Source organism: Tyto alba, unplaced genomic scaffold, assembly GCF_018691265.1.
Source record: "Tyto alba isolate M040663 unplaced genomic scaffold, T.alba_DEE_v4.0 Super-Scaffold_44, whole genome shotgun sequence".
NCBI lineage: Eukaryota > Metazoa > Chordata > Aves > Strigiformes > Tytonidae > Tyto > Tyto alba.
Genome location: NW_024881320.1, coordinates 7,182,449 through 7,300,361, shown reverse-complemented (window position 1 = coordinate 7,300,361; position 117,913 = coordinate 7,182,449). Strand labels below are relative to the sequence as shown.

At 47.2% G+C, this 117,913-nt stretch overlaps 1 protein-coding gene across 1 annotated transcript; it reads right to left on the bottom strand.

Moving 5' to 3' along the window:
* Nucleotides 1-1,303: 1,303 nt before the first annotated feature.
* On the bottom strand, nt 1,304-69,596 carry MMP17 (matrix metallopeptidase 17). The gene is made up of 10 exons (XM_033008324.2): nt 69,076-69,596; nt 26,036-26,168; nt 24,547-24,673; nt 16,049-16,332; nt 12,912-13,088; nt 12,678-12,777; nt 10,398-10,480; nt 6,054-6,206; nt 3,451-3,708; nt 1,304-2,311 (listed from the first exon to the last, which is right to left on the bottom strand). Exons 1-10 carry the CDS (start codon nt 69,202-69,204, stop codon nt 1,983-1,985), a joined length of 1,773 nt encoding a protein of 590 aa, XP_032864215.2. The 5' UTR covers nt 69,205-69,596; the 3' UTR covers nt 1,304-1,982.
* Nucleotides 69,597-117,913: the final 48,317 nt, after the last annotated feature.

Genomic DNA, 117,913 nt, shown 5'->3' with positions numbered 1-117,913 from the left:
TCCCATTTCCAAGAGGAATCTATAACATGACAACATTTAGATCACCCCAGCAAAGACTAAAAGCCATGTCTTCTTGACATGAGAGGGGAGAGGAAGAAAAGCGATGTGAACCAAAGGAAAATTCCCCATCCCACAAGGGCAACCCACAGTGCCCTGCCCCTGTGGCCTCTGCTTGGCCCAGCAGGTAGAGGTGGGATGGGGAGCTGCTCTGAGCAGAGCAAGAATAACGCACTGGGAACAACAGGGGCAGCTTTAGTCAGCAGAGGAAGCTGCTATGCATGAGTTTTTTGTGTTTTTTTTTTTTTTTTTTTAAATGTTATTTATTTATTTATTTATTTTTTAAAAGGATATTTAATGGTTTAATGGGAGGTTTCCATTGACTCATGGCCCATAGAATCACATTGTAGCACATTGTCCTGAAAATAGCTGCACCCTGTGAATGATTGGGACTGTTAGAAAATGCAAACAGCAAAGAGAGAAACTCAAAGTGACCCCTTTTTTCTATCAGGAGGCAGCTGTGCTCCTCTGCCTTTCCCACTGTGCCATGAAGGGCCTTGCCTTATGCCCAGCCCCATGGCAAAAGCCCTGGCTGGCACCAGGGCCAGTGGCACAGCCCTGGGGCCCACAACGACACTGCCCGTGGCTAATTGCCCACTGCTGGGGCTCCCAGGAGCTGGCCCTGGCAGAAGCAGCAAGAGGCATTTCTGTAGGAGCCTTACAGAAAAGAACAGCACATTACAGTGGCTGCTGCCCATTTCTCTCCTTCAGTGCTCCTTGACAACATCAGGCTGGAGGACCCTGGCCTTCCTGGCATCTCTATTGCAGTTCCTAACGCAGGTTCTCACTCCCCATTTTCAAGGACTCTCAGATGCCCAAATTATACCTCAGAAAATGGATTAGTAGTGAGAACCCCCCCCCCCCCGGAACCTCCTAATGCATCACTTGACCATGCTTCTGTCGCTCCAAACTCCTGGCAGAGGCATCAAGAAGAATTTGAGGCAGACTGTGCAGCATCCCTCCCCACTCCAGCCCATCCTCCGCAGCGCAGCCGGGTATGACAGTCACAAATGAATGCGATACATCTTGATCCCTCCCAAAATGTAAAACAACCTGAAACAGGAACTCCAAAAGCAGGAGTTCATGTGCACAGATTAGGCTGGCATGGCGGGTGTAATTGCATCGCATTTGGCTGCACGCAGCAGGGTTGCTCCTTGCACAGAGCCGAGGCTGTGCCTGAGCCTCAGTAGTCGGCACCTTACTGCAGGTGGCAGGCTTGGTCTGGCAGAGGACTGGGAGAGCTCGGTGTAGGCAGCCAAGGTTTATTAGAGAAACTGTTAAACTCAAATGACTCGGATACAAAGAGAAGCTGCACTGCCTCCTGAAAGGCAAAGGTGCTTCTGACTTGTAGAAACTGATACAGGTTACCGAGACATCAGTGACCACAGCAGGTTTGACAGTAAAATGATCACCTTGCAGTTAATCTTAGTGGAGTCAAAGTTTCTTTCTACCTAGTACATCCAATAGGATGTGTACATTGTGTCAGGGTATAACTACCGCCTCTCACATATAGCCTTGCTGCCTTTCCTCCGGGATGTTGCCGTCTGTCTCAGAAGGATCTCTTCGGTTCCCATTCAATCACAGTAGCTCTCCCCTCCCTTGTTTGCCATGTTTAAACATCCGAAGCAACACATCTCTATGGAACATTTCTAAATTCAATGTCAGGCTGCTCTCAGCTTTAACCGGATGGGGGAATAAGAAGGTGCAGAGCTCAAAATCTGTTATTAGACCTTTCAACTAAAGTAAAAAGAAAAAAAAAAAAAAACAAAACAAAAAACCACTGTTCATTTCTCATGGAGAATTCAAACCCTTCACCAGCATGTTCCTAGGAATGTTTTTCTGCTTGCAACAGTTAGCGTCATGGGATTGTGTCCACTTCCCCTCCCTGGAGCACCATGGCGTTATCTCGTCAGTGGGATGAGATGTCATAGGGTTGCACACATCAGTGTTGCTGTCCACACGCTCGTCAGCATGAGGCTGGCTGACAGTCTGAGCACAGGGCAAGCCCGCAGGGCTGGGGAGGCCGAGGTGCAGGAGCAGACCTCATAGCCGTTTTCTGAGCGGCTCTCATCATGCTGCCCCGGTTTGGAGCGTGCCCCCGTCCTGCTGCTCCCCGCTGCTCCCGGGGAGTCGGACTGCATGTCGCTGCACACCAGCCAGTCTCTAGCGATGGACTGGGGATAACCAGGCTGGGCTTCCAGGTCACTGTCCAGCACTTTCCAGTACTCCTTGCCCCTGAAGAAGTAACTTGCACCTGCAAAGAGACCAAAACCCAAAGGCAAGATAAGTGGTGATGGGCGCTCTCCTGGTGGAAAGGGGACAGGAGCAGCAGAGGAGCTCTCCCACCCCAGCTGAGCCCCGGGGAGCAGAGGCATGTGCATATACCACTGTTTGTTGCCAATACCCTCTCCCACTGCAGGAGCACAGCGGCTGCTGGGAAGACGCTCAAAAAGATGATGCTACACCCGGTTGGGATCTCTCACACCAGCCAGGAGCCACCAGACAGATGGGAGATGGGTGATGAGATGTCGGCTTTTCTATGGTGGGTCCTAGAGCAGATGCACCCTGCTGGTACTGAGGGTGTGCAGGGTCAAACTTCTAGTAAATCCATGGCTCAGATAAATAACCTGAGCCTGGCAGGGCCCTGGGAACATACTGCTCTCAGGTGCATTTTGTTTCCATCCTGAACCAGGGCATTGTGAATTCTTTAAGCAGCTCCCACACTCATGAAGGGCTCCTACCCACGTGAACAGTCGGTTGATCTCAACAGCTTTGGAAATTCATCTTGAAAAGTCTCTGGAAATGTCCCTCCCCTCTGCCTGGTTTAATGGTTGCTATTACATCGTTAGGTTGCTGGTAAATAAAACCTGGAAGTGCCACTTTGTTGTGAGTGAATAGCTGTTATTAAACATCTCCTCTGACAAAATTTTTGTGGTCTTTTCAAGGGGAAGAAACCACTGAGAAATCTCATCCCTGGAAAATAAGTTGTAACTCTGGGGAAAACATCTCCTTTAAAAATATTTTCTGTCTGCATCCTCATATATCTCGCTAAAAATCCAATGACAACAAATTCAGTGAGGAGCAAATCAGCACATATTACAATAAAAATCACTGCAAAACAACATCAACTGTGTTCTTTTAATAAAATCAAATTGTTAGACCCCCAGGATATTTTTGTTGCCTGCTTGAAATTACAAAGTCTTTTAGTGAGCAGCACAGGGAGCTCTGGCTGGAAGCCTACCTCCCCCTTCAGCTTCCAGACACCGGGAACTGTTGTCCCATCTGGGACTTAGCACTTCATGTCGGCAGGCATGGTAGAAGGGGCTGTAGCTAGAGTGCTAATGAAGCACTGATTTTTTTTCTTGTGTTTTTTGAACCAGCATATGGACTTACCATCTGACCACCTCATGGCATCATCTAAAGGGCTTGGTATTCCCTTCCATAGGATGGTCTCTGAAGGGTACCCAGGATCCATCCTCCGCTCGTGGTCGTCGTAGCACCAGTAGAGATTGTCCTTAAAGAAATAAGTCTTGTCATTGTGAGCCCAGGAGAAAGCAGCGTCGATTCCTCCCAGTGGCAGACCAAAGTCTGAGATCGGCCGTGGGTATCCTTCCTCCACATTATTGTCTTTGAAGACCCAGTATCTGTCTCCTGTGGAAAGGAAAGAAGCACAGAGCAAAATCACATTTGTTTCACAGCTGAAACCAGCGTTCCCCCGCAGATGAGCTGATGTTTCATATCTGTTGCCGTGACAATCGACAGGACTGAGCTCTTGGCATTTAAGGATGGGGATGGGAAGGCAGCAGACCAGTGGAGAACCTCAGTCTTTGAATAGATGCTTTTTTTTTGTTGTCAGGTCCCCATTTGCTCCTGAACCACTGCAAGCATGACAGTCCTGGGCCATGGAACACACCGGCAGCGTTAGTGCAGTTGTCACTTTTATGTATTTGGTGTTGGAATTTGGTTTTCTGCCCCTTTGATTTCTGCCTGATATTGAGCTGCAAGAAACAGAAAGTTACAGGCAGCTTTTGTGTGCAAATTGGGAATGTTCTGCCTGGTACTTGACTCCTGAGAAGCAAAGTGTAGTCCTGCTTTGGAAGAGAAATCACCACTCTTTTTAGGGACAGCCAGGCTGAATGACCTGTGAATTTTAAGGGATGTAAGGAGAATGAACAGGGGCTGGACAAATCCCATCTGAGCAGCTCACTGCCCTTGAAATGTCCTACACAGCCAATCCCCCTGGCCCTACCCTGGGCAGGAGGGAACTGTTAATATGTTTTTTTTTCTGATAAAAATGAAGCACGACATGACTGGCCTCTGGTCTGTGGCAGTACAAGAAAATGAACCCAGACCTCTCAATCCCTACATAATCCTCTAACCACTGGGACAGTCTTTCTGTTTGCACAATGTCTCTTTGGGAACCCGCAGCGTCCTTTTAGGTATCACACAACCCATTTTAAAGATCAGGCTTTTTCCTCCCTCAGTTTTCTAGAAAATATGAAGAGGCACTTAAATACGTGTCCATGTATCAGCAGCAGGACTTTAGAAGCTGGGGTAATTTGTGTGCTTTGGTTTCTGTCCAGGGATCAATGAAACAGCGCTGGAGAGAGAGAATGAGACAGTATTTTATAGCTGGAAAGAAAATCTTGAGTTTAATCTTAGGAGCTAGGCAAGACTAACACACACATCATGCACGACCACGGAGTGCTGTGCCTTGCAGGGGGGTGAGACCCCAGCTGTGGCACAGCTGTAATCCTGGCCTCGCAAGCACTCAGGAGGAGCCCCTGAACCCAGGGTGCTGCAGGTCTGTCCGAGCTGCTGGAGGTCCGTCCGTCCCCAGCAGGGAGCGAAGAGAAGCCGGGAAGGAAGCGAGCGAGGGCCGCTGTGGTCTGAAGCCCTGACTGGGAGGGTCTGGTGCCAGGCGTACGGGCTGCCCCGCTCCAGCTGGCCCCCTTCCTGCCAGATGAGCGGAGAGGCAGAGCGGGGCGGGCAGCTGGGAACACGGAGGAGCCTTTTGCGTGCTGTTCCTTGGGGACACGCAGGGCCTGGCCGGCTCTGGGGCGCGCGGGCAGCCCGGCAGGGCTTCGGCTGCGCTTGGAAACGCCGCTGCGAGCGTAGAGGCTCGTGCGGGATGTAAGCCGCTCCTCAGCCTCGCTGGAGGAACTGAAACCAAATTATTGCTTTCAGAAGTGCTTGGTTCAGCACATCTGAAACTGATAATTGCACCGTGCTCGGAGCAGAATGGTTGGGAGACAAAAAAGCAATTTCTAGGCGGGGAGTGCAGAGGGTCGGGATGTATTTAGCTTGTCAAGCGCACAACCTTTCCAAAACAAGAGCCGGTGCCTGCCAGGCGCTTGAGTGACATTCACTGGGTTAACATCTAACTAGCACGGACAGACACTTTGTGGGGGATGCGGACATTTGTGTAGGAACCAAGAGCTAATCTCCTTTTTCCATCTCTTCTGAAATAAACTTGTAAGTTGTTTTAAATAAAAATAGAGGATTATACCACTTATTTTAAGAAAAAAAAAAAAAAAGAAAAAGCAACAGAAATATAATTAGCAAAACCATGCTCTTCAGGTTTCATTTTTGTCCCCTTTGCTGCTGCTTCTCTTCTTGGCAATAAATACTAAAAAGAGAAAAATCCAAAGAAGGAACACAAAATGTGTAAAGTGTGTACGTGGGTGGTTCCTACTTTTATTTAATTTCTGAAAAGTTAGATTTCAGTTATACTTGGCTGAACTTTTTCTTCAATGACGTTTCCCTCATTTTCCGGGGAACATGACTGCTACTTTTTGCCTGCCCTCCCTACGAGCTGGTTTCTCCTGGGGTTGCTCACGGACAGAAGGTCTTGGACCTGCCCCGGGAGATGCTCAGCGGCTGACACTGGTGTCTCCTGCCTGCAGGAGAGGTCAGAACGCTGCCAAGGTACCTCAGCACCACGCTCGACACCAGGGAGACACATGTGCTACCTCCAGCACCGCGTTCGCTCTCACCTTTGAAGAAGACGATCTTGTGGTCGCTGGTTCTCTCATAGACCGCGTCCAGGCTGTCCAGGTTGAGCGGCAAGCCCCGCCAGAAACGGTGGATCTGAGCCGGCTGGAGGGAGACCAAGTGCTTATTGCGAGTCAGTCTCCAGAAGTACTTGCCTGGAGGGACAGACTGGACATTACTGAACCACACTGCAACCCACCTTCGCCGGGGGACACGAGTGCCAGACACACGGCAGCAGCAGAAAGCCAAGTGCATGAGATGGGAGCTATGGATTAGAGGCATCCTGCTTTCCAGCAGCAGCTGCTAGCTCTTTCTATTTCTGTGAGCCATTAGAAGAAAACCCCTTTTTGGGATCAAAATAATCCTTCGGACATCACACTGGAGTTGCTATAGTCCTGGCCACGGTGTGAAGCTGCACCGCTGAGCCGGTGAGAAGAGCCTTTCATCTCCTCCCTTTCTGCTCTGCACAGGATCTCCTGGGAGCCTGGGCGCCTTCAGCCAGAGACTCCAAAGAAACATCCCTATTTCTGCTCCCCCGGAGCACCCCCAGCTTCCCACACACAGGGTGCCCAGCTGCTTTCATATTTAGAAATGTGTATGATGTTACAATGAAACAGAAATATCAGAGGGGTTTTTTCTAATGAAGAAAGGGGCTAAGAAAATAGAGGGGAATGAAACTATATTAACAAAACTGGAAAGGGTTGAAGTGGGGAAGGAGGCACAATTAAGGAGTCTGGTACCATCTAGAGGTGTAGGATAAGCAGTGGATCTCAGTCCTGCTGTGCTCCCAGGGGATGAAGGTACCAGTGGTGTAAGCAAACACACTTCCAGCACCTGCAGCAACACTGCCCCAGCTAGAAGAGAGTTTGGCTTGGGGTATTTCTGGAACATTTTGGGTAACGGAAAAGGAAAGAGGTTTGTCCTCTGTGGGAAGAATGCTAAACTTTCTCCTGCCTAAGGATTTTTGGATGAGTCTTAATGATTTCAGGGGCAACTCAAAACCGTACTCTGCACTGGCTCTGGGATTCTCAGCCTGAGTTCTTGCAGCAAGCTTCATGCTGCGTGTTCCCCAGAGAGCTCCACACAGCGAGATCTGAGCTGGCACAAGATGTCTAAGAGCCAACTCTCAACTTTGTCTCATATTTGTTATTGCCTGTTAGAAATTATTGCATGTTATTTACATCTGCTCTTGCATGGATTCCCAAGGGGGGATAAGCAACAGAAACCAAAGATGCATCTTCAGATTTGTATTCACGACATTCAGCCGCTTCTCCAGAGCCGGCAGATTGTGACACTGTCTTTTAAAATTTTATGGAAATTGGATCTTAGCCTAATAATGCAGGAGGCGAAACTCTAACACTTAAACATCTGCAGAGGGGGGGTTTTAGTCTAATTATAAGGATTTATATCATATTCTTGTTCTTCTGCTCCAGTTTGCATATTTGCTCTATCTGACTGAAACCCACAAATGAATAATACATTCAAATGTGGTAAGAATTGCCATAATTACAGATCCTTTTTAAGAATGTTAAAAAAAGTAGGATTCAAATTTGGTGGCCCATTGTACATCGATGGAAACACATGTAATTAAATAAAGATGATCTCTGCATCTCTAATTAGTGAGGCACTAGACAAAGCCAGATTTTCACTTTTTTAACAAGAAATACAACTTGACATAATTACTTCTTTATCAGATAAGTAGCTGAACTTTGGAGCACCCCAGACTCATTTGAGACAAGGAGGGAAGCCTCAGTGCTTTTGACTTTTCAACCTTTTGTCAGCAATGGGCTCAGCAGGTGCATAACTGCAGCAAGCAAGCTTTAAATCTACCCTCAAAGTCAGGCATAGCCTGGACTGTTGGTTAATTTGGTTGGGTTTTTTGATAAGCTATCAGCAAAAAGAAAAAGAATATATATCAATTAAGTAGCAAGGAATTCCTAATGTGATGGCCACAGTCTGCCCGTGCTTATGTTTTGTTACAGCCAAGTCTGCTCGCCAAAGTGCTGCGGTTGCTTGGGCGATCATCAGCCAAAGCCAGATCCATGGGGGAATTAGCATGCAGAAATATAATCAAAAAAAAAAAAAAAAAATCCCAACCCCATGTGTGTTTAAAAAGCTTGGTTTAAAACCACCCGCTGAGCTGGCAAACTGAGCAGGATGAAAGCCAAGTGTAAAGTCCTGCTGTCCCGAGCGTCTCATTTTATATGGATGATGGGTTGAGGCAATTGCTTTCTTTAATACCAGGTGATTTTGATCCCAGCTGTGTACCACGCTCTCTGTACTTTGGCTGCCTCTGGCAAGACTGCTGCACACACTGTGCAGACACACACACAGGCCAAAGTTGTTTTAAAACTTCAGGAGTCCGTAGTGAGGCACCTAAATCAAAGCAAGTGATGCTTCCATAGTGCAGAGAACCCACCATTGCCTTCCATGAGACACGCCTGGGAGCCCTGGGGAGCTCCTGTGCTCGTGCCTTTGTGGTGGGAGAGGATGCCCTCCAGCTAGGGAACCAGCCAGACCAGCTCAGAACAAAATGTCCATCGATGGAGGGAGCTCATCACTGGAGGCCATTAAAATCCTTCCCCAGAGGTGATATCCCTGCTTCTCCATGCCCAGGACAGTTTGGTGGCAGAGATGGGGCTCCAGGGGAGGTGCTGGGCTCTGGAGGCAGCCATGCAGCTGGAACTTACTGACACTGTGCTCTTTACATTTGCATTTTGGCCCACAATAAATATATCCAAAAATAGACACTGAGATGGATTTCTCTTTACTTTTCATCTTTTTTTTTTTCCCCTCTGAAAGACAGACAGCCATTTATCTTGGACGCCAGTTCTTGCCTCTTATTTTCTCTTCTTCACTGTGGCTTTTTGGAGCTGGCATCTGAACAAATACTGCAGAGGAACAGCCTCCATATTGTACTCCTCCGAGGGCACAGACAACACTGGGTTCTCCGGCACCCTTTTGCTGTTCTTGCTGGTGACCCGAGACTCACGCTGTGTGTTATACACACCTGGACACTGCTCCTGATCCCTGGGGGAGATGCTTCTGCTTCCCTGCTGGATGGCTTTGGGGTGGCCAAATGGTGTCCAGGGATGAAAGGAAGTGCCCAGTGGGCATGTTTCTATCTTGGAAAGATGGGAAAGAAAGCCCAGAGACTTGAGCCTACATAGGCTCTGTACAGCTGAGAAGGCACTGATGGGATCCTCATCAACAGCCGGGCACCCCAGGGACACACTGCCAGCAAGTGTTTGCTGACACGGAACCAGATGGCTCTGCAATTGTGTGCATGCTGTCTTTGAGCAATGCACAGCAAGCAGAATTAGGGAAGGTGAAGCGTGGGAGGAAAGGAAAGTTGGAGGCATCCAGGAAAAAAGCAGTGGAGAGCTGTTGTTGCTCTGCTCGTCCTCGGTTCGACCCAAATTTCAACTTTGATAGTGCAAATATCAGATTTTAGTTCTTCACTTGGGCAGCGTGATGGGCCAGAGTGTGGTACAAAGTGCTGCGCTGGATTGTCACCAGCCTGGCCCCTTCAGAGGGAAGCGTTAAAATCCCGGGACATGCCATGTGGACACACGCCTGCCCTGGTGTTAGGACACACGCCTGCCCTGGTGTTTGTTAGGACACACGTCTCTGCGGGCGCTGCACCAGCTGTGCACTGCGGTGTGCAGGAGGGTTTGCCGCCAGCGGCACAGCTTGCAGGTGCTCCTTTGCTCTCTCCTTCCCAACCACCCACCAGACAGACCCCCAACAGCTCTTGTCTGCGGGTCCTACAGGTTAATTACTTGCTGGGCTCAAAAATATCAATTTTTATAATTTTAAAATAAACTGTGTTTCAGTTTCACTGACTTTCTCCCTTTTGGATAAAAGAAATGGTCAATTTCCTGTGCAGTCTTTTGGATACCTCTAGCACATCCCTTCTCTCCTCCTCCCTCACAGTCCCTGTTTAGCTGTGATCTCTGCCCATCCCCCAGCAGTGCCACTGCATGTCCCCAGCCATCGGCTGCGGGGGCACCTCCTCCCCTGCACTGTGACAGACCGGGCAGGAGCCAGGCAGTTTCACTCTGCACTGGAGACAGGATTTGAATTGACACCAGAATGTCCTTATCATCCATCCTCAGCCTCAGTGGGCTGATTAAAGGTCTAAACCCTTTGAATTGAGACAAAAGGAGTCACTGGCATGCGAGACACTTCTGTGGGTCTGTGAGCCCTGCAGCCTGCAAACCCCGAGCCTGCTTATCCTCATCACCTGCCCCAGCCTGTCCGACACTGCTGCTGCAGTGTTGCGCTGTCACACCAGTGTCACCGCAGGGTGACACACACAAAAACCACCAGCAGTGGGCACTTACCTTTGAAGAAGAAAGCCTCTCCCCTGATCTGGGCTACTGCATCGAAGTGGGTGTTGCATCTGTTGGGCACGTCCCGCCTAAGCCTGCAGAGAGATGCCCAGGTGAGCACAGCCCAGGTGGGCAGCAAGGGGCCATGTTCTCCCTGGTGTTCCCCATCCCATGGATCACATCTCCCCTGTCTCCAACCCCCCAGCAGAAAACCTGCATCCATCTGTCGCTCCTCATGCTCAAACCCAGCCATGTGCACGGGAATTTCCAAGGCAAGCTTGGGAAACCCTCAGCCTGCAGACCGCTTTGTGGCAGACACGCTCCCTGGGCCACCAGAGACCATCACCGGGAGTCAAGCAGGGACATGCTCTACATCTACCAGCTCACGTAACTGGTAAGGACAGAGGTGGCTTGCCTCTCCCCAGTGGCACCGGCTGGGCTGGCTGCCCCCGGGCAGCAGCACACATGGTGGGTAAGAGCCAAACAGCACCTCGCTTCAGCGGCTGGGGACATCGCTGCCCCAAAGCTGACCTCTGAAATGCCAGTGGGAGGTGACAGAGCTGCAAAGCAGAAAGCAGACAAGACCAAACACGGATACGATGCTACATGCGAGACAATGCCATGTGATATGTGGTGAAAGCCATCTGGCGAGTCACTGCGGAGATGCTGAGCTGCTTTTAACAAGGTGGGTGGAAAAGGCACAAGGTACGAAGGACTGAAAGTGCTGTGAAGCCCATGTGAGAAATGATGATTGATGGAGGACACGGAGGGGATGCTGAGAATATGCACAGAAAAAATGCTGTGGGTGACAGGGAAGCATAAATCTAATTTCCTGATAGAAGCAGTTGTGCTGGGCTGCCAGCACCAACTTCACAGCCCTCTTTGGGCACAAAATGACAGGCGCGGAGGTGAACCTCATCCACCCTCCCAGTCATACATGGGGCAGGAAGAAGGGGTTGGCACGAACAAGTGTTCTGCCCCTACTGCTGCTGGTGCAAGACGATGGCTTCCGACAGCAGCAGGGAGAAATGCTCTTGTTTCTAGGTCAAAACACAGCCATACAGAGCCTTGTGGACAAGCTCCATTAGAAGCTACCTGGGAAGAAAGATAACTAATGGCATTCAGCATATTCAAAGAAAAGGGTCCCTTAGGACCCTCCTGGCCTTTCTGCAACCCCTGGATGCTGGACATCTCCACCAAGAGTAGGTGCTCAGCACCTCTGTGCTGTGGGCATCACACCAAGCAGGGCAAAGTGGGGTGAACAGGTGCCGAGGTGGGAAAAGTAACTGCAGCACAGGGATATTTTTTCAAGATTATAGTCTTCTTGGTCCTATTACTGTAGTAATAATCCAGTTTTTCATGCTTCAGTGCTGTTATCCCCTCTATGCAGATGGGGCATTGAGGCACAGTGAGGTGAAGTGACTTCCTCAAGGTCAAACCCCAGATGTGGTCAGACCAGGAGGTGAAGTTGACCTGCTCCATCTCTGCTCTCACCTGGGGTGCTGCTGGTATCTGGCAAAAATACGTGTGACCATGATTTCCTGCCTTTTTGATCAGTGTCCCTGCCTCTTTTAACTGTCCTGCTGCCCTGATAGTAAAACAATTTGGTAACTCCAACGTTTATTAATGAGCTAGATCTAAAACTTCCCTTAATGAGGGCATGCTGGTTGCCTGATGATACTCAGTATAAGCAGCTCTTTGCCAATTCAAACCTGCGTTGGAGTCAGGTTATCGGTCCACTTGTTCCAATATTCACCCCCACAGGTACATTAGGGAGTTGCTCACAGTGGAAAGATTTAGGTAAGTTATGCTTGCACAAATCAAGATACTGCAGAGGAAGTTTGATTAAAATTTCAGCAAGGATGAGTTCACCTAAGGGTGATGGGGACAAATTTCCATTAACATGAGTAAAATTTTGTGTCTGAGGGAAATGCAAAGCATTCCAAGATGATACAGAATTTCTGGATGTGCCTTGAATGATAAAAATTATCTAAGGGATAGATAGCACCTGTCACTTGTTCCTGCTCTTAACCACTTCAGTTGTGGGCTGGTTGGTCCATCTGTACACATACTGCTTGAAAAAAGCAACAGTGTATGCAGGAGATGATCAGGAGCCATGAGGAAAAAGGGGCACTTTTTGTGTGTGCATGTTTTCCAGAAGACAAGAGGTCCAGAGGGAAATACCGAAGCCAGAGTGAGCAGGCAAGATACTAGTGCCTGAGTGCAGTTTCACTACTAGATGTCCTTTTCAGGAACATCAGCGACAGTTGAAAAGAAACAACCTTGACTTACGGGACAGTGGAGCGGTTCTCTGGCAGCTCTGGCAGCATAGGATGGTCATCAGTTTTGCTCACTTCAGGCTTGGCTGTGGGGGACACAGATTCCCTGACTCCTAGGCATAAAGACAAGAGAAGCAGTAGAGGAGTACACCATCCTCCCCACTAGCTCCAATCACCCCAGAAAACAGTTATTCCAGCATGTCCCATGGCAGAACAGGCCGTAGCCAGGTGAGGGACACAAATTTACCGTAGAGTTGCCAGATTCGGACTTTGTCCTCATAAGGTAGGTCGTACTTCAGAGGATCCCCCACCGGACCTTGGTAGTAGGGTCTCATGATAGACTCTATGGCAGAGATGTGGGTCAAGCCAATGGCGTGGCCAAACTCGTGGACAGCTACAGCAAATAGGTCCATCCCATGAGCGTCTGGAAATAAAGACAAGATTGAAATGAAATGTTGATTGTATTTTTGGGGTTTGGGTGGGCTGTAAGGGCTGCAAGAGAAAGTATAAGTATATGTTGGATAAACTGGAAGGAAGAGCTTTGGTGAAGTTTGAAAAAGACATTTTTCTCCAGCTGGAGAAAGGAGATTGACATGTATCATATGAAAATGGAAAGCAAGCCAGACATCAGCCCACAGCATGAGTCCTCAGCCTCACACAAGCCTGGGGATCATCCCCCTTATTCCCAGATCACTGATGGCACCTGAGAGAGAGCTAGACAAAACGGCTGAGAGAGCAGCCTCGACACAACCATCCATCACCCCTGTTAACTGGCACTGCAGGAACTGGGCCAGAGAAGTCTTCTCCCATATCTCATGCCTGCCCTGCAGCAGCCGCCAATGGTCTTAGAATACAACAATCTCAGAATACAAAATGTCTGCAGCCACTAGCCAGAAGCTCGTCAAAACCTGTGATAATGAGCAAAGCCATGTGTGCCAAGGACCTGGTGAGCGCCCGCCTGCCCATGGTGCTCTGCTGGGCTTTCCCTCCATGCACAATGCTGGCATTGCACGCTGCTGCCCTGGCCAGGTCCCTCCTGCACGCATACAAACACAGAGCTGTTCACCTGCTCATCGGCCACCAACCCTGCTCATCTAATGGGTGTCCTGATAGAAACGGAAGAAGGGGCAGGTGACCATGTCCAGCTTGTTTCCAGAGGACTTGCCTCTCTTCTCAGCTTCCACACCTTGTGCTGGGGGGGGGGCTGCAGCTCTGGGGTCTGCTCCCTTAGGCAAACACTTTGATCTTCACACACCACACTGGATATCAGGGATACTTCACTGAACATCGATACATCCTGTGATGACTTTTTCCTCTGTCTGGGCTATAGCTACTCTATTCTGTTTCCCCAGATTTCCTTCTTTGCAATCTAACCCCCAGTGCCTCACACCTTACCCACACACAGACCCATCCCATACTCTCCAGAGCCTCAGACACTCAGGCCAGATCTCAACGGGCGTTAATGTCTGCTTCCAAACCTACACCACCACTGCCAGAGCAAAGGAGGAATTGCTCCCAGCATCCATATGGGACTGATCCTGCTTGGGGCATTCCCATCACCCTGCCACAGACCAGCTGGGCCAAGCACCCATGCAATTTCTGTCCCTTGCTGCACAGCAATGCCCTGCAGAGCAATACCAGAGGGCAGTAATGATTTTAGGTATGGTTCTTACAAAGACCAGGACTGCAAGTATTGTAATAAAAAGGTGATGAGGTTGGAAAGGTCTCCACAGAGCTCAGGGGAGCCCCATGTTCCCTGAGTCATGGTTGGGACCAAAGGAGATGTCATGCCAAAGCAGCCATGGCTGATCCTGCACAGTCCTTAGTGCTCCCCACTGGGCTTGGGGTGTTTGGGGTGATATTTTTGCTGAATTCTACTTTTTCCTTGATGACTATTATTTACAGTGTCTGTAAACAGCCAAGATTTTTATAACCTATGCTGTTTTCCCCAGCACTAGGAAAGAACAAGACATATGCTTTCTGACATTTTAATGCCAAACTGACAACCTTGGGGATATTTTTATATCACCTACCGAGTTGTTATTTTTGAATCACTAGGGAGAACAAAATAAATAAAAGATGAAGCTCAGATAACTCCAAGACCTTCAAAACAGAGGGCAGCTTTCTCTGTGTCAGGCTCATCCCCTCATCCCTTGGCGGTGCTTGGAGGCATTCTCCCTGCGGGGCTGCTGGCCCTGAGCTTGTTCCTCCCTGTGAGTCTGTTTCACAACGAGGGCTCCCAACAAAAGGGGCACCACTCCTTACTTCATCACATAACACACCTGCTCTGGCAAGCTACCAGAGCTCGGCGCTTGCCTCTGCCCTGTATGTCTGCAGAGTGGAGCTGCTGCTTTTTTAATTCCCTAGAAGAGACACCGGTTGGGGTTGCACAGTGGCATGAACCAAGAAGTGGGTTGAATCCTGAAGAATCAGCCCATCCAGACCTTTAGCCTTAATGCCAGACCTCCTCCAGCACATAAGGTGAACGCTTCTGCCCACGAACACTCAGTGGGGATGGACGGAGGTCAACGGGTGGGTAGGGAGGAGAGAGGTGGGGAGAAGGAAGGTATTAGCTGGTTTCAGAGAAGACGATTAGGTCTAAATGAAATCAATAAGCTGAGGCAGCAGGAGCCCACTGGGAGTCTGGCGGAGGAGGTTGCGTGACAAGTAAATTAGCAGCTGGTGACTGCAGAGGAGACGATCTGTCAAAACGTGCCTGACACAAAGGTTGGGGACCTGATCCCCACAGATGGCTCGCGCAGCTGAGGAACACTTGCTTCTGAAAGTCCCTCTGCTTATTAAAACTGTGCTCTAGCCAGAGATGAAATAAAAGAAAAATAAGAATAAACCTGTAACTTATAACCATCCTCGTGTCAGGTAACAGACATGAGATGGCAGGAAAAACCTAGTGTTCACAGGGGACTTTTACCCTGCAGACCAGTGAGACATTTCCAGGCAGGTCAGCTTATAAATATGCTTTAAAAATAGGGAGCTGGGACACGTGGCTGTGAAGCCACCCAAATACTCCCAAGTCAGAGGATGCAGTCCCCATCCAAGAGCTCCAACAGTCACGCACCCAATCTGCAACCTTCCAGGTCCCGGAAGAGATGAGGACTAGGGGTGGGTGACGGGGAGCTCTTCAACCGCCAATACAAAGAGGAGAAACACAGAGATGCCATTAAGGCTTCCAGGAGCACAGAAGGTCCTCAGTGCTATCTGTTGTCATTTCACCAACAAGACTGAGGGGGAGGACCAGAAGAAGGTGTTGGGATTCCCAATCCTGGGGTGAAGGCATAGCAGAGACTAAACCACTCTAACCACCAGAGCAGAAGAGGGAAACTGGGAGCCCTTGCATTTGACTGCAGCTCTCCCACCCTGACTTACCTGATGATCTGAAGGTCCAATACTCATCATCGTCAAAATGAGTGTCTCCTGCCGTATGATGGTCTCCAGGGAAGAAAGCATGTGCTACTGTCCCACCAGGCCCGTCAAAGGGATAGCCATCATTGTGATCTGACTTGGAGAAGTCTATCTGGATGTCAGCATTGTTACCTGCCACCTCATGGAAATTCAGCGGGGTAATGTCGCTCCAGACCTTCAGGGCGTAGTACATCAGGGCTCGGACTGTGTCATGGCCCAGGTGGGACTCCTTTGGGAAGGTGCGAACCCTAACGTAAAGAGGACAAAAAAGAGGATGGGTCAGTAGCATGGAAGACCTCCCCTGAGGACCACCAGGAAGGGCTCTGCAGGTGCCTGCTGCATTGCAGCGGCTTAGTGAGGCCTCCAGAGCTCTTAACGCTCCTCCTGAGTTTGGGTCCTCTGCAAATACTGAGTCAGTCTTGCCCACCAGAGTGTGAAACATCCCACTTATGTGAAACACAACCAGGATTTGAATCCTGATACCTCCTGATCCTGCTGTACCAGCTGGCAGCCAGCCTCAGAGCCGCGCTTCACGCACAAACTGCTGTTAATGCCCAGGATTACTGCCCTTGCCCAGCCGTGGAAACGCCAATACACCATGAGCCCCTTTCCAGAGCTTGCCCATTTTTTTTTTTTTCAAGCTCCCTTTCAAAACTATTGACAATTATTTTCTCACCACTTGTTTGTTCCAAATGCAACCCAAATATGCAAACATTATTGACTTCTGAAGCCTTTGCACCACACACAGGCCCATCAGTTTTCCTGCAACAAACAGCAGGTCATTGCTCATTCTTATTAGACACACAGAGAAATCCAGTACGCATTTGCTGCCTCCATATATTTCCCAGCATGTCTGCTGGAGGTATAAAATATACTCTGAAACCAGTACACTGCCAGCAATCTCCGAGACTGCAATCCATAACAAGGAGGAAGAGGAAAGGATGCATTTTATGTAAATCGCATTCAAAATGCCCCCAGCCTACTGTCTGCAGGAGACGGGCTATCTGATGGAGCACTGTAGTTGAGAAGCTCTTACCTTGCTTCTTGGTTGAAAAAGCATTGCTGAGCAGGGGCTTACAACACTACTGCACACATCACAGGGCTGTTATAGTTCCGGTGTATCAGTACTTGGTCCCCAGCTCTGCCTTGCACTGGAAGAGAAGCCAGGTGGGACAAGCCGTGTGCTGGTGTTTGCCCTGCAGCTGAGCAATTCAAGCCTCCCTTTTGGTCTGAGCTGGAATGAAGACAAGTCGATGTTTCCTCTATAACCAACCCTTGGAAAACAATTCCTAATATTGTTGATTTAATAGAGGAGGTGAAAAGACAAAGATGCAACAAGGCACCTTGGCTTCTAAAAGAGTATGTTTAGATAATCTTTCATTGACAATTTTGACAAAAATAAACACACTCCAGGAAAATGTACTGTTGACTGAGTAATTATTGACAAAACCCAATTCTGCTGGAAAATTTCTGGCCAGCTCTACCCAATAATAATGGATACTTTATTTCTTGTGTACCAGCACATCAACCAAAGTGTTCATGAAATATTCATAGGTTAACAGATTTTTAAAGGCTGAAGCAACAATTATGATCACCTCACTTGCCCTCCTGCATAATATAGCTTGGAGGGCATCGTTCAGTATTACACCACTCCCCAGCACCAATGTGAAGTAATGACCCAACTAAACCTCTAGAGATAATTACAGGTATGCAGTGAGTTGATCCTGGCTGGATGCCAGGTACCCACTAAAGCCACTCTATCACCACTCTCCTCAGCTGAACAGGGGAGAGAAAATATAATGAAAGGCTCCTGAGTTGAGATAAGGACAGGCAGATCACTCACCAATTACTGCCATGGGTAAACCAGACTTGACTTGGTTGAAAAAAAAAAAAAATTAATTTATTACCAATCAAATCAGAGTAGGATAATGATAAATAAAACCAAATCTTAAAAACAGCTTCCCCACCTGCCCTTTCTTCTCGGGCTTAACTTTACTCACAGTTTCCTTCCTCATGGGGGTTGTGGTCAGTTCATCACCTGTTGTTTCTGCTGCTCCTTCCTCCTCAGGGGGAGGACTCCTCACACTGTTCCCCTACTTCAGCGTGGGGTCCCTCCCATGGGAGACAGTCCTCCACAAGCTACAGTTCTTCACAAACTGCTTCAGCGTGGGTCCCTCCCATGGGGTGCAGTCCTTCAGGAACAGGCTGCTCCTGCGTGGGTCCCCCATGGGGTCACAAGTCCTGCCAGAAAACCTGCTCCAGCGTGGGCTCCTCTCTGCACGGGGCCGCAGGTCCTGCCAGGAGCCTGCTCCTCTGTGAGCTTTCTGTGGGGTCACAGCTTCCTTTGGGCATCCCCCTGCTCTGGCGTGGGGTTCTCCATGGGCTGCAGGTGGAGATCTGCTCTACTGTGGAGCTCCATGGGCTGCAGGGCACAGCCTGCCTCACCGTGGGCTGCACCTCGGGCTGCAGGGGAACCTCTGCTCCAGTGCCTGGACCACCTCCTCCCTCTCCTTCTGCACTGTCTTTGGTGTCTGCAGAGTTGTTTCTCACACATATTCTCACTCCTCTCTCCAGCTGCAATTGCTGTCACACAGGTTTCCGCCCCCCCCTTTCTTAAATGCATTATCCCAGAGGCACTACCACCACTGCTGACGGGCTCAGCCTTGGCCAGCAGCAGGCCTGTCTTGGAGCCGGCTGGCATTGGCTCTGTGGGTCATCAGGGAAACTTCTAGCAGCTTCTCACAGAAGGCACCCCTGTAGCCCCCTGCTACCAAAACCTTGCCATACAAACCCAATAAATACAAGGTGTCTGAAAGGGCCTCGTCACTCAAGCTCTTCCTACAGGCAGCGATCAGGGTACTGAGAGACACCATGAATCAACAAAGGGAGTAGGAACAACTTGTTGACTGAGGTTGGCATGCTCTTGCTTTCACAAATGTTTTCATATATCCCATGCCCTCAGTGACATGCAGCCCAAGGTGGGCACCTTGCTACCTGGGCAAAACTAGTGAGGGTTAAATCCAGGACAGAACAAAAAGGGACTCACGAAAACAAGCAGAAATCTCACTAAGAGTTTCTCTGAAGAGCTTGGGACCCCCATGCTAGAGATGGTGGGAATGACATGGGTGAATCAGGCAAAACACATCACAGCCAGATGAGCAAAAATCAGTCCTACCTACACTTTTGCTGTCCCTAAACTATTCTGTGCAAAGAAAGATCTTATCTACTAAACTAAATGAGTTAGCATACAGGTAGGATCAGATAATCATAGGTCTTCAGAAAACCCACATTGGTAAAGAAGACAGCATGATGTACAAACAGTATGAGCATGGGATTAGAAAAGACAATTTTCAGGCAATTTTTAATTTATAGAAGAGACTGTGGCTGGATGTAAACCTCTAGAGTACAAAAAAAGGGCCACCTGGTTTCCAGATATTCTTTAACTAAGTGCCTTCATCTTCCACAACACTCCTCTGGACTTAGGTAAACCCTTTGCTGCTTTAGTCTCTACCAAGCAAGTAATTATACATGTAAAACACATCATGTTTCACCCAGGAATTATGACCTATCACCAAGATCATGGTGTGTAAGGCACAGACTCACATTTGGGGACATTATCTGCTCTTCCCTCCTCAAGTCCTGCTGAACTGCATGAGACGCTTTCCTTTCCCTTTCATTCCAGCTATAGACTGAGGGTAATAAATCCGATCTCCCTTGTAAGAGGACAGTGGATGAAGAGAGACAAACATTTTTAATATTAATCCCAACCCCTGACTCTAGAAACATTAGATTAAGGCAGAAACAGTATCAATACTTGTTTTGCTTCTTATAAAAGGTCCTGCACCTCTGAGCTGACCCACGTTTTATTAACATGCTGCAGGTGTAAGTGAAAAATCCCCCATCTTTTATTCATTACTACCTTTATTTTTCAAGAGAATCCCAACAGGGTTTTTCAGTTCAGCATCTGATTTGATTGCCGGAGCTCTGCTAATTGTTTTCAATGAGATTAGGAAAAGACTATTATGCCGATAGGAAGTTCATTGGCATTGCATTACCCAGTTCCACTGAAAAGGAGGCACATTTCTAACGTCATGCAGATGCAGACAGGACTAAATAAGCTTCCTCCTACCTTGATTATTATTACTATTTGTAGTAAATGGTGCTTAGTACCCAGCAGAGAGCAATGCTCCTTCTTCTTAGATGTTAATCCTTCCTGAGACTCCCCTTACAGAGCTCCAATCTCAGGGAAAAGCCTGGTGTGAGCAACTAGAAAGAAAGCTTGGTCCCTGCCAAGCTGCTGGGAGGGCGATGAGGACTGTGCCGCTCAGTCCCCCCCGGCCACCCCACCAGCTCAGCCCCGGGGTCACCTGCAGCCCTGTGCAGAGCCACGCGTGGGGACACCTCGAGGAGCACCTGTGCCCACAGCGGATGGGGCTGCGCGAGGCAGCCACGGCCACGGCACTTAGAGCAGCGGCTGCCGAGCTGTACGTGGCTGTGAGCGGCACAACTGGATGCCAAGAACAACATCTCTGCCCTGCTTCTAGTGCTCACCCAGGCAGCAGCACTGCCATGCAGACAAGTGAAAGCTGACTTTCACCTGGCTGCTGCCAGTCCTTCACAGGTCTCCTGAGTTCCCTCCTTTGCTTGACCCATCCCAAAGAGATTTTGGGTCCGAGCTGATTAATAAGTGGAGGCCAGAAATGGCTGATCGACCCCTGTTCACTATTGAGGAGCATCCACACCAGTGGTTATTTTGATTTCTGGGTTCCTTTCTGAATTTTGTCCTCCCAAATATAACAGTATAAGAGTATTAGTGATGTATGAGGAATCAGTTGCTTGTTAATGAAAGCACTCCTTCACCTTCTGCAGCCCTGAAACCACAGAGTAACAAAATAAATGCTGATAACTACCAAACACAGCAGGCTAAGGATTACCTGACAAACCCAAATTGATTTTTTGGGGTGGGAAGGAAGAAGGGACAGTTGAAAGGGTGGGTGCTTGCTGGTGTGGGAAAGGTGCTTTCCCAGACACCCGGAGCCAGCCGCAGCACAAGCCGTGGCACGGCAGCTCTGATCTGGTGCTACCCCAGCACTGCCACAACATCCCAATGCCACAAGAGGAAAGCAGTGCAGGTGCCTGCACCATCCATCACCTCTCTCCCAGCACTCTGCAAAAATTACTGAACATTTTGGGGCGATAATCCTTCTCTTGCTCTTTAAAATGCACACAAAGCCAGGCAGCTCCCTACAGCCCAGCAATGGGTGCTGGCACAGGAGTAATCCGTCTCTGGGAGAAGAGGTGGGTGAAATCAAATTTCACAGCTGGCTTCTCAGGCTGAGAGGAGCAGCTGCTCCAAGGGGGCTGCCGGTGTGGGGGCAGCTGCACTTCACTGCCCGCCCTGCCATCATACCCCGGTGCTGGCGGCAGTTGCCATCGTGGCAGCTGCCTGCAGTCTGCTCCAGCCACTTGGAGCTTTTCCTACAAGGGTCCCAGTTGCAATGGGAGTGTTATGACAGCCCTAAACCAGCTCTGCACTGGGGGGTGACACTCCTGCCCCTTGGGCATGTCACCCCCAGGCAAGAGAGGGCTCAGCTGCCTGTGACCAGCTGGGCTTGGGTTGGGAGGTCCCCATGGTGGGATGCCACTGATTAGAAGAGGAAAGCAAGAGGATCAGGACTGTTGTGGGAATGGGAGCGGTTACCCTGGTTGTATACCTTTACCCCGTGCTATCTGCCCAGCAGCTGCCCTTCCATGCCTCGGTAAATCCCCATGTTGGCTCAGGCAGTGCCATACTTCTGCTGTGGGTGGGCTCAGGATGCTCACAGTGATTGTGGGCAGCGACTAGCAGACATCACTGCTCCCTTGCCACCTGCGGTTGCTCCAGCTCCAGCACCCCATGTCCTGAGCATCGCAGTTTCAAAGACTGCAGCTTTGCTGAAGTGCCACCAAGGACTTGTCCTTAACTAAAGATGGACAAAAGTCAGCTCAGTTCAGCACTGGGCTGAGATTTCAGCATTAGAAAACCTGGGAAATTTAGAAAGCTGGGCTTCAGCGACTTCCCCCTGCCCCAGGGAGTTCAGAGCATGCAGAGAGGGGGCATGGCCCTGACACTGCATTTCCCATGACTGCGAGGAGATTGTGAGCACCTGGGAAGAGACGGAGATACCAGCCATGAACTCTCCTTCTTTGGGACGTAACCAGAAGGAATAAAGTAAAATTAGCAAAAGAAAAACCATGCTGCAAACATGAGGGGGAACTCCTCGCGGGCAGCTCCCGGTGCCGATGCCAGCAGAGGGCATCCACAGCACACTGCTCCCCGCGCCCTGCTCCAGCCACATCCCAAATATCTCCCACTGCCACCTCATCAGCCTACTGAGCGCCTTGGTATACCTACATAGAAGGCAGGAAAAAAAAAAAATTAAAAAAAAAAAAAAAGTCCCATGAAAAGAAGATTTATATGCTGTAATATCCTGGAAGTTTCCCGTGGAGATGAGGCACAGAATATCGTGTGTGACTGACACTGGGCTGGGATGCTCTGAGTCTGTACCGTGGGCTGTGAGGGATGCAGCCTCTACTGTTTTACCCCCTGAGCCCTCCAGTCCCACAGGCTGGCTGTACTCAAGGTTATAAAGAAGAAACCTGAGTAACCTGCATGCCAGACACTGCCCTCTCTATCAGAGCAGATGCCTATCCTGAGATCATCCTTTTGTACAGGTTTCTTACCCGTTTATTCCAGCCTCACGCTTGTTCAGATTTTTCTTCAATTTTTAAATGCATGCCATCGTAGAATTTGGTTTTGTTTTCTTTTTAAAAAATCTTCAATCAATGTGTAAAAGGTAAGCATGTAAAACTTTATGCCTCTATTGACAGATTTTCATAGCAGTTTCAAAAAAGCTATTTTAATCTCAAGTGTTGGATGTAAATACTATATTGGAGTTTCTATAATGCTATAGCCTTCTGTTGGCTTATACAATCTCCAGTTATAAAATACAGCCCTTTTTTGAACAAAAGCCAAGATCTTGGAAAAGATCAAAGAATAAAAAGCAGAAATGAGTTTGTCAGGAGATGGATTTTTTTATGTCATACATATAAAATCATCTCAGACCTAAACCTCTTTTTAATGGCAATCTTTACTGCAGCATCCCAGCTTCCAAGGGGATGGGGGGCAGGGGGTATCCCGGGGCTGTGTCCAGCAGAACAGCCTGACCCCACTCCCCCTCCATGCTTCGCTCCAGCCTGCGACTGCGGCCACTGTGCCGGCCCGGCCGGGCTCCTGACCCACCGTGGGACCCAGCTCGGCTTTGTCCAGCCCAGCTTTGCTCAGAGGAACTGCCGAGGCCAGGGCTGTGCACAAGCCATGTCCCCTCTGCTGGCTCTGCCATCTCGCAGGACATCGGTGCAGGTTGTATTATTTCACCCAAGAGGATATTTTTTCCTCTCTGCAATACAGAGTTTATTCTTCTTACTCATCAAGACAGGGCTGGTTGACAGTGGGACAGGCTGAGCTTTTATAATGTGGGTCACTTCACTACGAGAAGCCATCCATGAGCCAAAATAGTTTCTTACTGAAGCTGAATTATATTTTAATTTTCTTAAAATAAGGTCTCAGAGGGATATGCTGGAACATGGACCAAATCCCTGGTAAGGCCACATGTGTCAACAGTGACAGCCAAGTTGAGATTTGCTACTGCAGTGGGAGCTGGACTCACTCTAGGGACAATGTCAGGATCAAAGAGAAGTTTATTGTTAATAAGGAGATCCCTCCATAGCATCCACATGATTTTTCAGGGTAGTACGAGCACCTCATGGTGCTCACCTTTCTTGGAGGAACAATCACTGCAGTACATGGTCTTTGAGGGATGAAGAATGGGTCCCAGAAAGCACAAGTCTTGGTGGGACAGGGATCAGCTTGTTTGCCAGCCCTGACCAGCAGTGTGTCTGCAGGGTCTCTTGAATTTGGACCTGAACTTATGTGTGTTGCAGGTTCAGCGTGACTCAACGTGTTGCTCCCTGATATCAAGGGAAAAATACTCCCCTGTAGCAAAGACTAGGAGAAAAAAAGTGACTATTACCCAGAATATGCTCCCAACCCTTGGGCTCAGCTTGGACAAGAGAAGCAGCCCCACCTTTGCTGAGCCAAGTCTGTTGCAGCTGCTTGAGAAAGTGCAAAGTCCCAATGAAATCAAGAGAAATAATGCTCTAACTATTGCAACACAGCAAAAAGCTCCCAGCTGATCCACTGGCCAAGTCTGCACCATTCCCAGCTGGTGGCCAAGTGAGTCCAAGAAGTCAAGGCTGGGATCAGAAGAAGTGTTTAAATAGATAGTCTGGAGTTCTGGGAGCACAGAGGAACACGTTTTAGCACATCACCCTGGAACTCGTCACAAAGCCATATTTAGCCCAGGTCTGCATGGTATCAACCCTTTTCTGCAACATTTTGGTAGGGGAGGATGAATTCCTACCTCCAAGACAAATTCCTTTTGCTCCACTTGGTGACAGTCTGTGCAGATCGCTTCCTCCTTGTCTCTGTGGCAGCGAGGTCGGGCAGAGAGCAGCGAGGGGTCTTCATCAGCTCCAGTGTGGCTTCATCTAGGGTTAGGAAAAATGTAACAGAAATCCTCAGAATGTTGGGTTAAGAAATCCCAGGGGGACAGGAAAAATGGGAGTGCTGTGGATGCATCTACTGAAAGGCAGACGAGTTGTTCATTCACCCATTTTCCATGTTGGCTTTACCTCTTAATTTGTTTTCAGATGCAAGCCCATGTCCACCACTTACCCAGGGCAACCCCCCAGGCCTTTTTAAAACAACTCCAAAAATCAAAGTGCAGATGCATTTGAAAGGCCATCCTTGCTCCTGGGCCTCCTGTAGTTCGGGATAAGGTGGAAGGGAATTTATCACTCATGCTCAATTAAGAGCAGAGGAGGAAAATCCCAGCAATGAGACCAGAAGCTGGATCAGGCAGCAGCTGCTCCAGGAGACCAGTGGAGGGCTGCCAGGGCACTGGCATGGATGGAGACCAGTCTAGTAATTAGCAGCTTCTTGTTAATTTTGTCCCAAGCACCGGAAGCAAGCTGGACACGTGGCGGGAGGTCGTGGCCATGCATCAGGGAGGGGAGGAGAGCGGATGGGTGCCCTTCTGAGGGCTGAGATAATGCTGGCTTTCTCCTTCCCTCAATGAGGACATTGAGAGGAATAACCCTGGCCACACTGGGGAACTTGTGTTGCTTCAGCCTGGCCTCGGACTGCTCCACCCCCAGCCAGATGTGCCTGCCACATCATGCAGAAGCCACTCTTCGCCCTGTCCCTGCTGGCTGGTGGAGCTACTGGGGCAGATGATGGGGGCTCGGATAGCCGGGGGTGACTGAGGGGTGCCTGGAGCTGCTACGGCTCAGCAAGAGCCAAAGTGACCCCCGCCAGCTCCACAGGCACCTTGTGCTCTGAGTGTTAGGGGCAGGAGATAGCAGCACTGGGCTGATGTGACACCATCTTCCTCCCTCCCCTGCACCAGACCCCAGTGGTGAAGAAGCTGGGATATCTGCGTATACAAATTGGGAGGCTTAATCAGGATTTTTCTTCACTTTGATGCTGAAATTAAAGCTTTGAACAGGACAGCCTATCTGTCTTAGTTTCTCCATATTTTTTTGCTCCTTTTTTTTTTTTTTTCTGAACACACCAAGAGCTATTTTAAGCACAATGGGAACCCCAAGGGTGTGTGGATCTGATGAAATAATTGCTTGCCTCAGGTTCTTAAAAGCACAAGGCAACAAAGCACCTGAGCCATGTAATTACTCTTACAGCTGTAAACTGGGCCATATGTTACACCCATGTGAGCTTTTCCTGGAGGTGATGTTACTCCACAACTCAGCACCAAGTCCCTTCTCCCAGGACCCACAAGCAGCTATCCGTGCATCCCTCTGTGCTGGAGGGAGGAGGGACCATGAGCCACTGACCTAGGACCCCCGTTGTCTCGAGCCCCCCGAACCGCTGCATGGCAGTGATGGCCTTGGTGAGTTCCTCCTGCGTCTGCAGTTGTCCTGTGACAGGATCCGGAGGAGGCAGATACCCAAATTTCATCAGCCAGTCCTGTGAAACAAGGAGAAGGTGGCGGGGGCGGGATGAGGAAAGGAAAGGAAGGAAATATATACACAGGGAAAGGTGCTCAGAAGGTCCTGTCTGTTCTGCTTGGAAATCCTTTTCCCATTTACATGTTTATATCTGACTTCCCCATGGAATTGCGTGGTCCCTGCTAACAAATGGATGTGTCAGGATGGATCTGTACACATCACTTCAGTAATAGGATCCGGTGACCTTCACACATTCCAAGGGTGACATCTCATTTTCCCACCCAGCTGCAGACCATCTCTGATAGCGGCGGCAGCGCAGCCCCAGCCCGAGGGTTACACAGGCGCCTTTGATTCTCCCCTCAGACACTGGCAGCTCTTACTGGAAACTTGTTGCAGGGTGAGCACAGTGAGGGGAGGAAGACTACCCATGATGAGGGCCAGGCAATGTCATCTCCCTCAGGACATCACTCCAGTGGGACCCCACGGGGGTCCTGGGGAAGGTCCCTGGGTCTGATGGAGGAACCTCAGTGGCCTCCAGCCGAGGCTGCAGAGCAGCTAGGTTTTGTTTAACTGTGTCTCGATCGGGCCTCTCTGACCGTATGTGCTGGGCTTTAAACTTTCTGCTTACTGTGGCACTCGCAGGGAACAGGCCACAGCTTCCCATGAAAGGGGAGAGGTGGGGACCTTTCCTTCTCCCTGCCAGCGCAGGGAACACCTCCACGACCAAGTGCTTTGCAAGTCCACCCATGTCCCCCCACAAATTATGGTCCTTGTCATTTAAAAAAAAAACCCAAACAACAAAACAACCCATAAATGGATTAAAAAAAAAAAAAAAAACCACTGTAAGAAAATCCTGTTGATGATGGCAACAGGTTTCTCTACTGATTTATCCCCCTGAACAAATAATCCAAAGCTGAGTCATGCTCACCCCAGCAGCACCAGAAGTGCCAGAACTGGCTTATTGGTGAAGCTGCAACCTCAGTCATCCACAGCCCCCAACAGGGCCAACATTTATTTAATAAGAGACATAAATGGATTTTCTCCTTGTGCCCTCCTCTCCAGCATTTCCATATGCCCTGGTTTAACCATCTCCGCACCAGTTGCCTTAAAGCATTTAGAGCCAGGCACGGGTAATCTCTACCACCAGACAACAGTGGGGATCTGTGAGTAACCTGCATGGCCCTCTTTGCCAAAGCCTAAGCAAGCACATCCGCATGCCAGTGTCTCCCCTGCCACAAGCGCCTCATTAAACCCAAGACCACTATCTGATAGGAGTTTGTCTCTCAAAGGACAATACATTTTTATGAGGATCTTTCTATTCCTCTTTTCAGCCTAAAACTTATGAAAAAAAATTGCCATAAATCTCCTTCTTACAACTGCTTTTTAAATGTCTGGTGAATTATCTTTCTAAATCCTTTCTTACCTTCCTTCTCACTCCCTCCTCCCCTAACCTCAACAGAAGAATCAGCAAAGAATAATAATACCGCATGCAGGGAATGCCACAAACACCTATCCTCTCTTTTCTTTATCAGTATCAAAGAAACATTGATCTATTGAGACTTCTGAAGACTGATATTGATCTAGACTTCTACTGCGGTCAATATGCCACAAATTTATTGTAGTCAGATTAGTGCCAAAAGTCAGTACTTGTATATCGCTACAATCTGAATGTCTCATAACTTGGTGTCACCTGCAGTGGCCACTTTGAATGCCACAGCATCCCCAGCCCCTCTCTGGCAAGCCCAATTAAACAATTTCACACTTAGAGCTTTACGACAGATCTCCCCATGCTTGGCATGGCTCTCCACTGGGGAATGTGGCCTCCTGTGCTGGGTTCCTCACCAGCAATTCGGTTCCCTCTTCACCTTCCTTCACAGATGGTTATGTTAACAGGGTGGTGTGTTACTACAGGCAGACGAAGCAGCTCATATGACCATTTCTTGTTGCTTAATGCAGCTCCAGTAGCCACCACCTTGCCAGGAGTGTGTTAGCATCGTCGCAGCTTTCCCTTGCCGTCAGGCTGAAGGCCAGGCCAAGCGCTCTCTCCTCTTCTCCCTGCTCCTATTTGTCCCTTTGCATAGCAAAAACATTTGTGACAGAATTTAGAGACACAATTTGCCCTTGATTGTTTATGAGAAATCAGCTTTGGCACAGAGCTTGGCAGCCAGCCCATCAATTGCCAAGGATGGTGGGGTTTAATTTGGTTTCTTCCCTGGCCATGGAGACAGTGTCGTTTATTCTCTAATGACAGCGGAGCTGGTGCTGCGCCAGAGATGTACATAACTCAGCTTTTCTCAGGTCCTTCTGGAGATGGAGGTGGCAGCAAAAGGCTGGGAATAGCAGAGGCACAGTGAGGTCTAGCACAGGTCCTGCAGATCTTCTTTCTTAACCCAAAGGGACAGAAAGAGCACAAACACAACTGGACACCCCAGAGCAAATGGGGGGTCCCTAAAGAAAAGATGAACGGAACAGGAGGATATCACAAGCCCTTCACTTGATTCACCTTGCAAGCACTGATTTACCTGCATGTGATTTTTTATGTAGGCCATTATGTTTATCATGCCATTCTCATGTTCTCCATAATTTTACAGACCTCTGTGATATTCTCTCGTTCATCTCTTCCAGTATATGGGTTCTGGCCTGTTTCCTCTCTCCTCGTAAGCAAAGCTGATCCATAATATTGAACTTTCACATTCCACCCTCACTGTGGCAGAAAATTTCATTAGGGAAAATGCAGCTGGATTTGAAAATGCAAAACACCAGCAGGAATTGTCTGGCTAATTATCTGTGTGCCCTGTAAAAACTTTTCAGATATTTTCTTGTCCTTAATTAGGACAAAAGTTAAACTCATAAACTTCCATAAACAAAAAATATGAAAATATTTTCCACTGAGAGAACTTCAACACGTTCTGTCCTTATTTCCACATTTTTTTTTTAATAATAAAAGCTTTTTTTCCCAACTCTCATTAGCTTAAAATGTTTAAATGAAACAGTGATTTGAGCTGAATGATAAAATTCTTTGAACATATTTCTTGCCTGAGTTGGCATGATAAAAATTTTTCCTTAAAAATGTGCTGTGCTAAATGAATTGACCTAAGCCCATTAGAAGGTTTAGCTTCAGCAACTCCCTATTTTAAAGGAAAAAAAATTCTTTCACAAAAAAAATTCAGATTGAGCCAATGTCTGACCATCTTCATCTGTGAGATGAGCTGGGAATGAGTGTGGCTGCGCTACACAGCTCATGCCATGGCCTGGGGTATGCACCTTGGTCTGGGGCTCATGGGATACCAGCTCAGTTTTTGTGGCAATCACCTCATTGTGTCCCTGGTCCCCGGTTCCTCATCTATAAAATACTTGCAATAGACTTCCCTGGTTTCCCATCTATTGGTCCTGTCTGCTCACACTGGGAACTCCATTCTCAACCGTGGGGGGCTGCTGGACCAGACCCAGCCAACATATTTCACTGCCATGGCCAAAAGCTGACCCGCACGATGGAATCCTCTGGTTCTGGGGAAAGCTGGAGGGACCAAGCCCAGTCCATGATTAATTTTCTGATCCAGCTCCACCAACGAACAATACAGAATGAAAGGTTTCCCACTGTGTTCAAGTCCAGGGAAATAAAATAAAATAAATTAAAAAAAAAAAGAAAAAAAAAAGAAAAAAAAAGAAAATAGGAAGAGCTGCAAGCCTGGCAAAAGCATCGAAAGACACCCATCCATCTGCACCTCCCCTCCACTGCACCAGATAAACACAGCTGCCAGCGAGAGCCTTCACGCTGCTCAGCAGCACATACGTACCAATTAAAAACCACAGCTAGGATGTTTATTGGGAAAACACAATTGCTGCATGGGGCTGGAGACCCCACCCTGCCCCACAGGGGATGGCAGGACTCACGCCGTGTCCCGGGCAGCAGGGAAAAGCCATCACGACATGTTCACCTCTCAGGACCAAGGCACCAGGAACAGACAGTCCCCAGGTGATGCTCATGCCACATCCCCTGGGGTCTCATGGCACTAGCCATCCGCAACACAACTCAAGAAATGATGAAAAATTGGGGGGTGGGGGTGGGAGTTTTTCCCTCCCTGGTATCCCTACCATCTTTCAACAGTTTGATTTTACCCCTCCCATCCCACTGCAGGTGCTACTCCATAAAAGATGTCTTAAGGCAACTGCTTCAAAGCGGTTTTTCTTTGAAAAAAGACTGCGTTAGTGGTGATGCAGCAGCGCTGTTCCTCCATCGAGCGGCTCCGTGTGTGTCTTTGGAGACAGATCGCTCACTTGGTTGGCTAAAAATAAGCTACATTGTTTTTCTCGTCTGGGTTCCCACACTGCTGTGGCATAGCATAATGGGGAAAAGCCTACTTCTTGCCTTAAAAAATGGTAAACAGAATCTAAAACTGCAGAATTTATTTTCTTTTTTTTTTTTTTTTAATTATTATTTTGGAGAAGGCACAAAGTTAGGAAAAATGCTAATTAAGTCCTCTTCTCCCCTGTAAACAAGCCCTGCCTCAATTTTGGAATTTTTTTTGCTCCTTAACCCACTTGAATGGAATACCAGGAAGCAATGCTGCTGTGGCAGCAGCCAGGGACTGGAGCCTTCTAGGGCCAAGTGATGACCCAGAGCAAAGCACTGGCCCCAGCAGCAGTGAAGCCTCTGGTATCACTTATGCAGAGCAAATTTTCAGATTAAAATGGCAATTTCATTTCTTTCATCTACCTACTTCCTTTGTATCAATACCCTTTTTGTCCTAGAACCTACTTACCTGCTTCATTTTAAAATAGATGGAGATATTGTCCCTCTTTTATGGAAGATTTATGAGCTCTGTAGGTTTGCTTTTACAAATATTAATATTATATAAGCTGATGAGCTTATTCAACTGCTACAGGCAAAAAGACAACACAGCAAGTTTTCTTCCTGATGATTCTTTTTAAGGGTCGTAGGTTGGCATTTACAAGATGACAAACTAGTTCAGGATAACAAGGAGAGGATAAACAGGGTGAACAGCAAAACAGAAATCAGGATAAGCAGAAAAACTCTACCTAAGCCAGTCCCACGCTTCTGCCTGCTCTTGTATTATTATAATGACAATGTTTCTAAAGCTTAGCCCCAAAAAATCAGGGTCTTTTTCCTTTTCCTTGATGTTGCATAAACATACGGGGGGAAAAAACAGCCTTAATCCTTCAGCGTTTGTAACACTCACTTTGCTCAGGGATGTAGATAGTTACTGTCATTTTACCTGACACATTGCCCAGCGAAGAGCAGAGCTTTGCCACCAGACCCTGGCTCCTCTGCAGATTCCTAGACTGGACCCTGAGCTTTGCACTAGCATCCTGGATTCCCAGACTGGCTCCATCTCCATCCCATCAACACCGGAGGAGGAAACTGGCTTTAAATTCATGCTCCCATTGACAGGGGTGCAAGCAGCACCCACAACGCTCTGCCTAGGGGCTATCAGTTGTGACACCCCCGGGCACCAGCGTTGCTCCAGATGCCTCTTTGCAGCGGGGAGCCGAGCTCACCGTGACTCGCAACACACCTCCAGAGCCTCTCTGGATGTGCAACATGCACAGAGAGGACGCTGGTACAGCCTACTTTCCAAATGTTCAGGGTAGTCCTAGGCTTGAGCAGAAGCATGTTTTTTCACTCAAAAGATCCCTTTCATTAGTATTCCTCGAAATGCTTTACCAAATTGCACCTTTGCCCATTAATCAAGCTACACGTTGCTTTTATTGGTTTAAAAAGGCTCCTGTCATGGCTGAGAGCTTAAACCCTTACCCTGACCTGAATCTGACCCTTGGCTTTCTGGTGGGGGCAGCCCCAGTGAGGTCCCTCCCCCCTGTGCCCAATGTCCCTGGCTGCAGCAGGAGCACAAACCACCCCAGAGCTCATCTTCACCACTCATCTTCTGCTGTCCACACCAGGTAACCACAGAGAAATGGGCTTTGTTTTTGTAGGGTCACCCAGCGGGGAGAGGACTTTGAAAGCTCCCTTTTCTGCTGGAAGTCCCTTTATACCCTGGGTGCAGTCATGCTTTGCACACACAGGGAAGGAAAATCCAAAACCACTATTCAACAAAATTAATGACCCAGATTACTAAAATAAAGCTACAACTCAAACATCCAGAACTAATTTCCAAATTACACTTCACTTTATCTCTGCAGCTAACATTAAATAGGGTGGAAACTTTTAAAATTAAAAAAAAAAAAAAAACAGAAAAACAAAAATTAAAAAATTACCACCACCACAAGCTAGATTAAAGGGAAATTGCTTTTGGCTGTTCGAATTTTTCTACCAAGTTTTCGAAGGTTTACAGTATTAACATTTTTACAGCCACTTTCCTGAGATCAAACGACCCCAGGAACAACACCCATTAATTAGAGCAACACATATGGTGCTGCAGTACTCCGAGGAGCGCGCTCCTGCAATGTAACGGCCTCCGGGCCACGCAAAGCCAATAATCTCCTTCCAAAGGTTGCCACGCACCTCTCTAATGAGCTGTCGCACACACGTAATCAGCTGATTAATTCATTAGGAGAAAAAACTGCAGTTTGGATTACAACCAGGATTTTGGTTGATGCCACCGCTGAACTGCAGGACCGGTTTCATTAGCTCACGCCGGAGGAGTCGCTTGAATCCAAACAGCTATTTAATTTGAGCAAATGCTGTGCACAGAATCCAGCGTAGAAGTTAATGCAGCTGCTAATGATTTCCCCTCCCTCCCCCTTGCTTCAAATGTTTGATTAGGTTAACAACAGCGGCGTTGCAAAAGGCCACAACCTACAAGTCCTCAAGACAGCGGGTCCTTTGGCAAGGGACAGCTCACACTACTCTATGACATTAGACCTGGGACATCCAGGTCACTAAAGATCCAGGTGGCCAGAGCACCTCTGCTCCGGCACGGCTCACTTCCCAGCCAGTGACTGGATGCCAACTTGGCTGCCTGCAGGTCTTGTTGGACGTGACCAGGTCTTGCCTGTAGCCTCACCACTCGTCTGCAGGGCTCTGCTCGTGTTACCGCTCTCCTGGGCGCCGGGGGGTGTCATCCTCCACCGGGGAAGGTGGCCACAGAAGAAGGCTGTTGTGGTTTGGAAGCAAATTTCATCCACTCCGCAGTAGATGTTACACAAGGTGTAAGCGTCTCTTTGGTTGAATGGATACAGAGAGCCTTCCCAGAAACACAGAGTTAATCAAGAGGAGATGTAAAAGCAAAAGGAAATTCTCTGCAGACTGCAGAAACAGCCTTCTCAACCTCTTTGAACTGAAGATCAAAGAATCAATTCCCACCCATAGAAGGCAGGCAGAACAATGCAGAACAATGTTTACTACAGTTGGTTTAGGTTTCTTTTCAGAGTAAGAAAAAGTGACAAAACATATAAACAAGGTACAGTTTATTCTGTATTTTCAACATAAACGTGTATTTTTCTTGGTGGAGATTTAATACAAGCGGGCTTTAGGGACGCCTTCCATCACTGGAGGTTTTTCAGCAGATCCTGAAAATTTCCACTTGAAGGCAATGAACGATACAAAAAAAAAAAAAAAAAAATGTGTGTAATTGAAACTCCACATGACCATCAAAAAGGAGTTTCAACGGGAATAGTGTTTTGTTTTTAAATCAGCCTAGTTTTGCATAATGTTGCCTGTCGCAGGGAAGCATCCTTTGTCATGAATGTGTTATTTAGGAAGAAAAAGAAGAAAGTCCTAGAGTATAATAGTCTGTTGAACTGTGATGGGAAGTTAGGTAAATGAGGAAATTAGCATTCTTTTATCTTGCTACAAAAATAGCTCTAAACCATGTAACTCATTGCTTAGCATGGTTTATGAAAATAACCCTGCTCCTATTGTGTGGGTGTAGTTGAAGACTGTTTGCAGTGGGTGCAGGAGGCTCTCCCCGGCAGCACCGTGGCCTGGTGACGGATGCCACCGGCCGCATCTGTGCTGAACAACAAACTTGGGACTTTGGCTCTCCCTGAATACCCCCAGCCCTGCTCACTACAGAGGAAACTGCCAGTGCTTGCATTAAAATAAAAATGCAATGAGTTCTAGTCCTCTGGTGGGCCCAGAGGCCAATAACATCACTGGGAGGATCTAAACACCCCCAACACTCTATTCCATTGAGAAGCACAAGAAGTAATTACCATTGCAGCATATGGCACATAAATACCGGCAGCAGAGTTTGATGTGCTTTAAAAACCACTTTAGAGCATCTGTGCTGCTGGTACCCGGCCTGTGCCCGGCTTAGTCCGCATCCTGCAGCGTGGTGGCTGTTGGGTTCATTCACAGGCTCGCTCCGGCTCCATTTACACAGGACAGAGCAGAGTACAGCCTTGACCCATGAGCCCCGATAGGATGGACAGTGGCTAAGCAGGGTAGAGCAAAAAACCCAGCTCCAGTGTGAGAGATTGAGCAGCTGGAATCCATGAGACCTACCACCCACCGCTCTTGAAGCAGCTGCAGATGATGACCTGCAGTGTTCCCAGCTCATACAAACCCCAGGATAGGCGTTTCTTCTGGATGCCTCTGTGCTGGAGCTCGGCAGCCAGCAGGCACCCAGAGCCAGGGAGCATGTCCTCCCGGCACCCCGCTTCTCCACCAGCATCACCCCCTAGTGTGTTCTGAGGACACCTGCAGGTATGATTGGGTCAAATCTAACCTCAGATTTTGTGTGACAGGGTTAAATTAAACATCACCAGATACATTTCTTACAGCATATGTAAGCCCAGGAGAACTCTCCTCCCCGTGTACCCGGCTGCTGTCCACACGTAGCCAGGGAAGAGGTTTCCCTGCTCAACACAGCACAATAAATCATGGTGAGAGGTTGCCTCATCCCTGAAGTCACATCCTCTCTGTATGAAGAAAAATCAGAGCCAAGACTTTGTGAATTCAGGGTTTTCTGGGCACAGGACACAGGAATGTCTGTGGTTTCCTGGATGATTTTGCACAAGGCTCACCGGAGTCCAAAGCTGCCGGGGGGCTGCTGTGAGCAGAGCCAGCTGGACAGTGCTCCTCAGGAAACATCTGCTAGAAATGGACCGAGGGAATAGAGCACGCCTTGACACTCCTCTCCCCACACTCCTCCACCTTGTCTTATCCAGAACAGCAGGAGGGTGGGCAGGGAGGGCACCTGCTACTCCTCGCCCAAGAGGAATCCTGTGTCTGGAGGCTCCCTGAGTCCTCTACACCACAGGAGCTGGGACACCTGCCCCGCACACAGCAGGAGGTTCTGCAAGATGGGCTCTCTGGGGGTTTGGTTCATCTCAGCACACAGATGTTAGGACATTCAATTACAATCTCCCAGCCTCCTGAGTATCCGACACGGGGCTGTTGACATCACCCAAGCAGACTGTGCAGAGAACTTCCAAACATTCCCGTCTTCCAGCTGGATTGGGACCAAGATGAGCAAGAAAATGATGAATTCGTTTAGAAGTAGTACAAATTGCTCGTTACCAAAGTGAGAATAAGCAGCAAGGCTCTCCTAGGGGGTGACTTTAGAGGTCCTGGCTTTGCTTAATGAGCCTGTCCATCTCATTGGACCCGAACAGCACGTTTGCTCATCGTACGTAGGGAAAGTCAATGATGCATTGAGAACACAATGGTGTTAATCTATATTCTCTCCTAGTCTCACCGAGATGAGCTCCTACTCTTTTGGTTTCAGTCATTAAACAAACCACTTCTGGTAGCTAACTGAACGGACTGCTATACATCAAAACAAATCTCTTGCTAAGTCCATTTATTGGATCTTTTATTAGGGCAGTGTCTTCTCCAGGATGGGCTCCAGACCTGACTTTCTCTCTGCAGCACAACCAGTAACACCAGAGTTTGCCCTGGCCCGTCCATGTCCTCATTCACAGCTCTCAGTCTCCATCCCAGGCTTGAGCTGACCCTGCATCATGGCTTAACTGTTTCCCCATTTACAACAGCCAACAACATTTTACCTTGGTAAATCAGCTCAGCTGCACATATCCACTCATTAGCTCAGAGATCGTGGCTTCCTTCCTCCCCCTTGTAGCATCACACTTCCTGCCAGCTAGGTAGACTTGGTTTTCAAGATAACCTCAGGACACAGACTGCCTGTTTAAATATGCTCACAGCGTGGCTCAATATCCCTTTTCAAGAGACTGAAGAAATTCTCTAGTCCTCCACAAACTGGGAATTCAAACACAGTTATCACAGTGCTCTGTGATAGGACTGGTCCACAGGCTGCTAACAACAGCTGCAGTTCCTGTATTTACCTCAGCAGCTTTTAGATAGGGTCTGAGCTGCATCCTCCCATTTGGTTTTTAGTAATGAAAATCTTGTAATGTTAAGAAATCCATAAATCAGAATCTGTGCTGGGGTGTGAAATAAAGCATCCATTTGGGAGAGAATTAAGCCCCACTTATGTCTCCTGTCCCTGGATCTATGTGACTACAGGAACAACACATTTGCTACCTGGTTGGCTTTGATGCTTCCCCCAATCTCTTTAAAACAGCAGTATTACAATGAGCTTTTCTTGTTGACAGGCTCTTTCTATTAGCTGTACAAGTGTCCTGAACAATTATTGATGCTGTGGGCAACTGGCGAACAGAAAAAAAAGGAGCCGTCTGCTCACCAGCAAGGCTATTAAATCAAAGGAAGCAATAATATCACAGTTCTCAGGTGACCAGCCCTCAGGTGCAAACACCAGGAACTCTGCAGAAGTACTTCAGGAGCACCCCACAGGCTGTATAAGCTGGGAGAAATTACCCACGACACAGTGTCAAATGAAAGAAAAAAGAAAAAAAAAGGAAAGAGCCCTGCATCACCACAAAGTGTTGGACAATTTGCAAAACATGACAGAGTTTCTTTAATTATTAAAACAAATTAACTGAAATTAATAATTTAACCTGATCTGACTAGTCCAGGGCATTTTCCTGCAGCTACCAGGATAACTCTGCTTTCAGTGACAACTGCTGTTAATCATGACCTGGGACCAAAGCAGTTTTGCAAAAAACAATCAGAACAAAGCAGAAACCAAACAAAATCACAGATTATACTCCTCCCCAGAGGGATGCAAGTTATACGGCACCTGATTCTGGCAAACGAGCTGAACCATGCAACGCAGAACTTGATTTTACCAGTACTTCCCCAGTGCCAAATGCTAATTTAAATAATAATAAAGCTGCATGTCTATACACACTGTTATCTCTTCAGGCATTGCAAGCCATACCAAATTATGCAGCACAACTTGTGTATGTCCCAGAACACTGCGGCTGGGCAAAAAGCAGTGACTCGCTCCTGCCCGAGAGCGAGAGCCAAGGCCGTGGTGCCCAAGCCTTTCTGCTGCCGAGCACCCGCGCATCCGTCCAGCCGTGCACAGCTGACATCCCCTCCTGCAAACCGCCCCGCCGCTCCCGGCTCTCCTCCCCAGGAACAGCGAGTACCCCTGGCCCCTGCTGCTCTGCCATATCAAAAGATGGGCTGAGAGCAGCGTTTTTGCAATGTTTTATCCAACAGAAACATGGGTACAGGCTACGGTTTGTGCATGTACTACCAGTTTTGTTTGCCTTTGCTCACCTGCTCCCAGCTGCTTCCAGGCTTTGCCCTGGGCCGGTTGTGCACAGCGTCATCCTAGTCAAGTGGAAGCTGATGGGATATTGGAAAAGTAGGGTTTTTTTTTCCTCCTTGCTAAGAGACAGGTTGCTGTTTGTAACACAGCTCTTTCCTGCTGCTGGCAGGGAGAATTGCCTTTCCTGCCCTGCCAGGACTGCAGCTCTCCAGGGGAGATACTCAGCGCTCCCTCCTGAGCCCGTACGCGGTTGGGGCTATGTAAGGCATCAGAAGCCAGCACACAACTGTTCTTGCTCACGTGGCACGGTAGAAGGGAAAATTCATACATCCAGAAGATGCACCCCTTTTACTCCATGGCTGCTATCAGGACCATTTTCATAGCACAGGAGCCTCACACAGGTCCCGTTTACCAATGGGGAAACTGAGGCAGGGGCAGCAAAGGGAGGTGAGTACTGGGTCACCCTCGGCAGCACACAGCCACGCTTTGCAGACAGTGGTGTGAGGGGTTTTTGGCTGCTGTCCCCGCACTACCCGTCCCTGGGACATGGAGACCCTGCAGATGGAAGGATGAGAGGACTGTCATCAAGGTCCTACCCAGGTCGCTCAGAGGAAAATGAGATCCAAACCCCACATCTCACTTGCAGTAATGAAAACTTCTGTCTCTCCAACACTCATCACATCATAGCTTTGGAAACATCCCCAGAAGGTCCCACCAGATTTGGTGTATTTTACAACAGGGGGCCGGCCAGTTGGATCCAAACCGAACCAAGACTGGAAGTGTCTCTGGTTGAAATATTACCAACAAATTGCCCATTTGTAAAGTCTTCCATTTTGCCCAAATCTTCCAGTTTTCCAGACCCTTAGCTGAGCTGCTTAGAGCAGCTCAGGACCATGTATTGAAAGGGAGAGGGAAGCCGTGTGCCAGCTATGGGCTGTACCAAGGGCACTTCATTAAGCACAGATATTTTGGGTGCTCAGGATCATCTCTAGGCTCCTACAAGTGAGGCTGAAGCCAGGGGGCTTCAGGGAGATGCCAGAGGAAGGGGCTCCTCATTCTGCACAGTGTCCCCCCAAAACTGAGGCTTGGCAGGCAGAGGCCAGGCTTGGCTGAGCATGATCTGTGGACAACCATGTCCCTAATTAGGAGTCCTCATTCCCAGCTCTGACCAGGAACAGCAAGAAGCATTGGAAGTGCCTGCTGTGACTGATGGTCCTGGCCGCGGCAGCATGGCAGTCATTCGGTCAGAGGCAATGCTTTATGCACAGGCTGCAGATAATAAATAATATTGGGGTGGCTTTTAATGTTCCCTGGAATGGTACAAAGTGGGGGTGGTGGTGTGACTCATGTCTATTTGAAAGGACAGAGAAGTGGGTATCCATGTGCCGAAGGACAGACTGTCCTGATGTACCCCCACAGAGCTTCAAATAACCCCTTTAGGAGGCTGGTCCCCTGGGGACACCGGCACCCCTGGGGTGCCTGCTGGGCACCCTAACCCCAGGTTTCTGCCTCTGGCTCAGAGCCACATGCCCATGGCCACAGGATCACCTCGCTGCCTCCGTCTTCTCATCAACCTGCAGACCTCAAAACCCTGCACTATTTTTCATGTGGAGTGGAGTCCAGCAGCACCCCAAAACCGTTAGGCAGGGACAGGTCTTTTAGCAACTCAATGGCCATCTGCATGATCACAGCTGTGCACAGCGCCTCAGATCCAACCCTGGTCTTAATTACAACAGCATCTCTTTGCTCACTGCGGTCCTGATCGCACCAATGTGGGATGTGCAAATTAAAGTCAGTGCCTGCAATTTTACACATCAAAAGCCACTCCCCTTCCCAGCACGGCTGGCAACAGGCACATTTATGCAAGGATCATCTCTCCCCCACTGGGCAGCAAATGATGAAATAAAAAGATTATAAAACTTACATATTTGAAAAAGCTCTAATGGGAAAATATCCCCAATCTTCTGTGGCCTCTCTATGGTGTTGACACAGTCTGACACAGCTGGAGGCATCCTTCACCTTTCTACGTGTAAACAGCCAGATTTTATATACCTATTAGGTCTATTTGCAGTGCAGACAGATATTGAGATTAAGGGGTTTCAGCTTCCCAGCCATATACCCCATGCTGAGACCCAGGCAGAAGGATCCCATCTAACTGCTCCAGCTACTGCTGGTCGCCTTAACCCTCAGCCACACTCCCCTGCCCTCGAGGCTTGGTTTGCTTCTTGCACTGTAACCCCTATAGCATAAGAAATAAAGGAAGATGGACGTTTTCATCTTGCTAAAGCTTTACTGAAAGTATGTTTTCCCCTCTGTGAGTGTTGTGGGTGTTGATGGTGATGGCAGGATGAGGCTGATGGCTCCTGTTATGGGCAGCCACTGCTCTGTGTCATGAGATTTATGCAAAAATTCATCCTCTGGCCCCTTCCTGAGACCTATTCCAGCAGGAACGTTGCAGACTAACTTTTGATACTGATCAAACTCATTAAATGGAGAGGTTTCACATTCCTACATAAGCAGAATATGAAATGCAGAGAAACTCCTGGAACAGACCATCCTGAACAGCAGAGCTGAAATCCATCTGGTAAATTGGATACATTTAATCAGACCAGGTTTGTTTTGCCTTTTTTTTTTTTTTTTTTTCCTTAAGGCCCATATATTTTGACTCCTTCAGTTTCCTGACACAAGCTCTGTCAACACATTTGATTGAAAATGTCAAAGTGACCATCTGTATCATGTCATGAGCAGAATCGCTCTCCTTGCAGCACCAGGACAGCACTTCATCAGGAGCAGAGACATGCCCCGGCATGCTGAGAGGACTGCTGTTCTCTTTGGCCATCTTTCTCTCTCTCTCTCTCTCGCTATATATATATATATATATATATATATCAAGTACCATTTGTTAACTATATGGAAGCCAACCATCCAAGCCTGCTGCCTCTTGCCCCAAATACCATGAGAACAATCTCATCTCCTGCTGAACTTTGTGCAGAAAGGTAATCAGCATCATCCTGCAACTGCAGAGTCTATAAGTAGTGCTGGTTGGACTAGACAAACTTTAGCCAATTTACCCACACATCTATTTTCAAAGCTCACAAAGCTGGGCAATACCTCAGAAGGAGCCAAACATCCTCCCATGAGGATGAGGAGCTACACATGGCCACAGCTGCAGCACCCTGGAGCTCAATGGACTTGGACTAGTGATGCTACAACAGACACCGTTATGGAGGATGGCCAACAAAGCCTGCCAGGAAGGTTGAAGAAGCTAGGACATGTATGTCCTTGAAGGGACTCAGGCAAAGCACCAGGTTCTGCTGACTGCTTTGCTTAAGGTTTTGCCTTGACCACACAATCAGCTTGTTCAGAAATGCAGGTGATAAGATTTTTTTGTTTTTATGAAAACAAACAAACAAACAAAGCAGGGTGAATCCTTGTTCCTCTTTATCAACACGTCAATTCTTCCTGCTTTGCTTGACAAAGTAAGAATGCTGCTGTGCTCAAATGGCAGCGAATACATGAGAGCTATAAAAATATCAGTAAATAAGCGTTATTCCCTCACACACAAGGAACAAGACAATTTGACCTTTTCAGACACCTGCAGCTTTCTACAGCTCCAGCCCTGCATTTTAGAAGATGTTTAGGCTACATCTAACCCACAGAATGCGAAGATAACAGAGAGCTTTGAAACAGCTTTAAGCAAGTTAGATGCTGAGACCTGTCTAGCTGCAATAATAAACTGGCTTTGTTTTGTTCAGTTTTTTTTTTTTTTTTTCTTCTTCCCCTACATGTCACAGCCACTGGTGCAGACATCATCTTTTATTTTCTTCCATAGCAAGGACGCAGACATCTCAGTGCAGGCAGATCTGCTGCTGCTGTGCAATTAACCCACTTTAGCAGACAGCTGTCCCTGAGCGAAACCACAGCAGCAGCCGCAGAGGTGGGACACAGCCCCTTCCTCAAAGGGATGGGACTTCCAAAGCATAATTAGGCCAATTTCAGTGATCAAGCTATTAAACTGAGTTAATCTTGTTCTTGGTCAAATAACCAAAGAAATCAAAATGTAAACCCCTAAGTTAATGCAAATTTAAGCATTCACATTGATTGACCATCACATACTTATGTCATTGCTTAATCTAGCAGCACCAAAATTAACATTCTTCTAGTAATGGCACAAATAATAGTCCTCACTGCCTTTCAGTGAGCAATAGCATCCCTGGCTCCAAGACTGCTCTCCTGCAGGGGTGCAGAGGCCACACGCAGACAGGCACAGCCAGTCCTTACCCCAAAGAAATCTTCTCATGTCAGTAAGAGAAATGACAAAAGGGAAACAGGAAGGAGGAGGAGGTGCAGGCTGAAGGTCACACCATGGGGAGCACAAGTCCCCCATGTCCCAGGAAGATGCCCTGGCCACCAAATCTCAATGCCTCTCAGCAATTACTCATAACAGCTTTATATTATACATTATTGTCTAGCCTCAGGTTAAAAATAAAACAATGTTTTTGTTGAAAATATTTATTTATTTATTTATTTTTATTTGTTAGCTTTTGGGAAGTTCTTGCAACCAATGGAGCATTTCTGGGGAGGCGGCACAGCAGCGATGCTGTCAGCTGGCTCCTTGCCAGTACACATCAGGCCATAATGGTTAACGAACCCCCTGCAGCCCTTCTTTTGCTCCCTTTTCTGTATTTAACACTGTCATTCATAAAGCCCTTGGGAAAAGCAATGGGTTTTCATGTGAGCACCCTGTGAATTTTCAGCAAGAAACCAGGTTTCTGTGAACAGGGCTGAAGCCAAGCACCTGTGTTTAATGAGGTTATGTCAAAGCTTGCTGTGTGGGAAGAGTGAGGGGTTTGCAAGAACCTTTCCTTTTTCCTTTCTCTCCTTTATTTCCTTAAATTAATGCCTTTTATCATCTTTTTCCTCTCATTTCTGCTTTGAAAACGAGCCTTTAGTGTGGCTTGGTGACTGTAAGCACAGAAACTGAGGCACGCGGGGCTCCCTGAGGATCCCCAAATAAAAGCATTCATGCTCAACAACAAAATGAAGCTCTGGGGTAGGAAAGTCAATCAGGTTTTGCCACTAAGGGCAGCGTTTCCTGATTCCCCAGAGACATAGGGACATCAGAACCAGCTCAAGGAGACAAACACCAGCCCGGCCCAACGGGGAGAGGAACAAAGCCAGCGGAGAACTTCCCCGCACATCTCTTGGAGGTGCCGAAGCACAACGTGATGCCTGGACCACAGCACTGCTGCCTGCTCACTCCCAGCCACTGTCTTTTATTTCCTTGCTACTCCAGGCTCTGTCACCCTGCAGTGAGGGGGAAAGCCTGGCTGCTGGGCTGGGATCAGGTCTGGGCTCAAGCCGGGAATCCCTCAGAGCCATTCCTGTCTTGACAGGGTAGTGCTGCACCACAGAAACACGAGGGAAGGTCCACACAACCGTGCCACGGACAGCAAATGAATTTATCATCATCAGCTATGTTGCTATTAATGCAGAGCAGTAGCAGGGTGCTTAGAAGTATTACTTGCTGTTGCAAAGTCAGGCAGTGCATGTCTCCCCTTGCACATACAATTAAAACTAAAAAGGGCGTCTGCTGTATTTTCCGCTTCTCCTTCCCCACCTGGATTAGTCCTGCCCTGGGTGGCACAAGGCTCCTCCGCTAACCAGGTACAGTAGGAGCAAAACAAACACAGGAGAAGAAACAAGTGACCTGCTGCAAGAGTAAAGTGATTCCACAGCAGCCAAAACCAGACGTCAGTGCCCCTTCCACTGCTCTTAGACAGACAAGCTGGAGAGGGGGGCTTTGTAGGCCGCACAAGTTTCTTATCGCACGTTGCAGGCTGGACAAAAGTTTCTCATCATACCCAAGGACACAGAGTACATATTATTGTACATACAAATGTTTCTCATCAAATACAAGGACAGATTGGATGCATCAGCTAGGTCAGCTTGTTCTTCAAATTGTCAGCAATTGTTGGTAAGGAACTTCTAATCAGGACCTACTGCCCTTGAAGAAGAGAAACATCCTGGAACCTAGAGGCTTGTTAAAAATTGTTTACTGAGAACCAGTTTAATTAGAGATTAGAGTGTTCTTTGGAGGAATTATTCTCATTATAACAGTAAAAAATACACCCACTCCTTCTGAGACCCCTGCCTGAATAAAGACCCTTACCCTTGGAGCTTGCGTAGAAGATTAAAAACACACTGTAACTTTAAATTGAAGTGAGCATGTTACTAACCAATGAGGAATAGAAGTAATAAGTAACTAACCAATGGTCATCATAGTAATTACGTAATCATGTAATTTGAAGTGTATAAATATTTTGAATTTCCTTTGTGTGGTGTGCTAGCTTTGTGGAACTACCCCCTAGCACCCATTCTTGCGCAACTATGGAATAAACTGGTATCTCGGCTCTGTGTGTGAGACTGTCTTTTACACACCAGGTAACAAACACTGAGGGCCAACAGCTTCACCCTGCCCATAACTGATCTCAGTCATCCCAACACTTAATTTTGATCTGTCTCTTCCTGCTTTAATACAAAGACCTCCCTCGGCTTTGGCCAATCTATTCATCAGGCTGGGCTTTCAAAGCAATAAAAGATGATGTCCAAAGTCCATCTTGTAGACAAGGGAAGAAATCTTGCAGACAGGACTCCCCACAAGTCAGGACAGCATTGTTATGTATATATTCAGTGAATTAATGCCTTTTAGCTAAGCTAGTAAGATTTGAATCTTTTCCAACCCATAGGCTCATGGTTTTACTAAGCAGCAAGTATTGATTTTAAAAAAGCCAAGATAATTTTATGACCATCAGGAATATTTCAAGCTATACAAAGCCAGATAATAGCAGGGGGGGGTGGGGAAAAAAGAAAGAAAGAAATCAAATCAGTTCATATATATCAGGCCTTAATTACTAACTGACAACAGCCAGGATGGAATGTTTCCCTTCAGAAGCAGCATTTCTTACATTGTTAGAGACAGGACTGGCAAGAGCCAACAGCACATTTGCCCTTCACAGGACAGGCTTAGAGATGGAGCAGCGAGAGCTGTGCTCCCACCAGCGCACAGGGACCCTGCCCGGCCCCACCCAATGTCCTTCTCCATCAAGCCAACCCTCCTCTCGACCACTGGGCTGATACATATGATGCACAAGCATCCCGGATAGAAAGGCAAGTTTCTCTCCCCTAACCACCCAAATAAAGAGGGAAAGCCACCAGCACAGAGTTTACGTCAGAGCTCCAGAGGAAAGTGGGGAGAAAACGTGATGTGAAAACATACAGGAGATGGTTTCTTTGTGACCAGCTTGGAAAAAAAAAATTAAAATTGTTAATTAATAGAGTGGAAAGGCTAAAGAATCAAACAGGAGCCCAAATATATCAGATTAATTCAGCTTGCTGGACAGGCAGGAAGGAGCACTGCAGCCAGCGCGGATGGAGCTGGAAGGCAGCAGCCAGGCGCTCCTCACCACCCATCCCTGCAGAGGGGCAGCTGAAAAACAAGTTCTTGTTGCAGGGAAGATGGTAAAAACTAGAAGACTCTATTCTTGTCTTAATTCCATGGCTATAAAGTACCTTTCTCTGGAAGGCCAGCACTGAGTGCAATCTGGCACTTCCACTACTGTGAATCTGATCTCATTTTGCTCAGTTTGCCACTTCATGGACTGGCAGGTTCTGGGAGGAATGGGGCAGGCAAAGGAAGGATGAAATCTCAGCTCCTCTGAAACTGGGTCAAGACTCCCACAGCTCAAAAAGAGCCAGAATTTCTCCCCCACATCTGATCATCCAAGCAAGGAGGTCTGGGAAGTCTTTTTCCTCCTCCGCTACCCATCACCCCAGCAAGACCCAGCAACAGCTTGTACCCAGTGGGAGTGAAACATGTCAGCAAAAGGCATCCTCTGATAGATGGATGGAGAGGGAGGAACAGAAGAAAATCTGTTCAGATTGCTCTGACACAATTTAATCTGACTAAAAGCCACGACCACAAAGGCAGCAGCAGGCAGATGCCCATAGTAACCCCAGCCCACCAGGGCCCATTTTTAATGGGCTTTTTGTTCACTCTGTGTTTGAGTATGTAGTACAACAAAATGGCATACAATAAAGAGAATTAAAGCAGCTTCCCCGATCTTATCCCAGCACAGATAAAACAGCTTGGAGACCTGCTCTGTGGGGTACTGGGGTGGGCAGGCTCTACCAAGTCACCCCCCAAAGCCTGGCATGTAGAACAGCAGCGTGCAAGGTGGGTTGGGAAATGCAAGAGGGAAAGAAGAAGGCATTGCACACCTTGATAAAGAACATCATGGACTACTTGGTAAGAGAAGGCAAGTGTCAGAGCAGACACTTGCAAGAGCAGAAATAAGACAGACCCTGAAGAAGATCTGTCTAAATAGAAAATTGCAGCAGTGGGCTGCGTTACAGGGATTTCTAAAGCAAAGGCGGGTTCAAGAAGGAACCAGGGCTGAGAGAAGCCTCACCCCCATAGATGCTGCAAAGGCTGTGTAAGCATGGTCCACCAGCTCCTGCTGCCCCCAGACCCCCCAGATCTGCAGCAGGCACGTTGCAAGAGGCGGGTGGCTTCCCCACAGTGTGCTGTGCCAGCCAGGAGCATCGCTCAGGCAGATATTCCCCCCACCAGCAATGCCCCATGTGCAGAATCTGCACCCCCACCTGTCTTGCCAAGCAGTCCAGAGTGATGCTGCCCACAAAACCATTGCGATTCCACCCAGGGGTTTGGTACTAATAAACAGGCTTGCCTGCTTTTGCGCCCACTGCATCTATCCTCCTGCCTGTGCCCAAAGCATTGGGGATGAACCCTGACATCTTGAGCAAACCAACATGAAAGCATTTCCAACAATAAATCCACCACCCCACAGCAAACCAAAATTATTAGGAGAAAGAAAGCAAGATCTTTGGGTAAGAAAATTTTAGCCAAACAACTATAAACAGAGTAAATTCAAGATGTACTTGACCTGGACAGTGAGAAAAATCATCTCAGCGTGCTGCTCCTGCCTCCCTTTGCTACTGGGGGTTCCTCTAGGTCCCCATGCACAGCCCCAGTGAGCAGGGCTGAACATCCCCCTGGCCAGTGTGGGCAGGGACCCAGGCACATACCAGGCAGCTCCTCGCCATCCTGACACCAGGGACATGAGGACAGCAGACGCAAAGCCAAAATCCTCTGCCTCTTGGGCAGATGAAGCCGGGGGAATAAGAGATGGTGTGTAAGCAGGGAGTAGCCGTGGAAGGGAGCCTCCCCTGGAGATAGAAAGCATAAGTGCATTTTAATGTTACATAAGGTTGGACTTTACAGCAAGTCTCCTTTTGAAATGGATCTTGTAAGGAAAGGTTAAAGAAGCTTAAATCATTCTCTCTGAACTCAGAGGCTCAGAAGTGACATCTTTCATGCTGCTTAAGGCAGTGGAAGCTGGAAGTGCAGCCTCACACAAGATCTGGTTGCTGTGGGGTCTTCAGGCTTCAAGGGAAAACAAAAAGTTTGCAGGAGATTATATTTCTTTTCATTTGCGCACTTACCACAGCGTGGGATCCAGCTGGGACTAGCTAGAGAAGTGATGAAAATCACTTGTTTTTAAAGAGCTAGCTGAGTATGCCATTATTCAAGCTAATTTCGTGGGTTTTTTTGACCAGAAGCCTCCAGGACATCCCAGGAGAAAACAAAGCAAGGTCCTCAGACACTGCCCTTTCTTGTCCCCTGGGTTAGAGGGACCGAGCAGATCCAACATGGCCAGACACTCCCTGGACCTCTCTACCCAAGCAAGCCACGATCCCTCATCCAGCACCCCTCACAGGAGACCTGCCCCACAGTATCAGGATATTGTGTTTCCATCACAGATGTAGAATGCTCCGGGTGAGCATTTAAGGAGTTTTTGGTCCAGCTTCTCTCAACAGCCACCTCCCTCCCTGCCCATCAGCACGCCCTACTCTACATTCCTGCAAGGAGAGCTTCTTATCCTAAGGGAAGCATTCCCAGTCCGGCCTATTGCGGTACCGTGCCAAAAAATAGATTAGTTAATAGACAAGGAAGAAATATTTACTGCTTCTCATAAGGGGATGTATGAAACTCCCCCAGCACACCCTCAGAAGTCTGCAAGCACCATGAAACCTGGAACCAGGAATACACTAATGAAGAGATACGATAAAAAATTATGAAGCAGTTTTAAGACTTTGCCTTTATGTCTTGTCATATGATGCCCCGTTCTCCAAGCCCAGAAATCAGGGGAGAAGTGAGGAGGTAGGATCACTGTCCCCAAGGGACTGGCCAGGGCCTGGCTCCAGGCAGCTCTGTGGCATCTTTAGCGAGAGCATGAGGCAAACTCAACCTGGGGGAGGCTTCAGGGGCTGATTACTCAGCCTAATAAGCTAGTTGAGATGCTGAAGCAGCTACATAAAAAACATATAGTTATGCATCATTTTAATTATGCATATAATGGCTTTATCTTTTTGTTACCTTATTTCATTATTGAAAACCTTTATTTCACATATACATTTTAATTTTCAAATCCAGCCACCAACAAAACTCTTATAAATAATTTAATACACAACAAGGCACCAGTTCCTCCAAAAGCAGCAATCCTGGAATGAGGCTACTGGAAATACTCTCAGCATCTGACACTTTAATGTCATACCAGAGCCCCCCAAAGGTAACAATATATGACTCCTCCAAGCTACACATGCTCATTTAGGAGCTGTAGCAGAGGAGCTTGTATGAGAAGAGCATCTCTTGGTGATCATCAATATACAAGAAGAGATCTTTGGCATACACCAAAGCAGGAGAGACTGCCAGTGAGTTTGCAACACCAGCTTGAAAGCTGTACAGAGAGAAAGAAAAGAAACTTTCAGCTGTACAGTCCTCTCTGCCCTGGAGACCCATAGCCAGCTACACAAATTGGGCTGGACAAAAACATTCCCCTACCAATGTCTTTTGGCACCACAACACGAAATTTAGGATGGAGAAGAGTCATTACAGCATGTCAAACCATGCAGAATAATGAAGAAGGTCTTGAGCACTGACAGCAGCTGCTGAGCACCAGCATCCCTGCAAAATAAACCCAGTAGAGCCAAAGCAAGACCCCCACCTCCCAGCTGCACCAGGAGGAAACAGTACTAGTTATCCTAGTCCACAACCAGCATTTGCTTAATAAATAGATTTTTCTAATGTTGTTTGTCAGCTTGTCTAGTTAGCCAAGATATGCAACACAACACCTTAACTTTCCATGTTCCTGCCTCCTTTTTTCCTTCCAATAAAATTAAATTAAAGTCAAATCCACCTGTGCAATCTCTACCCCTGTGGAACTAACACTTTCACCACAGGCATCCACACAGCCAGACTTTTACATTTCTTCATTGCATTTATTCCCCCTGTGAAGCTGTAGCAAAAACATATAGGTTAAAACAAAAGATACCTGAAGAGGGAAGTGTAGTCTCATTCTCTTGCTCACTCTCTCTCACTCTCTCTTTTGATCCTGCTATAGTGAGCATTTGTGTCTAAGATCCCATGAGGTCAGTGGGAAATAAGCAGGTACTTAAATTTTAGGCATGTGAATAAATTAATCATTATTGAAGAGAATACACATGTGCATATTTTACTGATTGCTGAATCAGTGCTTTTAAGCTATCAAATTGGATCAGCCTGATTGCCATCACAGAGTACCCTTTTGCTTCCTCACCAGAGGCAAGAATTCCTTAAACTGATTATTTTTTGCATTACTCAGTGGAAGGAGAGAGATACAGGGAGCTCCCCTGAGCCCCAGCATCCACAAACCCTTCCCACTGGGCACCTGTGCTACATCTTCAGCTCAGGTAAGGGGAAGATGTAAGAGTAGCTGCTAAGGATACAATTCTGTTGGCTTGCAAAGGGGAGCTGAGTGCATCTGCGTGCTGTGGGATTACGCCCTGGTTTCGCTACTTTTGCATGTGCTATGTAGAAGGCAGCGTGGGCACCGTGCATGCCTTCTGCTCAACAGTAAAATGGGAAATTAGGACATATTCTGAGATAACATCAGATTTTGCCAGTAGTGCTAATGAAACCACATCTGACATTAAACTGATAGTGATTTTGGGTACTGACAACAGTCTAAATTGGTGCAACAACACAGTAGCAAAACATCTGCAGCTGATGGTGTCAAATGAGGAGCACGCAGCACTTCATCTGCAGGATCACCTGGATAATGAGTTTCCTCCAAATCCCTCCCACAGGCAATCCCAGAACGTTTGCTGATGTCAGTAAGGGGGTGCTCTGAATCTCCCCCAGGCACTGCCTGCGCCAGCCTGCTCCGTGAAGGGCCTGATCCGGCCTCACGCAGGCAGGCTCCTGCTTCAAAGTGCTGCGGGCAGGGCTGGGCAGGCTCTGCCCCCACCTGCTTGCTCCTTCCCACCCCCATTCCCAAAAACTGAAGGGTCGGCCACTCGCCAAGCACATCTCAAACCATGGCCCCTCTCCCTCCAGCCCTGTTTATGCACAACTACAAGGTGTTGCTGCAGTCTGAATTAACTCCCACTTTTGAAGCCCTCCGAGATCATCGGACGAAGGTCCCTCAGCCGTGGCACATGTCACCCTCCACTCGCCCCATGCTTTCATCTGGCTTGGGAGGGCTGGGATGCTCCTGGGAGCAAACAGCCTTTGCAAAGGGACTTTATCTTTGCTGGCAGGAAACCTTGAAGGTTCAGAAAGCAGCAAGGGAAATTTGTGCTGTCAAAATCAAAGCCGCAGTAATTAAACAGGAGCTTCCTCTGTCCCCGGGAGGTGGTTGGTAAAGCAGTATTTGTTAGTGGGGACACGAGGTTATGTCCTACATGAGGGACAGCACGTGCAGAAGGCAAAAACACATCCTGCTCCACGGCATGCTGCACCAACCCCACGGCTGGGGGCAGATCTGCGGCAGGGTCACCGGGCTGCTGAGCCACATCCCACTCCCACGCACAAGTGCATCCCGATGGTGGTGAGACACTGGCCCAGGGTGCCCAGAGCAGCTGTGGCTGCCCCCTCCCTGGAAGGGTTCAAGGCCAGGTTGGACGGGGCTGGGAGCAACCTGGGCTGGAGGAAGGGGTCCCTGCCCGTGGCAGGGGGGTGGTACTGGATGGTCTTGAAGGTCCCTTCCAACCCAAACTGTTCCACGATTCTATGATTCTATGACCCTCGCCCTGCTGTTCCAAGTTCATCATCATCCTGCAACTCAAAACTTATCCTTTATTTATTCAAAACTAAGAAAATCTTCCAGAAAGTGGCAGGGGGGGAAAGGCAGCTTCTAAAGCACTTCCAAGTCTGATGTGCAAAGCAGCATCGATCCGGGCTGTGTGCAGCCCTGGGAATGGCCAGCCACTGCCTTTCCTGACACCCAAGAGCCTTTTCCATTGATTCACCTCTGTGGCTGACATCCGCTCTCCATATTTCTATTTGTTCCAGTGATGGGTTGCCAAGGTGTCAAAGTCAAATCATTTGAATTTCTCACCAAGTGAAAGATACTCAAGGTTCAAAATTACACCTTGACCCAGTTGGGTCATTTTGCAGCAATTATCACCAATTTCTACAGTGGAAAATTGTAAGAGTTCAGAGGAGAAGAAAAAAAAATTGCTTGTCCTTTCTTCACCTTGCATACAAATGAAAAACAAAAGTGATCTTCTTGCTCTTGACATAACCATGCTTTAAAGAGCTTCACAAACATCTATTTCCTCATTTGAGCTCACACAGAAGACATATTATCTCTTTTAAATATGCTTTCTCCTTGGCGGTGTGCAGCCTATACCCTATCTTTAACATTTGAAGAAGCTGCCAAGTGGTTATTTGCAAAACTGACGTTAGGAGATGGATATAATCTATTTTAAACCTCGGCAAAATTGGCCAATTTCATGAGATTTTAACATACGGCTGAATTAATCAAGTCACACAGATTATGAAATGTGAAACGCAGCCCCCCTAGCTCTCCACCCACATGGGAGTGATTTGGAAAAATCCCAGCCATCTCATGGCACAGTGAGGAGAGAAAAAAATAATAATAAAGGGAATGGTTTCCAACACACAAGAGCTTCCCAAGAGGCGATGATCTCCCTAGCAGAGTGTCTCTGTCTTGCAAGACTTCTACCTCGACTCGCCTTTTTGGCATCGCCGTGCTCCGCTGCTCTGGTGGTAAAGCCCAGGGAAACTGGGAGTAATGCCTTCCTGCACCCACCCAGCGCTGCCTCTTCTGCCGCGGGGCTGGATCCAGCCCTTCCTCCCCGACTCCCTGATGCTTTGGCTACCCTCTGCCTCTCCCGGCTTCCCTCTGCATGGGTACTGGCACCACAGGGTCCCCTCCCCAGGAAAGGAGCCCCCACACTGGCTGGAAGCAGCTTCATCCTTTCAAGGGGAAATCAATCCAAGTAAAGTAATTTCCTCCAGCATTAAAATTCCAGACTTCTCTGTCTTACTTGATCTCATTTGTGAGGTCTTGCTATTCAGTTGCTTGGAGACTTTTGTTTATTGCCCTGTTTTTCTTTTGTTTTAAATGGTTGAAGTTAGTGTTTTAACTAAGAACAAGGCCAAAAATATCTATTCCCAGGCAAAATTGCCTGGAGCTGGCCATGATTTCCATCTTTTGCTAAAGACATGTCCAACATGAAGCACGGTGCCCTTACAGGGACCAGTGGACAGGGACTTGCACACCGAATGCTCCTTCCCGTGCGGGTTGCTGGCTCAGGCCGGGGAACATCAGCAGAGGGAAGCTGTGTTGCGCTGGTGTTTGTGAGGGAGTTGCTTACTGGATCTGGATTTTTGCATCTGTGCAAACTTCTTCAGCTGCCACCTTCCACCAGGCTCCATGTATGGGCAGATGGGCAGCGGCACGCTGGTGATGGTCACCAGCAGTGCTCGGAAAGCTAATTCCCCTTCTCTGCACCTCCATGCAGCAGCTCTGGATGCTGTACTCCAAGCTGAGGTTCTGCTTGGAATGGGGGACCCAGCATGTGCCCTGTCCTGTAGGACCCATACCAGCCAGCCCAGTGCGGGTGCAGTAGTCAGTGGCAGCTCCTCAAAGCCAGGCAGCTATTTTGTAAATTATTCAGTGCGGCAGCAGCTGTCGTGAGCAGGAGCACAGACCCCTGACAGCACAGAGGGGGGCTTGAACAATGGCTGCAACACCCAAGGGGGCTGCCAGATGCATCACCCAGAGGATGTCGGACACATGGAGCAACTCGGAAAATAGGGTGGAGGTTTCCAGCGATGGCAGGAGGTCAGCAAGGGGACCTGGGCATGCACCAAGGGCGGTTTCCTCTCATGCTCCACCATCCCCTGGGCTCTTCTCCAACACAGTGAGTTGTTTTTGAGGGTGCAGGCAGCAGCATCACTCCTGCAGGCACCTTCTCTCGGCTGCCTGCACTCAGGAGGGGATTTTCAACACCACCAAACATGGCATGCACAGAGCTGAATTCAGTCCTCCCTAGCCCCCAGCACCCCGGGACAGGCAGCAGCTCCCAGGCACCGGCTGCTATGCCAAGCCAGGAAAGGCAGGATGCAGTTTGAATGCAAACACACTGGGGATGAGAAGACAAATGGCTCCAGGGGAAATACGACGACCTCCCCAGCAGTGTCAGGAAACATTTGTCAAATGGCAGAAGTCATTAGCTGTTTCACCACTCACCTATTGGGAACATCCCATCGCTGGTGATGGCTGGCTAATGCAAACCTGACAGGGCCTTTGCTGCCAGAGCCAAGGTCAGCTCCTGCTTCAGGTGACAACAGCCAGGTTTGCCCAGAACAGACTTGGCCACTGGTCTGGGCACCCCTGGCTCTGCCCGTGCCTTACAGATGGGCACAGCAAACCGATCTGTGCCAGGAAGACCTGCCTGGCTTCTGGCATCCCTTTTGAAGTAACTTCCAGTGCTCATTTTTCTATAAAATCAGAAGATTTCAAAGTCTTTTGGTACAGTGAAAGACTACTGCAAGTCAATCACAATGGGTGGGATGCCAAAGACCTGAGAAGGTAAAGGACTTTCTTAACATCCATGAAATGTTGACCCATGACTTATCCTTTTGGACAGCTTTAGGAAGTGTTGTGCTGAACTGTATTGAGCATAAGCATCCTCTGGGGAAAGCCGCTTGCCTCCTACACACAGCAGAGCGGGAGCAAGCCAACAGTCACCAGCCTTATGTTTGAAGGAAGGAAAGCACATTTAGTTTGTGCAGTGGTTGAATTTTGCCGCCTGGACACTGCTGGGCCAGCCCACGGCTGTTGATTTCATGCGGGTGAAGGTCTGCTCAGCAAAAATGAAATCTGAGAAACCGTCAGGTAAAAACCACTCTGAGCATGGAGGTGGGATGGGGGATCAATGAGAGCTAACACTAGGGCATGCAGATAGATTTATACAAATACTTAAATAAAAGCATATACTTAAGCACTTAACATAATTTAATACATTGCAAATAACATCCCACTGTAACTCAACCGCAGCAGCAATTATTTTCCAGTGCTGCCATGAGACTGGCAGCCCTCTGAGCTCCCAAATTAGCAGCTCTGGCAGCAGGGAGATGGGCCAGAGGCATGCCGGGGCCTGGCCCATGCTGTGGCCAAGCACTCTCACGAGAGGCTTTTGCTCTGCAATTGCCTTAGAATAAGGGGAAAATAATTTAATTAAGTGCACCCATGACTGGCAATGAAATGTTACAGTCAAGGGTCCTTTTGGGGAAATCAGTGAGGCCTCCTCTCCTCTCTTGGGAAAAATGGCACAGATATCTGGACTGGCCAAAAAGGGTAGAGCAAGGGATGAAGGAGGTTAATCCAAACCCAAAGGATGCTGAGACACAAAATGAATGAGCAAACTTGTGCGTTGGGCTGCCCTGACAAGGTGAGCTTTAAACATGACTGCATGAAGACATGTTCAAGATAAGATGCATTTTCTGCATTACATCTGAAACACAAAGGAGAGGTGGCACCCCCAAGGAGGGCAGCCATGGTGAGGGGACCTGGAGGGGTCCAGCAGCAACAGGCCCCTGCTGAACCTCCTCCTCTGGTGGGAGACAGTGCCCGGCACCTTGGCACACATTGGACACCCAGATGCCTTTGCAGTATGCACATCCCTCATCCATCTCAGGCTCAAACTCCTTTTTCTACATAAAACAGCAACATGCACCTGGAAGCTCAAAAACCACAGTGCTGGGAGTCTGTGAAATGAGGCAGAGAAAATGAGCAAGAGGTTGATTCCATAAAAACTGCCACCACCCCCTCAGCAAAGAGGCCACTTATTTGTGATGCTACCTGCAGCAAAAGAAGAAAGAATTGCGATGAAGAGAAGCTGTGATTTCTTTTAGTGGGTCCTGAGCCTCCTTCTGCAGTTAAGACATCGACACAGGCATGTCGGTTGAGTCACCAAACCAACTTTTGCAGGCTGGCCTTTCTGGAGAAAAGTCTCCTGAAAAAGTGGCTTTAGGAGGAGAGTAGAAAGGGCTGCAAAACACACGAGTAAGCAAAGCCACACAGCGTTGCCTCCGCAACCTCCACAGCCCGGCACTGCTGTCAGCTGCCTTGATGGAGTGCTGCTTTCGCACAGCAGCCCTCCTCCTAGACAACATTTTCTCTAGAATGGAGCTGCATGATAGAAGTCAATATATAAAAAATATTTAGTCTTTGCCTGATCTTAACATGCCTTCTCTCTAGTGCCGACGAAATTCTCAGCCTGGCTTTTTTGCTCTCAAATTCACAGCAGAGTAGCGCAGGTTCCTGCTAAGATTCCCCCCATCCCCCCAAACCCAGTCAGGGTCACAGCACTGCCCCCCACCTAAAACTCTTGCACCACTTTCAGACATGTCCAGTTTTCTTGTCCAAAACTCTGATGGTGGGGGGGTTTGGGGTACCCAGCCCTTTTCTGGCACACATGGGCAGTGATGCCCAGGGATGCCTTGGACATCCGACGCCTGCCACAGGCATGGGTCACTGGCATCACAGGCACATAGCACCAAAGTTGACATTAGAGTTAAATTCAAAACAGAATGAAACATCACTAGCACAAGGCTGGAAATAGGAAAAGGCTGTCAGAGATGTGAGTGCCGAGACTGAGCCCCCCTAGGTGCTGTTATGGTAGGGCTGAGGGGAGAAACAGGATCACCAGGAGACACTGAGTGGGCAGAAAGGGTCCTCCAACCATCGCTCCACCAGACTGTGGCAGTTTTTGGTCCTCCCTGTCCTGCCCAGAGTCATCACCACAGGCAGCGATGGTGCTGGGGAAGCCCTGTAAGAGCCATTCAGCCGTGGCACATCGGTGCATGTCGTGCCGGCTGCTGGGTGCCTTCCTTCCCCCTCCTCAGCAGCCTCCCTGGTGCAGGGCTGGCAGGGCACCAGGGAAATTAAGCAGGCGATTTCTAAAGCTGAGAGAAAAGCAGCCATCTGGGCCCTAACAGACAGGTCGTTTAATGAACAAAGGGAATTTTCTAGAGAAGCTGCAACAGTCTGAATAAAAGAAGCGGTAACCCCTCCGATCCATCCAGAGGCTGCCATAAGAGAAAAGCTTTCAGGGAGCACTGAATACAGGAGTAACGCCCCGTCCTGTCTAATTAAAGGATGAAGCAGGAGATGGGCTGAAGTGGTGGGAAGCAGGAAGGAGGAGGGTGGGCTGGGGGTGAAGTTCAAGGTTTTCTGTGCCACAAAGAGCTGGGGCAGCCGCCCACAACAGCAGGAGCAGCCATCTCAGCAGCTCCCTCTGCTTAGGCACCTACTTGTGCACCTTCAGGGATGGCATTTACATCACTAAGTCCCCTAGGAGACTTTATGTGCCCTTATCTTAACTCTCAGCACATTCACCATCAGAAAGCACAATTACTACTCGTGTGAGGGACAAAAAACCCAGGTAACTTTCCCAGGTCACAGCTCCAAAGTTCAGGGTACAAACCTGGCACCCTTGTCCTCACCTTGCACATCTACTACCAGCTACAGACACCTCTCCTCTCCTTTCTGCTCTTCCTTGTAGGAGAACCATCATCACTCATAATTCAACTTGCGAGTACTTTCTCACCCCATCGTTTCATGCTCTGGCACATTTTGTAACCTTGTTTTGCACGCTTGCATGCAGCTCTCCCCTTTCTCCTGGGGCTGGTGAACAGGTCTCTTTTGAAGCTCTTCCAGGTTATTGAACTACTGTGTTAATGCAGCTTGTTTCCCATCAGTTGAGGGCAGAGTGCCGGGGACATCATTTATTTTCCATGTTTATTTATGTCAGGAGAGTCCTTAAAGGATTTGTTTGCAGCTGCTTTGGTTGTTGCTCTTGCCGAGGTTACCTCCCACCCCCTCTGTGTGCCAGCAAGCCAAGCCCAGGGAGACTGGAGCCCACCAGCTTCCTTCAGCTGTTTTGATGCCGTGGAAACAACTAATTTCCTTTATGCTTCTTAATAAGGAGCAGAATCACCATTTTTTTTCTGGCTAATAGGCCCTTATGCTCCTTGAAGGTAAGGCAAGCTGGGAACCAGCAGTGATCCCTCAGTTGAACACCCTATTTCTGCACAGTCCTCTAGGAAGGGCCAGTTCTGTTCACCTTTTCAGATGGCTTGAGAATGTCCCATCTAGATTTTGATGATACAATCACAGCAGAAATCAATGTTGCTCCCATGGCATGTAAGCCCCTCCAGGGTGATGTGGATGGAGACCTGTAAGCCCTTGAAAAATAGAGGTACTGGGATTATCTCAACAGAGCAATTCCCTCTGCCTCTCTCATCCTCATGGAGGAACTATCTGGGTGCATATTTTACTCCACCTGCCTTTATTATTATTATTTCTCCAGGCTCAGTCATGGCTGCAGGTGGTTATTTTGTTTTGCTATAAACAATATATAGTCAGTTTGCAAACTGAGATGACCTCCTCTGCACCAGCACCTGCTCAGGGCTCCACACCAGCCCTGGTTCATCACCCACGGATGATGGCCAGACCCTGTGCCCTTGTCCAGGTGGTCCAAGCTGGCACATTGCCCCACTCCCAGCTGCTACCCAGCAACTTCCAGCTCTTCCATCCCTGAGGTGATGTGCTGGGGAGCTGGCTGCCAATTAGTTTTCTCTTTAGGGTTCAAGGCTACCCCAGAGAGGAAGAGCATGCCATATCGATTTCCTCTGTCATCCCTGCAACCATCTGGGCAAAGAAACATTTGTTATTTTGTGACAGATCCCTGCAGAGGCCACTCAGGCATCCTACCTGCTTGCACAGCGGAGCTGGCAATTTTGCCAGAAACTTTGCTTTAAAGGGTTTTGCAACGTTAATTAAATTTCTGCCGTTGTATCTCTTGGCTCTGAATAAGATCTGGGCCTCTCTGAGCATGTGAAGAAGGGCTCAGCTCCTCGTCCCTGTTCAAACCTGGCTCTGAACAAGTCTGGCTCCCACGACTGAATTCCCTGTACACAACATCAGAAATACAATATTGTCCCTCACCGAAAGGAAATGAATTCAGGACTATTGGGGTTCAGACACGGTATGGGTCTAGATAACCTAGAGTCTTGGAGATGAGCCCATAGCTACAAAAAAAGCAGATGTCTTTGCCCAGAGAAACGATTCCTCTAAATAGACAAACGGAAATGAGTATCTGTGATCACACAGACAGACACGATGCAGGAGAGATGGCAAGAAACCCCAAGGACTCCTGCTGAATTCAACACAAAACTCCCACAACTCCGGCTCCCTTTTGACTCCGATGATGCACAGCCCCTGCCTTAGGCTGGCCCCGATGACCTCTGCCAACACAGCCAGGCTTTTGTAGACACTTTTCAGGAAAGCACATAAGGAAGAGGATCTGCCAAGCCTGAGAAATACAGGAGATGGGGGGGTTAATAGTTAAAATTCTTTAGAAAATTGAAACAGAGGCTGTTTTTTTAGGAAGAGGATATTAATAAGTGAGAGAGGAGGGATACATGGAGAAGATAAAGAGAACTTTAACAGAGGCAAGCTGTGGGACTGGGGCTTCCCAAGCAGAATGGCTAGATCCACTGCCTGAGCTGTTCCTGTGGTGGAGGTGGGAGATGGGCACACGGCTCACTGGGATCCCGCAGGGCTGGGAAACCAGAACAGAGGATGGAAAACAGACTGGCGGTGCCGGGCTGGCATTTCCTACACAGCATAACACGATTTCTGCCAGCTATTACAACGAGGCTGGAAGCAAGGCAGTTGGTGGGGTCAGAAGATGCTTGGCATCAGCAGCTTTGCTCCAGGGCAGCTATTAATCATCGCCCTTTGTGGCCAGAGCTGCCCGAGTGCGACAGAGGGGTGGTGCGGGGCTGCGAAGGCGAGAGCCAGCACGCTGGCACTGCGGTCCCGTGGGCACGTTCACACGCTGATATTTTCAGGAGGTGGCCAAAACACGCTGAGCAGAGCGGCCGCAGACTGACAATGGTGTGTCTGTGCCTGCTCTGTGGCTACGGGAAATATCCAGCGGGCTCAGCGCCACAGCAGGCTATTTCAAGAAGAAAGTCAAAGTTTGTGCAGCTGTTGATAAAGGTATCTGATACGAGATACAGGGAAACTACTGCAGAATAGGAGCAAGGAGGTGCAGAAGGCACTTTGCAAACTTTATTCACCTAAAGCATAGACTACTGTCACCACACAGGGCTTTAGTGACCAAAGGTTTGCACCAAGGGGCAGGATTTGAACGCTGGGAGCCCTGGCCAAGTTAATACCATTTCCCCCACCCTCTATTAATAACAGCAATAAAAAAGGTGCTCGGGGAGCAGCCTGGAGGGCTGAGCAGGGCGCAGACCCGTGGGGAGAGCCTAGCACCCCACCTCGCTCCTACGGATGGGTTCCTTACCTCTGCTCCCAGCCCAGCCCCAACATATTTTCTCGGATATTTTCCCAGTTTCCACAAGAGGGCACCGGCACGACACCGACGGGGCCGCCCCGGTGTCCCCGAGCAGCGCCGGGCCGGCCCCAGGGGCTGCGCGGCCCCACGGCAGCGGCGCGGGGGCAGGCCGGGGGCTCCGGGGCAGGGTCTCCCCCCGGGGTTTTGCCTGCAGAAGCAAAGCGGTTGAGGTACGTCTCCCAGGAGAGCTCCCTGCCAAGGCTGGGAGCGGGGAGATCTCAGTTCTGCAGCCCTGGCTCACCAAGACATTTGCTATTGCAGAAAGAAACCCGCTTTGCTCAAAAAGGGTGATTTTCTGGAATAGCTCTGCTGACACTGAGGAGCTGCGCGGAGGGGAAGGGGCTCTCCCCGGTGGGTGCGGAGGGGCACCCACCATCACCCATCTCCTCCAACCTCTGCATCCCTGTGCACAGCCCAAGCAGGGAGCACAAACCCTCGGGAGCTGCTCCTTTGGGGAAATGGTTTTGTCCGCAGGGCACTGCTGGGCTCCTGGCAAACCCTGATTCAGGGGAAAACCTAGCTGGGAAGAGAAACACCCGTGAAAGTGAACACGCACCACACCCACTGCCCCCCCACCTAGTAACAGAAGTGTGGATGAAAGGAGCTGGCCCGGCTCAGCAGATGGGCTTTGCAGAGCAGATCCGTGGGGCACACACCTACCCCAGCCTGGGGGTCAGCCAGCAGACCTGTACATGTCCAAAATGCAGAGGTGACTCCAGGGCATCACCTGGGAGAGCTGCACCCCGCAGCTGCACCCCGGGCAGGCCCCGCTCCCAGGAGTGCTCCTCCTCTTCAATGACCCCAGCTCCCCGCAGCGTCACGAGTGGCAGCAGGACTCAGCACTGCCAGGACCCTGTCGAGGTGCAGCCCAACCACACACAGACTGCTGCTGGCGCCTACTCAGCACTGTCCATACTCATACCACAACTCTGAGCAAATACAGAGTGCTTCTTCCCCCGCTACGTGATCCTCCGCACTGCCACGGTCTGATGGGGAGTAAAAACAAAGCAGCTCTTAAGAGCTGAACGCTGCCAAGTGCTGATCCAGCAACCACCTCTCACGTGGAGCCCCTTGAGCTGTAGCTAACCCCAGGGATCTGCAGCTATGATGAAAGGGGACCCCACCAAAGCCACCCATCTCCAGACTGGGCTAGATAGCCTTCACAAAGGGAAGCCTTTGAGTATTAGAGACCTGGTGCCCGGAGCTCAGGTCACCAAGCAGTTGCTTGGTCAGTGACTACATCTCATACCTCAGAGCCCAGCAGATCAGGCACTCGGTACTCTGGGTTTTAGACAGAGAAAGAGAATTTTAGTATCATCTTGGGTGAGTTTTTTAACCTGGGTGAGCTTGCAGAAGACCACTCAAATCACTGTTGCCCTCTTCACCACCTATATGAGACCCTGGAGAGTGACAGCTGATTTTTTCTAGATTATCTTGATCTTGCTGGACACTGAGTGAGTGCGTACCAAAGCACAAGGTGTATTAGAAATGCCAAAACAGCAACAGATTGTCTGACAGGGCTGTCATTCTGTCATGAAATATGACATGCATCCAGCCCAGGAGGAAGAGCTGGATTGCTGTACACTTTAATGTCAGCTGAGGCCATGCAAGATTATTCCTCATTTCAGAGTCTCATTGATCAGACCTGGAGGATACATTTCTGCAGTATAAACAAAATATGGCAAAAGTCCCAAACCACCTACCTCTCTTCAGCTGCGTCTTTATATAAAACACATTGCCATTCCACAGGCACGTCTATGAGGGATTTCCCTTTTGTGAACCCAATTTCCTCTCGCTTTTGAACAAAAATGCATCTTTGACATGAAGGATGTAAAGGTAGAGACAGCATGGCTTGGTACAGAGCAACAGGGAATTTGCTGAGCGGCAACAAAATGGAGAACAAACAAGAAAAATAAAAGTCAATTTAATGCGGAGAATTTATCAAAGGAACAGAGATGCTTCTTGAGCAGCACCGACTGCCCTTCTGTTGGCAAACATGCTGGAAGGACACTATGGGCACCAAGAAGGAACAGCAGTGACAAAGTAAGCACAAGTAACAAGGTGGGAACAAGCCTACGGGCTGGTGGGAGCTCCCCATGCTCCCCACCACATGTCCTGTCAAATGTGCAGCCTCGACCAAGCACAGGCTAGGACATAACTAATGTTGAGTGGATGTAATATCTCCAGAGGACATCCCACATGGTGGGCTCAAGAAAAACAGGAGAGACTGCTTTGTTTTTCTCTTGCTTGGTGATAAATGACACCTGACACCCTTTCCCAAAGGCTGAATTCATCAACTCCAGAGCTTACAGGTAATTAGATCTGGAGTCATAGTAGGATTGTCTCTAGCAGTCTTGGTATCATTTTGCTCCTTGTGCTTTCCCTTGGGATCCTATAACCAAACTTCCCAGGAGCTATAGTAAGACAAAAAGAGCATTTTCTTGTGTAACACCCTTCAGCCAAGTAGACCTCCATGGTTTTGGTAATTATAGGCCTTTGAGGAAGCACTGCCTTCAGGGTGGCTGTGGAGGAGCCCAGCAGATCAGGGCACCAGGAGTCAAAGCTTCAACTTAGAGAGAAACATGAAAATCCGTCGCCTGAGATGTACTTCAGCCACAATATCAGCAGTAGTACTTCTGCACATAACAACACCTCACTGAGAAAATGAAGGGTTGACCAACACATAGGCAGTCAAAGCCCGAGAACAAGCAGTATAGCCTGTAACTTGCAGTATTTTGGAAAGTCTACAGCTGTCAATCAAATGCGCACTGCCTCAGATGAGCATTTCCAGGCTTTCTTCTCAAAAGGAACCCCATGGGAATCCCTTCCTCACACACTGGTCTTTTGCATCTTTTAATCCCATTCAGGTCCACTCCATGGTTTAGATGCTCACTTGGTCCCAACACCACTCTCAGATCTGCTTCCTCGACATCAAAAAAGCGTCAGACAGTGACATCCTCAAAATCTGGCAACAGAACATGAAGTTTCCTTTTCATCTCTTGGTAGTCTGCCATCTCCAGCAAGGGGCATTTGGTGGGAAGTGGAAAAATCCAGAGCCAGGTAGTTTGGGATGGGAGTCCTGGGAAAGCTGTGTGGAGGTTAAATGCCCCCACTATAGTGCAGGACATGCAACCTCTGCAAATGAAGACAAATCTGTGGATGAAGCAGTCCAGACCTCTTATCTCCACCTGTGTTTTGGATGAGGGAACCTTTTGTCCTGCATCCTTAAAGAAGGATGTGTGTAGTGGGCCGTGTGGGACACACTAGAGTTGCAGAGCAAGCCCAGGACATAACGGCAGTGCCTGGGCTGCCAAGTGATCTCCAGCAGCAGGGAGCTGAACCACAAGAGATGCCAGTTGGGGTTTGTTAAATGACAAGATGATATAATCCAAACATGTCCATCACCTTCAAGCAAGGACCCTGTGACACAGGTAAAATTGCTTTTGTTCACCCAAAAGATCAATATTGTCAGGATGAAATAATAAATCAGCTAGTGTGAAGAACTCAGTCTGACCACTGAGAGTCAACAGGCAGAAACTCCCTCTTGAAAAATAAAAAAAAAAAAAATCCTGGATATACTGTCACTTTCCAAATCACTGTATTTGGACCACTCTCACCAGGAGCTGTAGATCATCTCCAGATTTCTTGGAAGAACGATTTTCTGTGCACACAGTTTATTCTGATGCAGGAAATTCCTCAGATTTAATCAGGTTCTTTTATATTATGTCATCATGGTTAATCAAACTGCCAGAGTCCCATCTATAGACCACACTCCTCAGTGAACATCGGCACTTAGTCCACGGCAGGACTTTCCTCTGAACAAACCCATTGTCAAAGGCAGTTTCTCATTACACTCATCTAAAACTCTCTGGTCCTTCAGCAGCTTCTTCCCCTCGACCCTGCACGTCTGCTTTGTTTTGCACTGGATTTAACTTTGCATATGTGGTTTGGTGTGGAGTTTTTTTAATATAACATCAAATCTCTTAATTCTCTGACCCAGAAATCAGCGACAATCCTCATAAAAATCTGGGACAAAGACGACGCAGTTGCACGCATGCAGCAACAAGAGCTTCCGAAACTCCCCAATCTACCCATTTAAAGTGATTTTGATTAAAGAAAGCATTTTGAGAACTGTTGCTGTCAGATCCCTGGTTATTTTGAAAGCATATCCTTGGCTTTCAAGTGCAGCTCTACTCTGAACAAGACACTTTAAAGAGCAACAACGTGGTGGTCCAGGTTTACCATCAGCTGGTGAGTCGCACCTGAGATGTGAGGACTTATTCCTCCCATGTTGTCACCTCCACAAGGCCAGCTATGACCCGAGACCCACACAGGGTGCACGCCTGATCCCACGGCATCCAGAAATAAAGGTTTCCTCAGCCGCAGAGTGACCTTTCCCGGAGCCACACAGCCCATTCCTGCAGCACTTTTGCCAATGAGTAAATAATGAGAAATTAGTGCACAGCCCCAGCGATGAGTCAGAGCGAGCTGCTGCTGGCACTAACGAATCTGCAGGGACGAAACAGGGTGTTGGAGACATCCAAGCCCCCCCCCCCATCCCCCTGCCTTGGTTTCATGACGACGTCGCCCGTGTCACACCCCTGTCACCCCCGAGTCCTCAGCGGGGCTGACGCATGTGGTCCCGCCGGTGAGTCACTCCCAGACACCAAACTGGGAGAGCCCCGTCTGATGCCAGGCAGGGGATGGGAACGCGCTGCGTTTCACAGTGCCTCTTTGCAAGTTTAGTATAATGAGAGAGAACAGCAGAACATTGCAAGCTGAGTCAGGTAGGCACACGCAGGCAGCGACCTCCCTTGTGAGAGCCCCAGGAGTTTTTAGGGGCAAAAAGAGGGTACTGAGGTACAGCTCCACTGCCACCAGGGATGGCAGGGTCTGGCTGGAGGGGTCCTGCCAGCCAGGAGCTTCTTCTAACCTGCAACACTTTGCTTCAGCACCCACGGATGAAGAGCAAGGCCAAGGTGGGAGCTCACCGGCTCCATCCCCAGCACCAACCATGGGGAAGATCCCAGTGAGAGCAGGGTTTCCCCCACCTGCTTTGAACACTTCCTGAAGGCAGTCTCATTAAAGCGGGTGATTTAGCTTAACTACCATGGGTAGTTCACACGGCTGGGCCCACAATAGCAGCCAAGCTGGGGAGGAAATTGCATTACTGTATCTGGAGGTCTGGGGTGCTCAAATCTGAAAGGGAAGTAGCGGTTCAAACCAGCCAAGGCTTTAATACCAGATTAAATGCTTTCACAGGAGCCTGTCTGTTTGAAAGCTTCCAGCCAGCCTTTTGTCAAGCCAATTTAGTTTGCATTGTACTTTGGCTTCAAGAGGTACCTTAAAATGTGACAAGCAGCCCTTTATTTTTATTTTTTTAACATGGTATCTTAGCTTTCTTGGAAGGAATTCATGGACCTGAGATGGCCACTGCTCCATATGGGAAGGGAATGAAGTGCTTTAGTGGCAGAGGGGCTGAGCAAAGCTCCTCTCTCCAATGCAGTTGGCCTGAATGCATTATTGTTTAAGGAATCTATTGAGCATTTTGTCCTGAAAGACTTGCCATTTTAGAAGGCCGAATGAAGCTCCAACTGGGATTATCAATTTTTAATTTCCCCATTAGCAGAAACAGAAGGTTACGAGTCTGGTAGTTTCTCCTGATAGAGAGAACAGCCTATTTCCATACAGGGATTTTACTTTAAGAGGGCTAATTATCCAAAACCTTGAACCAGGCGGTAAGCCATGTCTCGGGGACACTGTGCCAGACCCCAGGTGCTTAAATGCGGCGATTTAGGAGAGTTCCTGGCTGATCCTGGGGCAGGTGGGAGCAGGAGGGCAGCTGGGCCGGGATGTGCAGCTGCACGTGGGCATCTGGCAGTGACAGCAACGGGATGCTCCTACCCTCCTGCAGGTGGGAAAAGAACCCCAGAAACAGCAAGAAGGAGCCTGTTCCCCAAGCGTGGGCCGGCTTCTGCTTTGAAATTTGGCACCTTGGAGACATGGGGCACAGACTCATAGGAAACCGCTGCTCCTCCACTCCCTGATGTGGGGACACAGAGGGACCTCTGTCTGTGCCCCCCCCCCCCGGCCCACTTCAGCCAGCCGAGGGGGGGCACAGCCGCCCCGGCTCTCCCCACAAGCGCATCCTTGTCATTCAAATGAGAAGCTGCCACAAAGGCGAGGGCCTTGCCCTGAACAAAGAGCCGCTTGGGACGGCAGAGGGGGATGCGGGTCCGTGGTCTCCACTGATGAATGCAAATGTCTCCATCCCCGGGGAGCAACTTCTCTGGGAACAACACAGACAGGCTTTGTGAGCCAGAGGCCGAGAGAGGCATCGCTCATACGCAAGCCCCCAGGAATGCCCAGCAAGCCCCAGCTGGAGAAATGCCTGGGGGGCACACACAGGCCTTCCCTGTCACCCCTGACCATGCAGTCAAGAAAAACCAGCTCACAGGGGTTTTTTTTTGCACCAACGCTCTTGTAACCAAACTAAAACTGTCCTGGCACTCCTGCATCCCTTAGCCACTGATGCCAGAGCCCATGTCCACAAGGGATGAGCTCAGTGATGCCACCACCAGCTCCCATCCTGGAACCCCAGCACCAGGGCAAATCATCTCCCTGGGACAAAGTGTCTCGCTCAGGGCTAAGCTCGGTCAGTGTTGGGCATCAGTCCATCCCCAAGCCATAGTTTTTGCTCGGCACCCAGCGTCCCACCCGCAATGGGCAGAACCCATCTGCTCAACAGCCAATTCCATTACAAGCCAACAGGTCCCCAGGTCAACATCTTCCGTGTACACACTCTACCATGCCAGCTCTTCTGAAAAATAAAACTTGAAGGTAGACCTCCCTTCAGACCTGGTTCAAAGCCCAGTGAAGTGAGAGGTCTTATATACTTTAGTAGTAACCGAGTAATAAAGTTTTTGCTGCTTGCACCCCTGAGATGCTCAAGTCCAACAGCCATAAAAGGATGCAATTTGTGAACGCTGGGCACTGTGGCGAGGAGGGGTTGTGGGGTTTACTGTAAAGGCAGCAGTGCAAAATGCAAAGTAATAAATCTCAAAAGCAACATAGTAAAATTCGAGAGAAACACTCAAGTCAAACTCTGTTCCATCTGCTATTTTATGCTCTCTTTGTTAGAGCAGCTAATGGAGAACAATAAAAACATTAATAATCAAGCTAGATTTATAAACTGGGCAGGATATTTCACTAGTAATGAAATCTGGAGAATCATTCAATATTATATTGCTTTGGGCAGCACTCTAACAAGAACTGCCTTTGAATTATAGCCCTCTTTCATTTTGTTGAACTTTAATTTGGCCCAGCATCACTGTTTCATTTAAAACAAACCTATAGCAGGACCGGAGTGTAGGATGCAGCTCAGATGCACAGTCCTGCTTGGTGCTGAAAGCCTCTCGGCTGCAAGGGCAGGGTATTTGGGATGTAAAAGCTCTGTTGACATTGTGCTCTATTTACTGCAGAGAATTGCTGGATATAATTTTCAAAGGTTAGTGGAGCTTTCTATTACCATGGTTTCATGCTTCCTAGTTTTCAAATATTTGGTTGAAATGCATCACAGATCTTTAATTTCTTAGTTGCTTCATAAAGTGGATGTCAACTAATTCTTAAAGCTCTCACTTCCCACACAGTGGTATTTTCCTGACAAACACCTCTGAAAACACTTGGCATTCTCTGCTCCCTGAAGCTCATTAGAGGGTATAAGCACAAACCTGCTTTACAATCAACCCCTTTGTAATCCCACCAGCGCCGTCTCGAGCCAGAGAGATGTATTTGCCCCAGCAAGGAGGGGAGAAATCACAGACACCCATCTGACATCATCTGCTCTGTACTTCCCAGCCTAAATAAGGCTTCATTTGAGTGTAGGGCTCTGTAATCCCCTTCTCCTGCAATTCACTTCTGCACTTTCACCATCCCCAGCACCTTTTGCTTTGTGAGACTGCCACAGCTCTTCAGCATGGTTTTGAGCTACTGCTCAAATCCAGTCCAGGGCTAAAAAGAAAAGGTACCTTAATGGCTGAAAGTTGTCAGTGATAACTAATAAGCCCCTTCGAGTATTAACATTTAACCTGTAAAAGCTGAGTGCAGCACGTATGGTAGCAAGGGTAAAAGTGGGTCAAAGACAAAGTTTGAGTCAAATTGACTGGGGCAGAATACACCAATTTGTGTGCCCTTTGCATGAAATATTAATTCCAGCTTTAACATTTGGTTGTAGGGGAAAGCAAATGCACCATAAAGATGCAGATGTGCCTTATTTCCCCCACATTTTCTATTCTGTTAGGAACGGATGGGGGACTGTATGCTTTGTCCTTCCCAGCAGGTATTTGAGCAGGAGCCTGGAGCCGGAGCACCCGGAGCCTCAGTGGCAGCGTCCTGGCGCACTGCTCCGTGCGAGCCTCACACATTAGATAACCCTGCCCTGCTGCAAATCCTCCCTCCCTCCTTCACAGCAGCACACAGGCAGCATTTTGAAATTCGCTGAATTTCAGGGAATTTCTCCAAACTGGCGGGTCCAGCTCCGGGACTGCTTGCCCACGCCCAGCCACAGCCAGCTTTCTGACACCCGGGGTTGACGTAGCTGTGGAGCTTCTCTGAGCTGGTATCAGCTACAAGAAACTTTTCCTCCTCCAGGAGAAAAGCCTCCATCTCTCCCCTCTCAGAGGAGACGGCATGAAGCTGTACTGACCTGCTGGCACCATGACCTGGCAGGTACGTGACCTAAGCCCTTGCTGCCTACTAAAACCTGTCACCTCCCTGCAAACCGAGCAGACACCCGTGAGCAGAGCAGCCTGACCACAGGGATGCCCATGCCGTGCAGACCACCGCAATGAAGTCAACCCTCCACCTGCTGCCGGCGCAGAGCAGCACCTAATGGATCCCCAAGCATGTCCCAGTCCTCAGGGATCGCTCTTGCTCCAAACGTGCCATTTTATCCCTCTTGCTGGCAGGAGTTTGTGTGGCTCCACTGCGGGCAGAGAGCCCTTGAGAGAGGCCAGCCCTTTCTCAGCACCTGAGAAATCACCATCTGTGTGCGAATGCTGGTGGGGCCATCACCCCACGGATGTTGGGCTGGGGGAAAATTGGGCCACCACACCAGGGTGCAGGGGGGCACAGAGTGAGGTGGGGGTGTGTGAGTACAACGGTTACAAGGGGACACGCAGCACACCGGGTGTGAGGGAGGGGGCACCCGGGCTTCAAAAGGGCTCCGTGCAGTGGATATGGAGTGGGGGGCACCGGATGCGGGGTGTGTGTGTGTAAATGGAGCTTTCCACGGGTGCGGGGGGACACCAGGTGCAACGAGAGAGTGCCTGGAGGAGAGCGGGGAGCACCGGGTGTAAAAGGACACCGAGCAGCGGGTGCAAGCTGGAGGGCACTGCCTGCAACGGCGGGGGGGACACCGAGCAGCGGAGCGCCCCGGGGAGCGTGTCCAGCCGCCGGGGCTCGCCCGGAGCCGCGGGGACCAGCGATGCCCGGAGGTGTGTGTGTGGTGATGGTTGGGGGGGGGAACACCCAGAGATGTGGGTGTCGGGTGCGGTGGGAGCGGAGAGGAGGCGCGGGGGGTCGCGGATAACTCACAACTCCTCGGGCGATGTCGTCCGCCGCGGGGGTCGGCGCCGCCGGCGCTTCTTGCCACGCCAGCCACAGGGCGACCACGAGGAGCATCTCCCGGCGGCGGGCGCGGTGCCGGGCGGCGGGGCTCAGCATCCCCCCGCGCCCCGCGTCCCCCCCCGGCCGGGCCCGGGCCCGCGCTGGGCTCCGCCGAGCCGCCGGGCTCCGCGCTGCATCCGCGCTCCCGCCCCGGGCTGCGGGCGCCGCCGGGGAGGTACGGACGGACGGACGGACGGACGACGCTGCCCTGCTCCGCCGAGGAGGTTCCGCGCTGCTCCGCTCCGCGGTTCTCCGCCGGGAAGGCTCCGCCGCCGGGGCGGCTGGTGCGCGGTCACATCTCCCCGCTCCCGCACTCCGCGGAGCGAGAAAGTTGCTTCGGGCGCTGCCGCGGAGCGGAGCGCGGCTCGGCTGGGGCTGCTGCCCGGGGCCGCCGCGGCTCTCTCGCTGCTGCCATGCACCCCTCTGCGCCCCGCCGGCCGAGCGCCCGGCCAGCGCCGGGGGGGGGGGGGGGAGGAGGAGGAGGAGGAGGAGGAAGGGATGCTAATGAGGGAGGCGGTGTCAGGGCTCCGCCGGGGAGGGGCCGGCACAGCGCGGACTGGCCGCGGCGCTGCGCAGCGCCGAGCACCGGCCGCGGCCCCAGCGCAGCTCCCCCCCCGCAGCTTTGTGGCTGCGTCTGGTTGAAACAACGCCTCAGGCTGCCCCCACGCTCCTTTCTAAACATCAACATCTCTTTAAGTACCAGCGTCACCCTCCGAGGTTTTTTTTTTTTTTTTTTTTTTTTTTTTTTTTTTGTTTTTTTTTGTTTTTTTTGTTTTTTTTTTTTTTAAGGTGCTGCGGAAAAGGCTGGGTGGTTGGTGCATCTCCCCCGATAGCCAGTCTCAGCGAGACAAATGGCTCGCTTGTCCCCATAAACAGCATAACGGGATCCTGTGGCCGCTGCAGCGTGCCCTCCCCTGAGAGCTGTGAATCTGCCACATGCTCTGACAGGCCAGATGGCAGGGGACACCCTGACATCTCCAGCTCCTGCCAGTTCAGGATGAAAATGTACTTCATACTTAGCATCTGTGTTCCCCACTTCCTATTAGCACATTAATATGCTCAACAGCTTTGGGAATGATCTTTAAAATTGTTTTAAAACGGAAACTGTAAATGTACTAAAAAAAAAAAAAAAAAAAAACAAGTAAAAAATGGAAATATGAAGAGCTGGCAGAGATGAAAAATTGCTTCTAGATGCTGCTGGGGCAAAATTGTAATGGACATTGATATGACACCTTCTGCACAAATTGATTAATTCGGCAATGAACCATAGCTGCTTCTGGAAATGTTTAACATCAGACAGGATAGAGCAAAGCAGTGGAGGAAGAAAGAAGAAATCATTGTCCAGAAGAGACCAGTTAAAGAGAATTGACAGGGAGACCTCACTTCCTACTACCCTATGTCTTCGTGAGCTTGTCTGAAATTACTGCTCCAACACCAGAGAAATATAAGGGAAAAGCCCTGGATTGCAACTACCTGATGTAGCTCAAGAACTGTTATCTCAAGAGCTGTGCGCCTCACTAAAGCAAAGTTCAGCTTCTTAAAAAGCCTAGCTAAGCCCAGCCTCTGGTTCCATAGAAGCACAAAATGGGGGGTTTCCAAAGGGCAGGAGCTCAGCGATGGGGCTGGCAGCTCCCGCTCACCATTTCATTTCACTTTGGAAAGATGCCCATGGCCACCTTCCCACAAAGCCCCCATCTCCCAGGGGGTTGTTCCCCCCTCTGTACGTCCCTCTCCCCTTTGCAGGACTCACTCCTTTGTGCATCTCCTGCTGCCCCTGCCTCGCCCTGTCCATCCCGCAGCTGCTGCTGCTCTCAGAGGGAGGTCTTTTCCTCACTTCCAATAACTATCACACCAACTCCGATGAGATGAGGATTGTTATTTTCTCTATTCTGGAATCCGTAAGTCTGAGCAGAAATCAGCAACTACCCAACACCCCTCAACATTTCTGGGGTTTTCCAGTGGAGAAGTGTTATCCTGGGCAGGCAGGCCAGCCTGACATTGCTTAGCAACATCACCTGCAGTAATTTCTTGCTCAAGCAGCTCTAGAATCTCTTCTTATTAGGGGTCATTTCTCTTGGCACTTGACATGGCTGTGGGCAGATCAAAGTGATCGTTGGGAGGAAGGTGAAGGCAGCACAGCCATGCAGGGCTGGAAGGAACATGAAGCAGTGACTCAAAATCCCAGCATTTAGGACAAACCTGCAGCCCTAAGGGTGAGCGGCTTCTGCAGCGACTGCTTTGACAAGGTGAAAACTTCCAGCATAAGTTCACTGGTCTCAGTAAAAGACACAAAATGGGTTTGGGGTTGTCACTGGCACATTCTGCAGCACCCAAAGAATGCTTTCTAGAGGTCTGGACTCCCTTAGGACTGCTCAGCAGAAAACCCCTCTGTCCCTCTACGTGGCATAGTTTGCATGCTAGCCTGGTCCCCACACCAGGCAGCTTGCAGCTCCAGGGCTTGGTCCTACCCCATACCAGTACCACCTCTTCTACACTGGCCACACCATCCTGTAGCAGCAAGGTTACCTCAGCTACCTTCCTCATGTTTCTAGAAAACGTTGCACACTCCATCCTGACCTTTAATCCTGTTTCACAGATGAGGGTAATGAAGGATAAAGGTTCATCGTGGGCAGCCTGTGAGCTGTTGGACCAAAGATAAAGTCTGAAGTCTCTCCAGCTGGAAAAGTTTTGCTCTTAACTTCAAGGGGTCAAGATTTTAGGGCATATGTTACCATTTTATCTTCACCTCCTAGGTCATCACATCAGGGACAAAAAAATTCTTCACAGTTTCCATCAGAGTGGGTGTTTTGAGCAGATTGACAGCAGGGAAAATGGAAGATGCTGCTCCATATCAAATGTACTTTAATCCTTTTAGATTCTTTCCTGTGGCATTAAGCGTAAGAGTACTCATTTTTATGAAGAGAAGAATATACTAAAACTTGCCTACTGCAAGAAAATAATTTTCTCACAGCTGTTTCTCACATACATGTATTACAAACAGGCATGGGCTGTAATTTCAGAGTTTTGGGTGTTTGTGGAACATTTTGCTGAAGCAGACTCGACCCAAGCTGCCAGCTCCATCCTCCCACTGAGGAGCACAGTGCAGAAGCCCAGCTTCCCAGCTCTCCTTTGCACAACCTCCTGCCTCCAACATACCAGGAATGAGTTTTGCCTGAATTGGGGTAGATCAGCTTTTGGTGTAGCAGATGGTCAGGTGGCCACAAGCAATGTCAAAAGCAAAAATAAATGAATGTCTTCTATCATCTATTCCTGCTAACAACCCCTGTTGGGGAGGCCTGTCATGTTAGGGTAGCTGCAGATACTATAGTAAGAACCAGGACTCAAACAGCACTGCCAAAATCAAGCTTTTGAATCCCATCAGCTACTCTGTGGCAGATGGAAAGAGGTCCCCAGGAGACAGCAGGCTTTTAACACCGAGCTCACTTAATGAGGACTGGACTCCCTGCTTTCTTGGATGCAGGGTTCACCCTGCATAGGTGAATTTTGTATTCCTGGGTGGTCAGGACAGTTTTGTCTGCAACTTTAAAAGCCCAAGTGCTGCTTTGGCCCCCTCTATGTGCAGAAAAAGCAGAGGTGTGCATGGGGAGGTGAGGAGACCACCCCTTGCTCTCCCCTGTTGACACAAGGTCCTGAGCAACCAGCTTCAGGGACAAAATTTCAGCTAGTGGGAGTTAGGGGGATGGGCAGCATCCTTGGTTCTGATCAATAAGCACCTCAGCTCATAGCTCAGGATCCCCACTCGCACCCCAACTGCTTTAGTGTGGGCTCTGGTTCAGGACTGTGATCCATGCACCTTCCTCCTCCTGGGACTGGAACAGAGCCACGTGCAGGGTAGGAGTTGAACAGTTTTGCAGATCTGGCTGAGAAAACAACCATTCAACCCCACAAAACCCTCACAGTGTTTAGGTGGCCAAATCCCACTGAATTTTACAGCCTCTCACTTCTGCAGTTGTCAATGCCTGCCTGCCCTGTTTCATTGTCTGCCCAGGTATCAGTTATTAGCATCTGCGTTGTGGTGCAAGACTGGCTCTGAGGTGCTGTCACAAGAACTTACCATGTGAATAATTACAAATGCTGGATGAGTAGGTGTTTTGTCTGTACCTTAAAGATATTAAAAGGAATTCCCAACATATTTATAAACATTTTTAGCAGGCATTTGTAAAAGACAAGATGGTAGATTTCTACATGTTAATCAAAAGCTGTCACAAATTACAGTACCAAAAGAGTCTACAGCCATGCCATGTACAAACATCAGGGAGATACTCTTTAATAGCTTAATTTTATCACATGAGAATTCCTCCTCCAACAAAACACCGCTTGATCATCAAGGTCCAAAGAAATATCGGAGAAGACCTAAACCCTCAGACTGTTGTAGGATATGTATTCAACTTTAAGCGTATGAATAAGCATGCTGACATCACTCTAACCAAATGAATGTAATAAAAGTATATCTCTTCCTGGGAAGGTGGAATCTGTGCACAACATAATGAAGCAGATTGTATGGATGCCATCAGCTCCTTACAGCTACAGAGTGCAGTTAGGTAATATGAAGAACCTAGTTAGAACAAACTGAACTGTGAATATTTTTTCTCTTTCCCTTTCAGTCAATAAAACCCCACCACGATGGCACAGGTCATAAGAACAATGACGGGGTAGATAGAGTTTTCATGCCATTCATTACACAGGCGAGTTGCTGAATCAAATTTATTTAAGGAAGGAACAGCGTGATGATTTTAATTCTGTTAAGTGTAGCTTCCAAAATGCATTCTTTATGCTTCATTTGTTGTAAATGAATGACTCAGTTAAAACAGCATTTCAACACATTTTAGCCAAAATATTTGCTTTGCACAACAACAAAATACGAAATAACTGCAATCATCTGTAAGTAAGAACAAGCAAATTGACAGACACAGCAGATAGCTGTTTATTGTGATACCTATAGTCTTTTTTAGCACAAAACTTTAATGCAAAGCAAGAAATGCTAGTAAAGGTGATTTGCAAGTTCACATTTCCCTGATCTGCCCGTTATTGTCAGTGTTTAGAAAAAACTGTAAATAAGTACACTGTATTTTTTTTCTTTCCACATACATTCCAACCAAAATGCACGTACTTAAGATATTTTCACTTTTGTGCACCAGGATGGTAAGTACAAATTTAAAATGTGATTATCTTCTAACTGTATATGCTGTGTGCAAGATGAAGATTTTTCCTCTCAGTGTCTTTAGTATAATTAGCATGTATGACAACATTCAGACGATTTAATTTCCCAATTATACAGCTATACTGAAAATATCCTTTGCATTAAATATGCAGCAATTCTTATCAGTAGATACTCTACAACTTCTGCCCTGTTATATCACTGCAGATGCTCATGTTTTGGCAAGTTGAGAAATGATAATTTTCTGCCCTATTGACCAGGGAGACAGAAATGGCAGCGCCGCAGCAGAGCGGGGGCCTGGGCTGACGCGGTGCCCCCGCCCCGGGAGCGGCTGCTGTGACGGCACATGCGGCGATCCCGAGGGACAGCCACATAGCATGGATTTCTTGCTGAGCCCAAGTGGTGAATCAGTTTATGCGGTGAAGTGGGAGAATCAGGACATTTGTGATATTACCCTGCTGTTCTCCTAGAAGCTTTGGTAGCCATGGGAAAAATCAGTTACTGGAATCTAATTTGCTTGCTTGTAATTAATATCACCCAGAAGCTACTTATATGCTTGCCTATTTTTAGGACTGATGAGTGACCAATGATTAAAACCCCACAATTATTTATCCAAGACTAGTAGTAGACACATAGTTACATATATGTTAAATATTACTCATGGGAAGTCTAGAAATTTTTATTTTCTGTGAGTAAAAGTGAAGCAGAGCAAGGCATTTACAGATGGCTTTCAAGCATACATTTTTTTTTTTTTTTTTTGATTCCTTGTTCTCCAGTGGAAAAATCAACCCCCTAACATTTCTTCAATACCTTGTATGAAGGGAGGGAAGCCAAAGTTAGGAAGTGGTGAAAGCGGGATTTTCCTGCAGGCCAGGGCTCTGGAGCGGAGGGATGCTGCAGGGATGCTTACAGTGCTCTTGGCCACAGGAGTCTTGTTCTCCGCATAATCACACACTGGCACAAAGGAGCTCTGGCATCTCAGGGAAGCCTGTCTGCCTGTTCCAACTCCATAAGTCAAGACACCGCCAACCATCTCCCCTTGGAGCTCATCCCACTCGAGTCCACCACCAACATGGCTTAGACCTCTCTAACTCACTCTAAGGTCTAAATCTTGCAGAATTCTCCCACATAACACCTGAAAAAATGTAGCCTTCCATGGCTTCCCACGCAGCTGCAGCTCTCCCCAGCTTGCTTCTCCTCTGCTGTAAAGCCCTTTTATCTCCCCCTGCCAATCACGCCTGCAGGTACCTCTATCAAATGCTGTTTCAGAGGTCTTTTTCCAAGCCTATCACTTTGACCATCTCTCTGTGCAGCTCTGCTGAATTTTGAACATAAACTTCTTGTCTTTATTTCAAAGGCTTTCACAGACAACCATATTTTTTATTTTATTACTCATTTAGCACCAAGAAATTGGCTTTTTCCTCCAGCTGGCCATGAAACCAGCCTCTCTTACTTTGCTAGGCTCTCAAACAATCATGTTCATGCCTCCTTCCATGCTGCCCCTTCTGCCTGGGTATTTATCCTTCTAAGCAAGCCCAAATCAGCCACACTATCCTCCCTATGCCCATGAATATGCCCTGTAAGATCAGGGCCTCCTTCCAGTGTATTTTTTCAATGCAACAATGCTCCAAGTTGAGCAATATTATTTTGTAGTTTCCTTCATCTCCCTTGCTCACAGTCATGCCTTGTTTTGTGTCTTCTTCTGGGTAAGAGAGCTCTCTTTTTCCAAGTTTGTGAATCACCTAACACTAGGTCATTTTAGCCCACTGATGGAGTCCCTTGGCACTATAGTAACATCAGTGATGGCTACAACATCCAGTTACTCGCTCACAGCCACATTGCCATCAAGCAGACACGAGCACACACCATACTACACAGCACTTCTGCATCCCCATGTCATCGTATACTTCTCACAGAACAGTGTGTAAGGCGTTAATGCCCATGAATTATAAAACAGTACAAAAGGGGTACATGCTTTCCAGGCTTAGCTTTGCTGCAAGCTTCCCCAATACAGCAAAGCCTCAGTTAAGATCTTGTAACAATGAACCAGGCAGAAGGATGGGCCAGACTGCCATGTTAAAGCAAACTAACGTGTAATTGTCTCTTCACTAGCAGCATTCCCATTCTTGTTCCCATTGCTTTTCAATAACATCAACATTCTTTCACACATCGTCTTGTTTAAGCAATGAAGTAAAGTCCAGAGGTTAATTAACAAGTAGTAGAACATAGTCACTTTACTCAGAAAACACCCAAACAAAAAGCAAAAAAAAAAAATATTAAAAGCTACAAACTAGCATTTGATGGAGTTTTCTGATAAAAAAAAAAGTGCCAATTTTAACATAAAATAGACTCTCCTTTGGCTTAGGAAAAGCATGAAACCTTTGGCCTGCTTTTATAATGCTTTAGAGTATGTGTTTGTGCTTCTGTCAGCCAGCAAGACAGCAAATTGTGGCATACTTCACAAGCCAGCAATCTGTTATATGAACATGTACACTGTACCCTACAGAAGCAGAGAGACACTTTAGTAATGTCAGAACATCTCATGAATTAAATCAAGCCCTGTATCTTCTTTCAATACACGACATGTTGATTGGCAACCTTTCTAGAGATCTGGCTCAGACATCCACGGGATTTTGCTGGCAAGGTCAGTAAAGCTTCTAATGCAATGCTTTCAATCACAGAGCCGTGGGTGACGAGTTAGCAGACCTCAGCAGCATGCTGTGCTGTGGTACCCTCATCTGCAGACAATGCATGCTGCATTGGGGATGCTTACCCTCATCTCAAGTTCTTGCTCTGCTCTCTATGGTTTACACCCAAATCCATCCTCAGTCCAACCCTTCTTACATACGTCCTGCCAGCTCCTTAAAGTCCATAAGAAAAAGAATTTGACTGCAATGCTATTCCCTGCTCTCCACAGAATTCAGTTTTCTATTCTCAACCCTAGTTGCTCCTCTTGGAGGACAACAGTTATTTAAGGTGCTGAGAGTCCTGGGTTTGAACTCTAGATAAAGCCTGGTGCCCTTCACCTTCTAGTTCTAGGAGCCTCATTTATAGAGATGGGGATTGCTTGATGTTCAGAGAGAAACAAAATCTATTCAGTTATTTTATGGGAAAGTACTTAAGACTGACCATATCCATTTTTTCAAGGAAAAATGTTTCAAGAAGAGGCAGGAAATAAACCTTTCATGAGGATGGGGCAAGACAAAATGAGATTAAAACAGAAGATGCGAGATAGACATTATGGAAAACTGTAAATGTAAAGTGAAATATTTAATCCCACTGCCAGGGAAGGCTGTGGGATCCCCACCACCAGACCAAGAGACTCTCAGGACACGCTCAGGCACAGCTGGACACCTTGGAGCAGTAGGATGGAGAAGAGTCTCCCGGTGGCCTTCCTAACCTTGTTTTAGTTTTTATTTCCTCTGCTCCTCATCTGACTGAGATCTTCTTGCCTTTAAAATCTTGATGATGTTCAAGAGCTGAGGAAAATCAGCCATTAGCCTAAGGCCATTGTTGTACTCATACAGATGTAGTCCCAGTTGCTTACCCTATATGATGGGATTTAGGAGACTGAATTTTCAAATTCAACTTTTTCTTCAGCAAGCAAAGAACCTTTAAGATGTGTCTGAGCCACATGTTTGTATTCAGAACTGAACACTTATCAAATTACATGTCCAGGAGTTCTTCCTGGCCCAGTTGGTTACAAAGCCCAGCTGGCAACCATGGAACCTGTTTTGAAGTATCAGCAAAACTCAAGGATATTTTGGAGTCAGTGTTGCAAATTCAGGGCTTTTTCTTGCTATAAACAATTCATCTCTTGGAAAGACTTTGCCCACAAAGCTATTGTGGCCCTTAGCAGAGCTAAGCACCACCTAAGGACAGCTGCCAGTTCTGCTCAGCATCCCTGTTAATGCCCTAATGGGAAAACCATGCATTTCTTACCCAAGTCTATTCCAGTGCATCTAATCCAGACAATCAATATTTGCAAGGCTTCTTTCTCCACAGCCTCCTCTAGACCTTCTTGGCAAAACTACAGCCAAATGTAAGTTTACCCTGATTGAAGTCTTGCATGGACAGCATCAGTTAAATAAAGCAAATGTTTACTATGAAATCCATTCTTGGTGGCAAAACTCATATTTTATCTTTATGGTTATTCTCACCCATGGTAATCTCCATCAAGGTCAAAAGTAAGTGGCTTCTGTTGGAAGAGGAAGGCTCCACTACTGGAGACACAAGGCAAATACCCAGGAGGAACATCCTTCTCTACTCTCCCCTGGACTGGTGAAGAACAAAAGCCCCATTCAGACTGAAAGGATTATGCTTCTTTATGTCAGTCATGTGAAATAAACAGTAATTTGTGAAGCAACTTTAGGAACTTTTTTCTCGGTATTCAACTTTAATGACTCCTTTCTACTCCTTCCTTGGATCCTAAGCAGTTAGTTATGTCACATTGCATTAGAAGCTGAAGCTACAGCAGACGGAACAGAATCAGACCTGGGAGAAATTAAAAAGAAAAAAAAAAAAAAAAAAGGAGAAAACCCTGAATGGTTTTCCTTTACCAAGAACAAACATATGCAGTAGCACAGTGCTTTGAAAATAAATTGCTCATGAACCTTCTGGCTTGAAGCTACCAGTAAATCTTCCTGTTTGCGATGATGCCCAGGTATATATGGCAAAAAATCTCACTGCTCTATTAAAGGTCTTATTGAAAAGTCTCCCTGCTTTACAGAAAAGCTCTTATTTACCCCTTGTGTCCTCAGAATAACAGATTACCACAGCTCCTGGCAATCACAGCACAGCTCACCTCTATGTCCACACTGCAGACTAAAGTGCATTACATAGATTGCAAGCTGTTACATAAAACAAACTTTTATTATGGTGGTTATAGCAGCAAGATGTCCAAAGGGATGTTTTATATACAACCTCTCTCTGTGCTTAATCAAAGCACAATCAAATGTCTTTTTTTTTTAAGCTTCACTAGAGAAATATTTTATTATTTTTAAATCGTCCAATACTTTACCACTAATTCCCTATGTTATTAAAGCTTGAACAAGGAGACTAGGGTCTAGTTCCTGCAAATCCTCAGTCAATTGAATTTGGGGTTTCTAAAGGCTCAGTGGTGAGTGATTCAGACCTGAACTCATCACATCTGAACTGTCAGAAGACAGTTGTCAGTGAACAGGAGGCTCAAAACTGTCCAGTTCTGCTCATTATTGTCCCTGTTTTGTCCTGAGAATGGGCAGCTACATTGCTTGGGAGCAGGTGGGCAAGCAGGTGATACTTTGTCCTGGAGATGCTGTGTGAGATTGGGCACAACCAGCAGCCCCCAGACACCCAGATGCAACAGCAGCATCATATTTCTCAGAAACTTCCTGAGGAAGATACACGAGATGCTCAGTTAATATGGTAATGTGCCCATGGAAAGAAATTAGGCTGCAACAACAAAGGTCTGGGATCCTAGATCCACTGGCTTCAAGAAGTACCCTGGTCCTGATCCACACCAGTGGTTGATCCTGCTCCACTCAGCTCTGCCCTGTGCGTGGGAGCCGTCAGAATTGGGCACGGACACAGGTACGAGGGCTCTGGGATGGGCATGCTGCATCAGAGCACCTTAAATACCCACCCCCTGCTTCAGTGGTGAACATTGTCCCCAGTGCACCCCCCCAGCCCACCGGAGCCATCCTCCAGGAGCTCTCAGTGCACACAAGTACCCTCTCAGGGGACAGAAGCAGCTTCCCCTTCCCCAGCACGTGCCGGCTGTCTCCTGACGGTAAAGCCATACTAATTGCTGTCTGGTACAATTAGGCTTATTCCTACTTGTAATTTAATTTGTGTGATAATGCTAGTTCAGCACAGGAGTTTGTGTGTATTTGTGGCTCCTTCAATTAGTGGCACTTTGTAGTCACTCAGACAAGGGCTGCGATAAGGCTGTGTCTCATCCCTCCTGGAACGATGCTCAGAGGGCAGCAGGCACAGGGCTGGTGGAACAGGGACATGCTCAGCCTTGTCCCTGGGGGGGACCTGCTCAGGGTAATGGGGCAGGGCAGGACATTTGGGATGAGTCAGTCCTGCCACAACCCCGCACAGCAGCAGTGGAGGTCACCAGCCAAGAGCCCTCTTAACTCTAGCTGCCCTTGGTGCAAGAGGGACAAGGGGCAGATAGAGAAGTATGGTAACAGAAGCAGGAAAAAAGTAGAAGGAAGAAAAAAAAGAGCTGCTGGAAGAAGCCTGACATATACAACACCATTGCAATCAGTTACAGGCCCCCTTCCCATGAGGTTTGCTGACCCCCAGGTCTCTGGTGACTCCAAAAGGGCACATGGTTCACAGAGACCACCAGCCAAGTTTAGACGGTGCTGTGCTTAACTTACGGAAAGGAGGAGAGAAAACACCCAAGAATCAGAAATCAGAATATGATTAATGCAAGTCAGTATTTGCTGCTGTCCATGACGTTTCACTGATCTTTATATATTTCATGCAGAATCATGAACATCTTAAGTACTATGGGAAGATAAGAGTTCTTGACTAAATAAGCAGATCTCCCGACATCTATCTTTCACATCCTTTGCTCTACACACAGATACTAGATGTGGGACAGCTATTGTATCCCTCTGATAAGATTTTCCTATTAAAAAAAAAAAACACCAAAAAACAAATCAAGAGCATTTCCTTAGACTTCAAAAAAAGACCTATATTTGGAAAATAAGACACCTATGGAGGTCTGATTTGAAATGCATCACACCTCCTGCTCCAGAGACATGCCTAAAGACAGATACTTCAGAAAATATAAAACTATTTTAAAACTTAGCCATGTACTGCCTGTCTGTTTTGCTCCAATATTTGCTTCAAGAACAGAGCATCACAGGGGCTGCTGCAAATACTTTAAAGGTAAAAAAGCCCCCATTGGTGCCAAGACAGGCAAGCAATCCCTTAGAGGGAGAAAGGCACAGCATTGTATCAACAGGGAATTTGACAGAAAGTGTTTTATTTGTAGAAACCAGCAAAAACCCCAAGCAACCCACCATCCATAACGAGAGAAATGAAGATAATTTCTTGTGTACTTCCCTGCCTTTTAAATAATCTTGCTAAAACAAAACACTTTTTTCATTCTAATACTTAAAGGATAACTACAAAGATTTAACAGTTAAAATAGAACCATTTATTTTAAAAGGTTGTAGTAAGAGATATATAATTTTAGCAGCACTTGCCTGTGGGCAGTGGAAAGAACTGCTGAATGTGCTATCAGCAGAGATTGGAGAGAGGTTAATGAGGAGAGCTGGGAGAAGGCATTCACCTTCCCGAATGGGCCATAAACTCAAGTGACTGACTGCAGCCAACTAAAAGGCAAGAATATTTCCATTGTGTACCAAAAGAACAAGTAAGAGGCTTGCTGGGGCCCTGAGGATGCTTTAGAGGAGCATATAACATGAAGTGCTGTTTTGTACAGGGAGTAATACAGTTATCACACACCACAAAGTGATTAGCTCCGTACTGGGAGCTGAAGACTCATGCGAGTACTAGCCTCCTTAGGCAGTGCTGTGTTGGTAAATTGAGAATCTCCAACACTGCTGTTAGCCCAATTATTAGCCACCAACAATCATTTTCCCCTTGTCCCTCTTAAATCACTCCCTAGCAAACACGGGGTATCTGAATATACCAGACAAGCCAATTTGCACTTTTCCTGGTGCCCACCTGAGCCAATGAGCTCCCAGGGACCTGGCTGAGCCTCAGCAGCCTCGTTCCCTGCTGGACAGCAAGTGAAACACTTGGAAGGAGCTTACACTGAGTAACCACAAGCAAAGGCATCATTGCACCCTAACATCAGTATTGTGTCATTAGCCAAACATGTACCAAAGGGACAACCAGAAGGCAGGATCGGCAGCCTTATGGAGCCTGTCCCAGCGATGGAAGCAGGGCTAGGTTATAGCCAGGCACCACAGGCACTTTGAGCAGCAGGTTTGTGCCTTCCCCAATGCCACAGGGCTGAAGTTCATCAAGTGATACTCTCAAGACCACCCCACGGCTCTTGTGCCTCAGGACACAGGACTCTGCATGCCTCTAATCTGCTCAGACACGGTCTGTTTATTTGGTGTTAGTCCTGACACCAAATCCCCATCGAGTGCAAGAAATTGTCTCTTCAAGACAATGCACCAAGGGGAAGAGGAGTGCACACAACAGACCCAGCTGGGTGGGCTCAAGCAGCGTGAGGCAGAAAATGTGATCCCCTGGGTGCCCCCCACTCTGCTGGAGAGGGGCTGCTGTAATTCCCAGCCACTTCCAGGTGGGAAGACACACTGTGTTGACCAAAGTACAAGGTGATAAGAGAAGCTCTAGGGCTTCAGACATCATTTATGCCACAAAAAAATAAAACAAAATAAAAAGACCAGCTGAGCATATTTGCAGCATTAATAAATTATTTAGGAGCCAGGCAGGTGCCCCCGCATTTGGCATGGTTCACACAACAGTTCTCCCCAAGCTTAGCCCAAGTGAAAAGCACGTTCCAGTTGTGCTAGGCTTTGTCAGATGCTCAGCAGTTTCTGGAACTTGGGTCTCTCCCCAGAACTCTCCCAAATCCAGGTTATTCCCATCACTGGATACCTGGGCCCCGTGAAATATCTGTGGGTGGGAAGAAAGGATAGAGGCAGGATTTGGACACAGCAGTGTCCCAGAGAAACAAGTGTCAGCATGGGTAGATGCTGCTGGAGAAGCAGGAGCAGTGGTGGGGGAGGCTAATCACATGAGCATTTTTGCCCAAAGCAGGGGCCATTCAAGGGGGTGGGGGTGGGGGGGGGGAGGGGAAGTAGGGGGAAGGGACAAATACAGAGGAAAACTAGAGCCTCTTCCCAGGCAGCAACCAGAAGGAGAGGGAGATGCACCTCGAACGCTTGTGCAAGTCACAAAAAGGAGAGACTCTCCGAACAAGCTTTCTGCAGTGCCTGGTGGGAGCCCAGCAGTGTTTAAACTCAGTAAGTGATGCTCCAAGTCAGTCACGTGCACTTTATGAGAGTCAAGAGCCAAACAGCAGCTCCTTGTTTGCAGATTCACAATGCCACAGATTTACAACACCTTTCACTGTCTCACCCAGAAAGCCACTTCAGGATGTATCGAGGCACCCTTCCCCATCAGCCCCCTCATCTCCACCATGGCAGAGCTACCCAGACAGGGCCACAGGAGCATTCCCCATCCCAGGGCAGGCTCAGCCCTGCCAAAGTCCTGGTTTACACTGCTAAATTCAGTGCTTCTTTGTTGCTGCTGGTTTTTTTTTTCCTCCATTTCCACCCCCCACACAAGGCTTTTTCACCTTTGCAGCCACAATCAAGGGGACAGAAAAATTTTGCCATCGTATAAGAGCTGGAAATTCTTTCAAAAAAAGAGAGAAATCTCCTTTTATTGACACCAGTAACCAAGAGAAGGGAACCAGACCCACTATTTTATAAAAGATTAGTGTATGCAAATTGCACACAAACACAGCAAAAGCCTTGCTTTGCCCTTGTTCATCTCTTCATGGGGAATAGCCCGAAGAGTGTCCTGCTCTGCTCCACAGCTTCAAGCCTGGCTCTCCTGGAGCCCACAGCACTCAGCTCAGCCCAGACCCAGACTTTTCCTCCACAACATTTTCCAGCAGCCTGCCAGAACTTTCCACCCTAAGGTGGACAAAGAAACGGTAATTACTCCAGGCTGGTAAATGGGACATAGCACTCACTGCTCAGGAGCAAACATGTTACACAGCCCAGGGTGACCCCACAGCTGTGGTACCCTGGGCACTCGGCAGCAGAAGAAAAGCTGCCCCAATATGATTAATCTAGTTTTTCAGAACTGAACAAGGAGGTGGTGGTGAAATGTGGGGGTTTCTGCAACTTCTTAGCACCCAGATGTTCCTTTGCTTGGGCAGAACTGTGGCCCTGTCATCCCAGCCCAAGGCACGTTTCTGCCCTGTTCCCAGACAAGCTCATCTAATTTCAGGCACCACAAACCCCCAGGAGGGGAAGAGGCTTTGCTATTCCAGAGTGCTCAAGGGAGGGAGCAACAGTTAGGTCCACCACAACTGCAGCAGCTACTGACCAGACCCCCAAAAGAACCAAGTGACAACAAATACAAGACATACATTACTAAAACCCAGTGTGGACTTCACAGAAAAAAGTACCTGAGATACTAAGAAACCACTATATTAAAGATTTTCTCTTATCTAAAAAGAGTAAGACATTTGAGGAGCTTCTTTCACAAAAGAGATTTTTTTTTTTTTTTAAACATAAACTGTTTTCTTTAAGGGAAGACTCCACAACTCTAGGAAAAAAAAAATATTTCCAAAATTCCATCCAGAAAAAGCAGAGCTACTTCACTTTCTGGTCCCTTAATAACCACACTTCCAGATCACGTTTCCCATTTCCTATCTCACTCTCACCCCTACCCTCACACACAATACAACTATAGAAATTATACAATACACATGTTTAGTTTTACCTATACCATTTTCCTCAGACATGCTCTCCTACCTCTCCAAGCCATGCTTGCTTCATGCCTCCCCTCTTCTGTTGAGGAGGATCCAGCCAAGCCAAAACACCAGCCCCGCAGCCCTCTGTGAGCCTTTTCTTGCAAACACACAAGGGCTTTTCCCTCTACCCCTGAGCATCTGGGCCCCATCACTCTCCCTGAGCTGCCTCCCAGCCCCAGCTCTTCCATATTAAGCAATCAAATATGCCAGACCCTACAAATCTGCATCCCCCAGCTATGCAAACAGGCAGATGTGGCTTAAGAAGAACCCTACTGCTGGGAACAGGCCCCCACCTGCAGAGTGTTAGGAGACTGATGCTGTACTTAAAATTGTTGAAGACTTTATATAGATGTAAAATGGCACCAATTTCTTTCCTTCTGCTTTTTAACATGCTCTGAGCTGTTCATTTTTTTTTTTTTTTTAAAAAAGGCTTTAAACTAATTAGAGTTTTCTACAAAAAATGTACAGCTTCATTGTTTAAAAATATGAGTAAGGCTCCTGCTAGCACCATGTTTAGCAGCTCACAACGGAGCTAAAATCTGCTCCTTTCTGGGAAACATCCTCCCTGTGTAGACCTCGGGACTCTGCAGTGGCTGGGAGGGTCAGGGATGGTCACTGTGTTTTATAAATGGAGAAATTCAGCCACAGTTTCATACTGGGCAACTTGACTGGGACCAGGGCTGTAAAGCACAATCCCAGCCCGAGAGTGGTGGCGTACAGGGGCTCCCACGGGGGAAAGTCTCACAGGAGCTGGGGCTGGTGCTGTCTCCCGCACCCCGAGGGAGCTGCCTGGGAGCTACAACATGCTCTGGGTGGCAGCAGCTCCACTGGCACAGGTAGGGCAAGAGCAAGCAAACTCTGAGATATTGGGAACATTTATATTTCAATAAATTATTTTTTTTTCTGAAGAAATAAGACTGTTGATTCAAGCTTTATAGCTCTCCTTTAGAAGTTTGGCTTTCAAAATGGTTTAATTTGGGAGAGGAAAGAAGTACCTCCCAAGCAGGGAAGGCTGCAGGGGTCAGCAGCTGGGGCATCAGGTAAAGAGAGGCCAGTGGCAGAGGCAGTTGTAGAAAGAAGTCAGATATCCCAAAGGCAAAGACCATTCCAACTGCCACATCACACCCTGCACCGCCGGAATATAGAAGATGCCTCCAGGGACGGCTCAGCCCTGGTTTTGCAGCTCATTCAAGGCTGGGACCAGCTCCTGACTGGGAAAAGGTCCCCAGAGAGAGCCCCAGCCTGTGGCGAACCTGCTGGCTGGGATCCTGGCACTGACAGGTTTAGTTAAATCTTGTGTTTCGAGCTGAAAAATATAAAGCAAGCTGAAGAAAATGACCCATAGGAGTAAATGATAAGGTGAGAAATGTGCTCAGTAAAACCAACTGCCCTGGAGCCTCCTGCACATAAAAGGACTTGAAATAGTGCTGTAGCAATGGAGAAACAGTGGAGTTCCAGGAGAAATCCCAGAGAAACTTTGTTTAAACTTGGACTACTTGAAAAAACAATAGGAAAACTGGTACAGAAAGCTTCATGTCCTGGGCCTGCTGTCACCCACGTGTGTCCTCGTCCCCTCCTGGAGTCCTGCTTCTCCCATGGGCATTATGTGTGTAAAAATAGGTGCACAGTCTACGCCAGGACCAGGCTGCAGCGATCTCTAAAAATGCTCAGGTACTGCTTGAAGTCAGAGGAAAGCTTCTGACTCTTGCTTGCACTGTGGCAACAGCGTTGATGTCCACCACTTGTGCAACATGAAGGTTAAATGCAGATGTGGAAATTGCTGTTGATGGGGATGTGCCACTTTTGGTGCAGTTCTGCTAAAGAAGTCACCAATGCCTGTTCTTCCCACTGCTGTTTTCAGCATCCCCAGGCTGGTGGCAGAGCTGGGATCTGGCTGCTGACACTGGCAGGACTGTGGGAAGATGCTGGTTCGGCAGCTGTGGGAAGGGACCACCCCGACTGGGCTGTCACAACAATCCCACCTGCTGAGCACCAGCTTTGAGCATTTTTCCCACAGGCATAGTCAGTGGTGCTAATGCAAACTTTGGGGTTTCCCACAGGATGCACGCTGCGAGTGCTTGGCACGGTGTCCATGGCCAGGGATAACATGATAATTTGAGCAAGAGGTGTCCAGGGCTCTTGGAAATGTCAGCCTTGTACAGCTTTGGCATGCAGGGGCTGAATTTCCCTGTCTGCAGAGAAGGCAGGGAGTTAAGTGTCAATATTTGTGAGTCTCCTTTGTCAAGCACCAAGGGCTTTCACTGCATGGATACCCATCCTACTTCCCTTCTCTCAGGATACCCACCTGCCCGTCCCGAGAGCCAGACACCACGGCCAGTCCCCATGTTTGGGGAGGAGGTAGCTGGAGGGGATCTGAAGGCTTCCAGGATGCTGGAGGAGCCCAGTCAGTAAATCTAGGCTTCTTGGCTCTGTAAGTAGCCCAAATCCAGCCAGAGCACGTCCAGGTGCCTAGTGAAGGGCAAGGAGCCTTGGGTACTGCAGACCGAACTCCCGCTATGGGGCAGCCAGTTTCAGGAAAGCACATGGCCCTCAGCTCCCCACCTCCCATGCAGCACCCCACTGATGCCCCACTGAAAACACCTCCCAGTGTGCCCAATCTGACCACTGCTGTGGGTCTGGCCCTGCTGTTGGAGGCTTGTCAGGACAGGAGCAACCCTTCCCTGAGCACAGGGTGCCAGCACCCAGCGGGTGTCACTACACAGGACACCAGCAAACGTCCCAGCACCCGGCTGCCCGCAGCACCGCATCGCCCATGCAGGGGCTGTGCAGAGCTCAACCTTTTCTGAGAAGCCTCATGTGTGGGTCAAATACTGGGCTAAAGGTCTGAAAAATCACATCTTCCCACAGCTCATCCTCCTGCAGGCTGGGGAGTGGTGTGAACACAAGGAAAGGCGCTTGATCCCCATTATAATGCTAATCTTCTATGGAGAGTGACATGGCGTCACTCAGACTCCCAGTAGGAGCTGAGTAGCATCCTGCTAATGAAATTATAACCATGTCTCACACAGTGCATTTCTGCTGAATACATCTGAAATCTCTTTCCCTCAGAGGCTACATAACTAATGTCTGGGAGTTATCTCACTGCTGTTATAAAAGCAACACGATTAGAGTGCTGAAGCTAATTTAAATCACGTTGAATGCTATTGTAAAGCAGCAAGAGACAGGATGGTATGTAATGTGTCATTCAGCCATCCTCAGAGTGGGCACATCAGTCTGATACTCAAAAGTTTAAGGGCTAAATTCAGAGATTTTAACATAAATTTCAAATCCTGCATGAACAGGGTCTGTTTGATGAGACTTTCAGGTACTTAAGGTACAAGTCTCATTTAACTGTATGACCACTCGAGGACTCTTAGCTGGCCACAGACTGAAGTATCTTCTTGGATCCTCAGTTATCCTGAGCATCCTCTGGGTACTGTGGCATCACTGCTCCCATTGTGAGCAATGGGGGTGGAGCTGGGGGAAATGCCTGTGATAAATCTGAGCACTGGTAGTGAGGCCAAAGTGGAGTTTAATTATACAGTTCAGTTGTGCTGGAGGTTCTTCTAATCCTTTGCTCTGTGGGATTTGTAGGAATTTGGGGTGTGGGGGTGTGTTTTAAGAGCCTTGTTTTGTAGCTCTTAAAGAAGTGTCTCAGCTTCTACACTGCTGAAAGGCAACCCCACTCCCACACAGGGCCAGGACATAACCCTGGCAGAGACAAAGTGGCCCCCATGTTACAGGATAGTCCCATTAGCCCAGCTCGTGACAAGAAAACCAGATACTGAGGTAAGAGGTTTTGTCTTGACCTTTACTAGCTGCTGCAACACCCCAGAGCTCCAGCAATCACCATCTTGCAGAGCCTGAGCAAACAAATTGCCGATTCAGTGGGGAGAAGCGAGTTGGTCAGTACCCGAGCACGACAGCAGACTGCAGCATTCAACTGCTCTCCTGAGCCTGGTGTTACAGAGACGGGCTCCTAACATTTGCATTTTGTAATTGTTCCTGCAACGCGAAGGAGGGTTGAATCGTGCTCTTTTCTGTCCTCGCTTTCCCAGTGCACCTGAAGGCAGATCAGAGATGCAGCCGAGCTGGGTGGGTAGTTTTCCCTGGTGCTGAGCAGAGGGGTCTTGATTACCCTGCAGACAGTCAGAGCATTTTGTCCCACCTCAAGCCAGCCCCATCACTGGCTCTTGGCTGTGCCTGACATGGATTTTGTGCCCCACTTCATTTTCCCCCCTCACCTGACACTACCAGGATGTCCTCATCGGGCTCTTGGGCAGCGTTGCACAAGTTTCAGCCCTTCTGGGAGCTCTGTCCTGGAATTTATGTCCCTGATCCAGCCATCTCATGATTTCCTACTGTGTAGTTTAACATTCTATGCCATAAAATTATAATGTAAGTGTGGGGAGGGGAAGAGGAAGGAGAAATGGCTACAGCGAGCAGCAACAAAGGGATCCCAAAGTCTGGGAGGAGATCATCTGACATCTGTCTTTATGTCACTAAAAGAACAAGCTGGATCTTCACCAGGGTAAAGCATCTCAGGTCTTTGCTCCATCTCAGGTGTCCCATTGCCTTTGCAGCCCCAGACTCAGCTGCCTGCACAGCAGGGTTGGCCATGGGAGCCTCTGTGTTCCCCCGAGGCGGGTGGTCCCTGCCTGGGGCCATTGCCTGAAGACTACAAGGGTAAGAAGGAAGGTTACCTGCCTTGCAGGAGATATAAACCTTACCCTGGGCATGTCCCTGCCCTATCAGGCATTCCAGGGGCTGATACATCCTCACCGAGGGAGGTTTGATTGATCAGCATGAGCTGGATGACTGTCAGCAGCCTCCCAGATTAACTCCACCACTGGCTTCCTTGGATAACACTGCCATACCTCTGGCTTGTGCTTTCTGGGCAGCTCCCGTGGCTTCTCCTAGGAGACAAAGTAGCTGCTTCTGAAAATGACTTAAAAATCAGTGCTGAAGTCTTGATATGATAGGGTTAATGGACTTGAAGTCAAATGAAGGTGGAAGACCAAAGAATTGATGTGATCCTGTTGGTCTAATCCCTAGTCAAAGGGAGCAACAACAACAAGCCCAAGTTGGAGACATCTCTTTCAGACACCAAATACTACAGTCTTCCTGGCTGGCCATGACCGACACCAGCAACACCTATTTTCTGACTTCAAGGAGAGACAGGGATGGCCTCTAGCTCTGCATCCCCCAACACAGGATGGCTGTCTCCCTTAAAGCAAGATTTCTCTCTCTGTCCCTGCTTGTATTATCCAGAAATTCATATTTCTTTCCAGAACTCCCTTTCTTCACCGAGACCTCTTACACTGCCATATTACCCTTCTCCATCATTCCTGCCTCCTAGGATTTCCAACCCTTGGACAGATTTTGTTCATCTCCTGAGGACTCTACAGCAGTTTCTTCTCTATAGGTCTCATTTATATTGTGACAAGGCTGAATTTTTAATTCTGTGACTCACTCCAAAGTCTAATCTTCCTCCAAAACCCCATCCAAGGCAGAGATCTAGTCTCACAGTCTGTGTCTTCCTAACTAGCCCATGACTCTCCCACCAAGGTGGGTGGGTGGGACTGTCCACATTGTGCTTAGTGCAGGTGAGACTGTTTGCTCATCCATTTACTATTTTATATTTACAATCCCTTTAAAATATTTAATTATCATGATATTTTAATCTTGGTGCTGAAATAAGACATGACTATGATCAGAACTCAGTTTGGCTATCTTATGGTGAAAGACTCCCTCCGACTGAGGTATCAGCCCAGGATTCAGAGGCAGAGCTGGAAGCTGGGTTCTCCTGACCTTTGGAGCCCAACCACCCATCAGCCTCCATCGTTTTACATCTTGGTCACCAGCATCACCCTGCTCTTTGAGAGTTGCTGGGGCCAAATATGTACTTGCTGTGACTAGAAAAAGTTAGCGAAGTATTTTAGGAGGGGAGTTAACACTCACAAAATGAATTCATCCTTTCAGCTCATGTGCTAGTAGCACGAGCTGTCACAGCTTTATTTTTAAATGGCCTTTCCCTTTATCACTGAAAAAATTTTTTCCCAATGACCTGTGCAGCACTAGCAAAGTCAAGTGGAATATATATATTCTTTCCTACTCACTGAACATAGTCATTGTGCATCTGATCATGTTAAAACCAAAAGGGATGAGATGTGGAAGGTGGTTAACACTAACATGATGGGAGCAAAGGGGAAGGGGTGAAGACCAATCTTGTTGAAGGTAGAATTAGATGTTTAAAATAGAAGTGAAGTGACTACCTGTCTTGGACTTGTAGTACCTACTTCCATCTCAGGGAACACAACCACGGCACAAAGACTCTTGACTGAGAAGAGACAGGGAACCAATAGTCTTGTGAGGTTAACAGCAGCATGAGAAATATGGATATATGTTCATATGTATAAGACTGGGAGATTGTCCTGGGTTGAGTGAGTGGTGGAGTTTTTTGGTGGCAGGGGAGGGGGCTATCGGGGCGGCCCCCTATGAGAAGCTTCTCGAAGCTCCCCCAGCTCCAAGTCAGCTCCACTTCTGTTTGGGAAATTGAGCCAATCAGCTGCGCCTCTGCGATAACGTATTTAAGAAGGGATGTGGTGACAGGCAGTGGGACTTGTGAGGAGGAGTTGCTGCAGCTGCATGAACACCAAGGTCAGTGGAGGAACGGAGGAAGAAAGGACGGGGGAGGTGTGCTGGAGCAGAGACCCCCCTGTATCCTGTGGTGAGACGGCAGGGCGGCCCCCCCCTACCACCCATGGAGATCTATGGTGGAGCAGACATTGATTTATGGCCTGTGGCTTCTGCTTGCATGATCAAGGTTCTGTGCCCGAAGAAGGCCGGGGTCTCATGGGAAAAGGCAACCCTGCTGCTGTAATTCAGCGCTGGGAGGATTGCAGCATGCGGGGGAGTCCCACGCCAGAGCAGCTCAGGAAGGGCTGCAGCCGTGGGAGGGAATCCAGTCGGAGGAAGTTAGTGACCCATGACGGAGCAGTGTGGGGAACGCTGCGGCCCATGGGAGGAACTCATGTTGGAGAAAGTTTGTGGAGGACTGTCTCCTGCGAGAGGGGGACCACGATGGAGCAGGAGGAACAAGTTCCGGACACTCCCCTCCCCGAAGATGAATGAAGTGGCAGCGCTGACTGCACCCCCCATTCCCTGCCCCTGCGCCACTGGGGGAGGAGGTAGAGATATCGGGAGCAGAGCTGAGCCCGGGAAGAGGGGAGGGGTGGGGGGAAGGTGTTCTCAAGATGTGGCAATGCTTCTCACTGTCCTACTCTGTTATGTGTTGTTAGTGTCTGTAATAAATGTATGTTCTTTTTTTCTTCCCCTAACGAGTCTGCCTTTTGCTCATGACCATAAAGGGAGATTTTTTCCCCATCCCAGTCCTATCTTGAACCCCAAGCCTGGCTCTCTGTCCCTTCTTATTGCTGGAAGAGAAGGGAGAGAGAGTGGCTGTGTGGTGGTTGGCTGCCAACCAGGCCCAAACCATGACAGCGATCCAGAGTAAGAAACCAGCAAAAGCAGCTTGCACAGCGTTTGAAGAGCACACTGCTGTCATGACACTGGGAAAATATTTTGTAGCCACTTTGAAATCTGTGAGCCAAGATACAGATACTCAGAGACTTCTTTTTTTTTTTTTTTTTTTCAAACGTAACATCCTTTTCTCTTAAGTTAAACTTTTGTGTAAGTTCAAGGTCAGGGGAACACAATGTATTTTAATAAATGATGACTTATTTTGGCCAGGTTAGTATCAATAAACAACAATTAGTTATGCAAAATGTAATTTGCATAAACAACATTTGAGTGTTGAGTTGTAGCAGGACTCTCTCATGTGAAGATGAAGGGAGGACCAGTTCTATATTCAGAAGATCTCAGTCTGGCACCAATGTCCATGGTGCTTGGCAAACAAACTCACCTGAAACCCACTTTCTGAGGTGGGCTGGAAATGATCCTACAATTTCCTACATCCTGGAAATGATCCTATAAGCTCCCTTTCCGAGGAGGGGGGTGAAAAAGAGCCCAGAGGAAGAGTTTTAGCATGCAGCAAGCAGAGATGGGAATGTTTGACTATCTGAGAGAGGACAAGTGTACAGTTCTTTCCATCCTGAGAGTTTTATAAGAGTAAAATGTACCTGTATAATCCACCCAAGGCCTGACAGCACTTAAATCAGTCTGAAGGCATCTGTAGTAACTACTGGAGGGGAGAGGGAGAAGTAGGAAGCTACAGCACAGAGGGGATTGACCTCTTCTGCAGGACCCAGAAAGCAAGCCAGTCTCCTCCCTGAAATCAGTCACCACTGGCCACATTCTCTCAGTGTTTATGTGAGAAATTCAAAAGCAGGAACTAAGGTTATGCATTGGAATGATTTCTAATGCAGCAAATTCCAATTTTAACAGTGAATTTCATCTTCAGGGGAAAAAAAAAAAAAAAAAGTGTCAAATAACACCAATCCAGCAGGAACTGTCAAAATTGTCTTTGCTGGTACAAATGTGTGTCTTTTTCATTCCCAGAGCTAGAGGTTTAGGGAAAAGCAGAAAATCTCTTGCAGAGTTCTTTGGATGATATTTTAACTATACTACAAAATGTGGTTCTAATTAATCCCTGAAACTGGTGATATACACTTGGGGTGATTCTGCCCATTAAGCCTGAGGAGGTGGGAAAGAAAAGAATAAAAATATCTATATGCTTCAATTTGCTTTCAATGCAGCCAAAGACCTAGCAAACAGAATTGGTTATTAAAGATTAGTCTTCACTTAAAAGTTAATTAGAACTGTACTGAAAATCTTAGGGGCTGAAGATGGTACGGGTGAACTTTAATGAAGGTTTAATCACTAGAATGACCATGAAGTACTTTGGATTGCACGCCGTCTGCAGCAGTGCGGAACTGCAGTGGCATCTCTGCTCTGGGTACCTCACCTGAGACATCAGAAAGAAACAGTTGAACACCACAAAGAACATCCAAGTTCAGAAGTGCCCAGCAGACAAGGTGTTTGTACAAAGCCATCATCAATGCAGAATGGAATCAGACTCTGTTTCGCCCATGGGATGATCATTACTCCTCTGCCAATGTTTTTTTACCTTGGAAAGCCAAAGTGGCCTCATTTCTGGAAGTGATGAGCCGAGCTTCATTTTGCCTGTAATGGCAGTTCAGTGCATTAGTACCTACACCTCCTCTTTAAAAATGCGTGTTACCAGCCTACAGCAAATTCCCATTAAGAAAAAGAATTATGAAAATGTCCTAACAAAGTGGGACAGAGCTATTTTAATGAAAATGGATGTAATTTCGTTAATAAGAAAAATATTTGCTTTTTCCTAGGCACATCACTGTAGCAGCCACAGTGACTTTGTGACCGCTGCAATAATCAACACTTTCTAACTGGAAACAACACAAGCAATGCCCAGTGCATCTGAAAAAATAATTTATCTTCAAGGCATTGTTTATCACAGCAATGAAGGTCAGAGTCACAACGGATAAGACCTATTCCATCAAGCTATAGCTTTAATTAATTGAATTAGTATGAACTTGGAGTTCAAATTAACATGAAAATGACAGGTCTGACACTATATTTTAATGTTTTTTAAACAATGATCCAAAAAATAGTATAAATTATCTGCACCCAAGTCAAAATAAGACAGTCCATCTTCTGTTCTCCAAGATGCCTGTTGAGCTTTCCTACTGCGACCAACCCATCCCACTCCTGCTGATACCCCCACGCACAGCCAAGGCGCTCGGGACTTGGAACAATCTCATTATCTCCTTTTCACCAAGGAGCCTCTCTGCCCTCAGCTCAGCTTACCGAGCCCTATCCTCCTCCTCACGAGCAGACGGGTTCATGCATGTGCAGAGCTATGGGGTCCTTGCTGGATGCTCCTACCCAGGTGTGTGGTGTGCCAGACAACTGCTGTCATTTCCCAGGCCCATAGCTAACTCATCGTTTGATGGTGCACAAGTCTGACCTTGACTCCAGCCATTGCCTACCTCCGACTTCCAGAGGTGGTTTCTTTGCCCTACTCTCTTTCAGATGGCTGCTAGGAAGTGTTTTAATGCCTTTTCCAGCTGTCACCCCAAAATGGTGCACTCTCATGTTGCTTTCAGTGTCCCTTTCTTCGAGGATTTCAGCTTATCGATCACACATGATGCAGAAAGCAGCAGCCAGCCGGGCACCCACACCTCTGCTGTCCTCTGTCTGCAGATACTGCCCAGCCCCATGGCTTTGGCCACCTTGCAGGCAGAGCTGCAGCACCCAGCCAAGACGTGGAGATACATCCACTGTCCCAACACTGCCTGCTCGTGTGCCCTGCCAGCAAAGCTGGCTTTGACAGCCACTACCTCTAATCAGGTATCCCTAAAGATTTTAATAACATAATTATATGATGGCAAGAAAAACCAATAACCCAAACCCTGATGTAAGCTGTTTTTGTCACAATCTTGAGACTCCTGCTTGGAGCAGATGCCTTATTAGCCATTTAATTCCCAGCTTCACGGCAAGGCACTACAATGAGAGGAAATATGAAATCAACAAGGCAGCTGCAAACTATCTTCATGTTCTCACTCAAATTTAATAGAGATTCATGAGGCTTTACACTAATGTGCTGAGAGAAAAGGATTACAGGGCTCTTGCACCTCGCTTGAATATATGGGAGGTGAATATCAGTAATCAGCATGCAGCTGATAAAGGCCTGGCAGAAGTTATACCAAAACCCTACCATGGTAATATCAAACAAGGCACTTCAGCTAACATGGTGTGTCCGGGCCAGGCCAAGCTGTCTCAGAAACATGAGCCCAGAGGTAAAGGAGAAGATCTGTAAGAGAGGACACATCAGTGTTGTAATGGCCAAAGAGCAGGGGAAGCCAGTAAATTTGAAAAAATGGAAGGTTGTACTATAAGGTTTTGTTTAACCAAATAATAATTAGTGGGTGGAGCAGGGAGGAGAGGGTGGGGGTGCCCCCCGGGCAGCTCTGCTCCGCTCTGATCTGCAGCCCCGAGGTGGGCAAGGCCAGGGGGGAGCCAGGTTGGTTCGCTCCCTGCCATGAGGCTTTCAGCCGTGTCCCCATGCTCTCTGAAGCCGCCCGTGCTGGCAGGCTGTGCCCGTCCCACTGTGTCCCGCAGCGGTGTCACCGCCCGGCTCCCTCTCCCCACGCACATCGGCATGGGGCTCAGGGCAGCATCTTGAGGGGCAGAACCAGACCCACATTTCTCCTTCCCTGGCATCTGGCTGGTGGCCCTGGTTGTGCTCAGTCAAAACCACTGACACAATCAACTTCGCTATGCCAGTACTACATACCGTATAGTCACCGCTCCGTTCCTTTATCTCCTCATCTCTTGGGTATTTCATGCAAGACAAAAAGTAGCTGAGCATTAATCCTGCAGCCACTGGACTGTAGTACCTAACCCTCTGCCTAGCCCTGCCACCCCCACACATCCTCCTGCTCTTTTCCCTCTCACTCCAAATGCATTTTTTCACAGGAGGTGCCAGGCTCCCCTGGGGACCTGCCACCAGCGTCACTGCTGTGGAGGTGAGCAAGGAGCACCTCGGGGCGAGCTGGGTGCATTAGCAGGGTCTGGTCACTGAAGTGCAGCTCCAAGCCAGTGTGCTGTCAGCCCAGTCAGTGAAGTTCACAGCAGCAGATGAGAAAGAGAGTCTCTTGTGCTAGAAAACACATCCTATATACTTTCCAGCACGTAAGGAAAATGGCTAACCTTTTTTATTTTAAAATGCAGTGCACTCACATGAAAATGAGCATGCCCTAAGAAAGACTTTCCACACTGCATCCTATGACGTACTCACAGTAAGTCATAAAACTTGATGCTATATATTTTCTTTACCAGGCAGAGAACCTTGGCTGCCATTCAGGAATACAACCGGGATCTAAGAGGGCCATTCAGCCCCAAGCCAACCTGCATATGATTGTATTTATTGGTAGGAAAAATTGCCCTGAAAGGGCTTGACTGAAAGCGGGCCATATAGTAACAGGTATAGGACAGAGTTACTAAGAGGGAATCCTGACCCTGAAAACCTTAATCAGGCAGCAGGAAGGAGACAGGAGTTCTTTTTACTCTGGTTTTCAGCATGGAAGCTGTTTGCCAAAGGATGACATAAATTGTACAAACCTTGGGCTGAGCCAAGAAAGGATTCCGAGGAATAACATCGATTTACTGCCCTATCTGCAGTCCTCGAGCCGCGGCATGAGCAGCTCGGGGCCACCAGTCTCGCTGCAGGTGGGGACACTTGTTAAACGTGGGGACATTTGTTATATGAGTGCACATTCGGAGCTGTTGTAAATAAAGGAGGGCATTACACAGTAGTTAATCCACTGCTGTTTTGCTGAACATGTTGAAGATACTGCTCTGTTTATGTTCTGCACATCTCTTATTGAAAATAATGGAGCAGATTTCAACTTACTAGCTTACTTCCGAGTCAGCCTCCACGCCCCTAAATGAATGATAATAGCTGCCATGTCACTGTAATTCCCATACAGTAAAGCATGTTGAAACCTTTTACCTCCTGTTTGTTCTCAGCATGGATCATTGCTTCTTCCACCGCTGCGAGAGCCAGACCAAAAGAAAAACCAGTGGTCTCCCAGCAGAGGTGTTTAATAAATGTAGTACCCATCTGTGAGGAGATGCAGTTACACACAGGCACGGGAGGCTCTGAAAGGCACCAGGGCTTCCTGGTGCTGGCATGGGACAGATCCCTGGCACCTGGAAATGGCCACCCTAATTAGGAAAAAAGAAGCATGAAACATTGGGCACTTTCAGTCCCAGACGGTAGCCGAGGCTGAGGGCACAACAAATGCTTGTCTTTGCTTATTGCTCCAATTTGCTTTATTAGAGAAAGGAGGGCCGCTTCATCTTTTTTGTACCTCTGAGGTACTGTCAGCCTTAGGCTAATCGGATACAATGCAAGAATTATTTAAGTAATTTGGGGTTGTTTTTGTTGCTTTTTTCTAAAAAAACTTTTCAGAATCAATCCATTTTTATTCTGCACATGGACACATTCAATATTGCAGGCACTGAGTGCACTTAGGCAAAGGAAAAGCAAGAGTTCATGTAAAGCAAAAAAAAAAAAAAATCTGGGTTTTTATCCTGTCTTCCAATTAACTTCGCTAGCAATTTGTAACAAGGAATTCATAAAAATCCTGAGGCACTTTTTACAGGCAAGATGGAAAGTGGTTTATATTTTTTTCATCTTGCAGGAAATTTCCTTTTCTTTCTCTGAAGCAAAAGAAAACATGACAATAAATAAAGAATGAATCTCCAAAAACTTTCTTTGACTCAAAGGCAACCTGAAATTATACAGCCTAATTCACTTCAAGCACTCCTGGCTCGGCCGGATGAGTGCGTCATTCCCAGAGGCAAACACTGCATTTCTAAAGGACAGTCCATTAAGCACCACCAAAGCCCCCCTCTCTGCCTTTGACATATTGGGTTAGATTGCACATAAACTCAGTGTCCTCGTCCCCTCTCTGCATCAAGTCCCTTAACTCAGCTCTGATTGCTGGCACAAACAGCAGAATCCTCTGCAAGGATCACTGTTCCTTGCCGAGGTCTCTCCTACATATCCAAAATCTGAAAATACAAAGAGAAAGCCTGGCTGTTCTGGCTGCAAAATATCTGCAGAAAATGAGCTGGAATCTTTGCTCCCTCCCTGCCCTCACTCTGCGTCTGTCTCTGGGGCTTGACACACGTGTTGTGATGGATGTTAGTGGGGAGCAACAGCTCTGAGCCCGCTGGGGACCACGGCCACACCACTACCTGGCCTCTACCCTCCGAGCATTTTGGCACTCAGTGAAAGTGTGTTGGCAATTTCAGTGAATCCCTTCAGTTATGGAGGGGTTTTTCTTACTGAGAAAAAGTCAGGTGTCATTTCCTTCGCAAGACAAACAAGTGTCATAAAAAGGCACTTGAGCTGCTTGGGTTGCCTCCAACAGCCAGGAACGTATCAGGTTTGTCAGGTCACAACAAGCAATGAGAGGGTCACTGTTTTTGTCTTTCCACCTGCTCGGCCTCGGAGAAGCTAGGAGTCATTTGGAGAAGGCTTAAAACAGTGCAAATTGGCACTGAGACAGCAGTGGGATTTCTGGGGGGGGGGGGGGGAAATATAAATTAGTTCTTGGCTCTTGGATTCAGACAGAACTCAGGGTTTCAGGGCATTTTGTGGAAAGGACTGTTAAAAAGCAGGCGTGCAGAAGAGTATGTTGTTACCTCTTGAGACTATGTCTGCAGTGTGTATTTCTCACCATGCCTGAGCCCATGGCTTTGGCCAAGACCAGTGCACACCCCTGCAGGGAAACAGCAGCACCAGCAGCCACCCTCCCTGGGGAGGACTGCTTGGGGATGCTCAGGGGTGATCCCTGGCAGACCTGGGCTGGGGACAGCCATCTCAGCCCCTCTCCACTCCAGCTCCCAGGGTGCTCTGGAGTTGAATGACATCCAGAGCAGCTAAGGAAAAGCCCAGGTTTGGGTTCAGATCTCAGTACACAGTGTGGATTCACCAAAGGCACTTTGCTGCAGCGCAACAGGGGCTGCCTGAGACATTTTTCACAAAAATAAACCATTCTGCCTTGGCAGACTGTCCATGGGGGTTTGCTGCAGGGAGGGATGGCAGTAAGCGAGGAGGCAGAGGTTTAGGGCCCCCAGCTCTGCTCAGGGTAGGTTCATTGCCCATCAGATGAATACCTTTACCACTGAGACATCGTCAACCTTTCCCTGATCAAATGCACATTAATTACACCGAGCAGCTCAAGCCCCAGGGCTTCACCACAGGACCTGGCCCTGCAGGCAGAGACAGCACTCCATCCCAGGACGGAGCCTGGTGCAGCCAAGGCAGCACGGTGTGGGGCTGCCTCTACCACAGCATGGCACAGAGGCTGCAAGAAAGGTTTGGTTTTTCTCTAGAGGAAAACACAAACACATTTGGAAAACTTTGAATTTTGTCCATGAAACAGCTTTTCAACCACTCTGTTTCCTGCTCTCCCTCCAGAAGAAAAGGCAAACCTGCTCTCCCAGTCTGCTCAAAAACTGGTGGCCTTAGACTACTCCTCCAAACAGCTCCCTTCAAGCACAGTTTACCACTTTTCCTCTTCCATCATCAGCTCCTTCATAGGCTTTGCTCTTCCCACACCCCTTGTTTTTATCTCCCATCTGCTAACACCTCTTTTATTATCCTGTGCACCTCTTATGTCAATGACTACTATTCACATTCCCTTCTACCCTACATCTGCCAATGCTTGCAGTTTGGACATATTTTCAGATGCCTATATGAAGGCTGACTTAAAACCTTAATCATAACTGCTTCTCCCAGTCTGAGATAATTGGGTGTTAGAGACTGCTTCTCTTATTTATTTTTAGCAGAAAGTAAGACACTTTTACAGGTGTTTCAGCACACAGGGGGAGGGGAGGAGAAAGAAGCTAATTGCATGATCAAAAACTTTCCATATTCCATCCCCAGCTTCCTTCCCTCCTGTGCAGATACTGCTAGTGTGTTGAGGTGAGATGACATGCCCCAGCGGCATAAAGGTCATGTTTTACCTGCCTCAGAGGTCCTTGTCTTCAGCAAACAGCCAGATCCCCACCATTTCCAGAAATGATCAGCAAAGGCAGAACAGAAAATGCTCCAATCTAGCTAATTTTAAATGAATGTAACAATTATTCAGCAACCCAGTGTAAATCAAGGTTTCCTTGGGTACATTTAGCTAATTATCTGGGATTTTAGAGCGGAAACATGACACATTGTTCAACATCCAGCAACAAAAAGCTTTCACTCTGCGTCCTGCCCAGTTGGTAATTAATGCTTCTTGATCAGAAGGATTTAAATAATGAAGAGTTGATCAATGCACCTTTGTGCATGAAAAAAAACAAAACAAAACAAAACAAAAAACCAAAAAAGCCCCAACCCCCCAAAAAACAAACAAGGGACTGGTGGGAGTTTAGCTGCTGGCCAGGGTCAACCCACCATGGGCCTTTGAGCTGAGACTGTGGGACAGGAGTCCCTACATGCTTATGTTCCTATCTGCAAACAGGGACTGGACAAAGAGATAGCTTTGCCCAAGGTACTTAGGAATCTATTGAGGTGGAACCTCAGAAATTAATTCAGATTTCCTGAACCTTCCCCCAGTTCTGTAGTAACAAGACCATCACCAACAGCACATGGATTTAACTGGCTGCTGAAGAGTAGCTGAAATGCCAATGAAGGCAACAGAATGGCACCCACTAGTTTCAAATTGAACTTGGTAGATCTGTCTTCCGAAATAACACACATACAATCATTTTTAACTGTATTGACAGTGAGAGCTGCATGAATGACAGCAAACCTGACATTATGCATGTGAAATAGTATGATTTTTAATAATAAACATCAGAAAAAGCTAATCTCCTTTTAGCTGAGGAAATATAATTATTTAAAGTAGCCTCTTTGTTTTTCCACCCTGCATACAAAAGAACGTGGGTGCATGAAGAGGACACAGGGAAAATAAATGCCATAAAAGTTCCTGTACATAGAAGGCTCCTTCTGCAGCAGTGAAGGGCACAATGTGGAGGATGGATCAGAGTATGGGGCAGTGTGGATAAGGTGTTGGCTTTCCATGTAAGGTAAAGATCACTGAGAAGTCTGCAGTCATTTGAGGCAAGGATTTCCCTTCGCTTTGACCACACCCAGAACTGCTTCCCCAGGGAGGGCACAGCGTTGCAGGCAAGTGAGGATGGGGCAGAGGAGGACACAGAGCCCTGCACTGACAGCTCTGTCTTTGCAGTCCCCATTGTGCACCCAGACACGCTGCCCCGTAGGAAGCCCTGGTTTGCTGAAGATTTCGGGATCGGGCTCCCATCCTGGCAAAGCTGCTCTCAGTTCATTAACGTGTATGAACGCACCAGCAGCTATAGAAATACTTGCACAGGGTAGTCAAAGGAGTGGGTGGATATCTCCATTAAGTCACCTGTCATTTCTCCCAGAAAAATTGTGTGCATTGCTTCAATTCTACCGAGACACATTTAAAGAAAATGCGAGGGTCAACAAATCAGCTGTTAATATTACACACATGTAGAGATGAAGGCGGCAGCAGTTTGTCACTCAGGGGAAAGCTGACAGGAATATAGCAGTACAATGGGGTCCTGTACACGCTCAGACTGTAACGCCATTCTGAACACTGGCACCTAGTGATAGGTTTTTGTTGAGGAGGAGAAGGAAAAACAAAGCTTTGCTCTGGACCTGATAAATGGATCTCCCTGGAGTACTCCAGTAGATCTGCAAGGGGAAAAGAAAAAGAGCACAGAATCCTGTACTTACATGAATTATTTATCAGGAGCTTTTGTAGGACTGAGGCTTTGTCATGAAACACTAATTTTTAGAAGAATAAGACCAAGTAGGCAGTATGCTTTTGAAGGTTGTAACAATGGTATAATGTGTTATAGAGATGGTCATAAATGCCTGTATTTCCCTGTTTATATCTATCCACACTTGCATCTATGCAAGTTTATACAGGCTTCTCCCTGTCATGTGCTTTTCTTTCCTTAGAGTTCTCAGTTTTCCCTGTTCCTGACCATTGTCACTGCTCCTGAAACTTTTCCTCATCTCTGCACACCTGTCCATTTTCCCTGGGCTCCCCAGCTGTCTGGTTACAAATTCTTCCCTCCTCTCAATCTCTTTCCCAGTCTGCTCCAATGCCCTGGGCTGCCTTGGCAAGCATCGGATTTTCCCTTCAGGAAAGTGGTAGGACTGGTCCCTTCCTTGTGCTATCTGATCAACAAAAACCAAAACCAGAAGCCAAGAACAGAGATGGGTCACTCAGATTCATTGCTCAACCCTTGTCTCAAGCACAGCACCATCTCCCTGTATCTCTGCTTATGGTCAGTCCCTCCCAGCATCAGATTCCCGGATGCTAACAGGCTTCTCATAACTCAAGAGTCTGCAAAACCACACCATGGTTGTTTGTGCTGACTTACCTGGTGGACTCGCAGCTTAGAGGACAAGCAGAAATTTTTTTGCTGACGTTAGTAATAGGGGCTAAACACAGAGCCAGATTCCAATGAGTTCCACCATCAGCACTAACCAGTTTCCTACCAAGGAGATGGAGATCCCATCACACCATCCATATGCTGCTGTTTCTACTCTGCCTCTCCAGAGAAAGCCCTGAAAAAAAGCTGTTGTGTTGCATGGTAATACTCAATAGGTAGCTCAGAGTAAAAAGAAAACCGTATGTTCAAAACCCAGCATGCTGATTATCAAATTCATTGCTGGTTTAAGAGAACACAGATTGAGCAGAATTAATGAATTGTGCCAGCTGCAAAACTTCTGGCAGATGGAGCAGAAAAAAAGCAGCCCTAGATGCTGGGAATGATCTTCACCTCTTTTGAGGGAGGTATTTCTGCAATGAATATATTTAAGTGATGAAAAAAAACACTTCTGCAAAGATGATCTTGCTTTTTCTTCAATCTTTCTTTGAAATAATTATTTCAAACACAACAGCTCTTCAGAAGATCAATAGCTAGGATTATAAAAATATCCCAGCACAGACTGATTGCTGCTGAAGAAAGAATTATTACTAAGGTTCAGCTTCACTTTTTTTTTTTTTTTTTTTTGTATTAAATAGAGACTATTTTCAGCCCAGAAAACTCCATGTTTCAAGATCTGAGTTGTCATTTTTAGCTATGTGTTCATCTTTTTGGTTCACGTCAACCACCATCATCTGTTAAGTCAATAGTTATCTTCCCTACCTACCTCCGAGGTGTTCTGAATGAATTCAACATTCAAGGAAGTCTTCAGTGCTCATAGTGCTGGAAAGAAGAAAAAGCACACACATCAGGAGGAACCAGGCAAGAAAAGTTTCTTCATATGTCATCACTGAGCTTGTTTTCTTAAAAGAAGGTACAAACGATTGCCTTATCTATGTGAAGGTATTTGAGATGGAAAACCAAAGAAAATTACTACACTAGATTATGTACATTTACTGTTAAAGATTCTAATAGTCAATAATTTAATCTATTTAAAATTAACTCCAAAGACAATTTTAATTCTATGATGCAGCTGAAAATCGAGTAAACTCTAAGCTATAGAAAAAGGGAAAAATGTAGTTTAAAAAGTTGAAGTCTCATACAACATCTCTGGCACAAGGAAATCTCAATCTATCTCTACACTACTGGCAGTGCATTTCTTACCAAACGCCTGCGTACATAGAACATCTTGCTCGCAGAGCAGGGGTGCAGGTATCTTGCGATAGGATTACTACCTGCATTACAGTGTGGTCTCCAGAAGATTTTAGCCTCACTGCACAGTACAACAAATACACGGGGCTCAGAGTTGAGAGCAGCAGCCTTCAACCATATGTTACAACTGCAGCATCATGCTTTGTTCTCCCTCCTGGGCTCAGTTCGAGCTTTTCTTTCTTGTCACCTCTGAGCTATGCTCGATGGTCTCGGAAACAACACACTGCCCTTCAGCCCAGGGTTATGCACCACTGAACAAAGCAAAGAAGTAAAATTACCTCGATTTTTCTCTTGTAGAACTGAAGTGATCTATACAAGATCATGTAAGGAGACGCTTGGAGAGCTGAGATCTGAACATGCTCCCACCAAGAGCTAGCCTGGTGCTCTGACCATGCCACAGTTCTGCCTTGCAGAGGTAAGAGAGAGTCAATATTTTCAGCTTAATTTTTGCCTCTTTCAGATGCCCTGCTTGGCATGTTAATATGCTGTTATAGGGGATAACACTTCAGCCTCCCAGACTGGAAACATGCAACCTGAGAGGATGGTGACAGGTGATAGGCATATTTCATGAATAGTTGTTAATTATCAAAGCCTTTTGATAATATTTATCTAAGTAAATTAACAGGTAGAAAACTCAGTGCAATTAACAGAAGAGCCCAAGGCCTGATGTTGTGCACTTGGCCAGACTAATTAGTCAAATAGCAACATTTTTGTACAAATCCTGACAATTAAAGCCAGCAGCTAATAACATCCACAATGTGGATGCTAAACTGTGCACAGATAAAAATTGTAATGAATATAAATGAAAAGTGAAGCTATAACACAGACTCTTAAAGGCACTTGCTACAGACCTCTGACCGGCAGTATTCAGTGGCAGTAGTGCTGTGTGTTGCCAGGGTTCAGGTTGCATTTTGGTTGTGGGGGGATTGCTTTGTTACTTTGTTTTGTTCTGTTTTAACTCAAAATCTGAAATACTTCTAAATTTTGTAGCAGCCAACACACAAGCAACAGAATGCCTCCAAACATCCCTTCTTCATGCCTTCATTTATAATTTCTGCACCCCTGTTGTCGCCTATGGCCTCATAACACAAACCTTCCAGCCATGAGCAGTGTTCCTGCAAGGACACACTGCCTCCACGCACTTTTAATGGTCCTGCTTCATTAACGGGGTTGCAGGACGTAGGTTGAAAGACACAGAGAGCTGAACATCTCACACTACAAGTCATCAGCGCAGCCTGCAGCCTGGCTGGGAGCAAGGGGAAACCTTCGCAGGGCTCCCCAGTCCTCGGCAGCAGCCACTGCCTCGAGCTGCAGGCGTGAGCACCAACCCCAGTGCCCTGGGGTCCCTCCCTAGTAAAGCTCCTGCATTTTTGCTATGAACATGGGACAATAAAGAAAATAGGAGATCCTTGAAATTTAGAGCTCCCCTTTCTAAGCAAATTTTGTTACTAAAACTTTAAGCATTATAATTTAAAATATTTAAATGCTTTTCATGTGGCAGCAGAGATCTTTTCCCCTCCCTTTGGTAAGCGTGAGCATTTTCACAGAACAACTTTCAGCGCTGCTCCAAGGGAATGAGATGATTATTTTCTCTGATAGCACCATCCCCTTTCCCTGTTTCCCACTCAGTGCAGCTTGTTATTAGCTTCAGATATACAAATAACAAAGAACATTTTACAGCGAGGAATTAGCCTATTATGATTTCTGTTGATAGGGAGAATGGAAAGGGCAGACTGGCACCACACTACAAATTGGCCACTTTAATGTATTCCTTTTCTCCCATTTGAGTTTTCATGGGTACTTCTAGACACTGCAAAGGCTCATCCTCCAGAGAGTCCAATTAAAAGAAAAGTTAGGTTCGGTAATTCAGTATTTCAACACAGCACTGTTTACAGCATTTTTCCTTGTTATTTCATGACATCAACAGTTGGCAGAATAAAAACTATTCAATTTGATTTGCTGTTCATGGGGCTGACGACTTCCCTATTTACAGGCTGCTGACTTTTTTGAAAGGAACATTTTTATATCTCAATGAGAGTGTTTAATTTTCTTCATAAAAGCGGGTTTCCAGATAGCTGTGGTTACAGTCACACATTCGAACCAGGCTTAAGTATTTTAAGATTTAACCCTTGCCTCTCCCTCCCCTCTTAAAAGAATTAAAGTCTCCTGAATCTTTTGGCTATCAGCACTGCTTTCTCAAAATGGTCCTGAAGTTATTTGTCCCATCAGTCATGCAAGAGCTTGGTGCCAGTGTGAACCAGCAGATGTGCTTGAGCAGCGTAACTAGCAGAAGGTTAGATCTTGTATAATGCATCTTGCCAGCGGGACAGCACTGCATCGCGTCCTCTCCTCCCCAGCTCCACGGCAGCGTGGCCCCATCCCCAACTGGCACTTCGTAACCATTATTTTCATACTGCTTTGGCTGTTAAATATGGAATACTTCCCTCTTTTCCTGCCTTTGTCTGAAGCCATGCCTAATAAACCCACATATGTAACTCAAATTACAGCTACATACCAGCAAATAGCCACCTATCTACATAATGCAGCATAATTTGACACAATGAGTGATCATCTGGAATGCTTTTCAGAGAGTTCAGCTACGTGCTGAATGCTGAAATACCCCTCTAAGAAAGTGGAGAAAAGCAAGTGTGATTGACATGTCATTTTTATTTATTGGCAGATCATTCACAGTCCTGGGCTCTGTGGTATGAACAACAGGAGGATTTGGTAGGCTTTTTACAAGCAGCTCCTTCTGCAAAGATCATGCATTTTCAGGGAGGTTCTGTGAAACCTCCCCACTACTAATTTCTGTCTAGGTAATAGAAATGGTAGTGAAAGCTTTTTACAACAGAGTGAACAAGATTTCAGTTGAACTCAAACTAGGTGATATGGATAGAAAAAGTATATAAGAACAAGTAATGGGAAGCTGTTTCTTAAGCTAACAGTTCATTTATAGAAGACTGTTGAGAAGCTGCTTTTGTACTGCTGACAATGCTTGAATGAAATCAGTGACTCTTCAGTGACTTTAAAGAAATTGCAGATAGATCCTACTTTGCTGGAGCTTTTATTAAGGTGTAAAACTCATTACTAGAAAAGGGCTAAAAGCTGTAAAACTTTGGTCTTGAAAGTTCTAGTGTTCAGATGATGAGAGACCTTGAAAAAATGGGTTTTGAATGGGCTGTCAAGTTCAGAGGTAAAACTGAGCTTTGAGGTACTCATTATTAGAAACACAAAAATTCAGCACAGGGTACTACTTTAGGGTCATAGCTCCTTACTCATTTCCTCAGAGAATGCTGTGATTTTTGGCATGGGATAGGGACATTCAAGAGGCCCTGGATGAAGCTGGACCAGTCATAAGTGAGTCACTAGCCAAGCAGAAAGCACATACAAAGAAAAAAAGTTCTTAAAAGCATCTGGAGAATAGCTCTTTTTATCCAGCAGAGGTCATAGAATGGTTTGGGTTGGAAGGGACCTTAAAGACCATCCAGTCCCAACACCCCTGCCACGGGCAGGGACCCCTTCCCCCAGCCCAGGGTGCTCCCAGCCCTGTCCAACCTGGCCTTGAACCCTCCCAGGGAGGGGGCAGCCACAGCTGCTCTGGGCACCCTGTGCCTGTGCCTCACCATCCTCACAGTAAAGAATTTCCCCTCCTCCTGGCAACTTTAGTTTAAAGTCCACTTCACCAGCTTGGCAAGCCTAAGACTGAAGATGCTCTTCCCCTTCTCTGACAGTTGGACCCCATCAGCCCAGGTCTCTCAAAGCCAGTCCCATGGTCTAGGTAGCTGAACTCCCAGCTGTGGCACAAGTCCTGTCACCAATTGTCAATTTGACACTGGTTAAACCCCTTCTCTTTGACCAGGAGGATTGATGTAAAAAATACCTGTGCTCCAGAGTCCCTTACCACCACTCCCAGAGCTCTGTAGTCATTGATATTCCTCATCCTGCTCCTGGCCGTGTCACTGGTGCCCACGTGAATCCACAGCAGCGGATAATAGTCAGTGGACTCGACGAGGCTCAGCAGTCTCTCGGTGACATCCCTGATATTAGCCCCTGGTCAGCAGCACACTTATGGATCCACTCACAAACAGAACACTAAATTAGAGAGACTATATGGAGATATTTGGCCACCAGCCTTTTAAGGGGCCAAGAAAGTATTTCCCAGAGACAATCAAATCGATGGTTGCCCAAACTTGTTATTATTTTCAGACTTCACAAGATGTTCTCCAGATCTTCAGCAAGGTTAAATGGGAAGGGACAACTTTGAAGCATGAAAAATAGTAGCCAAGTGCATTACCTTCAGCCATAGCTATTGAGGCATAGCTCCCGCAGTGGGCTCCCACCCATGCACCTACCACTGGTTTTAGATGTACAGTGCACAGAAATAAAGACTTGGTTTGACATTTCAATGGATTGTGAATCACCCATCCTTGTTTAGATGACATCCTAGCCAAATTGTTAATTTCTCATGGCTCAGTGTTTCACAACTTGATTCTCAAATCTATGAGCACAGTAAACGGTCGTACTGTTCCCCTTCCTCTCTCCCAAATGAGAAAGAACATCAGTGTTGTGGTTTATCTCAGCTGGCAACTAAACCCCTTACAGCTGCTTACTCACTCCCCCCCACAGTGGAATGGGGGGAGAATATCAGAAAAAAAAAAAAGTAAAACTCATGGGTTGAGATAAAGACAGCTATATAGGACAGAAAAGGAAGGGGAAATAATAATAGAATATACAAAATAAATGATGCACAATGTGATTGTTCACCACCTGCTGACTGATGCCCAGTCAGTGCCTGAGCTGCAGTGCACCCTGGCTAACTCCCCCCAGTTTATGTACTGGGCATGATGCCATATGACATAGAATACTTGTTGGGGTCATCTGCTCTGGCTGTGTCCCCTGCCAGCTTCTTGTGCACCCCCAGCCTCCACTGGCAGGGCAGCATGAAAAGGTGAAAAATCCTTGACTTAGTATAAACACTGCTTAGCAACAACTAAAACATCAGTGTTCTATCAATATTATACTAAATCCAAAACACAGCACTACACCAGATACTAGGAAGAAAATTAACTTTATTCCAGCTGAAACCAGACCAATCAGTAAGTCTGAGCCAAACACAATGAAATACAGAACTATGTCTTCTATTGTTAGATACTGACCTTGCTTTTACAATATTAAAAAAAAAAAAAAAAAAAACCAAACAAAAAAACCACCAAGGGGTAAAAAAAAAAAAAGCCCAAACCTGCAAACCCAGTAGTGGAACAATCTTGAACTGCAGTTGAAACTGGACATCATCCTGTTTGGTTCAATTTTACCTATGATCCGACTTCCCGAATGATGCCAGCTGTGGGATCTAAGCTATATTTGCCTCAACCTGAACAAGTCTCCACATGCAATCTGTACCAACCCATTTGAACCTATTCTTGCCATTTTTACCTCTGTACACTATTTTAATTGTCATTTAGAATATATTAGATTCTCTCTTCCCATGCAGACAGGCCACTGTTGGAAGGAGATTTCCCAGAACATAACTGTTATTTAATGACAAATGGTAGTATTTACTGTACCTGTATATTCTTAAAGCATAAGGGCAAAGAATATTCTTTCTTTGTGGAACAGTTGATATCTTGTGTGTACTTGTGGCTTGAATAAGACCATCACGTTCATGCTCTTCTGTACTATCACAGGAAAATACTGAGAAGTTACCAAGATACAAAACCTAACTTTCAGTGACATTTCAGAGGGCCTCTGATGGTGCAGACTTCAGCACACTGCATGCAGCAAGACAGTGGGTCTAGACTGAGCAGCTGAGGAATCAATCCAAGTGCTCCCCTGCCTCACCAGGAGCAGCCAGTCCACAGAGCAAAGGTCTCTCACCCATGCACATCCTCAATAGCTGTTTCTATTTCTGTCTCTCTGCGAGATGTCACCCACTTATCCCTAGGAAGAGTAAACTTCTTATTGCTTCAAATAGACACACAGGCAATTAACTCAAACCCCTACTTACAAAATGGCATTCAACCCATGTGCCCTCTACAAAAAAAGGACCTACCTAACTTCGATGTTACAGAAAGCATATTCCTAGCTTTCCTAAATCATAACTTCTGCTTTGGGCTTGGAGGATTGACAAAAAAAAGGAAGGAAGTTCCATGACTGTGAAGGCCAGTAGCTCAACCATTTCTGCAAAGCAAGCAGTCTGATTGCACACTGCCTGTTAGCCTCAGCTCCATGTAAAGTAGTTATTATCCTGGGGAGGAAACACAGAATTGCTTCTGCCTCCAAAGATGTAAGACTTCATTCGCTGGCAAAGTTGCACTGGGCTTAAAATCCAGCAAATTTTCACTGTCAAAGTATGAAAACAACAGCTTTTCAACACCACTTATTGTACCCAAGCTCAAAAAACTATCACAGTGTCATCAAAATCATTAGGCTGTCAGAACTGAGTGAATGTCTCTTTGTCAGTTAAGAAACACTGGACAAATGCCATCAGATTTGACAGCATAGCTCACTCATTTTTACAGTATTCTCTTAAATTCAACATATAATATCACTCTTTGTCCACTTTGTGTCCTTATCTACAACGTTTTAAAATAGAAATAGCTTTAGGAAAGGATGAAAGATGTGTTTAATTTTTGCCAAGTGCGATACCATTAAAGTCATTAGCCAATATTGGTTCCAACAGCAGATTACGAACAGCAGGAATTTAACATGCTCCTTCTGCAGGATTAATAGATACATGTCTTATAATGGTTTTGCGTGCAATGACAGCTTGAGGCTGTCAATTTCTACCATTTCCTGATTAAAAAACATCAGATAAGCATACACCCATCCAAGAAGCACAAACAGAAGATGATGCAATGGAAGACAAATTGTCATGTGAGGTACAAAGGTTTAAAGCACCAGAAGTTTTTGGCAATGGAATGTGTGGGTTCAGGCAGTGTTTTAACTGGATCAGAGGCTGCCAATGTTCAGCTGCGAGGTTTCCTAGATTACATAGCGTATTATCATATTTTCAGATGTATCTTTTATGAAGGGGGAAAAGTTCAATTAAAGCTACTTTAGTATACTGTCCTTTTTCAGTCTTTGAGACAATTTCTACTGCCTATTGTGGTAAGACAGAGGGCATTCACCTTTGGACTTAATATACCCCTTCATAGCTATTCCAGAGACACAAGGGACAGCTTCACCTAGAATATGCAGCGTGGAGGCAAGTGGGCAGTCTTGGGGCAGTAGCAAACACAAACCACAGAATACCTGAGCTTGGCAGAGACCTCTGGAGATGGCTGCATTCAAGCCTTCGGCTCAAAGCAAGATGAGCTGGAGCAGGGTGTCCAGCTCTGCGTGCAGTCCGGTGTTGACTATCTCCAGGAATGGAGCCTCCACAACTTCTCCAGAGAGCGACAACAGCCATTGAGTTAGACCTGAGCAAGGAGAGCCAAGGAGCAGCGAGGGCCAACTGCTCCCTGAAGGACGGGAGCCAGGAGCTCGGTGCGATCGCGCAGGTGGCAGCACAGGCACCTCACCAGCCCGGGCACAGCCCCACGGTACCCAAACGAGCAGAGAGGCCCAGAAACGGCGGCTGGGATCAGCCGCGAGCCCAGAGCACCAGCCAGGGCTGTGGTGACACGGCAGCTCTGAGGTCAAAGCGGGAAGCCAGCCCGCGGGCCAGGGTGCAGGTCATCAGGGCCCAGGGGCGGGCGCAGGCCTGGCTGCGATGGACCTGGAGACGGGGGCTCCGACCGCCAGCGCAGCAGCGCGCGAAGGCGCCGAGCTGAAACGGAGCCTCTGGTCAGGGGCTGTGCGCGAAGGCCCCACGCGAGGCTGGTCAGCACCAGTAAGGTCCATTACTGCATTCAGGGCGCTGACAGAGAGAACACAAACGAGCTGGAAATATCTTCCCGCTGATAAATTGCAGCACAACTCACAGGGACAGTGTGAACGCAAACAGATAGGGGACCCGCACAAAAGAATAATGATCGTCTATTCTCTCTTTGCAATGGCAATTCTGAGAAAACTATTAACTTACAAACTCAAAGGCTTTCACAATTCATGATTCAACTGAGTAAACTGGTGGCTTCTTCTTATGCAAATACATGAAATTTTAGTTCAGGGAATATAAAACAACAGATTGGGGCATCTAAAGAACTGTTATTCCTCTCTCTGACATTATTATACCATTACACTTAAATCCCATATATTTTACCATAAGAATCCAAGGGAATAAGAGGTTTCCTGCTAGAAATACACCTCTGGAGTAGCTGCCTTTTCACTGTGTGTTGAGTATCCACTGGGAGAAGGTGTCTAGGTGAGGTCAAGGTCATACTGTTTTCTAACTTCTCTTGCAGCATAGGGAGTTTACTGAAAATGGACTGCAATAATGCCACTGTAACCCAGGCTTAGCCCATCCCACCATTTTTTTTTAAGGCAACATCTTAAAATTTTGACAAAATCTTTTAATCGTTGTACCTAGTGATCTATAATCTTCACTGTGCATAAGCTAAGGCACTCAAAGACCTGTGGATGGTGTACTTTTGATTGTCTCAATACCTTGAGGCTGAAATATCTTCTCATGCTTACTCAACTCACGGTGGATAAATACTCATCTTTTCATTAATCCTTATAAAATGAACTTTTCCTTTCAATTTTTCCTTAGAAAATGAAATAGATTATTAGACCCTCAGAAAGGAGGCGCAGTGATTATTACAGATTAGTTTTGTTTCCTTCCTTGTGATGCCAAACCCTCTGACCTGTTTCTTGATCAATGTTAAGGTTAGTTTATTTCAAGCTCTAGCATTTCTGAAGGAAAAAAGCTGTTGTAACAAGAGAGAACAGTAATTCAAGAGAATCTTACAATCACCAAGGCTACCATATCCTAATAAATAAAGTTGCAGATAAACATAATTCGATTGCATTTTAACAAGAAACCCTAACTCTTCCTACTTTTTAGTAGAGGAGATATGAGCATATATGGGACCTTTCCCTGGAAGAATACATCTTTAGAATTTATTTTACGAGAAACAGGACAAGGAAAAGCTTGGATTCCCAAATTATGCCAGTTTCAGTGAAGTAACATATCTACCACTCTATGTTGTCTGGGGAAGTCGGCATCTGCCCTTCTCCAGTCTTGCAAACTGAGATTTCTCTTACCCTACCAGGCAGCTATATTTATAACAGTGTCAAATATCATCAAGAAGTCACCACACTTTCTATTTAGAGATCAATAGTTTAATACTCAGTCTAAAGAGAAAAAAATGAGTTTGTCAGCATGCATCTAGATGTGCAGCCATTTTGTCCTTATCAGAAAAAACAAATCATAGCATGTCTCCAGAGGAGAGTATGGCAGTGATCCAGAAATGGCAGATTATCACCATCGCTTTTAAAATGGTATATTGGTTTCAACCGGGATAGAGATAATTTTCACCCCAGTAGCTGGTACAGTGCTGTGTTTTGGATTTAGCATGAGAATGATGTTGATAACACACTGATGTTTCAGTTGTTGCTAAGTAGTGTTTATCCTAAATCAAGGATTTTTCAGTTTCCCATGCTCTGCCAGCGAGGAGGTACAGAAGAAGCTGGAAGGGAGCATGGCCAGGACAACTAACCCCAACTAGCCAGAGGGATATTCCATACCATGGGACGTCATGCTCAGTGGGGGGTGTCAGCTGGGGGGCAGATCACTGCTCAGGGCATCAGTCAGCGGGTGGTGAGCAATTGTACTGTGCACTGTCTGTCTTTCTTGGGTTTTATTTCTCTCTCTTTTTGTTATCTTCCTTTTCATGATAATTATTGCTATTATTTTATTTCAATTACTAAAGTGTTATTTCAATTATTAAACTGTTCTTATCTCAACCTACTGGTTTTACTTTTTTTTTTTTCCTTTCCGATTCTCCTCCCTATCCCACCAGGGGGGAGTGAGTGAGCGGCTGTATGGTGTTTAGTTGCCAGCTGGGGTTAAACCACCACAGTCCTTTTTGGCACCCAACATGGGGCTCGACAGGTTGAGATAAGAACAAATCTGACTGGAACACGTTAAAACAAATTTGTTATAAGCATTCATTATATTAGTTCAATAGTTGCTGGTCACAATGTTGATTTATTTGCTCTCAAAGTCTGGCAGAGCTTTTTATAATGTTTGTCATGCTACATGTTCAGGATTAATTGTTGCCAACAGATTATCATTTTCATTCAAATTAAAGATATTAAATTAACACCATGGAAGTTTCAAGTTCACTGGAAGGTAAATGTGGATTTGTTATAAACAGTCAGGCTTTAAGATTACAGAAAAACCAGTAAGGTGTTTCTGTACCTATATTCACCCCGTGTAATCCAGAGCAGGGAAAATTAAGGCAAAAATCAAAGACATGCTTTGCATCAAGAATTATCAAGAATCCTTTGATGGTTCAAACAGAATAACAAAAGCAATACCACACCAGCTGGCCACCAGAAAGACTGAAACCTAATTAGTGTGCAGGCATGTATTAGTTTCCAACCAAGTGTTCCAATAAAGCCTTTTCTTTTATACGTAATACTTAACCAAGCTACAATTTTGGTGCTGAGAGGCCCTGTCTAAAAGCAAAACAAAATACTCAGAACATGTTCATATTTAAACCACAACAGAAAAAAGCCTCAAGCACTGAGCTTTCAAATTTTAAGCGCTGCATTTAGGAGAATTTCAAACAAATTTTCATGAAGTTATACCCAAGTTAATTTACAAGATGAAAATAAAGAGGTTAGGTCAGTGGAATACTGTATTTCGTGCTTTCAGATCATGAGGCAAAAGAAAAATTAGTAAAGAGTGGTTCTAACCTCAATCCACAGGTCTTTTACTTCTTTGTTTCATATTAGTTGCTGAGTAGGGATGAGAGAAAAGGAATACATGATAAGCGCAATTTAATTAAGTAGAGATTTCATTAAATTGGATTTCTCAATAAAATTTTTTCACAAAATAGACATTTCCTTAATTCCAAGAAAACATGCATTATAAATGTTATCATTTGTTGCCCCATTGAAAGATGGAGAGTATGGTTTTGAATGTCCCTAGTCCATGAAGTTTACAAGTGAGAAAGCGTACGTTCCAAAATAATTGGTGTCAAACAAAATGTTACGATAAAAAGAGTTACAAGTGACAACAGATGTGAAATCACGATCAATGCCAAGAGATCACAGATAGATCTTAACAGCTGTCAGCTTCTTGACAGAGCCAAATTGTTCAATGCCAAACCATTAACTCAGTTCGACAGAAGCTGCCCTGAAAGTGGAAGCAAGGTCTCTTCACCTGTAGAAAAACAAAAAGTATAATCTGAGATGGAAAATGACTTTTACTTTTTTAACAGGTTCCCCACCAGCTGACTGAAGAGTCAAGTAGGAAGCTGTTGAACACATCTAATTATTTCAAACTAGAGCATCTTTAATACAAGTCATAATGAATCCACCTCTCGAACTATGAAGATTATACCTAGAGGGGCAGATTGAGCAAAGCTGATGAAGTAGAATTTTGTACTGAGAAATACACTCTGAAGGAAACTGGTAACAGGGATTGGAGGATAATGTATATGAGCACCTACCACTCATCTATTTCACTTACATTTGACAAAGAATGGTGAAGGACTTACGGCTACACACTACCTTTGCTGCAGCAAGGCGTCTGTCCTACTAGCTTTGTTTCATAAAGCTATCCATCACTAAGAAAGTACATCTGTAACACCCACAAATACCCACGTCAGCAAATGATTCAGTGGTTCAAAACTAAACAAAATTGTAAGTTCTTTTTTGATCTCTCAGTTAAACCTGAATCTCCACAAACTGATACCTCTTGAGCAGCTCCATTTTCTGTCAGTGAAAATTGTTAGTGTGAGAAGGCTACTCTGCATGAATAGAGAGAATTTTTTTTTTTTTTTGTCAGTTTATACAACAAAACTAAAGAAAAAAGATCTTAAAAACTGTGATCTGGAACTCCTAAGACAATGAGAAAAAACTGGCTTGCACATGTCACAGACAAAATGGCCCTTCCAAAGCACTTTGGAAAGCCAGTGTTAATATTCCAAGTCCTTCTGGTTTGTTACATACACACAGAGGAAATAATTCAAAGTACTTACAGCTAAAGAATTGCTTAAATCACAGTATTTACCATATTTAAAGCAAAGTAATCTCACACTATCATTTCCACAAAGCTGAAAAATCTGAAAAATTAAAACTAGTTGCTGATAAGTCTGAGCTACCAGTGCCTTCCTCATGACTGCTCAAAGCCAACTTGCTTCCAACTGAAGCTCTTCCAACTTCTTAACTCCCTGTTGTAGCAAACTCACGTATTTCCCATCAGAAACAAAGACTCTGGCAATACAGCCAGGTGATACAGGGTCTCTTTAGGCCCCTTGGTGTGTGGCCACATCGCCAGGAAACAAGTAGCTTTTGTGGATGGGAGGTGGGGTGTAATACGTAGTCCAGTTCCCTTTCTCTGCAAGTCCCAGACTTGCTGCCTGTGGTCCCAGATGCTTAAGCAGGGTCCTATAACTGGATCCACAGAGAGATCTCTTTAGGGATTGCACCGAAAATCCATACCTGGAAAATAGAAATTTTAAAATTTTCCAGTTTAAAGTTCTTAAGACACTTTCCTGATACTGGTTCCACGTTGTCTTGATATCCCAGACACCAGAAATTGTACTGATTGTATCACAAACTCAATGCTGTATTTACAAGCAGTTACCACACAGCTAGTGCCTGTGAAGACAGGCCAAAAAGCAACATCAATTTCTAAATGTGAATACATGCAAAGGAATTATTCTGGTAAAGCAGTTCAAGCCCCTTTGATATGGTAAAAACGTCCATTCTGGTTGGAAAGAGAAAAAATAACACAATAAAAACACTACTACTTTTTAAATTCTGGGGAATACAACTACCCATGAGAGAGTGCTAAATGCAAACAAACCTCAGTAAACAATAAAGAGTGCATAAAGATGCAGTTTAATCTAAATTTTCCTGGAGCTAAACGCTCCATCTCACTTCATACCACAAAAGGGAGTAAGGGGGGGTAAAAAAAAAAAAAAGAAAAAAATACTTGCTCACAGGGAGGAAAAATATTTTAAGAAGTCATTAAAGCAACAACCTTCCCAAAGAGAATAAATCTCCAAAGCAGCAGCAAAACAAGCTGCCCAGTCTATTTTATCAAAGAACTGGGCTTTTTTCCTTATTATATGACAAACAACTGGCTTCCAAGATGCCAATTATTTAACCATGGTGAGACTTTTAACTCCATTTAGGAGGGAAAAATATAGCTGCTATAAATTTAACGCTGCACAACAATCTACAACAGCTGCCTACAAAATTTACTCTATATCCTTTTTATCTTTGTCTCTACTAGTCCTGTTTCATCAACATGTACACAGAAAATGTTCTTTCTCACACTGGTTGGAAGTTATTTTTGTCCTAGTCAAAGCATTACAAATAACTCTGAAATTATTAGGTAAATGGTGGATAATGTGATTCTACATTACCATTCAGATGGCTTGGTTCCATCACAATTTATGTGCACAGTGAAATTTCTCTGCATCAGACACAGCATTTTATATTGTTTGTAGGACTGTAAACTCAGCTAATTATTACAGGCCAAAAACTGAAAAGAAACCTGATTGACTATTGTTTCCAGTAGTTTAAATATTGTTCTCGCATTCCAAGTGAGCACCGGGAAGTGGCATACCAACTACCATTTTGACCATCACAGTAGCTCAAAACTTGAATTATACCAACACATTGTTTCTCCTCCCCTTGCTTTCAACAAAAAAGATTTTGTATGGGAAATATTAATCTGTTTCATTCTATGTAGTTAATTTACTAATGTGTCTGTAAGCATAAACTTTACCACGTTAATTTCTCTAATCCATCTCTGACCT

Coding starts and splice junctions, on each gene's coding strand:
- MMP17 (XM_033008324.2), bottom strand. CDS start 69,204: ATGCTGAGCCCCGCCGCCCGGCACCGCGCCCGCCGCCGGGAGATGCTC. Junction 24,674..26,035: donor CGAGACAACGGGGGTCCTAG/GTCAGTGGCTCA, acceptor TCCTAACCCTAG/ATGAAGCCACACTGGAGCTG. Junction 2,312..3,450: donor TGCCATGAGGTGGTCAGATG/GTAAGTCCATAT, acceptor GTCTCTTTGCAG/GTGCAAGTTACTTCTTCAGG.